Source organism: Mixophyes fleayi, chromosome 1 (assembly GCF_038048845.1).
Source record: "Mixophyes fleayi isolate aMixFle1 chromosome 1, aMixFle1.hap1, whole genome shotgun sequence".
NCBI classification, from domain to species: domain Eukaryota; kingdom Metazoa; phylum Chordata; class Amphibia; order Anura; family Limnodynastidae; genus Mixophyes; species Mixophyes fleayi.
In genome coordinates, this window is record NC_134402.1 from 285144365 (window position 1) to 285288543 (window position 144179).

General features: G+C 39.2%; 1 protein-coding gene and 1 long non-coding RNA gene across 3 annotated transcripts; one reads left to right on the plus strand and one right to left on the minus strand.

The window, feature by feature from the left end:
* Positions 1 to 7763: 7763 nt before the first annotated feature.
* ALDH1A1 (aldehyde dehydrogenase 1 family member A1) lies at positions 7764 to 65688 on the minus strand. The gene is made up of 13 exons (XM_075210983.1): positions 65511 to 65688; positions 56502 to 56606; positions 54122 to 54262; positions 52960 to 53089; positions 49696 to 49757; positions 48097 to 48225; positions 46277 to 46390; positions 44444 to 44546; positions 42928 to 43112; positions 32279 to 32443; positions 27014 to 27171; positions 12596 to 12670; positions 7764 to 8017 (listed from the first exon to the last, which is right to left on the minus strand). Exons 1-13 carry the CDS (start codon positions 65601 to 65603, stop codon positions 7945 to 7947), a joined length of 1533 nt encoding a protein of 510 aa, XP_075067084.1. The 5' UTR covers positions 65604 to 65688; the 3' UTR covers positions 7764 to 7944.
* Positions 65689 to 124979: 59291 nt separating this feature from the next.
* LOC142108076 (uncharacterized) lies at positions 124980 to 134074 on the plus strand. 2 transcript variants are annotated; one of them, XR_012680102.1, is made up of 4 exons: positions 124980 to 125042; positions 133057 to 133235; positions 133326 to 133574; positions 133964 to 134074. It is a non-coding gene; the product is annotated as an uncharacterized LOC142108076 (long non-coding RNA). The 2 variants fall into 2 exon arrangements; XR_012680100.1 differs by having other exon boundaries at positions 125028 to 125165.
* Positions 134075 to 144179: the final 10105 nt, after the last annotated feature.

Consider the following 144179-nt stretch of genomic DNA (forward strand, 5'->3'; position numbering starts at 1 on the left):
CTTTTTAGATTGACCATGACAGGGGCTACGTTTGCCATCAGTCCAGTGTCCTGTCCATCTCTGGTCCATAGGGAACCTGGTATTCCCAGCAACATCCCCTTTACTTGAGATGGAATTTGTTCTATAACAGTAGAGTGTAACATTAACCTTTGAGGGGTGTCCAATATATCCTGTTCCTCATGTGCGACCTTCTCCGGCATATCTAAGAACACACCATCAGAAGTACAGTATATGACACATCCCATTTTACATAACAAGTCTCTCCCTAGCAAGTTAGTAGGAGCCGCTGCAGCCAAGAGAAACGAATGCTTAGTATGCAGAGGCCCGATAGTAACTTCAGCGGGTTTAGTTAGAGGATAATGTAACACTTTTCCCGTTACCCCCATAGCTGGAATAGTTTTACTGGTCACCTGTGGGTTGAAAGGAGAGGTTATCACAGATCGGGCCGCCCCTGTATCTACAAGAAAAGTTTGTTTCCTGCCAGCTATGTCAACTATCATTGTTGGTTCTTCACTCTGACTCTCAGTTAAGCTCACTGGCTATAGACTACAGGTATGACCTGAACCCTACCGCTGACTATTGATTTCCCGCGCAGCATTTGCTGCCGTAATATGCGCGGGTAGATGTGAGTCTTCTAGTCTATGTGAATCCCTCCTTGGAGGATATCTATGTGACCCACCTTTCTGTGTATTGAGTCTTTCCTTTTTACACTCTCTAGCGTAATGTCCTTCCTCGTTACAGTTGAAACACCTGATCACTTTAGGTTTCCTGTTATATGGGTTGTATGCTGGTGGTCGTGTATGCACCCCTTCTAGAGCCTGTATACTTACCGTCATTAACCTATCACTTTTCTCTTCCCTTTTTCTAAAAAGGTTCTTGTCATGCTCCACAGCAGACTCCCTAAGAGAGTCTACCGTGACGCCTCTCCAATTAGGTAATGTGGTTTGTACCCTCGTCTTTAAATTTTCTCTAAGGCCGTCCATCAGTACTCCTACAGCTACCTCTCTGTGATGTGGATCCTCACTTATGTTGGATATCCCAGTGAATCGTGCGATCGCTGTTATAGCTCTAGCAAAGTAATCTGAGGCAGTTTCACTATCCTTTTGTTTAATGGTGAAAATCTTACTCCAATTTACTACTACTGGAAAACAGATGGCTAAGTGTTTAACAATTTGTTCTATATTCCGTTGGTTAATCTCATCAGTCAAGGTGTCATCCTACTCCAACAAACAATCTTCAATAAATTTTTGTATGTTAGTATTGGGAGGAAGACACGCCCTCAACATTACCCGCCAATCCTTACTGGTTGGTTCGTGAGCATTTCCTAAGTCTTTAACAAATTTCTGACATTTAGCTAACTCTTTTCTAGGATCTGGGAATTCAGTCATAATGGAACGTAATTCTGATCTAGTCCAGGGACAATGCATTGTAACATTTCTTAAAGGAACTACACCATCCTTATCCGGTTTCCCATTGGGAACTGATATTGTGCGGACCGGGAACGCACCCTCTGGTACACTGACTTCAGGAGACACTACAGAATTTACTGGTCCTAGATTTAGAACGCTTTCACTCCTAGTGATCACGCTACTCTCACCTATCTCAGCCATTTTCTCATACTTGCGCTGAGCCTCTAGTACACTAACGGCATGGGCAATGGCCGAAATCACAGTGGGTTCATCTTCACTTTCAGATACACTTGATTTAAACTGGTTTAAAACAGGATACAACTTAGCAATTTTTCTATTTTCAGTTTTAACAACGGCTGTACTTACCCCTCCCGCCACAGAAGGTGGTGGGGGCGCGCTTGCGCTGAGTTCGCCACGCTTCGCAACGGTTACATCCGCCTTGCGCGCGCTTTTCGTCACGCCTACTTCCGGTTTGCATTCGCTGCTCTGCCACGTGTTACTTTCCATTTGCCACAATTTTAAACAATCATTATGTTTATTCCTCACTTTCATTGAGGTAATCAACCATACTTTATCTTTTACGGTATTTAGTACCTCTGCATTAAAACTTCCTATTGTTGGGAAAGGCCTATCACAAGTTTTGGTCATCTTGACCCACCTGTCACAATACACAGTTGCGTATGCACCATATTTCTTACACATGAGAAACTTCGCTGAACCAATAGGGCCTTCCTTAGGCAGTACACTGACCATCTCTAGCGCATGCTTAGCACCCATGTTGAACAATATACCTTCTACCCGGAACACAGACACACCGCAATGCTCTGTTCCTTCCGGCCAAATGTGAAATACAGACACACCGCAATGCTCTGTTCTTTCCACCTAATAATTTCAACTCTGTTGCTATACTCACCGCTAGAGATCTATAATGCTCGGTGAACGTATTTCCTTTAGCCACGTTCACTCGCTTTTCTCGCCCCTGGCGAGGATCCCTAATACAGAAATATCACTGTGGGCCCCAAGGGCTATCAGCTCCTCGATACCCTGGCTCAACCACAAAAATCTGCTGAGTTTATTATCGCTGGGAGCGCAAGTTAATACAATCAACCTGCCTTTCCAGTATAATTCCTCCTAGCTGCTTCACCAATTCGCACTAACGGTGCGATCGGATCGCACTGCCTACCAATACTAATTATTAGCAAACCTTGCGATCTATTGGTAGCGCTTTGCGAAAACCCGGTTTTCGCATTCGGTATACCTGCCCTGTATACCGTCCTTCAGTTGGGCAATCCGCCTCGTCAGACAGCAACTGAGCACAATCCACAATAAAACAGTGTATCTACGTTACAACATCACACACTTTACACCTTTTCTGCGCAGAAAATCAAAAGTTCCCAACAACAGTAATAATATCTCAGAGGCTTTCACAAGTAATTATACTATACATGTACAATAACTATCAAAACGATTGTTTAACCACGTGGCAAGTCTACCGGAAGTTCGCGTACGCACAGCAGGAAATACACATACGCTAAGCAATGCAATACAGTTAAAACGCACAATGACAGAAAAAAGAAACAGTTTTCTCTTTTGTCCCTAGGTTCTAGTTAGCGTGCCCTAGATAATGCAAAACGGACATTCGGTTTCGCAACACAGAGTAAAATTCAGGTTTTGAACACCATGCGTTCTTACCCGTTTATGACGCGTCTCCACCCTTTGTTGAGGAACCGAAATCCGTTGGTCTTGCGTATCATCGGCAACGAAACCTCCAAAGCTCACGAGCCCCCAAATTGTTATGTGCGTATTGTCGCTAACCAATAACGATTGTCGAAACTCGATTTGTGTTTCCAAAGCACAAAGATTTATTCGCAATAAGTGGAATAATATGCTCAAGCGAAGTAATAGTAAATACAGCCATTACTTATCGCAGGCGCTCTGGATCCAGTGCAGTCATTCAATCCTGAAGTCTGGGGACAAGATGTCTGCACTCTGGATCACAAGCTGCTGCTTATATACACAATCAAATACAGTAATACAATGAAGATGGTATAGCTTGCATCTATTGGTCCGGGTCTCAGGAATGTCCAAGGGGTCGTCAATCATTGGCTGGTTCATCCTAAGGAATCCAAAGGAGGGGGTCATCTCTGCAGGGGGTATGCTCTGCTCTTCCCGCCAGGATTCCTTAGTCTTAAGTAGTTCATAATTCCCTATCATTCATAACTTGCGTATGCACTCTGCGATTCCCTCGCAGAGTGAACCAGACAGTAGGATATGTAATAAGGTTCATTATGATACCACTCATGATGTTATTCCTTTAACCCATTCCGTGTATTTTACTAATATGCATGTAACTCTGATATAACATATAAATACTACTATATTTCGACATAACTGACTATGTGTTGCAACTACCATTAATGTGTACTATTTTATAAGTATGCGTGTTTGTGCGAATGTATGGTAAAAGACCAATTACTGTTGCTGCCACGTGTAGTGGATGCGTACGCCCTTTCACGCCGTAGCGTGCCCTTGTACGTCGATGCGTACCGTACGCATCTTTTCAGACAAAGACAACCAAGTTTGCTAGACTTTAATTGAAATGACTTTATCCAATTTGTTGACTTCGACAGTTGTCACACCTAACAGCCACTGTGAAGGAAGCTCTCTTACTGATTTCCAGTGTTATTATCTGAGTTAGTGTGTTTATAGTCTATATTAATCTCTATTTCTAACAAGTTAATATTGCTTTACATTGTTGCGATTGGAGTCAGCATACAAGTGATTATTTTAATATAGATTATTTCAATGCTTGAAGTGGCGCATTATGTGCTGTTATGACATACCGACACTTCTCCGTCCCACTTCTTCACAGTCAAAGCCAGCGGTAAGCAGGTAAGGCAAGGCGGGGGGGGGGGCACTATGCCTTAGAGGTGCTCCACTTTGCCTGCCTTCCCCGCTTGTGCTGTTGCGGCAGCTCCCTCCTCTCTGGTCTCTGCTCTATTCTTTTCAATTGACTGTCGGTACGTGATGATGTCACGCCCGACAATCAGCGGGAATGGAGTAGGGAGCGGAGAGGAGCCAGAACACAGAAGAACGGAAGAAGAGGAAGAGAATACAGAAGAAAGAAGGTCATAGAAAGATAAGTATAGAATGGAGGAGGACAGAGTGATGAATAAGGGCACAGGGTGATATATGAAGGGGGCACAGACTGATATATGAAGAGTGCACAGTGTAATATATGGAGGGGGCACAGTGTGATATGGAGGGGGCACAGTGTCATGAGTGAGGGTACAGTGTGATATGGAGGGGGCACAGTGTCATGAATGAGGGTACAGTGTAATATGGGGGCATAGTGTATTGAATGAGGGAACAGTGTGATGAATGAGGAGGTACAGTGTAATGGAGGATGCACAGTGTGATGAAAGAGGGCACAATGATGAATGAGGGCCCAGTGTGATGAATGAGGGTACAGTGTGATGAAGGAGAGTCCACAGTGTGATAATGGAGAGGGCACAGTGTGATGATGAAGTATTGGACACAGTGCGATGAATGGAGGGGCACAGTGTGACGAAGGAGGGGGCACAGTGTAATGAAGGAAAGGGCACAGTGTGATGAAGGTGGGTACAGTCTGATGACGAATGGGCAAAAGCGTGATTTAACTAGTGAAAGTGAATAATAATACCAGTAACAGGGATAAATAGGGAGGATCAAGGAGTAAGGTAGGAGTGAGACAAGCAGGATGTCAGACACTGGGGAGAGCAGGTAGGGAGGGAGAGATGGGGATACCTGCAATGAAGATGGGGCACATAAGAACTAAGAAAGGAAACAGATAAGGGAAAGATAAAGGGTAACATGGAAGATATAAGGTAGATATGTTGGATAGTTTTATTATAATAGAAAGATATGAGGGAAAATATAAGTACACAGGAGAGGTGGTGAACACAGGGTGGATAGCCTTGCATCATTTAATATGCTTATATTATACTATATAGTGTTAAAATGCATCTAAAATTAATTTCATTCTATCAAATTCCCTAAACCTTTGGGGGTCTAGGCAGCCCTCAGGCCCCCGGCCATTCATTTCAAAGTGGAAGTTTCATGCCAGCACTTCTAAATTTCCTCTTGGACCTCTGGTTTGATTTAAAAAAAAAAAAAAAGACAATTCAAGATTTACAGCTAGATTCAAGGTTAAAACAAAGAGTTGTATAATACATTTTCATGTGCAAAGTGATGAAGTTGACAGGAGGACATCCACTGTAAGCTGGAAAGATATTGTTGCCATCAACATGGAGAGGGCTTTTCATGGTAACGATAATCAAGTTGTGTGATGGCCTTCCAAGGAAGGTGGTGATGGCAGATGCACTACTTTGATATAAAAATGGGTTGGTTGTCTTTCCTGCCAAAACTGGTATTTGTTTTAAAATAACTTGTCGTGCATTCCATCAGAGGTAGTTTGTCGGCCAATACTTTTGGTGGAACGCATTTTGCACCAATCTGACTCATTTTACTTAGAAAAACAAATAAGCACACAAATACCTATGTAAAAAAATAATAATTATGATTTATGTGTTACTTTTGTACGTTCTTATACTACCAATGTCCCCTTACTGTTTAATCTTTTTTGACACATACATGAGGCTCCAAAAAGCAGTATTTAGGAGAATATTAATATACTGTAATGTATTAATGTAGTTATTTGTACTGTTTCCCAACATGTGTGTTCCCATGTTGAACCACAATTCTATGGTAACATAAAGCATTTTCACAGAGGTACTTTTCCACAGAAAGCAATTGTGCACTTATATAAACACATGCCAGTCATTAGGTATATTTTCACAAAATTATAATACATATAGGGGCATATTCAATTAGCTTTCCGGTTCGCAGGATCGCGCCGGAACGGGCCGCAAAGTCAATCCGCGGTACCGCAATAACGTGGATTTTTGTTTGCAGCCCATAGGGTTGCGTACGAAAATCCACGTTATTGCGGTACCGTATTACCGGCAATACTGCGCAGGTTTCGCTGTAACGCGCGTTACCGCGAATCGGAAAGCTAATTGAATATGCCCCATAATATGAGCTAGGTGAACACATTTTGCAGTTTGTAAAAAGCCATTACTGACCTAATCTTGCTGTTTGCATACGGACATAATATTTAAAATACAATGCCATTCATTACCTTGGTTCACTTTTTATAATGTCAAGCATTAGCCACAGCAACTCTGTTATCTGGCTTTTGCTATCACATACTGACCCCGCATCAATCCAATATGAATGCGATGTTAGCCTCAATCATCTCAGCAAGTGCACATCATCTTCTGTGTCACTTTATCAGTCCTACAACTTACTCTGCCATCCAGGTAAAAGGCAGAATACTCATTATAACTTATATAATAGCCATTATTATTAATATTATAGCCATCAACACTTATCCCCAATACATTTTTTGGAGATTGAACACTAACCCATATTATGGAGTCAGGAAGGATTACCCACCACCCATCCATAAAGTTGAATTAGTAACACCCTCAGTGGAGGTTTTGTTATTCTTCATCTCACTATGAATGGTGATGAGGAAACCTTGAATCTTATTGGCTTTTGTATTCTTTTAACCTTAATTTACTATGTAACTCTGCACTGCTTGATTGCAATCTGGACTATTATAGTGTCTATTTAGGACATTGTACGGTAGATTTATCAAACCTTCTAAAATGGAAAAGTGGAGGTGCTGTCCACCAATCAGCTTCTAGCTATCATTAGATAAATTTAGCTAGAATCTAATTATTTAATAAATATTCATCCATGTGCCAGATTGAAGCACAATCAGCCACTTTATGGACAGGTATCTGCTTCATGTATTACTTTTTAATGAGTTCATCAAAGAATGTTGCATACTAAATATTTGCATGTTGCATATTGAGAGCTTTATTCCAGCCAATCAAAGAATATCTATAGTAAGTGTTTGTTTAATTCCACCCCTCTTAAACTCTGAATGAGGAATGGGAAGTTATAGTGAATTCAATCTAAATCTACAGTATGTTTTGAAATAAAATAGACAACTCCTTGCTTGATCAAATATAATAATATGTTTGATTATATCCAAGAAAGACCAATAGATTTTTAATAATCAATTACATACAGCACTGTATTACAATTGATTGGGAAACAATGAAAAACAACTTTTCCACTAATATACATGCTGTAAATTAAATCAATTTCTGACACCTACAATTAACAAAATATCAGTGTTGGTTCATATAGTACCTTTAACACTGTACAACACATTCAGTTTTGGGTGTAAATGACCAGTATAGAAAATAAGAAAAAGTAGTGATGCAGACATTATCCGAAACATAATTTTTAGGCAGATTGTTTTTATTTCAGTAAATTTAAAACAGAAAAAGATTATTTGTTTTCAGTTGGCCATTCCACCAGTATTGTTGCTAGGAGCTTTTGTTAATTTCTTTTTCACACAAGCAGATGATAGAATTTTCCATGATTCTTGCACACTCGAGAGGGGAGAAGTGTTAAGCCTTTAGGAGTTCTTCTGTGGGATTTTCATGGTAACGGTCTTCACCTCAGTGTACTCATGCAGGCCATATTCCCCCCTAATAACAAGAAATAATATTTAAAGTATTTGAACTTTTGAAATAGTAAATACGCAATAGATAAAAGATGAACATGGGTTTGTATGAATGATTTATGTTTTTACTTTAAATTTCAATTAAGATCATTTTGTAAAACATATTTCCCATGTGAGATCCTTACAATAGACGTATGTAAAAAAAAAAACATTTATAAGTGATATGTTTTACCTTAAATATTTCATAATAATTTTTATGTTTTTTCTACCGAAAATGTATTTAACAGTCTAACACTCCTCCACCTAACGAGCATAACTGTGGATGTCTCATGCCAGAGATCCCTGCGATTCACCTCTACCAGCATCACCATGCTTCTTGTCTCTGCATGGACAGCCAGGGAGGTTCAAATTGCACTGTGCCAGTTTATAACACTAGAGCTGATTGGGCATACAACAACTATGTACCATCTGTGTCTATGTTAGGAACTGACTTAGTTCAGTTTAGAGTTGAACATTTCCAGCTGACAATACAAAGATAAAAGCTGTTGTAGCACCCTGGGTGATGGGTTCTCCTAAACAGTTGGCGGTCATGAGTGAAACCCCACATGACTGGAGGTAGATTGCACACTACTGACCTGAATAACTTGTTTGTTTATTTATTTTTATGAAGTCTAAGTAAGCTAATTTTATTTTATTATTATTATCTTCAGAAGAGACGGGGCTTGTATTTCATAGTATACTCATACTTGCATACTTGCTCCCGAATTTCGGGGAGTCCTCACGGACTCCTGGAATAGTAGGCAAAGCTCCCGCATTTGCCGAAATTCACAGCAGTGAATGGAGGGGGGGCGGGGGAGCTTAATTGCGTCATTAGGCTCAGCCCCCTCCATTCAATGCCGTGAATTTCGGCTTTTCATAGTGGGGGCGGGGCTATGGTGACGCGACAAAGTCACCACGGTCTTGTGGAGTCCATATTCGAAGGGTCAGAGCTGTTTAGGCGAAAAAAGGAGTTCCTACACAATATTAGGCAGGTGGTTTTAATGTTGCTGATCGGTGTATTTATGTGTTATTACAAATGATAATTGTTTGGTACCCATTACATTGAGTCCAAATAAATTGTGTGCAAATTTTAGCTCAAGGGGCGAGACTCAGCCCAGCAGCCTATAAGGAACATAATAAAGGAACAAAAATGCAGGTAGACCAATGAACTAGCCCAAGTTAGCCCACTGTGGGACCAGCCCATGGGGCAGATGCCCCCCAGCCCAGCCTGCCCCTGCTACTGACAATGCTTTTAGCGTACAATACACTTAGCCATGTGGGGTTGTCTCAACAAACTTTTAATTTTTTGTTGTTTGTACCAGATTGTGGATTATTGGTAGTAACATTTCATCCTAATCTGCCATCATGGAATGAAAGTAAATGTTCATCTTCATCCTGAGGATGACTATCACATAGCAATGCTACTGTCGCATGATGTGCTTGCTCAAACTGCTGTGACTAGTCACTAGCACATAATTGTAATTTCAGATATTTTCACCACTGCTTGGACATGGACCTGGACATAATGTCCTCAAAATCTGCAAATTGTAACTAAACATTAAATCACTGTGTCATTTGATTTGATAAAGTTTCATTATCATTTAAATTGCCATCACAAGCCAGTAAGTCTATAATTTGATGTGTTTGACTCACATGTACAATGCATATATTTGGCTTATGGCAGAGATTCTCAAATCCAGTCCTCATGGAATCCTTACAGTGTATTTACATATCTCTTTGCATAAACACAGGTGTAATCATTACTAACTGACACATTTTAATTATTTCACTTGTGACCTGGAAACATGCACTGTTAGGTCTACCTGAGGACTTGGTTTAGGTAATACAGGGTTATGGGAAGCTTGATACTGTTTTGGTTACCTTTATGCTACTGTGGAGATCCCATTAAAAGCATTGGATAAGACCAGAAGACCTACAGCTCTGAGCTGGTGCATAATTGATGTTCTCACACAGGATGTAAATGGCTGTGCTACCATCTGCAAAGTAGGTAACAACTATAGTAATGCTTCCTCCATACCTGTTTGCCTCAGTTTGCAAAAGACAATGTATTTTCTACACTGCTCCGCAAAACACAACAGTATGCATGTTTCCGTAGTTTGCAAGGGACATGCTCAATCCACATAATGCGCCCCGTTCCTTTGAATTTGGATGTTTTAATCACTTGCCAGTAGACATGAGTGAAGTTGCAGCAACATTTTGGGCGAAACAACATGTTTCACAGGGCTTTAGTGATACAATTGTCTGCATTTGCTGTGTCACTATAGTGTGGCTGGGGTAGGAATGGGAACACTCAAGGCCAAATTCCACCCAGCAAAACCTACTGGATGTTCATGTCAAAATGGGGCATAAGTTGAATATTTTAAACAACAGCTTTGAAAACATCACTTCTTGCCAGCATTTTAACAATCATAGTTTGTGTAATATTGATTATCAGGATGTGGACAGAGGCTGCATTGTACTACTGCACAGCTGAAAAACTCAGGGCCGTCTTTCCCATTGGGCACAATGGGCAGGTGCTCGGGGTCCCTGCAGCCCAGGGGGGCTCGCAGTGCATGTTGGGCGTGACGTCATCACGCCCGCCCGACATCCATTGCGGAGCGCGACGGAGGAGGAGACCAGGGAGGGAGCCGGATCGCCAGCTGACCGCAAGGTAAGTATTGTCTTCCTTTTTTTCAGGTTCTGCTTTTTTTTTGCTGCCTCCGACGGACCCCCCTGGGCTGCAGGGCCCATATATATAATATTTCTATATATATATATATATATATATATATATATATATATATATATAGGGGCCCCGGTGCACTGCTTTGCCCAGGGGCCCAAAATGTTGATAAGAGGGCCCTGGAAAAACGTAGTGTCATGTTCTCCTCTTGTGTGTTGCTTTATCAACAGCTGCATCTGAAATGTATTATAGACCTGACCTGCACAAATGTAAGTATTCTTTTTTTTACGACCTTATTGTAAATATAAAGGATTTAAACTAATGAAAAAATGTTGCAGCAGAACTTAATTGTCAAATGAAAATTTCCATTATCTTTCCTGCTGAACTTCCTTTATTTGTGCATTTTGTCTCCTATACAGACGAACCAGACAATCCCTTAAAAGTAGAAATGAACTGAAAAATGTTTTACATATTGTAACAGAACCCACTAGACTATCTTGCATCTTCTTGAATGTCAGAACAGAATAGCTCTGTTTTATCAAAAAATTATTCAGAAATTGTCTACTGAATGCTGCTATTGTTTCTGCAATGCTCAGTACCTCAACCTATGTCTCTAAGGGTCATTAAGATCTGCAAGAAATTTGGACCCACACTGCTTTTCTATTTGTGCAAGTACAACTAATTGTCCATCAAGCGCATTTCAAAGTGTACTTCACAGCCCTTGGAACCACCCCTGTAAAAGGAGATGTATCTACATTTGCAGGTTTGCATAATGCACCTTAAAAATGTTAAATAAAACACTGGTGCACACACAGCACTGGCTGCATGCAGTTAATGCTATCTGGCTTTGTAATGTCAGCCAGTGGGTATACAAAGCCCTATGTGAGCACTGATTGCTGTCTGCCATGAGGAGGGCAGTGGGTGCTGCGTGGCAGGAGGCAAGTTAGTGTGTGGGTGCCCCTGCTGTATAGCCCTGCCTATATTACATCTCTGCTTTATGGTAGATCTTGGGTTACAGGTGGTGTAGGTTCAAATGTATGACTTTTTCTAATATTAAGTCTAAGTTTAAAGTTTGGAATAAGTTTCGATTTAGAACTTGGGCTATTATTACGGCTGAGGATCAGTACTATTAGGTTGAGTTTGAGGTTACTATATTCGTTTAACATTCTTTTTATTTGACCCAGGAAAGCTTAAGGTCACCTTGGCAAAGCGTGTTACCACAGGAGACTCCCAATCATCTTCTTAATATACTGGAGCATAGGCAAACCGAGGGGGGGGGGGTTCCTAGTGCCTGGAAACCCCCCTCCAAGCCTGGGACACTATAAAATTGAGGTGGCCGGACCTTGCTCCCGCTTCACACAGCTCTGTTTGAAAAGGGAGAGCTGCTTGCACCTAACACTATAGTGCACACAGCATTGCCCATGTATATTATGGGGATAGGAAGAGTTGGACAGCAGCCAAGCACTGTCTAAAATTATAGCCACGCCCCATGCATGCTGGTCACGTCCACTGGCGGCGTGGTGTGGAAACCCCTCTCTACAAATCCTGCGTTTGCCCCTGTGGAGGGCTGAGATAAAAGACCTTTAGGGCTCTATCTATCCAGGCTTCAGTGTTGGGTTCAGTGCAAATTACATTTTTGTCCTGTTATTAAAATGACCCTGTTCTTTTCACATAATTTCCTAATTACTCTGTCTCAGGCAATAGCAACTCTGTAACCACTCCAGAAAGTATAGCTTTGGGATGGTTTTAACAGCATTAAAAACAGTGCTGACTTGATAATTGCCTGTGATTGTGAAAATTCCTTTGCAAACATTTTATTTTGGGTGATCATTCTATTTGAGTCATCATTTTTTCAAATGTCTTTTTACATATCTGACTTACATTTCACGTCCATTTCCTGACATCTTAAATCCGCCAAAAGGTGCCTGGGGAGACATGGCACTGTAGCAATTTATCCTAGAAAATAAAAACAAAAATGTTTAATGTAATATAATGTATCATTTGTACTCATTTGTAATGTAATCATAATGCATCATAACATTTAATACATCTATGAAAATGCTGTGGGGAAAAAAAGTACAAATAAACAACATTTAATAACATTTCAACAGAGTGTGATAATATTTAACCATATTACTGATTGCACTTTACCTCTTTTATGAGTAATAGCAACTATTTTTGAGAGTATCATTTTTATTAGGCAAATTTACTGCACATCTGGAAAATTTTCTGCCACGATTCAACATGAAACACATAAAACATTGTGTTTTTGTAGGTACCCTGGAAATGTTTGCTACACTAGTAATACTACAAATATCTAGCAAATTTGATATTAAAATGTTTTTAAATCAAGTTTAATGTGAAACATTGTTAGGCTGAATAGTGAGTGTTGGAAGATGCTCAAAGAACATAGCAATACCAATATATTACTGTATGTTCCATAGGGCAATATTTTGAATACACACTTTGAGTCACTATTTTATTAGAGTGCAGCCATATTTTTCATTAGTGTCTTGTTTAAAGTATCTGAATGCAAACGTCCTGCCCAAGATTCTGATATTCAATATTGCCAAGTTCCAAAAACTTCCCTTGATCATCGTCTTCTCTGAAGTTCTGCCACACTGCACTTAGATGAAAGCTTAGAACTACCAAGAGGTGAAAATACTTTCCATTTATTCCCATTGTAAAGACTATCTCCCTCTCCTCCCAGAACACAAAGCTCATTTATCAAAAAAGATACTTTTAATAATATTTCCCTACTGAGTTTCTATCTCCACTTGATACAGATTCGGAATTGAGATCAAAGGAAAGATTAGACTGGTACAGGATATTTCCTATAAGAAACATAGAAAAGGTCTACTAGCTGATAGATCTAACATTTTCATCACTTGCAGAAACATTGTAACCATTACCATGTCTCCCTGAGATTTGTCCGAAGCATGTGTTGAAGAGAGACAGGGCAGACATTTCTAACAGTTGGAATGAGCAAGATTTAATCCATTTAAGTTTTGGAAAATAATCTGAAGCGAAAGCTTGTAATGTAAATGTGGCATGGATGTGCAACCTTTTAATGACTAAATAAGCACAAAAAACACACATACAGATCCCTCCATCAGGTAAACAAATATGCTGCAAAATATGTATATGGTATAACCTGCCATTAGTATGACAGAGAGTATTGTATGACTGCACTAATTTCACTGAGCACCTAATAACCACACTTCTTACCAAATTGAACATAGATCTGGCTGCCTGAATCTAGTGTCGAGGTGTCAGATCTGTGTCAGGATTGAAGAATCGGTACTCAGGATGATATCTTTAAAAGATCTGTAACGTGTGTAAGAAAAGAACCACAAAAGAATGCCATATCTGCTTTTTTAAACAGATCTCTCTTTCTAAGTCCTAGCCTTAGTGTACCAGAATTGTGACATTGGTGACAGGAGCGCACTTAGGGGGAGGGGAAGGGTGTTTATGCTGGTTCCAGTTGCCCAGACTTCCCCCCCATCCACAAACACACACCCAAACACATACACTCTGGCTGGAACTGATTGACAAGCTGATCCCTTAGGGCTTGCTGCCTCGGATCTGCAGATCTGTTCCGACGTTTCTACATCTTATGTGTCACCCCCCTCCCCTGCACTGTACAGACTAACACACGTGGAACGAGCACCGCATGACACAGTGCATTACTGTTAGATGCATGCAGCTAGCCCTTAATAAGCAGTATATTGTGAAGCAGGACATACCTGCCAACTATTGTTGCAGTCGGAACAGGTCCTGACTGAGTGGGATACTCTGGTGCATTCAATTGAAACTCCCCTCTAAAAATCCTGCGTTTGTCCCTGGGTGAAATCTGGGCTGCAAAAGTGTTCTAAGATGTGTATTTAATTATTACTATTATGTGATTAAAAAGATTTATGGAGGTGAGTCACATCACTCACTGGTGGCTGCATGTCTGCTATTCACAAACTACAGTTACAGTATGTCTTCTGGAGGTGAGTTTTTGGGGTTTTTTTTTAGATGACAGTGAGGTATAACTCTGCAAGTACAGTACCTTACAGGATTTTAAATATTTCTTACAAGGTATTAGACTGGTTTGCCTTCCTATGTTTACTTCCTACTCTGGACTGAGAAAAATGAGAAAAATATTCTCCTAAATATTTTTAAAATTCATTTAATCTTTACCTTTAATAATTATTACAATAAAATATAATTATCTTAAAATGGAACTATCCCAAGAAATATTGCACCAACCCTGGTCCATAGTGGTGAAATATTAAAATTATAGATGAAAAGTGTGTGAATAGAGAGTAAATGTGTAAATTAAAATACTTTTGTCAACCCCTAGGTGGGGCCAGCTCCTGAAGTACTAAAATCTGAATGTTATTCTTTGTCAACATTTATATTGTGCCAATAAATAGATTTATATATTTAATATGTCTCCTTGGCAATCTTTTATTTTCCACACTTATTTTGGTATGTTATCAGATCAAATTTTTCTCACTCATTCCAATTCATTCACAAAAGTGAGTGTATTAGAACTTGTTATAATTGTTTGTTATTATTTATCTGCTAACTAGTGTTTATAATAAACCTCTATATTAATTGACTTCCAGGTCTATATATAGAATAGATTATTGAAGATAGATTATGAAATATAGCGTCCTATTCTTAATACTAATACTGAGTCAAGCCACTTATTATATCCAAGAAATGTTTAGCTGTAATAAGTAACCCAATGAGAGAGATTGGACAGTTTTGCTCCAAGTACTTAAATTGAGAGGAACTGGTTTCCAGCTAATTGTCAGCACTGCTGCTTGACAATTTGCTCCTCTATTATAAGGTCACCTGTCCATTTCTAGTTTCTAGCTAGTAATCCCCACTCTCTCATTCAAAAACCTGCCTGTTAGCATCCTGTTCTCCTACACTGTAGTAAGATTCTACACCCATTCTGATACGGATAGTATCGTCTGTTGAAGGACCCAAAATTAACAGTTTGTGTAAAATATTATTGTTGTCCTGTAGACATGTAGCATTTTTATACAGTCAGCAAAGCAAGAGATCATATCAGTAAGTGTAACCACATTAGGGCTCAGCCAAGAGTGCCACTGTGCTCTGTTAACTATCCACTGCATCCCCACTCTACATGGATGCCATTCAGTGCAGTTTAACCATCAGGTTTCTTATCCCAATGGAAAATTTTCCAAATCTGCATTGACCTGTATCCACGTGCAGTGAGATATCATAAGGTTATCATATCAATATATGATAGTCTGAGCCACTAGAAATTAGGGATGAGCGCACTCGGATTTATGAAATCCGAGCCCACCCGAACGTTGCCGATCCGAGTCGGATCCGAGACAGATCCGGGTATTGGCGCCAAATTCAAATCTGAAACTGAGGCTCTGACTCATAATCCCGTTGTCGGATCTCGCGATACTCGGATCCTATAAATTCCCCGCTAGTCGCCGCCATCTTCACTCGGGCATTGATCAGGGTAGAGGGAGGGTGTGTTAGGTGGTCCTCTGTCCTGGTAGATCTCGTGCTGTGCTGTTTAGTTCTGTGCTGTGCTGTGCTGTACTGTGCTGTGCTGTGCTGTGCTGTGCTGTGCTGTGTTGTGTTCTGCAGTATCAGTCCAGTGGTGCTGTGTGCTGTGCTCTGTCCTTCTGAGGTCAGTGGTGCTGCTGGGTCCAGTGCTGTGTCCTGTTCAGTCCAGTGGTGCTGTGTCCTGTGCTCTGTGCTTCTAAGGGCATAGTTATTTCCCCAATATTCCCCTGTGTTTAAAAAAATAAAAAAAAGTTATTTAAAAAAATACCAAAAACTAATTTAATTTTTTTTAATTACCACAAAATTTGCACAACCAATCCTGCAGTATAAGCCCATTGGTACTGCAATATTACCAAGTTCACACATTCAGCAGTAAAAGTCCAGTGGTACTGCAATATTACAAAGTTTACACATTCTGCAGTATCAGTCCAGTGGTGCTGTGTCCTGTGCTCTGTCCTGCTGAGTTCCGTAGTGCTGCTGGGTCCTGTGCCGTGTCCTGTTCAGTCCAGTGGTGCTGTGTCCTGTGCTCTGTGCTTCTAAGGGCATAGTTATTTCCCCATTATTCCCAAATTTTTAAAAAATAAAAAAAAAGTAAAAAAAAAATTACAATTAAAAATTAAAAAAAAAATATATATAATTATAACCAAATTTGCAAAACCAATCCAGCAGTATAAGTCCATTGGTACTGCAATATTACAATGTTCACACATTCTGCAGTATCAGTCCAGTGGTGCTGTGTCCTGTGCTCTGTCCTGCTGAGTTCCGTAGTGCTGCTGGGTCCTGTGCCGTGTCCTGTTCAGTCCAGTGGTGCTGTGTCCTGTGCTCTGTGCTTCTAAGGGCATAGTTATTTCCCCATTATTCCCAAGTTTTTAAAAAATAAAAAAAAAGTAAAAAAAAAATTACAATTAAAAATTAAAAAAAATATATATATAATTATAACCAAATTTGCAAAACCAATCCTGCAGTATAAGTCCATTGGTACTGCAATATTACAAAGTTCACACATTCTGCAGTATCAGTCCAGTGGTGCTGTGTCCTGTGCTCTGTCCTGCTGAATTCCGTAGTGCTGCTGGGTCCCGTGCCGTGTCCTGTTCAGTCCAGTGGTGCTGTGTCCTGTGCTCTGTGCTTCTAAGGGCATAGTTATTTCCCCATTATTCCCAAGTTTTTAAAAAATAAAAAAAAAGTAAAAAAAAATAAAAAATTTAAAAAAAAAAAAATATATAATAATTATAACCAAATTTGCAAAACCAATCCAGCAGTATAAGTCCATTGGTACTGCAATATTACCAAGTTCACACATTCTGCAGTATCTTGTGCTACATATAATGGAGACCAAAAATTTGGAGGATAAAGTAGGGAAAGATCAAGACCCACTTCCTCCTAATGCTGAAGCTGCTGCCACTAGTCATGACATAGACGATGAAATGCCATCAACGTCGTCTTCCAAGCCCGATGCCCAATCTCGTAGTACCGGGCATGTAAAATCCAAAAAGCCCAAGTTAAGAAAAAGTAGCAAAAAGAGAAACTTAAAATCATCTGAAGGAGAAACGTAAAGTTGCCAATATGCCATTTACGACACGGAGTGGCAAGGAACGGCTTAGGCCCTGGCCCGTGTTCATGACTAGTGGTTCAGCTTCACCTACGGATCTTAGCCCTCCTCCTCCTCCCCCCCCTACAAAAAATTGAAGAGAGTTATGCTGTCAGCAACAAAACAGCAAACAACTCTGCCTTCTAAAGAGAAATTATCACAAATCCACAAGGCGAGTCCAAGGATGTTGGTGGTTGTCAAGCCTGACCTTCCCATCACTGTACGGGAAGAGGTGGCTCGGGAGGAGGCTATTGATGATGTAGCTGGTGCTGTGGAGGAACTTGATGATGAGGATGGTGATGTGGTTATTGTAAATGAGGCACCAGGGGGGGAAACAGCTGATGTCCATGGGATGAAAAAGCCCATCGTCATGCCTGGTCAGAAGACCAAAAAATGCACCTCTTCGGTCTGGAGTTATTTTTATCCAAATCCAGACAACCAATGTATGGCCATATGTAGCTTATGTAAAGCTCAAATAAGCAGGGGTAAGGATCTTGCCCACCTAGGAACATCCTCCCTTATACGTCACCTGAATAACCTTCATAGTTCAGTGGTTAGTTCAGGAACTGGGGCTAGGACCCTCATCGGTACAGGGACACCTAAATCCCGTGGTCCAGTTGGATACACACCAGCAACACCCTCCTCGTCAACTTCCTCCACAATCTCCATCAGATTCAGTCCTGCAGCCCAAGTCAGCAGCCAGACTGAGTCCTCCTCAATACGGGATTCATCCGAGAAATCCTGCAGCGGTACGCCTACTACTGCCACTGCTGCTGTTGCTGCTGTTAGTCGGTCATCTTCCCAGAGGGGAAGTCGTAAGACCGCTAAGTCTTTCACAAAACAATTGACCGTCCAACAGTCGTTTGCCATGACCACAAAATACGATAGTAGTCACCCTATTGCAAAGCGTATAACTGCGGCTGTAACTGCAATGTTGGTGTTAGACGTGCGCCCGGTGTCCGCCATCAGTGGAGTGGGATTTAGAGGGTTGATGGAGGTATTGTGTCCCCGGTACCAAATCCCGTCGAGATTCCACTTCACTAGGCAGGCGATACCAAAAATGTACAGAGAAGTACGATCAAGTATCCTCAGTGCTCTAAAAAATGCGGTTGTACCCACTGTCCACTTAACCACGGACATGTGGACAAGTGGTTCTGGGCAAACGAAGGACTATATGACTGTGACAGCCCACTGGGTAGATGCATCCCCTTCCGCAGCAACAGCAACAGCTGCATCAGTAGCAGCAACTACAAAATGGCGGCTCGTGCAAAGGCAGGCAACATTGTGTATTACAGGCTTTAATAAGAGGCACAACGCTGACAACATATTAGAGAAAATGAGGGAAATTATCTCCCAGTGGCTTACCCCACTTAGACTCTCATGGGGATTTGTGGTGTCAGACAATGCCAGTAACATTGTGCGGGCATTAAATATGGGCAATTTCCAGCACGTCCCATGTTTTGCCCACACCATTAATTTGGTGGTGCAGCATTACCTCAAGAGTGACAGGGGTGTGCAGGAGATGCTTGCGGTGGCGCGCAAAATTGCTGGACACTTTCGGCATTCAGCCAGTGCCTACCGCAGACTAGAGGCACATCAAAAAAGCATGAACCTGCCCTGCCATCACCTCAAACAAGAGGTTGTGACGCGCTGGAACTCCACCCTCTATATGCTGCAGAGGATGGAGGAGCAGCAAAAGGCCATTCAGGCCTACACAGCCACCTACGACATAGGCAAAGGAGTGGGGATGCGCCTCAGTCAAGCGCAGTGGAGACTGATTTCCGTGTTGTGCAAGGTTCTGCAGCCATTTGAACTTGCCACACGAGAAGTCAGTTCCGACACTGCCAGCTTGAGTCAGGTCATTCCCCTGATCAGGCTGTTGCAGAAGCAGCTGGAGAAAGTGAGGGAGGAGCTGGTAAGCCATTGCGATTACACCAAGCATGTAGCTCTTGTGGATGTAGCCCTTCGTACGCTTTGCCAGGATCCGAGGGTCAAAGGAATACATTCTGGCCACCGTGCTCGATCCTCGGTTTAAAGCGTATGTTGTGTCTCTGTTTCCGGCGGACACAAGTCTACAGCGGTGCAAAGACCTGCTGGTCAGGAGATTGTCCTCTGAAGAGGACCGTGACATGCCAACAGCTCCACCCTCATTTTCTTCCACATCTATGGCTGCGAGGAAAAAGCTCAGTTTTCCCAAAAGAGGCACTGGTGGGGATGCTGATAACATCTGGTCCGGACTGAAGGACCTGCCAACCATTGCAGACATGTCTACTGTCGCTGCATTGGATGCTGTCACAATAGAAAAAATTGTGGATGATTACTTTGCTGACACCATCCAAGTAGACATGTCAGACAGTCCATATTGTTACTGGCAGGAAAAAAAGGCAGTTTGGAAGCCCCTGTACAAACTGGCTCTATTTTACCTGAGTTGTCCCCCCTCCAGTGTGTACTCGGAAAGAGTTTTTAGTGCAGCGGGGAACCTGGTCAGTGAGCGGCGAAGGAGGTTGCTTCCTCAGAACGTTGAAAAAATGATGTTTATAAAAATGAATAATCAATTCCTCAATGAAGTACAGCACTGCCCTCCAGATACTACAGAGGGACCTGTGGTTGTGGAGTCCAGCGGGAACGAATTGATAATGTGTGATGAGGAGGAAGTAGACACTGTAGGGGGAGAAGAATCAGAGGTTGAGGATGAGGACGACATCTTGCCTCAGTAGAGCCTGTTTAGTCTGTACAGGGAGAGATGAATAGCTTTTTTGGTGTGGGGGCCCAAACAAACCAATCATTTCAGCCAAAGTTGTTTGGTAGGCCCTGTCGCTGAAATGATTGGTTTGTTAAAGTGTGCATGTCCTATTTCAACAACATAAGGGTGGGTGTGAGGGCCCAAGGACAATTCCATCTTGGACCTTTTTTTTTTGCATTATATGACCAATCAACAGTCGTTTGCCATGTTCAAAAAGTAAAACCAAATTTAAAAAAATACAAGAAATTAAACCAAAAGTAAAATGCCGTGTCATAATTTAAAACAAGAGGTATTGACGTGCTCTAAAACTACTGTATTGTTGTTTATATTTTATAAACACTACACTTGAAAGCTTGAGTCTTTCAATAAAAAAGTAACTGTCCATTGCACGAATATTTGCAACAGGGACAATTTTAGGGTTAAGAAAGTCAACTAATAACACTTCGACGCTGTCTGTCTTTATAAACACTACACTTGGAAGTTGGAGGAGGTATTGTGGCCCCGGCACCAAATTTACTACCGGGGCCACTCCACTGTGCAGTCCATATTTAGGTGTATCAGATATTAAACAACGGTGACAGTTGATGCCCAATTTTTTAATTATATTGTGGCCTCGGTACCAAATTGTGTACCGGGGCCACCACACTACGCAGTCCAGATACTTGTTTGGTGGAATTCAGACCAGTTGAGGGTTTTATTATTATATTGTGTGGACCACTCTATCTATACCACACTACAACTCTATACCACTCTATTTCATACTTTAATTCTATTTCATACTTTAATTCTATTTCATACTTTAATTCTATTTCATACTTTAATTCTATTACTAATTACCATAAAGAGGAACAAAATAAACCAATTTTACCAAAAGTATAATATGACTTAGACTTAGAAACACTACACTTGAAAGATCGTGCCTTTAAATGAAAAAGTCAGTCTTCATTGCACGACTATGTGCAACAGGGACAGTTTTTTGGGTTTACAAAGTCAACGAATAACACTTCGACCCTGTCTGTCTTTAACATACTTGATGGGATCTCAATGACGAATTGTCTGTACCATGTTTGGAGGAGGTATTGTGGCCCCGGTACCAAATTGGGTACCGGGGCCACTCCACTATGCAGTCCAGATAGAGGTGTATCAGATATTAAACAACGTTGACTGTTGATGCCCAATTTTTTAATTATATTGTGGCCTCGGTACCAAATTGTGTACCGGGGCCACCACACTACGCAGTCAAGATAGATAGATGCGTATCATAGATAAAGTTCATTCAGTGGTGTGGGGCAAATTGAAAAATATTCAAAATGCACTGACATTATCAAAAACAAGAGGTTGTCACACGCTAAAACTCCAACATGTATATGATGGAGAGGATGGAGGAGCAGCCGTATGTGTAGTGTAATGCAGACCTGTTGAAGGTTTTTTATATATTTTATTGTGGTGCCCAGTGCCCACTCCTCTAGGCAGTCCAGGTACATTTATTGGTGCGAATCATAAAAGTTCAGGGTTTTTAATATATATTGTGGTGACCCACTCCTCTACGCAGTCCAGGTACATTTATTGGTGCGATTCATAAAAGTTCAGGGTTTTTAATATATTGTGGTGACCCACTCCTCTACGCAGTCCAGGTACATTTATTGGTGCGATTCATAAAAGTTCAGGGTTTTTAAGATATATTGTGGTGACCCACTCCTCTACGCAGTCCAGGTACATTTATTGGTGCGATTCATAAAAGTTCAGGGTTTTTAAGATATTGTGGTGACCCACTCCTCTACGCAGTCCAGGTACATTTATTGGTGCGAATCATAAAAGTTCAGGGTTTTTAATATATCTTGTGGTGACCCACTCCTATAGGCAGTCCAGGTACATTTATTGGTGCGATTCATAAAAGTTCAGGGTTTTTAATAGATATTGTGGTGACCCACTCCTCTACGCAGTCCAGGTACATTTATTGGTGCGAATCATAAAAGTTCAGGGTTTTTAATATATCTTGTGGTGACCCACTCCTATACGCAGTCCAGGTACATTTATTGGTGCGATTCATAAAAGTTCAGGGTTTTTAATAGATATTGTGGTGACCCACTCCTCTACGCAGTCCAGGTACATTTATTGGTGCGAATCATAAAAGTTCAGGGTTTTTAATATATCTTGTGGTGACCCACTCCTCTACGCAGTCCAGGTACATTTATTGGTGTGAATCATAAAAGTTCAGGGTTTTTAATATATATTGTGGTGACCCACTCCTCTACGCAGTCCAGGTACATTTATTGGTGCGATTCATAAAAGTTCAGGGTTTTTAAGATATTGTGGTGACCCACTCCTCTACGCAGTCCAGGTACATTTATTGGTGCGAATCATAAAAGTTCAGGGTTTTTAATATATCTTGTCGTGACCCACTCCTATACGCAGTCCAGGTACATTTATTGGTGCGATTCATAAAAGTTCAGGGTTTTTAATAGATATTGTGGTGACCCACTCCTCTACGCAGTCCAGGTACATTTATTGGTGCGAATCATAAAAGTTCAGGGTTTTTAATATATCTTGTGGTGACCCACTCCTCTACGCAGTCCAGGTACATTTATTGGTGCGAATCATAAAAGTTCAGGGTTTTTAATATATATTGTGGTGACCCACTCCTCTACGCAGTCCAGAAAGATACCTTGTTGCAACGTTTTGGACTAATAACTATATTGTGAGGTGTTCAGAATACACTGTAAATTAGTGGAAATGCTTGTTATTGAATGTTATTGAGGTTAATAATAGCCTAGGAGTGAAAATAAGCCCAAAAACTTGATTTTTAAACTTTTTATGTTTTTTTCCAAAAAAATCCGAATCCAAAACCTTAACTCCGAACCGAGACCTTTCGTCAAGTGTTTTGCGAGACAAATCCGAACCCCAAAAATAACGAAAATCCGGATCCAAAACACAAAACACGAGACCTCAAAAGTCGCCGGTGCACATCCCTACTAGAAATGGTGAATTTTCGTGAGTTCCTGGATTTATAAAAAAAATGAAAAGATCATCAGCTTTAAAAAAGTAGGACCAGTGAATGGCAGGATGAGTACACAGAAAGGCCTTATTTGTGCTGCCATAAGATTTAAGAATGTTCTTTATGTTGCTCCCTGCTAGTGCTGGGTTGATATACAGAGTGATATGTAGAGGGGTCTTTAATTAAAACTATAACATAAGAAACCAAGGACAGGGATAGTAAATAAAACAATTCTGGGTAAAAATATCATAAACCAAAACAGGAGAGGTGCATGATGTTGAGGGCTGAAACAAGGATGGTCTTTTATAGAAGAGGGGTAAGTGGCTGCTATCGCTGCATTTGAGTGAAGGGTTGAGATTGCACAAGCAAACAATGAGATCAGCATTTATCCTCAGAGCTACAGTGTCTGTTGCCAGCTTCAATCAACTCATCTGACTCTGGGAATGCGTGTGACCTTTTACTGTGCAATCAAACAAACAAGCCAGGTTCATTCATGTTCTCATTTCTCAACACTAGCCAAACAAAACTAAAGTTAACAATTTCATTAACACTTTACATGTAACTATTAATTTCCAGGTTCCATTCTCTGAAATGTAGGCAGCGTCGGACTGGCCTGCCGGGAAACCGGGTGATCCTCCGTTAGGCCCCGACGCTGGTTAGCCACGCCCCCGCCCGGGTCCGTTCTTCGGTTGACAGGCAGGTCAGGTGACACTGACAGCACTGCACTGTCTTTTAAGTGCAGAGAGCTCAGACGCGACTGTGGCTCTCTGCACATGCGCCATGCAGACAATCATTGGTAGATGAGTCACATGACTCATCTTGGAAGAAGACCCGCCCACGTTGGAGACGTCCTGCCGCCCAGAGGAACTACACGAAGAATGCAGGAGCCATTGATAATAAGGTTAGTAAAGCGCGCAGCGTTGCAGCAGCGAGCAGCCTGTCATTTTGGGGGAGAGGGACATGAGAGATGAGTGGCTGTAAGGGCATGAGAGAGGGGCAATAAGGGCATGTAAGATGAGGGTCAATAAGTGCATGTAAGATGAGGGTCAATAAGGGCATGAGAGAGGTGCAATAAGGGCATGTAAGATGAGGGGCAATAAGGGCATGAGAGAGAGGTGCAATAAGGGCATGTAAGATGAGGGTCAATAAGGGCATGAGAGAGGTGCAATAAGGGCATGTAAGATGAGGGGCAATAAGGGCATGAGAGAGAGGTGTAATAAGGGCATGTAAGATGAGGGGCAATAAGGGCATGAGAGAGGTGCAATAAGGGCATGTAAGATGAGGGGCAGTAAGGGCATGTAAGATGAGGGGCAATAAGGGCATGTAAGATGAGGGGCAATAAGGGCATGAGAGAGAGGTGCAATAAGGGCATGTAAGATGAGGGTAATAAGGGGATGAGAGAGAGGTGCAATAAGGCCATGAGAGATGAGGCATAAGGGCATGTGAACTACCATGGCAGAGTGTGAAGAGGGGCAAAAGCAGCATGGCAGTGTGTGAAGGGAGGGCCAAAGCAGCATGCACAGGGTGAAGAGGGGCAAAAGCAACATGGCAGAGTGTGAAGGGGGGCCAGGTCAGCATGGCACAGGGTGATGAAAGGGGGCCAGGAGATGGGGCGGAGCAAAAGCAGCATGGTGGGCGCAGTGTGATCATAAGGAGGCACTGCATGGTGATTAAGGGGAACTAGTGTGTGTCTGATGGCACAGTGGGCTTGTGGCAATGTAATGTTTGTGTGGTAGGTGGTGGCTAAGTATTAATTGTGGGTCCTATTGATTTAACGCCGGGGCTGGTTGAAATTTTCTAAATGTACCCATTATTTTTTCCAAATAGGGCCGCCAACATTCCTGGATCCAGACAAGCCGCAAATAAAGAAACCAGCAGCCACAGGTGGTAGAAGTGACAAGAACAGGTAGGCCAGTCTGTCTAGTGCAGGCTTGGCTAACCTGTGGCACTCCAGGTGTTGTGAAACTACAAGTCCCAGCATACCCTTCCAGCAATAGGCTGCTATATATTGGCATAGCATGCTGGGGCTTGTAGCTTCACAACACCTGGAGTGCCACAGGTTAGCCAAGCCTGGTCTAGTGGGACAATCCCGATTTTTGGTGACTGTTCTGCCCAATCTAAGGTGCAGGTCAAGACTGTGTACTCTTTATATACACACTACATTCTTTATATACAACACTATGGTGCTAGCGGTCCTTTGTGGGCTGACCACTCCCCCTCTAGTGTCTGGTCTCGCTTCAATGATGGCTCGCCACACCCCCTCTGGTGGGCCCCTAGCGTTGCAGTCCCCCGGTGGGCTCTTCATGCCCCAGTCCGACACTGAATGTAGGTTATGCTTTAATTTGCTGCTTGCATGTTCTCCTGATTATACATTTCATTCTGCACAGTACTCAGTTACGAACTATAGTAATAAAGTGTGTGGTTTATTGGGATATATATGTGCACTACAAATGAAAATCTAAGCACATATTTGCCAGGATGGACAGTATAATACCATACATGCCAACCTTTTAAAGCTGGCATCCGGGAGCTGGGGGGAAGAGGTGGGCGTGTGGGGGCGGAACTTGAAAAACGCATAATTTTGGCCCCGCCTCCACTATAAAATGCTGAAATTCACGGCATTGAATAGTTGGGGACAGGGCTTAATGACACAATTAAGCCCTGCTTCCCGATATTCAATGCCGGTTATTTCGGCATTTTTTTAGGATCCGGGAGCTGTGCCTACTATTGACTGCCAGAAATTTGGGAGCCTACCAGAAATTCCGGGAGAGAAGGCAAGTGTGTAATACTGATGATGTTATATGAGCCACTGCAGTAAATCCTTAGATATACAGTAATAAACAGTGTTCATTGCTCATATTATATTACCTGTTTGACATTTAGGGAATTGACATCTTTCTGTAACAGAAATCAAACAGTGACATTGCGTGCCGTTCCCTTAATATCTGACCTGCTCCACCTGATTGGTGGGCACAAGCACCATGAAGCTGGCTTGTGCTCCATCTGATCGTGCAGATTCAGTCACAACACTTTCTACTTGTGTACCTTTGGCCTTACACTTCATTAAAGCCAACATTTTCTTTATTTATCTTGTATTTTAGTTTTCATGTTTACTTAAACTTTTCACTTTTGAGTGCAACAGTTTCTGGTTGAATTTACAGGTTTACATCTCCTAAGGACTGGAATAAACCTTCAGTCAACTAACCCTGTTACTTTTATTATGGTCACCCTCTGCCATATTTGCTTTGCATTTTTTCATTATGCCTATTACATGCCATATTCCACATACATAGCCTAGCACAAAACAGACCCCAAGAGGTCACAAACTTGCAATTTCTGCTTTTCAATCCTAATTGACTCCCATTATTGAACTATTTTTTTCACCATGATATCTATCCAGTAATGCATGATAAAATATTTGCTTACCAGACAGTTCCTGCTTCAAGAGCGGTAGAAACAGTCATTGCTTTGTCAATGTCTTTGGTGAAAACTGCTGCAGCCAATCCGTATGTGGTGTTGTTTGCTCTCTTAATTACTTCATCAACAGTTTTAAATTTCATAATTTGTTGTACAGGCCCAAATATCTTTTGACATGAAAAAAGATAACATAAATTGATTCACATAAAAAAATAATTCTTAACAATAACCTATAAAAATTAGATATGGTAGATGTAGGACTTAAGAAGCAATAGCACAGTTAGAGTAACAATCAGTTAACTTCAGAAATGTATGATTATACTTTCAGTTTTACTATATATTTTAACTAATTATATATTTTATGTAGAGCTTATATTTTCATTGTCTTGGCAGATTCAAATAAGGTACAGAGGATTTTTTTTTTGCAAAATATTATTTACCAAAGAAAGATAAAGCATTGAGTGCACAAGAAGAAATTTATCAATGAATAAAATACTTTACAATAAAATGCCATACATGTATTATTTTGCTTTTGCCTAGGAAGAAAATAATAAAAAATATAAAATAAAATATAAATAGAATTCTAAAAAAAATGTCACTATGCTGGGGGAAAGTCGATGGGGTACCAATCTTTTAAAAACATAAGATAAGAGCAGTAGGTCTAGGGGAACAATATTTACATGGGTGGAGAACTGATTGAAGGACAGCAGATAAAGGGTATAAATTGAGCATGTTCAGACTGGGCTAAAGTTACTAGTGGCGTACCATAGGAAACAGTATTGGGCCCTGTGCTTTTCTAATCCTTGTTTTAATCATTGACTTTGCCTAGAAAGCAAAGTGTATATATTTGCTGATGACACTAATACCGCTTTCATACTGCCGCCCCGGCAATATCCTGGGTTTTTCAAGCCGGGTTTTTGCCCGGGCTCGGAGCGTCCCAGCTCAGAAACTCCATTCATACTGCACCTCGGACCCGGGAATTTCCCGGGTTGACCCCATTCATACTGCACAAGTCTGTGCCCTGGCAATTTGTGGGAGTCATCATCAGAGCACTTTTCATTGGCTGAAAACATTTTTTTTTTTGTAATAGTCTGCTTTTCTGATGTTTTATCCATAAAGATGTGTGAGTGTATCTTATAAGATATTTTAATTTTTATTGTTCCATTGTATCATTTGTAAACAATCAGACATTTCTTCAGTGTTTCCACCAATTCCGTTCTGTACTGCTCACCGCTCCGTACTTTACTTTAGTCACCTATGTAAAGTATGTGCAACCTTTCTCTTTCGTTTGTTTCTTATACTGTGGATGATAGAAGTAGTTGTTTCAGTCCATACTGTTGTTTTCCTCTCGAGTTTTTTTTTTCCTGGTTTTATGTATGCAGTTAATGTAAATATTGTGAGCATTACAGGTCAGACAGCCAATCAGCTTGTTTTCTGTGCCACCCGGGTTGAAAAACCCGGGTTGCACCATTCATAGTGCAGGCAACCCGGGTCCGACCCGGGAATTACCCCTCGATAAATCCTGGGTTGAAGACCCGGGTTTTTAGACCCGGGATTTTTGACTTGTACCATTCATACTGCACCAAGACCCGGGTCGTTTGAGCTCGCCCCGGCAAAAACCCGGGATTTTGGTGCAGTATGAATGGGGTATTAGCTATATAGGGTTATTAACACAGAGCAGGATAGTAACTTGCTACAGAAAGATTTAGACAAAACAGCAAAATGGGTCATGAAATGGCAGATTACATTTAAAATGTAGGACTATGCACCTAGGTCATGGAAAGAGCTTTGCTGTTTACACATTAAGTTAAAGGAATACTAGTTGACAGATAGCCAAGCAGCAGTACATGGTGCCAGATTTCACCATCATCATAGGAAGGTGTTTTTAAAGTGGACAGTTCTGTCAGGGGATTTAGAGTGTGAAGGGAACTTTGCATTCCGCAGAGATGTGCAGCTTGAGGAAGGCATTACGTCACTCACAGTAGTCAGATCTAAGTAGAATGGTTTTGGAAGAAGCGCTGCAAGATGAGGAACGGGCAAAGAAACTTTTCAGCCCGATAGTGGTGCACTGATATGTGCCTGATGCAATCACATCATTTGACAAATTAGTCTGTCTTATGGAGACAGAGAATAGTGTTGTGGGTGTGGAAAAGGATTCCTCTTGAGAATATAAGACTTTGTCTCTTAGGTGTGAGACTGTTACTAACGTGATCACTTCTATGCCTAGTAGGATTATGACAGACCCATTAGAGATGCTGACTCTGTTCCCATTGACCTGAGATCTCTGGTGTTGTACAGGTGGATCAGTTCATTTACACCATTACAGGGCCATAACTAGGGCTGTGCGACAGGGGCGACTGACCAGGGCGCAACGCTGAATGGGGGCGCAATTTAGGAATATTTTAGGTTAGTTTGGTTAAAATTGAGGGCTAGGGGCATTTGTCTTTCTCGCCCCAGACGCTAGAATTCTAAGTTACGGCTCTGCACCATTATATTATAATGTTGCGTTGGATGTACTACAATTCCTTATTTTCTTTAAATGTTTACAGTACCATTTACTCATTTTGCCAGCTTCTGTTACTTCCCCATAACCTCTTGTTAAAAATAGTTTTAACATCCTACCACTGCATCTGCTCTTCTCTTCTGCCTTGTCACCCATCTAACTTTATTAGTTTGCCAATCGCCATATTTTGGACATTTACAGCCTATGTTAAAGAGTGGGTGTCCAGGATGGGGAATGGGAAGGGGCGTGTGGCTGTAGTCAATGTACAGTGTGGAGCACATGCAGCCATGGCCGTAGCAAGCTCTAAGGCTGTGGGAGTAAACTCCCTTTTTGGCCGTATCTCTTGCTCCAGTTAAAGTTGACTCGGCGGGTCGGCCGACTCTATAAAGTGTTAAAAGTAGAATTTAAAAACATAAAAATAAAAAGGCGCGGGTTTCTCCCCTCCTAATGCTATTAAACCTATTCCTGCCAGGCTAGTGCTGGCTGCCGCGAAATCGATGCAAAAAAATTAGTGGGTTCACAGAAACCAGCATGTCAACCAGCAGGGTGTCCTCATGCCATAATGACAAACCAAACCCAGGCTGTTCAGCAGGGCTGGATTCGCAAAGGAGTGGGTTCCACAAATAAATTGTCCAGGCCTCCCTCTAGGAATACCCAGCCCGTGCTAAAAGCACTAGGGCTCTTCCTACACCCCTAAGCGGTGGGTATAGGGTAATAAAGTGAAAGTAAAGGAAAGATAAAGAGAAAAATACCATATTAGTTTGTGGAACTACAAGTCCCAGCCAGCCCGTACTGCCATTAACAGTCTCGGCACGTTGGTGCTTATAGATCTACAAGCATACCCATGGCAACCATGGCATGCTGGCACTTGGAGAACCTGTAGTACCACAAAGCAAAATGTAAATAAACCACACTATCCTCTTTTTAAACACATTACTTTATTAAAAACTACAGCAACCCTGTGCCTGAATTCAACAGGCTATGGATCTTGAGATCCGTGGCTTGATGAATTCGGGCACATGCAAAAGCTAAATATGGGCAAATTGTGATTGTGGGTTGCGCTCAAAATACATGGCCTAATGAATCAGGCCCTATAAATTTCACATAAAGTGAATTTATCAAAACAGCATGAAATGACATTTTTGTGGAAAGAAAAAAGTGGAAATCAAACATTGTATTGCTAGAACACTGCTCCACTGCAAAAGTTTCTGATCCAATACAAAATGTATTTTGTGCAAAATTTCACTGCAACTTTGCTCAATTTTACTTAGTAATGGCAACAGGTAATTAAAACTTTTGCTGTCTTTTTCGCCTGATGCTTTTCTTTACAATACATTGATATATATTTGCATTGTAAACTGATTGTGTTACTCTTGTTTCCGGGGACTATTATCCTTATATTGTCTTCAGTTCCATGATTTTTGTCTTGTCTCTATATTAACATAGCTTTTCTCTATAACATTACACCTCCTTTTAGGGCTGCTTTTAACTTCCAGCCAGCCTTGACTGTTTCTTGAACTCTGCCCTTGTCTAGTCTTTACACAGTCTTATCTCCTCCTGGTCTTGTGATTATTATGTTCTGTACATATGGTTATCTTAAAGGTCAAAATCCATCACAAAGAAAATTTGTGCCTTTAACCTATTTTCATCCACAAAAATCCCTGTGTTGTTTATCTAATTTCATGGATACTGGTGGTAACCAATGCCTTACACTGTTACCACAGTCACAGAGCTATGGTCATGACCAATCTAAAAAAAAATGTTCTAGACCTCTGGAAGCCTCTTTATTTGACCTTACCACTTGTAGGGACCCACTGTGAGTGTTATTCAGAGCTGTGTTACTTTACGAGCAAGTGTTGTATGTTCTATCAAGTAACACTATTAAAGAATACAAATAAGGGAGGGTGCAAGCACTTTTCAACCCCTTCTGGTTCACTGAATGTTCAGACTATCCTATTCGCTCCCATTTGTTAAAAAGCAGCTTTCTCTCTTGAAAGTGAATCAGACTGTTTTTTGGGTAGTGGTTGTATAACTATTATTACTACAAAATTCAGAGGAAGAGTATGCAACATTTTAAAGACAGACAAGGAAGAGGTGAAATACATTTTAGAAAAGATGATGAGGTTGATGACACGAGATACCAGAGTTGAATTCATAGTCCCAGATCCTGCGTGTGGTTGAACTTTTCACTCTGCCCACTTTCTGCTTTTGCTGATCTCACCACTTTACTGCCATATTATACGCATCAGACAGAACTATTATAGATTTTGGGCTAGATTTACTAAGCTGCGGGTTTGAAAATGTGGGGATGTTGCCTATAGCAACCAATCAGATTCTAGCTGTCATTTATTTAGTACCTTCTACAAAATGATAGCTAGAGTCTGATTGGTTGCTATAGGCAACATCCCCACATTTGCAAACCCGCAGCTTAGTAAATCTAGCCCTTTATCTCCTCTTCAGCTATGGTGACTATATGACACTGCCTAACATTGCTGAGAGGGCACAAATGGGCTGAAGTGTGGATGTAAAAGTTGGATTCAAGTGAACAATACAATAGTCATCTGTAAAAATGGCAAATTTAGATTTACATTAGTTACATACGTTTTTCTGCATAAAATCTGCTCCAAACATGAAATGCAGTTATTTTATTGCAGCTAAATAATATTTTTGAGAATTCTAAGCCTTAGAACAATTCAAAGACTGTAATTATTTTATTAGCTACATCAGTATCTCTCATATTATGTTTATTTCTTTTTTAGTTGTAAACATACCTCTTCTGTGGCAATGCGCATGTCATCCTTGACATCTGAGAAGACAGTGGGCTCGATAAAGAATCCTTTGTTGCCCCATGCAGAACCCCCACATTCCAGCTTTGCTCCTTCTTTTTTTCCACTTTCAATTAAATCAAGAATTCGGTCATATTGTTCCTTGTCAATCTGTAATACAGGATTATTATTTTGTGTTAAAAATAATGTGAGCTTTTATTGAAACTTGCAATTGAAAGCCTAAAAGACACAACATACATGGTGACAGTATAGCAAACACAAAAACAGTAATCACTCCCCTCATATTTTAAAATGTTAAGGATCTCTACAGAACAGATTGAGAAATCCCTCTTGAAATAAGTACCTAATCAGTAACATTACTCTATATTGTTTTATCCATACTTGCCGACTTCTGGCAAGGTCTGTCCGGGAGAGGGGCGTGTCTAGATGGCGGGAGGGGTGCGGGTAAAAGCGTCATTTTGGCCCCGCCCCCACGTCAAATATGCCGTTTTGTAGCGGGGGCAGGGCCAAAATGACGCGATTCACAGCGAATCGCATCATTATAGCCCCGCAATTGTAGAATGCGGGAGACTTGCCCGCTCTCCCGGGAGTCAGTGAGACTGACCCGAATTTCGGGAGTCTCCCGGACATTCCGGGAAAGTTGGCAAGTATGGTTTTATCTCACCTGATAAATGTTGTGAGACACCTGAAGATTTGAAAACTTTATTATTATTTTATCATTATTATATTATTAAAATAAATGTAATATATGGGATATGTGTTATATTTTACTTGTAAATAGGTGATAGTAGAAAGACACAGGGCAACACAATCTCTTCACCAGGGTGTTACTCTTCTTAGAGGAGAGCGACATTCACTCATCACTGTAAAGTGTAGCTAAACTTATTGCTAGCCAAATCCAGCACTCTGGATGAGTGTCTGAATCACTTTAGAGGCTGTTGGTGCAGTTGGAAAATGATAGTTCATGGAGGTCATTAGAGGTCATCTTCCCACTGCATTGACCAATGTGCCCAATAGTTGTAGGCATTGTACTCATTGTGGCGCCACACGCTTTGCTGTATCAAGCCAAATATTCAATATCGCTAATGATATTGCAGCATGTGGCCAGCATTAAGGCGACGTCACACTAGCACTTTGTCAGCTTCAGAAGCACTCGGCCTAACTTTTATAACATTTTTATTGCAGCAGAAAAGTGCAGCATTTTTGCAGCTCACAGCTTATCATAAGCGCTTAAAATGTTCTATGTCACAGGATTTGCTCACATATAATGGACTTCAACTCTCTTTTTCGCTGCTGTCAGCGTTTTAAAGAAATCTTAGAGTGTTCATGTTATATTCTCTACGTTTTCTATGTTAAGAAGGTTTGGGAATCTCCGCACAGAATTGCCATTTGATATAAACTTGTGAATGAAAACTGCTCAGTAGCATTATCTAATAGCTTGTCAGAAATATATTTATTGTTTGTTAATAAACAGAGCAGAGTTGCTTCCCGAAGAGAAATGATCGGGATATAATCTTAGAAGGAAAGAAAGTTCTCTTGTAATAGGGGCACTCTATAGTTCACCACTAATTGTCACTAGTTCATACTAAAATCATAATTCTGTGTTGATAACTCCTTAAAAATATGTTGTTACGATCAACTATGCTATGACTAGCAAAATATATTAAAAATAAATATGATAGAGATAAGTGAATGACTCTATTATCACTTATTTTAAAGAGACAGTGCGATAGTAAGAGTGAAAATGTGTGGCTTAAGTGGCTTCATTATATAAGGATCGTGTTGTTCACCGCTTGGTCTGAACAGTAGGATCAGCCTGTGTGTGGCCAGCTTAACATGTAGAAGGATCAACATAAATGTTTGATGCATGGAAAAACATTTTCCCCCAAAAAAGTGGAAGACAAGGTTAGTCATTTTAATTTATGTGCCTACACCTGCAGGAATATAGTATTGATTATTCCACTGAACAGAGTCCTGTTTATACTTGCTTTTCAATAACATATATTTAAAATGTTCACAGCAAGCATTTCGAAATAAAGGAAATGTACAGTATCTCCTAACCAAAAGGATTTTTTAATTGATTGTCATGAAATTCTCTCTAAAATTACACAATAGGTACGGTGTGAACATTTCTCCCAGTTTAGTGCTTGAGTTAATCATGCATATAATTCCCCTTTTTTTTTCAATCTCAGGTTTCTTTTGTTAATTTAATTTTAATTTGCTTAACATGTAACTTGAGTCAAGCTTCGTAATGCCGAATCTGGACCACAAATAATGAAAATAGTTACACAATTTGTATGCTTGACTGAATGACTATCTATCTCCCTTGTATATATATATTATATAGAATGGCATTAAAAGTAATTCAATGAGGAGCTTTTCTTAAGACAACACACCTATATCAAAATAAAGCGGATCAATGGTCATATGTATTTAAGCTGGCTGGTGTGTAGGTATAATAGGTCTTGAAACATGGAATTTTAAACATCTGGGCTTCTATTTGATTATTTAGCAACACTCTTTCCTTAGATGCTGCAGATGACATTGATGAAAAAAGAGAATATAGAGCTACTAGTATGACCTATATTTTACTGTATAAAGCATATAACATGTTGAGGGCCAAAGTCAAAAGCTGAAAGGCAACATAGTTGGGTAGGCATGCACTTGAGAAGAGGGGGGGCTCCAATGAATGGGATGCCTGCTTGATTGACAAGCTGGTCTCAGAAATCCTGCATTTGCTGCTGTAAGGTGTGGGTGTGTGTGTGTGGGGGGGGGGGGGGGGGGGGTGAGTGTTTAGCCACAAGTTTTATTTTTTTTATATCCGACAGAGAATTTAGCTCATCTACTTCTGCAGGCAACAGTAGCATCTGCAAAAAGTTAGGTTGTAACTTATCTACCACTAAACTTTTACTTATATAACTTTTTCCAGTTAGCATTCCAATGTTTGACTGAGGTTAATAAAGCAGCATCTACAAGGATAAATCTTGCTTATTTAATAAAAAAAAAATAATATATATATATATATATATATATATATATATATATATATATATGACAAAGGGCCACTTTTTAGACTAATTTAAAATGGTAAAAATAACATGTACTGGCACTTATATGAAACCAATATGTGTCATTTACCACTAATGATATACGTACCTGCATTCAAATGTTACTGAACTCAAACCTATTAATACAATTCCAGTATACACTACTTTTTCTAATAGCTGATTGCTATTGCTGTGAATTTAGATGGATATTACCTACTATGCTGTATTAAGGGGGGGGGGGGGGCGGGATTCACAAAAGTAACAATGTACAAGGTAGAATAATTTAAACAAAATTGTACTTTGCTACATATAGAGATAGAGAGACACAAATTCACAAATGAATGTGAAGCATGTCAGGAATACATTATTTAGATCATATTATTAGACCTATATTAAGATTCATTTTGGATAGGGGCTCTTCTTATGTATATATTTATGTGCTTGTGAGCTGTATATAACATGTCTTTTCACACATCTCTTAAGTCATAACAGGTAAATAAATCTGGGATTTTTAATTGCTTTATGCTATGGGATGTTTAAGGAGTAGAAAAGCATGTACAATGAGACCTGGGCACCCCAAAATAGTGTGTAATCGTGGACATAAATGTACTTCAATGGCTGTTAACATAACCAAAAACTCTCACCAATCTTTCCACCATGCAAAGAGCAAATTAAATTAGTGATTATTAACTTCTAAGTTTCCAATACTTTATCTTGTAGACTAATAAAACAAGGTCCAAATCCTGCATGACACAGTCTATTTAAATATCACCAGCAGAATATTGTAGAAAGCTGTACACTTGTACTTCTAAATCTTGTTGGCTTGTGGTTTGGGTAAAATCTTTGTAAGCCGTGCTTTTTACATGAACACACATCAGTGTCTTTTTTTTATTTTACTTTTGCTTTGCATGTAGTTTACTAGCATACCAATATAATTTATATATCATAACTACCATGTATATGTCATATGTTTTATGTTATGTGACATATATACTACTTGCGATGTTATTGTACAGTACGTATCTCAGTGATGTTCTGTCAATAGTCAATAGTATTACATAAAACTATACATGAAAATATAAACCCAACTCTTTCTGCAGAAAACAATCCTAACATAAGCTTTATGTAGCTGGGAATTAAAGGGGACATATTTTCATGGCTCACAATTCAAAGAGGATTTTAGGCTTTAGATCTTTCTCTATGGAAAGTGATAGTCTGATTAGACACCTACTGGAAAGAGGGCCAAAAAGTGCATTTATGTTGCACAATCTGTGCTGCTTGTTAAAATCTTATCAACAAGAGGCTCAAAGTTCTCCTGTATAATCTCTTGCTACTAAGATATGAGGTTCTTATTGTTTTGAAAAAAAAGATGTACACATAAGAATTGAATTTGGTAGCAGTTCAAGCAGTATGTTTAATCATGTGGCTAGCCCAAGGACTGAACACAACACCTTGGAGTGTTGCCAGAAACCATTTATTTTCTAGCACATGTTGATCCCTAAGCATAGAAAGCCTGGGAACCTGGCAAATTCACACAGCACTGGTACAGCAACTTTTACTTCAATGTATAATTATAATACCTTTTGGTCTGATTATGCACAGCACCCTTTCACTAAAACATCCAAGTGAATAGGTCTAACATTACTGAAAAGCTAATTGTAAGATATTTCACAGTGCAATACGTTTGGAAAATACAAATGCACAAGACCTCCGTGCTCCATGACAGGCAGCAATGCATAGCAAAATGTACAGAAGCATAATATGTGTTACTGGACATTTGTAACATTTCTTCTCTCTCCCATATTAATATTGAGAATATCTTTCACAACTCAAACCTGGAGCAAGCCCAGAATGTCAAAGGGGAGATTCTAAACGTAAAAGCTCTTGCCTACAATAAGTCATGCTAAGCTTACATACATGTGTAAAGTCATGGCCAAAAGTTTTGAGAATGACACAAGTATTATTTTTCACAAAGTCTGTTGCCTCAGATTTTGTAATGGCAATTTACTAATACCCCAGAATGTCATGAAGAGTGATCAGATGAATTGCAATTCATTTCAAAGTCCCTCTTTGCCATGACAATAAACTTTATTCAAAAAACAATATTTCCACTGCATTTCAGCCCTGCCACAAAAATATCAGCTGACATCAGGTCAGTGATTCTCTCGTTAACACAAGCGAGAGTGTTGACAAGGACAAGGCTGGAGATCACTCTGTCATGCTGATTGAGTTAGAATAACACACTGGAAGCTTTAAAAGGAGGTTGGTGTTTGAAATCATTGTTCTTCCTCTGTTAACCATGATTAACTGCAAGGAAACATGTGCAGTCATCATTGCTTTGCATAAAAAGGATATTGCTTTTAGTAAGACTGCACCTAAATCAGTCATTTATCGGATCATCAAGAACTTCAAGGAGAGAGGGTTCAATAGTTGTGAAGAAGGCTTCAGGGCGCCCAAGAACGTCCAGCAAGCGCCAGGACAGTCTCCTAAAGTTGATTCAGCTGCGGGATCGGGGCACCACTAGTGCAGAACTTGCTCAGGAATGGCAGCAGGCAGGTGTGAGTGCATCGCACAGTGAGGCGACGACTTTTGGAGGATGGCCTGGAATCAGGAAGGCCAACAAAGAAGCCACTTCCCTCCAGGAAAAACATCAAGGACAGACTGATATTCTGCAAAAGGTACAGGAATTGGACTACTGAGGACTGGGGTAAAGTCATTTGCTCTGATGAATCCCCTTTCAAATTGTTTGGGGAATCTGGAAAAATGCTTGTCCGGAGAAGGAATGGTGAGCGCTACTATCAGTCCTGTGTCATGCCAACAGTAAAGCATCCTGAGACCATTCATGTGGGGTTGCTTCTCAGCCAAGGAAGTGGGCTCACTCACAATTTTGCCTAAGAACACAGCCATGAATAAAGAATGGTACCAAAACATCCTCCAAGATCAACTTCTCTCAACCATCCAAGAACAGTTTGGTGTCGGAGAATGCCTTTCCCAGCATGATGGAGCACCTTGCCATAAGGCAAAAGTGATAACTAAGTGGCTCGAGGATCAAACCATCAAAATTTTGAGTCCATGGCCAGGAAACTCCCCAAACTTTAATCCCATTGAGAATTTGTGGTCAATCCTGAAGAGGGGGGGGGGAACAAACAAAAACCCACAAATTCTGACAAACTCCAAACACTGATTAGGCAAGAATGGGTGGCCATCAGTATGTGGCCCAGTAGTTGATTGACAGCATGCCAGGGCGAATTGCACAGGTCTTAAAAAGAAGGGGCAAAACTGCAAATATTGACTGTTTGTATAAACCAGTGGCGGATTCAGGGGGGGCAATCGGGGCAATCGCCCCCCCTAGCAGGAGCTTGCTGTCGACAGCTGCACACTGTGCAGGTCCGTTCGGCAGTGACAGTATGCTGCCCGGCTGCTCTGATAGTGTTTTAAACACAATCAGAGCAGCGGGGCAGCAAACTGCCACTGCCGAGCGGACCTGCACATACTGTGCAGCCGCCGGCAGCACAAATCATAAAGGGGGCGGGGCCTAAACCGCCCAACCCCCCCTAAAATCGCCCCGGGTAGAGCAATTGTCTAGATCCGCCCCTGGTATGAATTTTATGTAATTGTCAATAAAAGCCTTTGACACTTATAAAATGCTTTTAATCCTTTTCAAACTCCTCACCACCACTTACAAGGCTCTCTCCCAGTCTACTGGCCCTTATATCTCTAACCTCCTCTCCATTCACACTCCCGCCCGCTCCCTGGCTCGGCCAATGATCGCCGCCTCTCCTCCACGCTTATCACCTCTTCCCACTCTAGAATACAAGACTTCTCCCGAGCTGCCCCCTTCACTGGAACGACCTCCCTCGCTCCATCCGTCTCTCACCCAATCTGTGCTCCTTCAAGCGGGCACTTAAAACTCACTTGTGCCTTAAGGCCTACCAACCATCCACTTAACCTCCCGCCTCTTCTGATTCTCCCCTGGCTCCTTTTCTCTCCCCTTTGCTTCACTCCTCTTGTGCCTGATTTTGTTTACCCTCCCTTAGGATGTAAGCTCGTATGAGCAGGGCCCCTCTCCCCTTCTGTCTCCACACCTGTTCTTCCGCTCCGTCTTTACAGTATTTGCCTGCCTGGAGTTTCTGAAGTTCTGGTACTTTGTGTTTATTGTTCTGTATTGTTTTACCCTGTATAGTATACTGTTTGTGCTGTGTACGGCGCTGCGGAAACCTTGTGGCGCCTAACAAATAAACAATAATAATAATAACGATAATAATACTTCCGTATACCATAATAACTTCTGACAAAAAGGTCTAAAAACACTAAAGTAGCAAATTTTGTGACAAATAATACTTGTGTCATTCTCAAAACTTTTGCCCATGACTGTAAGTGAATGAGCAGAGCTCATGAGCGGGAGTATGCTGTCTGTTTCAGAAAAAACTGTTTCGTGTGAAATATGTTTGTGTGTGTCAGTTCCTATTAAAAATACAAAACAAACACTATACAGCAAATACAATTTAAATTGCATGATCCCATGACAGCTGAACAACACATTATTTTATGATTGTCAAATAAGATAAACAGTCAATTCCTACTTACATCTCACTGTAATTTATGTTTACCACTGTGGGAAGGAAACTTAAAAGTGATAATTCACCCCCTGGATATTACACAAAACTGTACTTGTAATTATTGGTGGCTGGTTTAATGAGATTTATTTTGTTAGTCATGCGTGTTGACATTTTAGAAGACATACAGTATATCAATGTTTTTTTGAGTGTTAGTCCAATTCCGCATGCTCTCCTAGCGTATGAATAATCTTAGTGTTTGTTACATTTACTCTTGTAGTGTTACATGTAATTTTCTAGCACAGCAGTAGCATTTTTATATATTATAAATTGTATATAATATTTATATGTTATTTATCATATTTACTATTGCACTGTACTTCTCTCTCTGTAAATTATGGTCTCAAATATACAGAATGTTATGGTACCCCAGTGTGAGCAAAAGGGAAGAATTTACGTTGCCTATTTAACCACTGTAAAATATACAGTTTTAATGCTTGTGTGCTCGTGACTATGACAAACTATATCTTTTTATAGCATGATAAGTGTACATAAAGGATAAACAAATAAATAAGTAAATAAAAGTGTTTCTCTTTCTCTATTTGAAATTTTAGAAATATGTGAATATATGTATTTTACACTAAAGTCAATGTATAAGGCTCCCAAATTAAATTTTAACTCTTAGATTGTCAACTGAGACTCACATGTTGAAAACACTGAGCCAGAAATACCAACCATGAGAATCTATAGGTATAGCAAACCCTACATTTTTTTATTTAAATATAAAAAAATACTTGTTACAACTTGCTTTCCTTTTCCAAAGTTATGGATAAGTGGCACATTTGTGCTGCTTTTATTTAAAATCAGTAACTGCTTGTACTGATGAGAGGTCCCCATCAGCCTGTTGTGATGGCCATTCTCGGCTGTCACTCAAAATTAACTCCCATGCCCCCCACTGGCTGATATTTACATCACAGATGGATGCACCTGTGTATAAGTCATGTATCCGCTTCCTGCTTTCATGAATACCTTTGGAGAAGTCTCAGTGAGGAGTGACCCAAAGTTCCAAGATCCATATGATGAGCAGGAATCACGAAAACAAGAAGTGTGAGTTTCTGCAGTAAGGGAGTTGGTGTTATTTGTAAACTTAGAAATAAACTATATTTTCTGTAGGCTATTGTGATATGTAAGTGCACACAACAGAGTTACAAAAAGTGAAGCATACCATAAAAAGTAATAAAACTTAAAAAAAAATAACAGAGGGTTCTAACTAAAGTTCACGGTTTCTGTATTAGATAGTGTATGTAAAGATACTCAACAGTTCCCCAAAAATCATAAGTAGTCGTTAGTAAGTGAAGTAGTCATAGGTAGTCATGTCAGGCTCGTATCAAACTGGTGCAGGAAGATTGTGTCAAATGCACCTCTATGTTAAAAAAGTTCATTGATTTGTTTGACTGTAGCCATGAAACATAGGGGCTTATTATAAAGCAGTGGTATTGAGTACTCTCGGTACAGAAAAAGGCTCTTTGTGTAAATTTCTCCTACTTTATATGTGGGTGGGGTACAGAATAATGTCTGCCATTATTCCAACAATACCCCCACGCGGCGACCCCGAACGGCTACTTCACGACCTGCCTCCAGGACGACTGCTGTGACCATCGACTGCCAGGGATCACAACCAATGAAGAATCCGGCCGCTCTGCATGACGTCAGTGCCGACCGCAACGCTCTTCTCCTTGCTGTTGAGATGGAAATGTAACTATGCGGCCATAGACAATGTACAACGCCAGGGGCGCACCCAAGGGGGTTTTCTAGTCCCCAGAAACCCCTGTCCTACCTGGGGTGCCGTATGATTACAGTGGCTGGCCCCTCTCCTGGGACCGGCCACTACTGCTTGTAGCTTGGGATTGTCTCCCATTCAGTCCCCTGCTGTGTGAGCACAGCTCTCTGCCGGCAGATTGGCCCCGCCCCTTCCTCCCACACGGCCAGCATGGGTGTTATGCGGGATGCAGCAGAAGAAGAAGGTAAGAATGTGTGTGTGTGTGTGTGTGTGTGTGTGTATGTGTGTGTGTATGTGTGAGTCTGTGTATATGACAGTTTACATGTATGTGTGTTTGATCCTGTGTGTTTGTGTATGTGTGTGTATGTGACAGCTTACATATCTGTGTGCTTGTTTGTGTATGTGTGTGTCTGTGCTTATCTGTGTATATGGCAGTTTACATGTCTGTGTGTTTGATCCTGTGTGTTTGTGTATGTGTGTGTATGTGACAGCTTACATATCTGTGTGCTTGTTTGTGTATTTGTGTGTCTGTGCTTATCTGTGTATATGTAAGCTTACATGTCTGTGTGTTTGTGTATGTGTGTGTCTGTGCTTATCTGTGTATGTGGCAGTTTACATGTCTGCGTGTTTGTGTATATGTGAGTCTGTGAATGGGACAGTTTACATGTGTGTGTTTGTAGCCACTCCCCTACACATACTGGACACGCCCACTGGTATCATGGCGTGGAAACCCCCCTCCTTGAATCCTGCATTTGCCCCTGAACGCTAAGCAAAGTACATTGTCTCTGGCTGCATACTTACATTTCGACCTCAACAGCAAGGAGAAGAGCGTTGCGGTCAGCACTGACGTCAGGTAGAGCGGCCGGATTCTTCATTGGTTGCGATCCCTGGCAGTCACAGCAATCGCCCTGGAGGCAGGTCGTGAAGTGAAGTAGCCGTTCGGGGTCGCCGTGTCGGGGTAAGTATTGTCGTGGTAGTCAGCATCAATATGCTGACAACCACTGTTTATATGTAAGGTCACATGGCAAAAATTACAGATATACAGTAAATTACTTAAATTATTTGATTGAGTTATTTTCATTCCAAATAATTTCTTTTCATCCATATAGGATTCTAGCATGTGTAAAATATTATTAAAAATTACACAGCTACTCGACTCTAAATGTATTAACATATTTTTAAGATATGGCTGATTATCTATAGTGAAAAAAATCTATTTAATTGATTACATTTTATAAGAAGAAAACCTACCTGGGGTCCTTGCTGTGTTCCAGGTGCAAGAGGATCTCCCAGAACCCTCTTCTTAGCTTTCTCTACACTTCTGCGTACAAATTCATCGTAAATCGATTCTTCCACAAATATCCTAGATCCAGCTACGCAGCACTGCCCTTGGTGATAGAATAGACCGTGGTGGGACTGCTCAATTGCAGAGTCCACTATGAGGAAAAAATATACCTTTATTTGAAGAATCGGTAAGTGTTTTAAAGTGATTAATGTTTAGTAGAGATAGAATTCTTATCATCCTTGTTATTGGCCAACACTGCTCAAAGGTGCAAAATCTGCAGTAAAACCATAGCAAGCAACCATATAGTTACTTTCATTGTCTAACTTGCACTCAATAAATAAAGGCTAAATTCTATTAGTTTTCGATGATTATAAAGCAGATTTGAACATTTGATCAAGATAAAATAAATAAATAACCCTCTTCCTTTTTATACTCCTCTGCTGCTACTTATTATAGGTAAAAGGCATAGCGACAGGACAAAGCTAGTTTGATGGCTTGCATTAGTTGAACAATTATTTTGCACCAAAAAATCCAATTATAAATGCTATAAGATTACCTCAATCCCCACACTGAGCCCAACTCACTCCCCTTGCTGCAACTCTTTCCTTCTCTCACTAGATTGTAAGCTCTCTCGCAAGCAGGACCCTCACTACCCTTTGTATTTGCATTTACATTTATTTTATCTACTGTGTATGTCTCTGTTTTATGTATACAGTGTTTTCCCCACTGTTTGGTGCTGCACTGAGACATCTTAAAGTCAACAAAATAACAATAATATAAGAACATCCCTATTAGAGGCATACAATAAAATTGTCATTATATATACTTGCCTACTCTCCTGGAATATTCGGGAGGCTCCAGAATTTCATGGAGTCCTCCTGGACCCCCAGAAGAGCAGGCACTCTCCCAGATCCTGGGTGAAGGCGGAGGTAGGGCTTAATGATGTGATTTGCATTGTTAAGCCCCGCCCCTGCCAAGCTATGTGACAATTTGCTACAGGAGGTGCAGCTACAGTGAAGTGGTGACGGTAAACAGGCTCCCACCCACACTTGCCAGGGAGATCCCAGAGGAGAACAAAGTAAAGCTAGCAACTATGGCATTATAGCACTCTCTTCTAAAGTCAATGGAATCCTGAATTCATATTTTTGTTCAAGCAGTAAACTATAATCATAAAGCCATCATTTGTGGAGGTTTTTAGCCGTTCCTCTGCAAATTATTTTAGCCTAAGAAATAGCTGTGATGACCTTTCACTAAAACTATGTCTGCTTTCTTTCTATTTATTAATAGATACTACTGGCTCAAAATTCATGTTTTTGCACAAAGTATCCTTTTCTAAGCCAAACAGGACTGAAAAATATTAATAACAGCAATATTGTTGTGCTCTATATATTTACTATCAGTGCAATCCTAATGTATGATAATTAATTTGCTACCAATTAATTTTTCAACAAGAAACAGTCAAGGCAATTTAAAACTACTAACAGTCTGCATCTGCAAAAATGATATTTGGGCTTTTTCCTCCAAGTTCCAGTGTAACTCTCTTCAGGTTACTCTTTCCAGCCGCTTCTTTTATTATCTTTCCTACCTAAAACATAGAAACAAGTGATTTAACCAAAAAGCATAGAAATGGGGTTTCATAACGCATAATTCTCATAATCATGTGTATGTCAAGCAATAAAATGTTCTGGTGGTTGGCACACTTATAATCACATAATCTCATTGTTCAAATGAATCATCTCAAATTACAATGACAAAATAAAAACAAACATTATTTACCATACAGTAAAACTAGCTACATTTTTGCAACAGCACATACATCAATTTATGTTGATTTTATATATTTTCTTATCTAAGTAACTGTTCCCCCAGTAAAATGAATGAAAAATAATAAGTCTTGCAATGCCAGGCATGTACCAAATATCCAACTATTAATTAACGACATGTAGGTGCCACTACCAGGGCTGGGCTAAGGGGGCCTCCATTCCCCCGTGAGGGCCCCCCCCCCATGATCCGAGCCACCCCTCCCCCTCCCTACCCCGGCACTTACCTCCTTCTCCTCCTTCCCCGGCGCGCTGTACACTCTTTACTGAGGAGATTTCGTGAGAGTGAGACTCATGAGATCTCCTCAGTAAGGAGAATACAGCGCGCCGGGGAAGTACTGCAGGGAAAGTGCTCAGCAGCACTGATCGGGCTGGGGGCGCCCCCGCCCCCGACCGATCAATACTGCTGCTGAGCACTTTCAAGGGCCCCCTGGATGCCATAGGCCCCTGGGCTATAGCCCAGTTAGCCCTATGGTTAATCCGGCCCTGGCCACTACTTGCAGTGATACTATAAAAATGACTGGCACCACTGTGCTTTGCAAGTTTTAGATGTGACTGTGTAGCTATCCCATACATGTAGCCACACATAACGGGATGCCTATGTAGGGTTTAGACATGAACATGTCCTGCTATTGAGATTTCTATATTTAGATATCTAGTGAGGTGTCAAGGGAGATAGAGTGTCCTAGTTATCTCAGGCAAGTGGGGGGCCCTTGAAAAATATAAATAACCAACGGGTGTTCAAATTAACAGCTCTGTGTTACAGTTTCAAGGCAGCTTTGCCAGATCATGTAAAATTTATCAGGACAGCCAAAGTGTGGGTAAATCAGCTTTGAACGATTGGCATGTGGGGAACCAATGTGAGAAAGCCAGAATAGAGCCATGACAGTCCTGGCTAGAAACGGCAGCTCATGTAACATAGTTTGTATTTGCCTAGACAGGTTAAGCTTGTCTATGAGACAAGCAGGCAGATCTTCATATCCAAAAGGACATAGCAACCAATCACATGAATAAACTTGGACCTGTCTCCAATAGTCTTCAACTACAGGAACATCCATCTCATATGATAGAAGGCAGAAACTGGTCTATAACATTCAAAGTACTCTGGCCTAGTGTCACTGTGGATCAGGCAAGATTCGAGGTGTCATGTAAATCCTGAGCACAGGCTTAGTGAAACCAATGTTCCATTATCTTGAGAATTATAAGAAATGCATACAAGTTCCCCAAATGCTTCATATCATTTCCCTTATTGATATAATATAGGTCCTGAGAATGTTTAGGACTGTCAGGGGCCTCTCTCAAAGTTGGGCCTGCAGGGGGTCTTATAATTTGAGAAACCTATAAAAATTATGATCAGGGATAGAAATGGAATCCTCTCTGTATTTACCTGACCACAACTCTACATCACAAATAAATTATATATATATATATATATATATATATATATATATATATATATATGGAACCCAGAATAACCATAGTAGAAGCTGAGTACCTCAGTAGATCCAGTGAAAGCTACTTTATTAATGTCCATGTGATACGCAATAGCCGCTCCTGCTGTAGGTCCAAAACCAGGCACGATATTCACTACTCCTGGAGGTATACCTGCCTAAAATAGGAATAATAATAATAATATAAAAACTGTATTACTCTGGATTTTTATTCATTAGGACAGCTTCTATACATCATCACATATATTCCACATATATAATCTGATGTGAAAACATCAAAATGTGACCAAGAGATTGTCATCCACTTTAAAATGTACCCATATGAATATTTTAAACATTTAGGGCGTGATTTGGTGGCCCGATCGTTGGAGCAAAAGTGCAGATGCAAAATTGTAGCCTAGCGTCTATTCTGAGTTGTACATATTTTAAGATATATTCAACTCAAAATACTGTGCAAGTGTACAGCCAAATCAAGATATGCTATAACAGACTTGGGAGAGTGTGCGAGTTCTAGTTCATAATGCAAAAATAAATTTGCCCACTATTTGTGTGCTATTTGCAAAGCAGGCAGTATTTTCCCTGAATGAAAGAAACTCAAACAAATTGGGCATCCTTTGCATTGCAACATCGTTTGTCCAGGTGCAAATTTGCACCATTTAGCTGTAAAAGAGGATCTAAGCATACAGATATAGATATGACAGTCATCACCATCAACTTATGATAATGACCTTTGTTGTAATAAAAAATAAAATATATGTTTTAAAAAAAGCATGGTTCCCTAAGGGGCCTATTTATCAAACAATATCCCCCTGTTAAATTCCAAAAACATCAGTTTTCTTAAATAGACCCATTTAAGAGAATTAACCAGCACCAATGTTATGACCTGGACTGATTACTGCTAATGCTAGGGTACAAAGTGCATGGGGACCCCCTGTGAAAGAGGTAATCAGCAGCAAGCTATGCCAGGCTGAGCTAGGTACACTGTAAAGGGGAGACCTGCAGTATGGGGCTCCCTGTCATAATATGCCAATAACCCTAATATTCCAAAATTTCATGCTGAGTCTGTTAGGATGCTGGCTTTACACTACTGATTAATCAAGTAAAAAATTTGGTCTGTTTACATGTTTAAAACAAATTGAGATTACAAGCAAAGAAAATCTGCCATATTGGTTTTGTACTATGAGATACACTATTACACATATCTAGTGCACCTATGGACTGACACTAATCGACTACTTTTTAACCAAAAAGAATGAATTACTGAAGGTGTAGGTTTTATACCAACTTAGCAGATCTGTACATGCGTCCAAAACCCAATTAGTTCAGGATAACAATAATAATAATAATACAACCATTTTTAAATCATTTTAGAATTTGAAAGTGATGGGTCATTGGAACTGAGCGCAGGTCTGACATAAAACACAATTTTAATAGGTCATCCATCTCAAAATATATTTGTTTGTACAAAAATGCAATCTTTGAATGCATGCATGTAATCTGTGGCATATATAATGGTACAAAAATATGTATGCATGCATTTCTGGCTTTTGAATTGTTCCCAACCATCACAGAAGGTTCTTAATTCAAACGACCAGTATTATCCTTAATAAGACATTTCACTGACTTAAAATCATACATTGGAGCAAAGTTTGTGCCTACACTTTATGACAACCTTTGTACATTAGCATAATATTTGTATTTTGTAGAAAGGGACCTATCTACTGCTGTCCATTCGGTGTAACAATTGTAGCCATAAAGGCATCTACATTATATAACTGAAGGGTTTTGCATGTTTGCAAATATAAAGCCGAGGCTTAATCAGTTATTCTTGTACAATATTTACTTTTGCTCAATCAGCACTCACCTCTTTTATTAGGGAGCCCATGTACAGAGCGCTCAGTGGTGTTTGCTCTGCTGGCTTCATGACAACAGTATTGCCACAGCAGAGGGCAGGTGCGATTTTCCATGCAAACATCACAAGCGGAAAATTCCACTGAGGGAGAAAAAGATTTTTTTTTAATAATATTTATTACTGCTAACATATATCTTAAATAACAGCAGTTTTAGTTGCTGTGGCTTGACCTTGCCTTGTTGGATAATTAGCAAATAGAATAAAATACAGCTGCTCACAAAACAATTTTTGCGCAAATGTGCTAATTTCTTAGTACACACAGGCACGTGCCACAATTCTATATTTTGAATTATAGTGAGATTGCAATGGCAGCTAAATTGAAAATGGCACTTCAAAGCCTTGCCAGCTATAATAAACCAACCTCTTCATTAATTGCAATTTTTTATTTTTTCCATCGATAAGTAGTCTTAATATTATATTTTCCAATTGCACATTAGAATCTTTTAATAACATACATTTTCTTGCATATATAAAAATGCACTCTCTCATATTAAATGCATCTGGTCAGTGCAAAACACAACCCATCAACGAAGTAAAGCCCCACAGAGAATATATAAAAAATCAATTATTTTGTGGAGCTAAAACGGCTATGTGGGACCTGCTAGACTGGGGTGATCTCCCTAAATGCATAGTCGCCCTTAAACGTCATTAGTATAACTTGTACCACCAAAGGAAGTCTAATTTTAGTCCTTTGAAACAGAATCAGGCAAAGGTTAGAAAGGGTAATTTTGCTTCTATAAACGTATAGCCTAAATTCGGGCAAAATATGCATCATAAATTAAATATTTTCAATGGCAAAAACTGGAAGTGGTATGGGAAAACTGGGGACACATGCAAAGCATGGGTTGAGTTCGAAATCCCAACGAAGCATATACCGACACTTTTCCTGCCGACATGAAAATGTAGACAGGCTAAATGGCGGTATTTCAATTTGGCGACACTGATAAATTACCCACATCGTGATTCCCGACAGTCAAAATGCCAGCAGTCACAATAATGACATTAAATCAGCAATTTCAGTGGGTCCAGCGGTTATACAGCCAACTGAGCTGCCGGCAGTAAACAGTCTTAAAAATAAATACATTTTAAAAAAAGCGTGCCCCCCTTCTCAATCATATTAACCCTATTGCTGCCAGCCTAGTGCTGGTCGGAGGAGGGGACAAACAGTGTGGAGTCTCCTCAATTCTGCAACCAGCCCTAGACATAGCCAGTCGGGGCTGGTTGGCACTATAGCAGGGGAACCCGCAGCATGGGGTCTCGATGCCAACCAGCCCCAGGCTGGTCAGCTGGCCTTATTTTTAAGACTGGCCCCACTGGCATTGCTGATTTAATGTCGGTACTGTGACTGTTGGCAACCACAAATTGGAATACCGGCATTTAGCCTGTTGGCAGAATTAGTGTCTGTATTTCTTCCACTGGAAATATGACTACCACTGCAAAGCGTACCAAGGAGACAAGTATCACATATCTATTTGAGGACATTTATAAAAAAAAAAACCAGCTCCTTAATTTGACATGAATTGTGCTGCATGAAAAGCTGTCTTTACTCACAGGGATAATTTGGCCACATACTCCAACAGGTTCATGTCTTGTGAAAGTAAAGTAATCTCCATCTATAAATAAAAAATACTCTGCTCATTACTTGAACAACATTTATATTTAGAGAAAAATCTATGATGCACAGCTTTTAATAAACAGGAAATTATGTTCTGCATTAGTATTTTGAATTAATTGTTCCTATCTGATGGTAATGTCTGTACAAATGATACACTAACTGGCTAAGTTTAGCAATATGTAAATAACCCAGTTCACTAAATTGCTTTTTTAAGAATTGTCCCACATGCTATAATATCAGTAATGATATTGGGCAGGTGGTCCAATCTCGCAGTGTTTGAAGCTCTAAAACTAGCATGGGAATAAGCCAATTGACATTGATCATATGAATATTGAGTTTGTTGGTATATGTGGTCAGAAATGAACTGATATTGGCTTGTCTGTATGGTCAACTTCTGTCTTTAATGACAAGCTGCAGTGAAATCAGGATAGATCACCTCCATTGAACACCAAGCTGCAATATTACCCCATGTGTGTTCTGCATTATCTACTTTGTACTAGTGGCTAATTAAGTTATTAACTGATTATGTTTAGTTGTGGAGATAACATAATACTGTCAGCTTGGTGCTATGCAGCCCTGATGTGATGGAGGATGACTGTGGGGAACAGCACCACTAAAATGGCCTGGTAAAGAAAATAAAATTAATCAGGGCCTTTCCAATAGAGGGATGAGAAGTACTTTCTGAAATCCACTACATAATAGTTAGTGATTCTTATGAACAAAGCAAGTTCAAACACCAATGAAACCATATGTTAATCACAAACAAGTTTTACATGCGATTGGCTGCTGACAAAATTAAAACTAGTCTGTGTGTTTGTGCTAGGGAAATTAGACTGTAAGCTCCAATGGGGCAGGGGCTGATGTGAAGGACAAATATTCTCTGTACAGCGCTGCAGATTTGGTGGCACTATATAAATAAGCAGCATTTAAAAAACTGTAAGACTCCAAAACAACAATTATAATGCAGTAATTAAAACAATTTTCCTAAGGCTGCTGTTAATAAAGGTTAATGGTGCTTTCCTTTTTGTAAAGTGTTCCACATATATCCTACTGATCCTACTTGGCTGCTGACTAAGCACAATTCAATGGAATGCAATGAATTCAAAACACCTAGAAATGATGAGCATGGCGGGCCTGATTCATTAAGGATCTTAACTTGAGAAACTTCTTATTTCAGTCTCCTGGACAAAACCATGTTACAATGCAAGGGGTGCAAATTAGTATTCTGTTTTGCACATAAGTTAAATCAGTTGTGAAGCAAAAGGGTTAAAGTGCAAAACTTTTGCAGCAGGAGTGATGTGAATTCACGTGTAAAGAATTCTGAAATGTATTCTTTTCTTTGATCATTAATGATGTCAGAGAGTAACAAACATATACACATCTTCCACTGTGGAGTCCATGTTTGAACACACCACATCAATGATACAGAGTGACAAAGATAATACACTTCAAAGCTGTCTATACACAGTATATAAAAACAACTATTGCTGCATTCCTCTCTTCCTCTAGTTAAGAAATTGTACTTCAAACAACAAACCCAGCACTAGACCTTCACATGGCCCAGCCTTTCCCCCATGTACAAGCTGTAGAATGTTCTAACAAAGCAGCTTTCCTTTCTTTCATTAGGAGAAACAAAACATAATTATAATAAATATGATTATTATTATTATTATTATTTTTATCAGCATAATTAAAAATGCAAAGTTATTACTTTAATAATTCATTAAAATAATGTATTAAATAATTTACATTTTTTATTGTTTGTGTAAAGCTATTCCTTATGTATTATTTACTGCAAGGAATAATGCACTCCCTACAGATTGCAAAACTCCATGGTGACTTCTAATGTTCTTCCAGCTGGAACAGTATCTCATATATAACTGGTGACATCACAATTCCCTGACTATAACTTTATTTTGAATAGTATTAATGGTAAACTATATAGCATATTTGTAAAGAGTGCATTACATAGTACTTTCTATACTTCTATGAATGAAGTTTACTGTGTGTGAAACATATATATGTATATATATATATATATATATATATACACACACACACACTATATGGACTTCAAGCGTTGAACTGTCATAGGATGCCACCTTTGCAGTAAGACATGAAATTTAATCCCTGCTGAATATTACACGGTCAACTGTAAGTGATACTATTAGAAAAGTGGAAGCGTTTAGGGACAACAGCAACTCAGCCATGAAGCGTAAGGTCACATAAAATCACATCACCAAGACCAATGCCAAGCAGATAGAGTGGTGTAAAGCACACTGACACTGGACTGTGGAGCAGTGGAAACATGTTCTGTGGAGTGATGAATCACGCTTCTCTGTTTGGCAGTCAGATAGCGAGTCTGGGTTTGGCGGATGCCAGGAGAATGTTAAATGCCTGACTGCATTATACCAACTGTGAAGTTTGGTGGAAATGGGATAATGGTATGGGGCTGTTTTTCAGGGTTTGACCTTATCTCCAGTGAAGGGTATTCTTAATGCTTCAGCATACCAAGTCAGTTTGGACAATGCTATGCTTCCAACTTTGTGGCAACAGTTTGGGGAAGGTCTTTTTCCAAAATGACATTGCCCCAGTGCTCAAAGCAAAGACTATGGTTTGATGCATTCAGTGTGGACAAATTTACTGGCCCACAGAGAGCCCTGACCTCAACCCCAATGAATACCTTTGGGATGAACTGGAACAGAGATTGCGTGCCAGGCCTTACAGATAAGTGACTTTCATGTGACTATCTGGTATGTTTGCATTTACAGAATGCTATAAGGAAACTAGACTATATATACATACTTCTCCATCTGGGGGCTTCTGTTATGTCTTTATTTGCAAATATATGCTCTAGCCATCCACCTAATTCAAAGTGCTTCTGCTAATAGAATCATTCCAACTCTAAAGTATGACTGTACCTATATTGTGTCACATGCATTAATGCATTTTTAAATTCGTAGCAAAACTTGCATGAAAGTACCCCAAAAACCTCCAGCAGGCATTGTAGGGACAAACACACCAGATGGCAGCTGCAGATCTCCCGTAAAAAAGCCCCATCAAAAAAATCGCATACAATAACAAGCCTTTCACTAAATATATAAGCAGCAAACGGTTCTCAAAGGGGAGGGTTTTTCTGCAAAGAGCAAAGAAAACAGTAAGTACAAGCTCATATATATACAGTTTGTAAAAGGACATACCCATTGGTACTGTGCGCCCCTGGTTTTTGTCTGCCCAACCTGCACAATAGCGCAATGATTTTACAGCTCCTGGTATGTCTGCAAAGAAGGATGAAACAAAGGTCTTCCCCGCGTCAATAGATTCAATGGTCTGAAACAAAGATTAAAGCTCAACTTATTTCTTCTATTGAATTTGAATTAGTCAGAAACCAAACTTTTTTTGTCAAAAACCTTCATACCTAATCATTTCAAGTTTGAAAGCCAACCAAATTATTTACAGGTAAAAAATATTTTTTATATAATGATTAAAGTTGCTATAATCACTCCTATAATAATATGAAAACAGAGGCCAGATTAGTTCTGTCCCGAGAATACAAAAACATACAATCAGATTAATAGAAAGATATCTGAATTAATTAATTAAGAAGAAGGGAGAAATGCTAACATAGCAAGATATCTGACAGTCTGGAATAGTGGGAAATTCCAGAGCACAACATAAGTTATCTAAGTAATACCACTTGCAACAATTGTAACACAAAAATGTAACCTCAGAGAAGTGAGGATAAAATCAAACCTTATACACTAACCACTCAATTGTATAAGACGCATATATTAATCCTCACCAAAGAATGCTTGATATACGTTACACCTAACAAGGTATTTTTATGAATTGTTGTTAATATAATATGTTTGATCTGAAATTGCATATAATTTAAAGATCAAGAATATATAATATATAGAAATAAGCACAAAAATATTAGTTGAACCCTGCTAGAGACATCTAAACAAAATTAATTAATTACCGCACAACATTGGGATCAACTTTGAAATTAATATTGGTAGTGACAATTGGCTACACATGAAGGGTTAAAAAAACACAGCAACAAAACTATAAAGATTAAAGAATTTAAAGATATTTAAACAAATTAAAGATATTATAAATAACTACTTGTTATAAAAATAAACTGAAACACAGTACTCTAACTATGTCCATTAACAGTAGTGTCTATTTAACAATGCTGATCATTTTTTTTAGTGAATGAATATTTACATATATTCACTTACGGACACTACTATATTGGTGAATGTATAGGAATGTTTCATAAAGAACACATTTTCTATAGGGCTGACACTTTTCTTTCTCTAAAATATATAAGAATATTATTGTCGTGTTACCACTTACACTGAGAATTAAGGCGTCACGTTCCATAAGGTCAGCTAACTTATTCAACAGTTTTCCCCTTTCAGAAGCATCCATCCTGCGCCATGGTGACCCCAGCTGAAATGCTTCTCTCGCTGCTTTTACAGCTTTCTCTACATCTTCCTAGAAGAAAAGATTGATTTAGGTAATGTACGAAAAAATGTTTATTAAATACATTCTTAATAATGTGTGGTTTGCCCACCTTTTAGTTATAAAAAGCATGTAATAAATTAATATAAATATGCAGTTATGGGTCAATGCTGATATTCTGTGTTTTTTCTGCTAATTTCTATCTATTTTGTCTGCCTGCGTAGGGACAGATCCACCTCATCTGTCAGTTGACCATCTAGCAGAGCACGGATTTGGATGCCATTTAGTACAGTACAGTAGTTCTAGGTTGGCAATCATGCTGTTCACATACATTCACTACAAAAGACCTGGCCTGGACCCATGTGATCTCTGTGACAGGTATGATTAGCATTTATATGACTAAATATTTGTTTAGGTGAAAAAAAAACCAACTTGCGTGAAAATAGTTGTGTATAACATAATTGCCAACTCTCCCGGAATGTCCGGGTTGGTCTCCCGGACTCCTGGGAGAGCAGGCAAGTCTCCCGCATCCCGCAATTCCCTTGCCAAAATAATGTGATTTGCAGTGAATCGCGTTATTTTGGCCCCGCCCGGGCAACAAATCATTATTTTTGTCGTGGGGGGCTGAGCCAAAATGCCGCGATTGACCGCGTCCCGCCTCTCCCGCCCTCTAGTAACGCCCCTCTCCCGAACTGCACTGCCTGAAAGTAGGCAAGTATGGTGTATAATTGATAATTAATGAAATGCATGGTCAAATCATATCTATAATATAGGGCTCTCTCATTGTAAATATGTTGTTTCCTGATTTATTGTCCACTGACTGAGAGCTGTCAGTTGGGACAGTGGAAAATACCTGAGCCATGGATAAAGGGATAGCTCGTGCAGTACAGACATTATACCTGAATTTGACATACTATTTATTTCTTGATAGTGTCAGAAATCATGATATTCTGTCACTGCAGTGGATAGCGTCTCTCTAATCTTGCTGTTCTACACTGCAATTTAATAGGCATAGGTCCAGTGCATATATATTGAAATTCAGAGCCACTAAAGTAAATAAAATAAGACATTTTCATTAATAGAAAACAATTAATTTCATCACCAAAAGCCTAAAAGTCGATTTAGCAGATAGTTGACACGATAACATGCAATCCAAACCAAGTTGCAAGGTGAAGGTATGCAGGGATTGTAACCTTCAAATTTCCCTGTTAATTAAAACAGGTGAAATAGGACACTCGCCATCACTACATGTTTAAATGATCTATACAAAAGTAAGAAAACAGCAGGCTTGAAGTGCATAATATCCATAAATAAATCAAAATAAGAGTAAAACATACAACTAGTTTTTGACACCCAAATGTATAAGTGTAAATGTAATATATAACACAGTTCAAAGTACTACAGTTAGTTATTTCTTCACCCTGTTGGTGCCAGTATCTTGCATTCCACAGACACTCTCCCTGTATAGAGAGCACTGCATGAGATAAAAAAAATAGATTACATTCTTTAATTTCAAACATGACATGCCGAATTCAATACTCACCTATACCTAGTGGTGGAAGTGGAGGTGTATACAGTGGTATGCCATACCGCCACTTGTCCATACTCGCCTTCATTGTAAAACTATCAAAATCCATTCACTTACATTTTCCACTTCTAAATGTCCATACTGCCACTTCTAAATGTCCATAGTGCCAGTTTTAAATATCCATACTGACACTTCTGAATGTCCATATCTCCACTTCTAAATGTCCATACTGACACTTCTGAATGCCCATATTGCCACTTCTGAATGTCCATATTGCCACTTCTGAATGTCCATATTGCCACTTCTAAATGTCCATACCGCCACTTCTAAATGTCCATACTGACATTTCTAATTGTCCATACTGCCACTTCTAATTGTCTATAATACTGCCACTTCTAAATTTCCATACTCCCACTTCTAAATGTCCATACCGCCACTTCTAAATTTCCATACTGACACTTCTAATTGTCTATACTGCAACTTCCAAATTTCCATACCGCCACTTCTAAATATCCTTACTGCCACTTCTAAATGTCCATACTGCCACTTCTAAATGTCCATACTGCCACTTCTAAATGTCCATACTGCCACTTCTAAATGTCCATACTGCCAATTCTCAATTTCCATACTGCCACTTCTCAATTTCCAATTTGACCACTGCCTATACCTGTGATTAATACATTCTATGGTCTTTTAAACAATCTAGCAAATTGGTAAGTAAAGCACAAGTAATATAGTCCTTACCTTGTCTCCTTCTTCTACTTCAGATATTTTTTCTCCTGTGGCTGGATTGAAGACAGGGATTTTTTTACCACTAACTGAATCATGCCATTCATTGTTTATAAAGATCTGGGGGAGAAAAAGCCACAAATGACATACTGTGATATAGCTTTAGCGCATTTTGGTCATACCATCTCTACAGATAGTTATAGTATCTATAAGCAGTATATCAGTCACTCAATGCATATTGATGAGTGAAAATGGCTGACTGCTGCACTTTATGTAGAGTGAAATATAACAATAGTAATTAAGGATGTATGGTATAAATAGCGTATACACATGTAATGTAGAAATGTGTTAACTTTTCCAATAAAAAACAACATTTGAAATATTCTGTTAATTAATTTTACCTGCTGTGGATAATCTATATGTTCCAACTATGAAATGCATTCCATGTATGTGCACAGAAGTAGCATTTGTAAGTAAACCCTTTCACTTCTGCAGGATATTGTAGGAAACCAGCTCATTACTCTACATCATGAAAATCTAGGGCACCAATCCTAGCCAAAGCCAGCAGCATAGATAGTAGTTTTTCAGAGGGTCAAATTACCTCTCTCTGATACCAGAGCCATAACTTAAAATTTTAGCGCCTGGGGCGAGATACAAAAATCCCGCCCCCCTTGCCCTACAATTTTAACCAAATGAATCTAAAATATTCATAAACTGTGCCACCCATTCAGTGTTGTGCCCTGGGCGGTCGCCCCTACCGCACACCCCAAGTTATGGCCCTGTCTGATACAGTAAACATTGTGTGCAGGTGTGTAACATGGGATCTCTAGAAAAATTACTAATATTGAAAAATCCTTATCTGGTGTTGGGTAGATGAAACAGATAAACCAGTAAGTATTGTATGTGTAATGCTCTCTGGAGACATCAGACAATATGCCTAACCAACATGATAGATAATACACAAACTACGATCTTGCAATCAACACAAGGGATATAGTATTGACCACTTGTTAAATAGTAAAAAGCAATGACATTGATAGCAATGACACAAATCTTAAAAAGCTTGTTCTGCCTCTGTAAATCAGGGTAGTCTTGAACCAGCAAAATGCTGATTCCTGATGCCCAAAATCTGCGGTACTTATCTGAAGCTCTTCTCTGTAACTACTGGCTTTTCAACATGACCTGTTTCACCCAACACAAAATGCTCTGTTCCCAATCTTCCCAGTAATCTTTCTATTCCAGAAACTTGAACCTGATTAAATACATGCTGTATTGAAATACACTTCTTAATTCAAAAAAAGCGCACAAGTATTCACAATGGAAAAATAAGAGCTTAGTTCTGGAGTACGGAATTTGTTTGGGTGAAATCTGACACATAGCGGTAGATTTATTAAAAGGCTGGTTCGATAAAACTGCCGGAGTTTGGTAGTTTTCCAGGCGGTTTAAAAAACGCCGCATTTACTAAAAGCCAAACCTCCAGTAAATAAGTGAAAGCAACATTTTTACAAACCACCACTTCACAGCTTGCCATCCCGATTTTTACCACATTCCAAATACAAACAGCCAGATTTACTAAGCTGCGGTTCTACCGCTGGGAAAAGTGGTTGTAAGACTCAAACCGCATGAGAAAAAAAAAAAAGAATGGAGAAGAGCCCTTCCCTTAAAGAATGAGCCATGCTTCTTAGCATCTGTCCCAGGAATTTAGGGTAGTATCTGGCAATTTTAGGTTAGTTGTCTTTGCACAGAGTACTATGCTCATTGTGCTTTGATCATTCACTTTTATACAAATACATTATTACTTTAAAAAGTAAAAAATACATGCACAGAAACTTCATAGTAATAATGACAGTGCATATCTCTTTGTTGTGTTTTACAACACTACGGTCTTCAAAGTGCATATTTTAGTCTGTCCCTGTAGCAGCAAGGTTAAAGTTCAGTCAGCAGCTTATGTACTACACACAGTGAGATCTTTGAAGTATGCAGCATTACTGATCTAAAAGTCATGAGTGAGAATCATGGTTCTAGATAATCCTGCAGCAATTTTGCAACATTACTATAATAGAGTTTCCGCAAAAGGAACCTTAAGAGAAAGCAGTAACAACAACTATAATTTAGCACAATAATATAAACTTCTGACACTGTTAAGCAATAATTCCATATAATTGCGTTGCTTCGGTTTGAAAATTAAATTGGACAGGGTGCTGAGGAGAGTAGCAATTTTTATGTGAACTCTTTGTGGGGACTGATTACTGAAATAACACTGCTTGGCTGTTATACTGGACGGGTCTTGCCAAAAGGCACATATTACCCTCAGAGGTGAGTAGGCAGGGTTTACTAGGCCTCATTATGCAGAATTCAAGCTGTGTTCATCTGTATATGGTCACATATTGACTCCTCCATGCATGGCAAGTTGCTTATTCATTTCAAAGGGAATTACTTGAAAAACCACAGGAAGCGCAGCCTTGATTAGTGAAAAATGCCCGGTCAGAGAGTTAAGTTACATTTTGTTTTATTATTTTCAGTGCATTCTGAAATAATGCCTATGACACAGTTGAATGAGTTGTACGGAACTTCTGACTTTATATCAAGCACACACTGTGCTCATTTCATTCCACACTCAGCTACTGGACCTCTAGACTGACCTGCCCTAACCATGCTGTTGAAGAACTGTTGCCTAGTCTGAGACAAAGACATCTCTGTTAGCTGGTACTAGTGTTGTCTAGACTCATCCCTCGTCCATGAGTTGCTAGTGTATAATATTAAATGCTTTTCTACAAAATGTTATGTAACCATATGTACCACAACTGTAACATATCCAATGCAAAGCTTTTACCATGACAGCAGATTGCATTTTAAGGTAACTTACAGCCCCTGGACAGGAATACAACAAAAAAAATATGTCAAATTAATTTTGTTAAGAATTAACAATTGAGATGCTTAGTTTTTTATGTTTATTGACTTGTTATTTTATATTACATTATATTTCAAAAAATTGTGTCATTTGTAAGGCTTTAACTACCTTATTACTTTTATGATGAATATATTATAATGAAGGCTTTAAGAGTCATTAGAGGCTTTGTAGGCAATGAAGAAATCCTGTTACATGCATTTAAGATCCCCTCAATACGTATATATCTCACACAAGCATTAATACATGTACTAATTAATAATCTCCTGCTTTGACTATTGCAGTTCCCTTCTCACTTGTCTTACTCTCACCAGACTTTTACTCATACATTACATTTTGAACACAGCGGTTATATTCATTTTCCTTACTGAACTTTCTGCTACTGATGTTCTCTTTTATCAGCCCCTATATTGTCTGCTTAGTACTTGTTAATTATGTGGGCATATTCACGGGGGCATGTCTGGCTCAGCCTGTGCTAGCTCAGACTCACGCATGTGCTCAACATTGCATCATTATCAGCTATCAGCTAATATTGAACTCAGTTCTGCTAGCCCACTATTATATGGAGATCAGGCTGAATAATATTATTTTGCAGTTGACCTGCAATTTTAATTGACTTTGTATGTTTTCTTTTAATATTTTGCTAGCTTATTTTGCTTATGATACATTAATTTTTAATTAACTTATTAAAATAGATATGTTTTAAATTTTTAAATTCAGGAACATATATATACCTATCCATATATCCTCGAGTGCCCCTTTAAGACACCTTCCTTCCTTTCTCTTTGTTTGTATAAACATTTACTGTCAGTTCCACCTTAACTAGTCATCTATGTTAAAGAAAGGAAAAGCAAAGAGCGTAAATAGGATGGATGGAAGCAAAAGCAGAGACTATATATAGCTCAGGGTATAATGTTTGCAGATGGCAATGACAGACATTCTCTTGAACATGATGTTCCTGTTGATGAATTTAGCTCTCCTCATAGTAAAGTATCAGTAGGAGCAGGTAAGGAGAACTAACTTTGTGTGTGCTTACTCCTCTGAAGAGTAGAGTGTGTCATACTTACACATGTTGTATAATGCTTCTTTCCCATTCTTTAGAAATGTTCTGGTTGGCTGTTAAACCCCTTGCTGGCATTCAGCCAACATTAAAAAAATGTGTATTACTGCTTGTTACATTTATCAAATATAGACAGCAGTGACAGAGTTATAAATCAAAATGTAAACCATATTCAACTAATTATGGAATCCTGGTCCTCTGTGAGAATGCCACCAGCTAGTTATTGAGCAAATTATAGTAGGCAAACCAGCCAACAAATCTCAAGTCTGACTTAATTATATTGATTCATGAGTCATTTGGGCTTGTGAATCAGCAAAATTCATACAACATATATTTATGACAAATTGATTCTGTTTAAAGGAAACATCTGAAAGTAAAGAAATAAATAAACAGCACACTTAGAAGTGATCAATAACATTTCTCTCTTCATGATAGTTTTGGTGCGGGGAAGCATGTAGACAAGACAAACTGGTACATTGGAACAAAAATGGTAAAAAAAGTGTTCAAGGTCCTACTCTCGTTCCTCTTAGGAGACCCAAATTAAAGGAGATTCCCACCTATCCTGTCACAGGGCAGAAATACCTCAATGTTAGTGCTGGAAATGCTGGTAGAGTACTACAGGTATCTGAGGGAGTGGAGCCATAAAGTGAAACTTAAAAGATGTCGAAGAAGCACTGTAAGCGAAGGGTGCACTTCATTGCAAGGTAAGGATCAGGTGTCATCTTTACTTACAGCTCTCTTTGAACATATTTTTAATTTCTGAAATACTTTATTGTGTTGCTGTTTCCAGAAATTATATTATGATAAGTGTAGGTTTCCCAGGGGAAATACCCCAACTTTTCCACTACAGAACCTAGAAGACTGGTGGCGCTACAGCCCACTCACTGAAAACTTGACCAAAGAATTCTAGAGAGCATCATGTGAAAAATAATTATGAAGTGTTATCAGCACTTATGGTGTCTCTAATAGTAGAGACACCATAAGTGCTGATAATACTTCACAATTATTTTTCACTGTGTTTAATTTATAAAGCTAGTTTATGGTTTCATAGAACTATATGTTGGCTGCAGTTGGTATTGGATCACTATAGAGTTTCCTTTACAAATTACCGAGCATCATCATGTGTCAGCAGTTAAATTCGTTAACTTCCTGATTGCTGCGGAAGACACCCAGGATTAATTGTGAACTGTGAAAACTCTGAATCTATTGTAATGAAGTCAGTAAATATATAATAGAAAATGGCATAAAATCCCTTGAAGCCTCACTTCCTTTTTAGAATCAAAAATTAAAACTTACTTGACATTTATAGTGGGGGTGCCCGAAAGTGATAGATTATAATGGGGGTGGATGGAGTGACCGACCAGGACCCAGGGGGGCCAGGGATTTGGCCCCCTCTGTCCATCCATGACCACATCTTAGGCGGATTATCGTCAGAGGAAAACAGTGGCAAACAACTGCATGTACCCATATCATCTTATTGATCCATGCAGTCCCATCCTCATAGTCTGCACAAGAATCTTTGGTGGGGGGAGCAAGAAGCCACTGCACTCAGTTCCGATCTTCCTCTTGGCAACCGTGTATGGTAAGGATATAACTATTTGGCATGTGTATATCATATTTGCAACTACGTTTTATGACTAAGATACAGGTTATAGAGGAACAGTTACTTTAAAAAAATGATTAATAAATATGTCTGAGCATTATTACCTAAATATTTTAGTGTTTGTTTCATTTTCCAATGTAGCTCTTTTTTACTGATGCAGACTTGTAAAGATGTACTCCTCTGTATTATAATGAGGTGACTCTACAGTTCTTAGGGCTGTAGAGTCATCTCAGGTCTGTTGCCAATCTTCCGTTCAGCTGTGAGATCCTGGTGATCTAATGATCTCAGAGCTGAATGAGCACTCACACTACAGATTGACACACAGTAAGGTGTTCTATAAAAGAGGTCAGAAGGTACCTAGCGATCTCCCACATTGCATGGTAATATATATTTACTACCATTTACTTAAATAGCTCCACTATATTATGCATCACTGTACAGACAATATTTTAATCATTCTCATCAGTCTCTGCTCAATTGGTGTCTAAATTCTCTAGCACCCAAAAGTACACAGATTAGAATCCATTTTTTCAGAAGCCAATTAACCTACCAGTGTTTTTGTGGACTGTGGGAGGAATCCCAGTGCACCACCACGGAAATGGGGAGACCATGCAAACTGTATTCTAAAATTATGGATCTCACTTGCCAACCTCTCTTAACTACATTGTTCTAACATGCCAGAGGCTGTTTACCTGCGAGACGTACTGATGATATTGTTATGGTTCTGCATAAGATTTACTCTTAAACATATGACCCCAGAGTTATGAGGCAGCAATGCTAATCATTGTGCCACTATATATATATATATTATTTAGGGTTTGGGGTGTCAAAACAGCTGACCTGACATATCCTCTTAAAGCACACTTCTATATACTTATGCTTCCAACACTGTCTGTCAGTAGTATGAGGCATGGAAGCTAGATTACTTCGGTATTAAAACAAGATTTCCTAAATTCTGTGGGGTCTAGGTTTTAAGGCAAATGTGAAGCCAAAATTTTGTCCATAGTTTCCTCTTCTGAACAATTTTGCACAGCCATCCGCTAGGAAGCGAACCCATAGGAGGAAATAAATACCAGTGGGCTATATGTTTGTGTGGTAGTGAATTTAGACTGTAAGCTCCTCTGGGACAGGAACAATAGTAATAATAATAATAATAATAATAATAATATCTGAGTACTTTCTATGAATTACAGAACATAATTGCTCGTTTCACGATGTTATTAAATAAATCCACCTGTGTTATTTTATTTTGCAATTAGCAATGTGTGTCTAATAAGTGACAGGATGTTGTGATTTCTCAAAGCACACTTGGGCAACCTGTGGCACACTTGTTGTTGTGGAACCACAAGCCCCAATATGCCTTATCAGCTTAAGGCATTTCTACTGAAATTTTTTACTATATTTATATTAATATAGCTCAAGAAAATTAATGCCCAAAATTCTCACTTGAATCATGACTTTTATTAACTTTAATTAACATAAAAAAGTCAATAAATAAATAAAACCCCCAATTTTTTTTAAAAAAAAGTATTTATATTAATTACACCTGCAGGAAAAGTGAAGGAAACTGAAAATGTGAGCTCTGATCTAGTTCTGCCACGTGATATTGTGTGCTTACTGCAACCACACCTAGCCTCTGTCAATGGCCACCTTTGTCCTGCACAGTTCACTAGTGCTATAAATTGAATCCTTAAAAATTATTCCTCCACTCATTTCTTGCACAGCCCAGAGCATTCGATCAAAACCACTGCCAAAAGTGGTAGTATCTTTATTACAGAAAAAATTCTAAGGAATTTTCAAGGAGAATACAAAAAAATCCATAATTTATAGAAAAGTAATATTTCATTAAATTGCAGAATGGCACAGTGCTTTTTGTTTACCATGAACATGCAGCGTAGAACTGTTCACATTATTCTTTCAGCAAATACTAGACTTTGTTTCTCTGGTTAAGCATAGCAATGATCTATTTTCTTAAGCTGCTTTTTGCTGTTGTCCTAATTAACATACAGTTACAAACAAGATTACTTATCCGAACAATTGTTGTGTACGAAATTCTTCACAAAACAATTGTATTAACAATTATTTACAGCATAATCAGTTGAATAAATAATAACAGCTACAGCAACTAGAGGAATGAACATGCACTGTAAAATAACATTATGTTATTGAATAACATAAATAATCAGTTCTTGTCCAAAACAGTTTACGATCTAACCAATAAATATATACAGCAGGTAAACTTTAAACAATCACACATTGGTTCATTTAAAAACTAATAAAGATTTTGTATTATGTTGTTTACATATATCTTTATTTTTACTAAGTAAATTAAAATCATATTAATCCAATGTCACATTAGAAGCATAATACATTTTTTTTTTAATCAAAGATAAAATTGGGTTATGCAGCAATATATTTCGTACCATGCACATTATACATAATAACATTTTTACTGTGAGATAATAACGGGGCACATAAAGTACAATTTACTTCTGCCAAACCAATTTTTACAAGTAAGCATTTTTTTGTTAAATGAGTCTCTCTTGACATTCTTAAAAAAAGAAAACAAAGTAACAGATCTCTAAAAGTTAGCATAAAATGAATTGCGGAAAGACACATGGACTTCTCTGTACTATAGAGAGTTAGGGACATGTTAAAATATACTTGAACTACATTAAATATATTTACACATTGCTAGTCTGCAAGATCATGCTTTGAGAAGCTGCATTGCATACTAAAAGAAAATAATTTCACCAAACTGGTTAGACATCCCCTGGCCTATATTCCAATGCTGTCTGAAAAAGACTAAAGTACATAAGTTCAACAGTTAAGTTGAATTTAAATGTTCTCCAGAGTAAGACATATGTTTATTAATGAGCTTTGCTGCTTCCAAATATGCTAGCATTAAACCCATTCTTCACATGGTCTGCACTTTGTACACATTGCTGTGTTCATTTTTTTTTTGTTTTATAGTCCTACAGACAGTTAAAATAATCTTGTTCTCTTTCCTAATATTTACTAAGCATGTGTATAAGTAAATATGTTCCAGTGTGCAGTTAGAGAATGCTTAGCAATCCTGACCATGTTTTATAACTTGTTGTTTACCTTTACTTATGTATATATAATAAAACAAAACTAACAAACACAATCACAATGTAACAACAATAAAGTTTGAAAAAAAATATTTCATTATTTGTTAAGATCAGTTGCATGCAGGAATGAAAATAAACACATTCCACAAACTTTATAATAATGCCAATGTCAATAATATAGCAACATATAAAGTTGTTATTTTTTTCTTACCAGTATTGTTATAGAACATTGTGCAATTGTTTGCTAAACATGGGCTAATTTTGAATAAGTTATGGATTCTCATAATAGCAAAAAGCAAAATAAAAATACACTATCATTTTTAAAACTAATAGCAAACATATCAATGTAGTTGGTTCTTACCTTGGTATATTTTATTTCCAAGTTGCTGAGTGGAGCAGGCATAGTAAACTGAGCAGATTTCTCCTCAGGTTTCTTCTTATTTTCGGATGACATTTTAAGGCTATTTACTGAAATACAGGTAAAATAAAGAAGAGTTATAGTCAGGCTCAGGGACTTTATCCTGACTGAAGACTTGGCTTTCTTTTTTTGTCTTTAAGTTCAGATTGGACACAAGAACATTTGCATACAAAGACACTATTGGACAAACACATTTACAGTCAGGAAATAGAACACTAGTACAAGTGGCACCTCCCCCCTAAATGCTTTCACTTTGAGTTTGATTTGACATTTCCATATATTAATTTCTTCAGTTCTGCTCTATCTATCTATCTATCTATCTTTTATTTCATATCAACGATACTTTGTATATTTCTTTATGTAAAATGCCTCTCCCAAAAGTTATTAAGCTAAACGGTATAGTGTATTATAAAAAATGATGTGATATATTGATTTTAACTGTTCTTCTTTATTCAACAGGTTTACAGATAAAGCTATATAGTAATGAATATACATATAAGTATTTTACATGATTAAGCATATTAAGTCATATTCAGACAAACAACAAATAAATAAGAGATAACCAATTATCTCTGTTCTAATTAGAAACACTACATATGAATCACAATGGAGTATGACTATTAGTGAGAACCTTCTAATTGGTGACATGTTTATATGTTGTTTACGCCTTTGTAGAGCGACAAACCACCACACCACCAATGTAGGGAGGTTTTTCCATCCAAACAACCTGGAAGCAGCACTAAAAGTTTTATACAATCAAGCCACATAATGAAACTATAGAAATATGTTTAAGAAAGACACAAATGAGTAATCAACCATAAACTGCAGAAACATGCATAATTTGCAGGAATTATTGTAATTGTACTAAATTGCCATACCTTGAAATATATGACTAACATGATGTTTAATTTCAGGGTTACTTAACATTCACTGAAGTCAACCAAAAGCAAACATTTTTTTTTTTTTTTTCACAAGTTGTTTATTCACAAAACGAATGCGGGAGCGTATGCAGAGATAAGAGTGTACAGGTTGCAGGCATTTACAATATCACAATATCATTGTTGGCAGCCCACACCTTCAATTAGAGAATTATTAAGTCAGTGCTGTGGGCAGGCTACATACAAAACATGATGATATGTACAAAGGTTCTCAAGCAAACAGTAGATGCCACTGAAAACTCTAACAAACTGTTCCAAATAATATATATATATATATATATATATATATATATATATATATATATATATATATATATATATTGCTCTTAATTCATAACTGCAGTTAAAAGCATGTCTGGAAAAACCCTAGTCCTCCTTCATTATACACTTTTCTGGAAATTTCATTCTCATCAGAGTATATGTGAATATCTAGTGTATTACCACTTTAATCCAAAGTAAAAAAAAATATTACAAATTAAAAACAATAATGAAGAAAATCCTTAGAAGGTGAGGATAATGCACATACCAGAAGTCCAGATTTCACTAGCATATAAGGTAAACATCCAAGTTGTAACTGTAGGATTCCCTTCTACTCGTGATGCCGGCTGGAACTCGGGTATGTAGAAAACTTCTAACGCATTTCCACTCCAGTTTCCACTCCTTACTGGAGTCTTTTTGAAGGCAAGGTAATATGTAGCTACTTGTTCGGCTTTGGTTATATATCCCAATACTCAAATCACCACACATCTCCGTACAACAGAAACCGCAAGTGCGTCTGCTGGAAGTTCGTATATCAGAGTGAGGCTTGGATGTGTATGTATCTCAAAACGAGGCTTGGAAGCTACAATGCTTTTAGCGTATCACCTGGCTTACAAGAAGCCGAAAGTGTATTTTACATAATTTATTATACATCACAATAATGGACTATGGTTTCTACTGTTCTCCCTATTATACCATATCAAAATATGACAGTGTATTAGTATAAACCTGTCTAATACATCATGAACTAATCTATGAATGCCAATAATAAATGAAATTAAAATATGATCCGTATGCAATGGAAATCAGAAATATATATTTCAAAATGAGGCATTGGAACTTCTAACCAAAATCCGGAAATGCATTTTCCATGGCTTAGTACATATCACAACAATGGAAGATAGTATTTACTACCCTCCCTATTGTAACATATATGGTATAATAGGGATAACAGTAGATAGTATTGTATTCCCTTTCTTCACATATACTCTGATGAGAATAATTCCAGAAAAGGGTATAATGAAGAAGAAGTATCATTTGTTGACATAATACAATGCATGTATTCAAGATTTCATCTTGTAAGCATATAAGATGGAAGATATTATTGCATACTTATGACACGTGGTTGAGGAGTGTTTCTGTTTCTTCACTATCTTTTTGGGAACTTTGTTACCTTTATGGTGAAGCTTATTCCATTTATACAAATTTACTACACTATATCAGTTTTTTATTTATTTTTATTCCTTATATACTGGTTTTATGCATGACTGCAAAAAAAAAAAAATCTCATTATCCTGTCCTGGTGGATGCCTATGAGCGTCTTTGTACATATAATTTTGTATTTGTTTAGTAACAGTCGGTTACTGACAGTGAGTAAGCAACCCAGATAAACCATATCCTCCCCCAGGACCAGGTAGCAAAGTAAGCCCATCCGGTCACATGTGACCATAATTGAACTGACCCACACAGACTTCAATGATCAAATCATAAGTGACTACTATAGTAAAATCGTTTGTGATTGCCTGCCTGTCAGAGTCAATTTATTAAACTGTCATAGAGCAATTATCATGTCATAGGGTTTTTCATTTTATTCTTTCTGGGAACAAAATTCCCTTTGGACTACATCATGGGAAAAAAGTTATTTTAATAAAGTTGTAAAAGAAGTTTCAGAAAGTCTTCAATTAAATACATTTCTTTGGTGTTTAGGAAAATGTACATGCACAATTTAAAACGTATCTCCTTATTTTGTTCTCAAGTAATTGCTGGCAACATTTTCAAACACTAGAACAAACTGCATCTCACACATTAAAAAGGTAAACGTTATAAGTTAGAGCCAAGATCCCACGTTATAATATCAATTAGGAACTGCATGTCAGGAATATTCCTTCAGGCATCAACAGATTATTTGTTTATAACATCATGGATGTCATTTCGATTCCAGTTTAATGTGAGGGATCTTACCTCATATTTATTGTACATATGGTATATGTAAACAGTGCACTGTTTTTAATAATTTTATTTGTTAATAAATATTGTGGTTTATATATTACAATATTGCGGATTCAGTTAATTAGTAAGTCAGTTCCAGTACTCCAGCGCTTATATTTGTGTTTTTTGGTTGATTCCTTGTGAGAACCCACAGGTTCTATTCAGCTGCAGGATAATTGGATACTTATCTACCTCTATATTAAAAAACCTAGTGTTACAGCGCCTAGAATATCATTTTTTGTTCTATACATCAAGGTAAACGTTAAGTCTGTTTTTGAAGATTTCTAGAGCCTCTCAGACTGTGTGAGGCAGCAAGTTCCTAAGAGTTGGAGCTAGAAATGCTAAACGGTCCTTGGCACATATAAGGTATGGAAAATTATAGTAGTAGTCCTTCATCTGTGGATGAAAGTGAGCAAGTAAGAGTATAGGGAATCAGAAATTGCTTTAAGTAACTAGGACCCTGGGTATGTTGAGCTTTGAAAGTCAATAAACCAAAATTAAGATTTGTCATCTTACAGGCAGTCATAGAAGGGAATGGAGAGATGTTATGTGGCAAGAATTGGGTTGGTTAGTTTGGCAACTCAAAAAGGTCAAACTTAAGCTGATTAGTTTGACCCAGCAGTTGTCTTTTCATTGACGATGAGTTCCCATCATAAGAACCTCTGTTTTATCAGAATTTAACCTCAGCCAACAGTCACTCATCAACTCCTGGAGCTCAGCTAGATAGCCACAAAGGAATGATAATGGGTTCTTGGTACCCAAGCAAAGGACAGGTACAGTTGAGAGTCCAGTAGAACAGCACATGGAAGGGGCACTTATGCAGATGAGAGTGCTCCTGAAGACACTCTCTGTGACCTGCCAGTGAGAAATTATTTTAATCAACTAAGAACTGTGCCATCCAGTCCACAAAAAGTTTTTAGGTGCTCTAATAGCATCTCATTATGCAGTGTCAAATTCTGCAGGGAGGTGACAGAGTGTTAAGATGGAAAAATCACTTCTGTCTCTTGCCAGCAGAAGATCATTAAGCACATGCACCAGGGCTGTTTCAGTACTGTGAACTGGTTGGAATGTATCATAAATATCATGGGTTGGCAGACAAGTTTACAGTTGGGTTGCTAGAAATGGAAGGTTTGGGAATCCCTGACAGGTCTGCTTAACTGTTGGGCCACATGACAGCAGCTAAGATTGCAACCCTGGTGATTACACTCATACCATGAGAATTTTTTAATAAAATCAGCAATTTTATCCTATCAGTTAAAAAATAAAAGCAAATATCATTTTGATTGCTATAGTTTAGATTTGCATCTTTCATCAATGTTAACTAAAATAAACCCACCACATGTAAAAGGCCAGGGGAATATATGTCAATCTGCATTTTGTGGCTATTTTCACCTCCAAACCGCTAGATGTATTATCCAGCAGTTAAGAGAGGTTAAACATTTGTGATCAGCAAGATAGCTCCCAGGAACTTCCAGACAACCCCCCCCCCCCCCTGTACTTGGACTTAGATCCCTGGTATCTCAAATCATAATGCTACATTGCACTACTAACTTGCTCCAGTCACATCACCGCTGTCCTGTGTGTGACCCACAGAGAATTCATAACGTGTTGTACTCAGGAACATCCTCTCCTCAACCAGCTTCTTGTGGGGGGTGCAGGATAATGAATTGCGGGATGATGAGAAATTATTATGCAGAGAGGGAGAATGAATTACATGGGGTGGGATGGAAAATTAATTAGCGTTAGTGGATGGGAGAATGAATTAGAGGTGAATAACATTGGGTAGGAGAGAGCTTGAATTACAGGGAAATGGAGGTCGAATGAATTACAGGGGAGGTAAAGGCAAATGAAATACCAGGAGAAATAAACCATTTCATCAGGGATAACTTACAGGAAGGGACTGTGGGGAAAGAATCAATTACAAAAGAGGAGAGGCGTGGTGCACAATAAAATATATGGGAGGATGGTTGGAAATGAGTAAGGGAGACGAATGGAGGAAAACTGAGTACAGGAGTAGGTGGTAGTGGAAAATCAATTATAGTATATATGTATATGTTACAGCTACTGATAGTATCAGGCTAATAACAATAATAGTTGAATTTCTAAAAATTGCCGCCATATACCATAACATACACAAATATATACATAGAAAACTACTACTACGTTATTCAGTGCAGATTATACATAATAAAAAGAGAGAGAAAGAGAACTCACATTCACTGTTTGTTCCCTCCCTCATTTCTTTGAAATGAAAGGTAGTCAGTCTATGTGGTTGTCATTCTGGGCTGTCTGGTGTTTAAATTTCTTCTGGCTTTGTTACCACCTTTCAGTGTGTTTAGAATATGACTACCCAGATTGATTGAGGCCATCGCCTGATCGCATTTTCCACCGTGCCTTATTTATAATGGTCTCATCAACTTCAATAGAATTGTCATTTATTGCCCACATATGTTGTGCAATCAGTGCAATATTACGATATTGGATGCAATATCATAATTTGAGAGTTTATTCTTATTAGATTCTTTTAGTAGAGGGGTTAGGGTGATTATAGTAAAGACAAATCAACTGAAACTCAAATAATTATAAGATTTATGGTTCCTGTGGTTGCTGTGTTAATTAATAATAATAAAATTAACAAGAGGTAGCAGTTATACAAACTCCATGTTGCCTCTGTCTAATATTGGGCCACCCTTAATCATATCAGACTTGTAGTCTGTGTGGTATAGTTTTTATATGGTTAGCAGATATATACCCATTATCAGATACAATAATACCTATACAACCGCAAAAAAGCAATAAAAATGATTCCAGGTATGGTCGAGGTTCTAAAACAGCCTCAACCTCCTTGTCATGGTTTTCATAGGTAGAGAGGTATCCTAGTTTAAAAGAGGGGAATGCACAGAAAAATAACTATACTTTAGGATGGAGGATAACCAATCCGGATCTATAGGCCTATAGCAGGGGTATAACTAGACATTTGTGGGTGACATAGCATCATTTTGCAATGGTCCTCAGGTATTGCCAAAAAATGTGGCCTTCAGTGCAAATTCACATTTTCTGTTTTGATATTTTCCTTATGTTTTGATGTAATTCTCCGATGTAAAAATCTGCTTAAACAACTAAGTGAATGGCTCAGTATGTTAAGATGATGTTGACTCATGAGGGTGAACGATTTTATCACTACTGATGAAATGCAGTTGGGGTAGTCTTATTTGAATGTGCCAAAATGCACCTTGGTGTTGTGTAAATTTGATTTTGTTTAAATTTACTGACACTAAAGTGGTCACTTGTTCATGTTTCAGTAATATATAAACTAGAGAGCAGTTTGCATCGAATATTTTCTCTACATATTGCAGGCACTATATGTGATTTTACCCTGTTACAAATATAACCAATATTGATCACACACATCAATATGGCAGCCTCATCAGGGGCTGGCAGGCAAATTTTAGCCTAGAGGCGATAGCAGTAAGATTTATCTCAGAAGTCTTTTAGTAACATTTTAAAGGGAAAAAGGCAGGTAGTTCATTGACCCAGCCCAAGGTAGCCCATTATGGAACCGGCCCAGTAGTCAGATGACCCCGTTGCCCCTCTTCCCAGCAGCCCCTGAGCCTCAGCCAGGGGGGTTAATGTTTGTCTCTTTTGATAGAAGATACTGGGAGGAATTTCTAGCTAAGTACAGGCTAGATGCAGTCTGTACCTCATGCAAAAACAAGATTTTGTCTTGAGACACAAGCTATTAAATGGAGCTTCAAGGAGTGGAGAGTATGCGGATTAAGGGGTATTTCCAGTTTAAGGGTCTCCTGCGGGGTTTTGTCTCCCTTACAAAATGAGGTGTCGGAGAGACACTTTAAATTCCATTTGCATAATCCAGGCGCAGCCATGTGTATTTATGTGCACTTAAATACCATTGTAATAAAGCCATTAAATTGTAAAAATGTAAAACAAGAAATCAAGTCAGCCTTGACGACCCTCTATGGCTTATTTAAGAAATAAATGAAGATGTAGGTTGCAGTATTTTAAGAACAAAATATAAATGAATTAAAGAGATATTTGAAACTTTACAGCAGGCAGAACTTGAAAGTAATACTTATCCCCCCCCCCAGGATATGTATCTCCATCTGGGATGAAAAGTTTGTAATGATTGTGTAAAGTCTTTGCATCAAGGTACTTCCTAAAGCAGAAAGAGGCTGTGCGCCTACGTATTTCTAATGTGATCAAATAAGCACTTGTCCATAAAACTAAGGGCTAGATTTACTAAGCTGCAGGTTTGAAAAAGTGGGGATGTTGCCTATAGCAACCAATCAGATTCTAGCTTTCATTTATTTAGTGCTTTCTACAAAATCACAGCTAGAATCTGATTGGTTGCTATAGGCAACATCCCCACTTTTTCAAACCTGCAGCTTAGTAAATCTAGCCCTAAATGTGCAACATTATCTGTGTAGTTATGTTATGGTGTGTAAATTTCACTACTGTTGTGCTTAAATGCACTGTACATGGGAACTCAAGTATGTATAAGAGTCAGTAAAAATGTTCACAATGATAGTGACTTTGGCGCCGGGGCTTTCCCAGATATATGGCTATATACACTTTACAACTGACAAATCAATTTCTGATCATCAGAACCTGTTTTACACTCTCTGTTATATATAATAAACACTTTAGACTAGAATATACAATAGTGTATACTAAATTCTATCTATAATATATCTAAACTGTGTATTCCCTTTTAAGACAACTATAAAAAATTTTTTTATGGTATATGATAAGTATACAATAAGTTCAATATCAGAATTTATTATTACAAAATTCTCCTTACCACTTTGTATATATAACATTGCTGCCAGTTAGAGGGTGTGTCTGCTGTAAATGTCCACTGCAATTCTGTAGAAAAATAATATATATAGTTAGATAAATTAAAGAATATTGTTAATTATTCAAAAAGTTTCTGTTGTATAGGGATTAGCAATAGTATCACAGATCACTCTCAAAGAATTATTCTTTACTGCAATAGTGATCCAATCACACTCTTGGGGCTAAATTTATCAAGCTGCGGGTTTGAAAAAGTGGAGATGTTGCCTATAGCAACCAATCGGATTCTAGCTGTCATTTTGTAGAATGTACATAATAAATGATAACTACAATGTGATTAGTTGCTATAGGCAAACCGACAGCTTCATAAATTTACCCCCTGGGGTCCTAACTGCTCCACTCATGAGTTGGGGATGGGATGTAAGAAGATAACATATATATTATATATCATATATGGGATAATGCTACCCCTAATGTGAAATGTATGACTACTAGAAATCACCAATAAGTTCTGTTAAGGAGACACATTCCACGCACTACAAACAACATACATCACCATAGGGGTGCTTCCTTTTTTATTTTACATACAGATCAAAACCTAGCTAGCAACAGTATACGGATTCAAGAGACAAGCAGAGAAAAAGAATGTTCATAACAGGACACGCAGGAGTTTTAAAATAATTACTAATCTTAAAATACATGAACATTATTATTTAATGTTAAAAACAAACTATAACCTAAATACTACTTCAGCAAAATATAAAATCTCAAATGTGCAGTGATGAAGTTAGTATTAGTGAACTAAAACATATTTCATCATAGTATCACTGTTTGAAGGTCACTGTTCAAAGTATTATTCTTTCCTTCTTGGTTTACTTATTATAGCTGGAAGATTTGCATCATTATACTCTAAACTTGTATTTGGCCTCCAATCAGTTCATGGAAGCACATTCTATTATTTGTATTTCATTTAAATAAAGGTTTGTGGCTGTTTGGATAATCTATTCTCTCATTCTACTTTCTAGCACCCCTGCTCAGGGGAGGGCTAGCCCGGGGGGCAGGGGGGCATCGGTCCCCCGGGCCGCTCAGTTAATCCGTTGTTAGGACTGGCCGCCCAGCTCCCCCTCCCCCCCCCCCCCCGGGTGCACTATAACCTAATTATTACCTGCGGCCGCATCGCATGACACGCGATGCGGCCGCGTCATTGATGACGCGGCCGCATCACGTGTCATGTGATGCGGTCGCCTGTGCGACACCCGGGCTGCATCTTGCCAGCCTGCCCCTGCTTGTGAGGGCCGGTCCCACAGTAGGCTACCTTGGGCTGGGTCACTGGGCCACATGCATTTTATTCCCCTTTAAAATGTTCCTAATAGGCTGCTGAGTCGAGTCTTTCCCCCGGGCTAAAAATTGCCAACCCACCCCAGACCCTAGTCCTATGGGATATTCATCAACAATGTTGTACTTTGTAACAATTGTAAATGTTAGTTGCTACAAACACTGAGTCAAAAACTGAGCTGCATTCAGCTTGTCAGTCTCATATTTTAGTTCCAAATCATGATCCCTCTAAAAAATGGTAATTATGCACTTTCACTATAGTCTATTCAATTCATGATTAATAGCGTCAATTCTATACATAATTGTTCATGGGCTGTCATAATGCTAGAAAATGCTGTTGTCCTATTACTGCTCTATTATAATCAGTAATCGCACATTCTGTTCGGAGCCGCCTATGTAGAAAACAGTCAGGCTAGATGACATTAATTGTATTATTAATCAGTAGATTCTCCTCCATGGGTATTTCAGTTGCTACACCCATTAACCACAAACACAGTGTTTAATTATTAAGCAAAGCATAGTGTATTATTTTACTCCTCTGAGTCACTCGGTTGTAACATCACCAAGCTTCAGATTTAAATCAGATTTAGATGGCTACTGGTTTACACTACATACAGTGGTAATTATATTATCACTTTTATGCAGTGCTTTTTTTTGTTCTGGCACCTTTTTATGACGGATTTTCCATGTTTTAAAAGTAACTTTTGAACATTTGATGTTTGGTCCACGTGGACTTGAATCGCCCTGTCGAGCGTAGCAGGTCGGTGGCAAAATCATTAAAACGGTGCATGCGGGCTGCTTGTGTGTCCAGTCCAATGCATGCGTGCTTCGTCAGCACTGGTTGTGATGGCACTGCCCTACTTGTTTCTGTACAGAGATGTGAGTTCCGGCACCTTTTTTCTTACAAAAAAAAGCACTGCTCTTATGATGTATTATTCTGCTCCACTGAGTCACTCAATGCTATAATCACTGAGCTCTGTGGCATTGATAATTCCACATATACATTGTGAGTGCTCAAAAAATCACATAGCTGCCTGGTTACATTTCACACAGGGCTGATCTTATTATATATTATTGTTCATATGCTGATCTATGTTAGCTCAGATTGTTCAACTGACGTCCTTTTCACAGGCGCTTTTTCAAGAACGCTCCACCCTTGTCAGGTGCATTTAATTGCATTAACAGTGAATTGCTGGACTAAAAGTTCAGATACAAATATATTTCCTTTTAGTTCATTTATTTTATGATTATTAGTCACTTTGCATGCCCTGGTATGAACATTCTTTTTCTCTTCAATCCATATGTATCAATGTTAAAAGGAGCACCATCTGCAATGACAAATGAATAAAAATGTATATATTAGTAGACATAGGAGTCATAGCTCTATTATAGATTTGTCACCTTTGTGTGTTGTGTTAAGCAACAGTATATGGACAGCTGCCCTTAAAATCCCTCCAAAAGTGTGAACAATTAACATTGCATGTATTTTATCCACCTTCTGTGGACTTTCATTTATAGACTTTTTGTATGTTAATAAAGGTACTGAACAGTTTTTACTAAGAATTAGTGTATGGTTGGTCATATATATCCTTTTTGCATCTATTTTTATATTGCAAATTAGGTACAGAAATAATAAGGAAATTTTACTGATGCACAAAAATACCCAACACCCCCCAGGCATAGGAAGATACAGGCGGGAGTAGGGCTAATAATCTGTGTCTGCAAGATCAGCGTGAGTGGCAGAGAGGGCTGTCCATATGGGTAGTGGACAGAGTCAGGACTGTGTGGAACAGAGTTGGTGGGAGATTCAATTGTCCTCTTTATAAGTTCCAAAAAACTCCCTGTGATATATTTATCTGTTATATGTTGCATTTATGCTTATTCAGAATTGTGTGATTCTGGCACTTCAACCCGCCTGCGCCTGGAGATGCGGAAAGGAGTGAGAAGGAGCATTCTATCGTTGGTCGAGTAAAGGGGTGTTCACGCAAATGTGTCTTATGTAGACCTAAAGAAACATGCATTTATGAACCAAAAACACTAAAAGGGAATTCCTAGGTAATGTAAAACTATATCCCATAAAATGTTAAAGAGATATATAAAAGATGAGGAAAGACAGCTCCTTACAGAGAGCGGGGCTACCTCCCTCAATGCAGCAATACACAAACGCAAAAAATATTTAAACAGTAAGAAGTGCCAATCTAAAGGATAATTTGTACCTGTGAACCAAAAGCAGAATAACTTACAATGAATATGGCAGAGAAAAAAGAATATGCTCCTATCTAATTATAATTTAATAAAACTTATAATAAACCAATTTTTAACATATCAATATAAATAACAAAAGTTACATCAATTAGGGAATCAGATAGTAAATTACATTTAAATGTCATAGACGTTTAAACTCGTATAAGGAGGATAACTCCTAGATAATTATGAGAAAGCAGACCTGCTTATAAAAAAGTGAATAAACACTATAAAATATAGAAATATTTTGCAGATAAGAAAAGTAATTTGCCCGTGAAACCTTGAGAAAACAGAGCTGTAGATGGAAAGTAATGGAAAGATGATAAGTTGGGAGAGAGGGGCAAGTGGCCAGCTCATCTCACTCCCCATCCGAGTCAAAGTGTCAATTAGTCCTATACAGGGCCGGACTGGGACTAAAAATCAGCCCTGGCACACAGGCCCACGTGTTGTGGGCTCCATGCACTATATTGTTGCACACTGATGCTGGCGCAGTACAACATGATGTAGTATGAGTGTGTGTGGGGGGAGGGGGTATTTATTTCTCCTAATGACCCTCAACATTACATTATTAGCACACCAATTACATCAATAAATACCATGACTTATACAGACGCCACTGTAGGAAACAATGTTTTGCTTTTTTCAAATCTCCCACAAAATAGCAACAACGAACAGAGTACTTACGCACACATATAGGTAACAGGTACCCTTTTCCCTCAATTAAATAGTAATGGCAGAATTTTCATGAATCATTCCACATGAAATAAAACTAACATATATCTAAAAAAAAACATAACTATTGAATGATCAGTTGAACCCACACGGCCGCATTAAAAGTATTTCCATCTACAGCAAAATGTCAGTGAAAAATATTTTTGTTTTACTACAGTAATTGGATATTCGTCTTTTCTATTCATTTTAAATAACACAGTATATAAATTAAGGGGGATAGAGGAGGTGGGTGAGAAATAATTGGATGTGATCCATCAGTTTGATTAGATAGGAAACATTTAGATTATTTACCTGGAGACGTCTACCCCCTTGACTCACAGGCAGGGCTGACAAGAGGAATTTTGGGCCCCGATACAGCAACTTCTTTGGGCTCCCATCATATTCAACAATGAAAGACTTGCCTTTGGCAGAAGTTCATATGATGCCACACCGTAGTGTGCCCAGTTCATATTATACCACATCGTAGTGCCCCAAGGTCATATTATGCCACATAGTATTACCCTCAATTCATATTTGGTCATGCAGAAGTGCCCACAAATCATATTATGGCATAGTAGTGCCCCCAAAACATATACCATACAGTAGTGCCCACAATTCATATTATGTCACAACAGTGCCTCCAAATCATATTATGCCACAATAGTGACCCCAAATAACATTATTCCATAGTAGTGCCCCCAAATCATTAGTAAAGCTCAGACAAAAACTCATTCACAAATAAAAATTGGTACAGCATATCAGATACTGAGTGTGAGTCCCAAGAGCAGCTTAATACATCATTTACAATGCAAACAAAAATAGATATATTGACACAATTACAGATACAATTTATGACAAGCAATGTTTTTTCCTCTTAATTAAAAATCTCTGTACAGATAAATATGCAAAAAACATTACAGCGCAATAATGAGCAATACATAGTGTTAAACATTATTGGATACGCTGTAGTGTCCCCAGTTCAAGAAAGGATGGTTAAAAACATATTGCACACGAGAAAATATATGAACTTACCTGATTATGGCATCCTGTGTTCTGTTCTCCTACTGGGCGCGTTGGGCGAGGAGGGATCAGCAGCTGTCAGCTCACACAGGCAGTCGGGAACAGGAATAGAGGGCAGTGGTCGAAGCAGAAATTTAGGAGTGGGGGTATAGAAAATTTAAGTGAATGGAGTATGAAGACTTGATTTTTTATTTTTTTTAATACTTGTCCCCTCTGTGCATTTCCATTCTTCATTATTACTTGTGTTTTATGATAGCTGCATCCCTGACATTCGAATTCTTAAGATGTCTCTCTCTTTACACTTTCTTTTACCTATGCCCCTGCACCATCTTCTCCTTTCTCCGCTGGCTCTCACACATCTTCCTATACCACCTACTCCCCTGGCTCTCTCACACGTCTTCCTGCACCCTCTACCCCCCGGCTCTCTCACTCCTCTTCCTGCACCCCCTACCACCCTGGCTCTCTCACCCCCTCTCCCAGCGCCCCCTTCCCCTTTGGCTCTCTCACCCCCTCTCCCAGCGCCCCCTTCCCCTTTGGCTCTCTCACCCCCTCTCCCAGCGCCCCCTTCCCCTTTGGCTCTCTCACCCCCTCTCCCAGCACCCCATTCCCCTTTGGCTCTCTCACCCCCTCTCCCAGCGCCCCCTTCCCCTTTGGCTCTCTCACCCCCTCTCCCAGCACCCCCTTCCCCTTTGGCTCTCTCACCCTCTCTCCCAGAACCCCCTTCCCCTTTGGCTCTCTCACCCCCTCTCCCAGCACCCCCTGGCTCTCTCACCCCCTCTCCCAGCACCCCCTTCCCCTTTGGCTCTCTCACCCCCTTTCCCAGCACCCCCTTCGGCTCTCTCACCCTCTCCCAACACCCCCTGGCTATCTCACCCCCTTTCCCAGCACCCCATGGCTCTCACCCCCTCTCCCAGCACCCCCTGGCTCTCTCACCCTCTCCCAACACCCCCTGGCTATCTCACCCCCTTTCCCAGCACCCCATGGCTCTCACCCCCTCTCCCAGCACCCCCTGGCTCTCACCCCCTCTCCCAGCATCCCCTGTCTATCTCACCCCCTTTCCCAGCACCCCATGGCTCTTCCACACTCTTGACCCCCCCCTGCGCGAGAATGAGGGCACCTACGCGACCGCCCCCGAAAATCGCATCCCCCCCTCTTCAGTAAAAAAACCCAAAAAAAACAGGAAACTCACCAGTGTAACAGTGCACCAGTGCACAGCATAATGGGGGAGGGACCTGAGCAGAAGTGGCTGGTTCCTGGGGAGGAACCAGCCACCAAGAACACGGGAGGAGTTGGGCCGGCCCATCCAGCCATCGGCCCTTCTGGCATTTGCCAGAAGTGCCAGATGGCCAGTCCAGCCCTGGTCCTATAGCGGAAAAGAAGTAGTCTGCTACGCCAGTACAACGATAACCTTATGTATGAACACTTCAAACTCCCTGTAGAGATGGAACAGATGTAAACTATTGTTTTCTTCTACTTGCCATGGTTTGAGATAATAGATCCCAGAAGCTGCCGTATTCCTCTGCCTGTAGTTCTCTATATAGGTGTAAATCTCATTAGAGCAATAAAACAGTTTGCTGGATAGGGAGCCCTCTTCACTTACATATAAGGAAAAAGGGATACCTATTCCCTCTTCCCATAATTATATATAAGAATTAAGAGCTCCCTTTCCAAGTCCTGATTACTAGTGATGACAGTCACGTATGCATGCTATAACATGTGTTTGCAATCAGGAGCAACTGTAAAAATTTATTTTATGTTCAGGAGACATTAAGAACATCCTAATAAATGTTTTTTATGGAAAAAAATATACTTTTTTAACTGTTTTATCAATATGGTCTATTTTATGAACAGGTGACATTTTGTTTTTATTATTATAATTATTATTATTATTTTTCTGTGTGATCTTTGGCAAATGTATATTCCAAATAGGTATTGGACATATCCTGCAGTGTCCTGTGTCATAGATCTGAGCAGACTTACACTCAAGTTCATCAGTGCACATATCTTCAGGTTCACTCCTTGTTGAATTTGGGCGTGAGTATGCGCGAATTCCTTGCATTTTAAAACAAACACACGTTGCACTCAGCATGAATCAGGCCCTATGAGCTTTGTGTGAGAGATGATCTGGTTCTAACTAGACTCAAGTCACCTCTTTTATGCAGGAAAACCTGAATTTCTGTCTGTCATGGAGGCCCTCATTGATACACAGGGTTTATTCACTATGAGATTGTTTTCTCCTGTATCTTGATAGTGATCAGTTATCATCTTGAGTATATACTGCATGAGTCAGGTATATCTTGGTTCAGTGAAGTGCTAGACTGCAATCAACAGAGGTGGCCTTCAAAGTTACAGAGATTGACAGATTCTACATAACCAACCACATTTTCCTTTTGGGCAATATCCATTCAATTCTGATAATGATGATTAATTCTGATTAGATTTTTATTGATTTTTATTGTGTAGAGCAAACATTTTCTATCCACATACAGTGTGATGTTGGACTAATTTAACAAAAAAATAAATAAAGGCCAAACTGACCAACCATAATTGCTAAGTTATGGGCAAATATCATATATTTTAGTTAATTATATTTATTATTACAATAAACATCTATAGAGAATACAACAAATTACCTTGATCCTTTAACCCTTTACAGAAAGTACATCTATCTTAATCTTTTAATTCTCCTATGCAATCATTGATTTTCTTTGTGGAAGAATCGTGATAATCTTGGAATTCTCTAATATGAGGAAAGAGACTGATAAAAGGAATTACTGCTTAGAGTTTGTAAGGAAATATTGTGTGACAGTCATTGTAGCTTTAGTGGGTTTACAGTGCATAACAATCTTAAGAGTAGTCAATATACATAGGAAAAGTTTTAAGTTTATTGATTTTAACAAATAAACAAATCTGTGGAGAACTATGACTAACATGGATCAAGACATTTACAGAAAATAAGTATTATTACTTTCTTACTATAAATCTTCATTAAATAATTAAAAGTTATAAAAGTGGTCATGGATTTAACATGGCATACTGAGTACACATTGCTGTTCTCGGGTTTCAGTCATTTTAGACATTAATGCTGGTTATACATGCTGCAATACCTGAGCAATATCTGGTAATGTGCCCAATATCACATATTTGTGATCCTACAATGATTCCCTTTGTTAATACTTCTCTGAATGAAATTTATCAGATAACTATTCGGCATGTTAGTAAATACAATTGGAAAATAGCCACAGACGGGTGCTATTGACCTGGGTGTGCAGTCATCTTCCATCTGTACTGACAAGCCTCAGTGATGCCAGAAGAGATCTGACTGCTCCAAGTGTTGAATGGCTATGTCTAATCCAATTTGACAATTTACATGTGTAGCTTAGAGGCAGACAATTTAACTATCCTTCAAAGGGTTTAATGCAAAAAGTCTCTTTAGCAGAGGGAATATATCTCTCACCACAATGACAACTATTTCTCAAATATATTCAGACCAATGGTGGGAGCACTCTTTTGTAATGTTTTTATTTTTTTATTATTGTTCTTAATTCACCCTTTAATTGGTTGTCTTCAACAAGTCTCCACATCCCCTTTTTCACCATGCCAAGGTACAGTTGCAGATTGGCTTTCTTGCAGGAGCTTGATGTCATAGCACAGACAAAAAATAGGGCCTTTATTTACTGTTGTATAGTGGGAGTGTACGGTACGCACAGGTCCTCAAGCAGGTAGAAAAGGATGGTTCTGGAGACATGTTGGGGGCACCAGAAAGAAGAGGTTGTGCTGGTGACAACCAAAGTATGAACATCCTGGGTCTTGGTGGAGAACACAAGTCTAAATCATATAGTGTCTTGTCATATAACTGGAACTATAAGGGGAAATTGGTTTCCTGGTGACAGGTGAGATTATAGGGACATATTGGCTTTATAGAGGCATGCGAGGCAATATGGAAGTATTTTGGCTATATGGGGTATATTAGCTATCTGGTAATATGTGAGGCTATATTAATGTATTCAATACATGTGGTGGTATGTGAGGTCATATGGATGCATGTGATTTAAGTGGTGGTATTATGATTATTATCGTAGATTTGTAAGGCGCTACAGGGCAGTACAGTAGGGAAAAGAGTACATACATAAAACAGTGACATACAAGGTAGACAAAAAAACGCAGATATGAAAACAAAGGGTATGAAGGGGATAAGGTCACCTCAAAAAAAGATATGGGTTTTAAAAGAGAATCTAAAGATTTGAAGGCTGTGGGAATGTCTAATTGAGCATGGTAAGGAATTCCATGGGGAGCAGCATGGGAGAAGTCTTGTAGGTGAGAGTGAGAGGTGGTTGCCAGAGACGAGACAAGACGAAGATCAGAGGTAGATCTAAGAGGTAGGGAGGGAGAGTATTTTGATATGAGATTTGAGATGTATGCAGGGGTAGTATTGTTGAGGGCTTTGAAGGTAAGGGTGAGTAATTTGATTTTGATTCTGGAGGACACGAGGAGCCAGTGTAGGGATTTGCAAAGTGGTGCAGCAGATGTGAAGCGGTGAGAGAGGACAGAGCCGTAACTAGGCATGTGCGGGCGGTGCCATCGCCCAGGGTGCAAGCCCAAGGGGACGCATCAGCCGCCCGCTACCTGCCCCTGTTTCCTCAGCCCTTAACTTCCGCATTGGAACGCATGTGTGTTCCACTGACAGGAAGTTCGGCATTTGGAACGCAAGTTTGCGTTCCAAATGCCCCTAACTTCCTGTCAGTGGAACGCATATGTGTTCCACTGACAGGAAGTTAAGGGCTGAAGGATCTCTTGCATCATGCACCAACCAATCATGGCGTACTTCCCGATGAACCAGTGTATCAAAAGAACATAAGTGGAAGGCAGAGGTGGGGACACTGGGGAGGGATGGCAGGTGTTTCAAGGATCTAGTGTGAAATGTTGGGTCTCATAAACACAGCCAGCAAATAGAATACAAAATGAGTAAATTATGACTTGCAAAAAAGGAAAAAGGCAGTTAAAATGTGCTATTGCGACAAGTTACAACTGTTATACAAACATTCTTGGCTTTATAGGGATAGCAGATGGATTGATGGGCCAAGAATGTAGCATCAGCAGAGATGAAATGCTAGGTACAAATTTCCAGTATCAATTCCAAGTAATTCTTCTACACTTTGGGTTTAACTAAGAAAATTATATATATATATATATATATATATATATATATATATATATATATACCGTATTTGCCGGCGTATAAGACGACTGGGCGTATAAGACGACCCCCAGCCTTATACGGCGAGTTATATACTCGCCGTATAAGGCTACCCCCTCTTCCGCACACCTTCCACACACCAAATAAAACGTAAAAGAACATCAGATTTGATTTCAACATGTTAATTTATATTCGAATGCCTATGACATGCAGGAAAACTCACAAGGCTGTATGTTATCAAACATGCACAGTAAACATAAAACAGTGCAAGTTTATTAAACGTAATTCACTAGTCAATGATAGAAGGAAGATAACAAATAGAGGGAGAGAGCAAGTGCACTCTTACCCCTTGGCATAATCTTTAATGCTTTTTCATTTGATTTCCAGTCCCGAACCATCTTTTCTGTAACTCCATATTGTCTTGCAGCAGCACAATTATTATGTTCCATGGCAAAGTTTACAACTTTAAGTTTAAAACTTGCATCATATTTCTTTCTTTTTGCTGGTGCCATGATAGGGTTGATAGGGGTTTGACTGCTGGACATTTTCTATGCTGTATTGTACTGTACAATGGTGCAGTACTGTGGTTGGCTGTTGGCTGTATACAAAGCCTGATTGGATTGGTCCCTGCTCCTTGTCGGCCCTCCCTGTCAGCAGAACGGGCCGGTCACGCCAAAAAGGCTGGCACCCCTGTATCGCTGCTGATGCTCGCCACAGCCACGCTGATGACCGGCCGCACTGGATACCGCGCGATACTGGACCGGGTGTATAAGACGACCCCCCCACTTGGAGGCATGTTTTTCAGGGCAAAAAAGTAGTCTTATACGCCAGCAAATAGGGTATATATATATATATATATATATATATATACAATACTTTTGTCTATATATTTAAATATCGCTCTCTGTCTCTCTCTCTCTCTTCCCCCCCCCCCCCCCAACTCCGGTGCTGATGATCACAGGGGTTCAGATTGTAAACAGGGAATTTAATTGAAAGCAACAGAAATAATAACCCTGACGCCCGTTGTTAGACCCATTGCGCAGTGCCACACATGGGTCGGCGTTCCCCCACCTCCTGTAACTGTTACTAGCAGCCCCTGTGATAGCCATGCTGAACAGGATGGCATGAATTCAGTAAACAAGGCCAGAGGAGGTTTCATGTAAGGCTGGTTGTTTTTATTTGGGAAACCCAGTGAGGCTCCCGCAGACTCGGTGCTAAAAGAGAGGGCTCATTCTATCTACCCTGGCATCTGTGGTGGGGGGTAATTAATCTCACTCTCTCCCCCATTGGTTCCTTCAATCCTCCTTGAAAAAAAAAAACAATCACCTCTCTGCTCCTCCCGCACTGAATGTCAGGCGTGACGTCACTGAGGAGCAGCGCAGACAGGAGTCGGCGACAAGAAGGGATGAAAAGAGAAGAAACAAGCTGATATAATAGGTAAGTGAAGGAACGGAGCAAGGGGCAGCAAAGGATGGCCGCATGGCAGAGTGTTTTGAGTGGCAAAGGAAGCTGCATTGCAATGTTTTGAGGGGCAAAGGAAGCTGCATCGCAGTGTTTTGAGGGGCAAAGGAAGCTGCATGGCACAGTGTGATGAAGAGAGCCATTAAGGTGGCATAATATGAACTGGGGGCATTACTATGGCATAATATGAACTGGGGGCATTACTGTCCCATAATATGAATATAATATTAAATTACAGATTTTTGTAAGGTAAGGAATTCTGTAATATTTTTGCTTTAACATTTTAAAACTCTTTCTTATAACAATATAGTTTTGTGTATCTCTGTTACTATTCTTATTTGAGTATTAAGTGCATGAAATATTAGAATACCTTTCGGTATATATTTTTGCATACTTTAAATGGTCATTAGGGCAGAGAACAGGTTGTTAATTTATTTGAATCCCACCACTGTGTGTATGTATATATATATATATATACATGCATTTTCAAATATGTGTAACAGAATTCTTTCAGTCAAGTGCTAGCCACACCACAACATTAGGGTGGCCACACCCACTTGGTAAATGTCACTCCCACTTCGATGGGGGGTGCCGGTGCCCTGTCTCGCCCAGGGGCACTAAAATGTCTAGTTACAGCACTGAGAGAGAAAGATCAGTCTTGCAGCAGAATTAAGGATGGATTGAAGTGTAGATATATATGTGTGTCAGGAATGCCAGATAGCAGGAGGTTGCAATAGTCAAGACAGGAGATGATGAGAGAATGGATAAGAGTTTTGTTAACATGTTAAGAAAAGGGTAATGTTTTTAAGGTGGAGTCGACAGAACTGGGAGAGAGTCTGGATGTGAGGAATACCGCAGAGGGTGGAGTCAAGTGTGACATCAAGGCAGCGGGCTTGGGAGACTCAGGAAATTGTGGTGTTATTGACAGTGAGGAATATATGAGGACAGGTGGTGACTCTAGCAGAAGGGAAGGTAATAAGCTCTGTTTTGGACATGTTGAGCTTTAGATAGCGTTGGGACATCCATGTGGAGATAGCAGAAAGACAGTTGGTCACACAAGATACACAAGGAGAGTGGTCAAAGGGAAGAGATATAGATATGGGTGTCATCAGCATAAAGGTGGTATTGGAGGCTAAATGAGCCCCAAGAGAAGAGGTGTATAATGAGAAAAGTAAAGGGCCAAGAACAGAGCCCAACAGATAGTGGGAGTGGAAGGGAGGATGTGTCAGAGGTAGAAACACTTAAGGTGCCATTCGATAGGTAGGAAGTGAATCAGTAAAGAACTGTGTCACGAAGGCCAAGGAAGTGATGGGTGTGGAGAATAAGAGGTTGATCAAGAGTGTCAAAAGCAGGAGAGAGGTCCAGCAAAATGAGTATAGAGAAATGACCCTTAGACTTTGCAGTAAGTAGATCATTGATCACTTTTATGAGAGCAGTTTTAGTAGAATGTTGGGGGTGGAAGCCTGATTGCAGAGAGTCAAGAATGGAATGAGAGGAGAGAAAGTGAGACAGGCATTTGTACACTAATTGCTCAAGTAGTTTGCAGGCAAAGAGGATTAGAGAAATATGGCGGTAGTTGGAGAGAGAAGCTGGATCGAGAGATGGTTTCTTTAGAATTGGTGAGATGAGCACATGTTTAAAGTACCATGGAAATGTGCTAGTGGAGAGAGACAAGTTCAAGAGGTAAGATAGTGGTGGGTATGCAGTGGAGGAGAGAGAGTGGAGAAGTTGGAAAGAATCAAGGGTCAAGGAGACAGGCTGTAGGGTGAGATGGAGAGAGGAGTGCAGAGACTTCATCTTCAGTTGGAGAGAATGAATTAAAAGTGGATTGGGGAGTGTAGGTAGTGGTGGGTAGAGTGGATGGAGTGAGTGGAATTTGGCATGAGGAAATATCTTTTCGAATGGTGTCGATTTTGTCTTTGAAATATGTGGCAAAATTATGGGCTGTGAGGGAGGAAGGGGGAGGAGGTGCAGATGGGCAGAGAAGTGAGTTGAAGGTGGCAAAAAGGCGATGTAGGTTAGAAGACTGGATGGATATTAGAGATTTGAAGGATGTTCGTCAATTGAAAGGGCAGTGCTGTAAGATGAAAGAATAAATTTATATTGGAGGAAATCGGGATAGGATTGAGATTTTCTCCAGTGGTGCTCTGCAGTGCAGGAGTACTTTTTCAGGTAGCAGGTGTGTTTTTTGGAGTGCTATGGTTGGGGTTTGAATCGTCAGAAACTATATGTAGTAGCTGGAGCTGCATTGTCAAGGTAGTAGAATGTGAGTCATATAGGTAACATATTAGTCATTTATGGTGTCATGAGAGGCTTTGTGGAGGTATATTGTCTACATGTTGGCATTTTAGATATATGGGTGCATATGAGGCTATGTGTACTAAAGTGTACCATGTAATATCTTGTTTACTGTAATAATGCTGTAACATGCTGTAATGTAAAATGTAGTTAACAAGCTCCCACTTTGTTACCAAATTTATTTTGCATTGCAATGAACTACATATATAATTGTTGCTGTAAGCTAATCATGTGCTGACTTAATTAAACATTAATTTCTCATGATCAGGTGTTAAATGTATCTATTATACTGTTCTCCATTATCGGTAGTATCACTGTAAATAACAAAATTACAGTTGGCTGGTCTATAAAGGATGTAATTCTCACTATTACTATACTCTGAGCTATAAGTTAATTTTATCTAATGGGAGAATTTATTGCATGATATAAAAATGTAAATTATAAGAAGAGAAATGTAGTTCACCAAGATCTGCCGACACTGCACCATGAGTTATGTTCTTAAATGAATCTGTCTAGTAACAACATGTTCCTGCCAATTATATTAAATATTGGCAATCATGGCAGATATAAGGCAAGTGGCAGACAAAGTGCATGGGGGAAATGTATATAGGGGCAACCTGACAGGGTAGACTATCCCTGGGAACCTGTTAATGAATTGTGCCTCTAATCCTAATGTTTTGCATTGATATACCCTTAAAAAAACATTATTTATATGTAACAAATGTATATATTTTACACAACCTGGAACAACAGAATTAGCATCATTGTTACCAAAAGGCACTAGGCCGACATCCAAACTAAGCTCAACAAATTTGTACTCTTTCAGTATATATGTGCACACTTACAAAGTTGTAAGTCATACTAATAAACAAGGAGATATGTTAATATAACTAAGCTGGTGTTTGAGTCAAATATCACTTTAGAAAAAACACCTGGAACCGAAACTGTAATAATCCTCTTTTCCCAGTTAGCAGATGTCCAGCATCCTGGTCATTTGTTGGAATATCTTAGTTCTGCTTTCCTCATGACTCCTGATAAACGGTCAGTTCTCCTGCCAGATTAACCAGGAGAATACTGAATTTCAAGCACTACGTAATCTTGGCACTTTCTTGTGCTGATGACTTGATTAAAGTTAGTTATTGACCAGTTCCTATGGGTTGCTAAAAAATTGCATTTTTGTTATTTGTTAGTAAAATATGCATTTTATTTGATTCAATAAAAACAATAATAATAAAAAATAATAATAATAATACATAACAATAATAATAATAATAATAATTATAAATAACTGCTTATTTGCAGCACACTTCTATAATAGATTATTGAATACTCCAGCTCCAATTAAATAAATCACACTTGAATATTTGGTCACTTTTTTGGGATGGAGTTAAAGGTACATTCTACTGGTACATTACATGGAAAATGCCTTATTTTATAAGCAATTCTACAAAATGAAATAATGATATTCCTATGTTTGAGAGGTTTGCTAAAAAATATTGTTTGCTAAAATCAGGCAAATTATCTGAAATGTTCTATGATAATTTGCCTATCAGGGCAATGATTCATAAATCTATGACTGTCATTTTATTTCACTCCAGTTCAGCACAAGTACGACAGATCCCACTTATGTCAATAATTCTAAATATTGAAAATAAATATTTGCAGAAATGTTTATTCAGAGATATGAAGACTTTTTGTAAATATACAGAACAAAATGTCAAATCAGATTATATTTTTTCCCCTTTAATTATACACAGTACTTTAAACTTTAGAATATATACATATTACATTCACATCAGTCCCTGCTGAGTGGAGTTTACAGTCTATATTATCACAAACACAAAAGGGTTTAGTTCCACAGAGGTAACTTAACCTACCAGCATGTCCTTAAAGTGTGGAAGGATCATCATCAGCAGCAGCAGCAGCTTTTTATATAGCACCATTAATTCCGCAGCGCTGTACAGAGAACTCACTCACATCAGTTCCTGTCCCATTGGCACTCACAGTCTATATTCCCCAACATACACACAGACCGAGAGAGACTAGGATCAATTTGATAGATACGGAGCACCTGGAGGAAACTGACACAAACATACAAACTCCACACAGATAGTGCCCTGGTCAGAGTCGACCACATAGCTCTAGCACTCTGGAGCAGCAATGCTAGTCACTTATGTTACATTACTTATACAACCTCATGCTCACAACTTTGAAAATCAAGGATCAACTTTTCAGAGAAAAACAAGCATCCTGTGTTTCAGTTCACAGATCTATTCAGAATTTTCTCCCAAAAGCTCTATTTTCTGAGAATTGATTTGCAAATCTTATATTTATTTATGATTTAGGAACATGAAAATCAATGTATAATATACATATCTTAAATTTGGTATTAATAAAACACTGGAAATTAAATTTTTGCTGAACAACTACATTTAAAAAGAAAATTTTTGTTCCAAATTTTCAACTCTTTTTTTTTGCTTTAACTTTTTGGTGATTTGCTCATTCCAAAACAAGCACATTTGTTGAAGAATTTCTCTCACTTCTAGCTCCACAGTACATAAAATACTTTAAGGTCAATCTTAATAGCAGTATACCAGGAGTTGAATTTACCAGGTTTATAGTAGATCCATATGTATTCTATTAGATATGGTAATGTTTTTGTACATGAAATTTAGAAATGCATAGTTTAGGGTGTAACGATAAATAGAGTGCTCAGTACAAAAATGGATGAAACAATAGATGTTAATTCTTGCATAAACATTTACTGCATAATCAGTCTTTAACTTGCTGATGGGTGCTAAGTACGTATTCTGTTCATCAGATTCTAATTTAAAAGCCAAAAATAACCTTTAGGCAGTTTGATGTTTTCTATAGCATACACAGATATTTCTCTTGAAGACTGAGCCTCATTGAAACAATGAAAAATATTATGGAGAATTGGTGTACTGTCTTGGGACTTGGAATTCTAGATAAGGAGTTTCTCAGTCAGGGCAACATGCCTAAAATATACTAAATTCCATTACCAGATTACCAATGTCTTTCCCCTTCTCTCCCATTGGAATTTCTCTCCTCACTAAAATGTTTAGCAGTGCTCTTCACAGTGACTGTAGTGATAAACACGTTGTCCGTGTGTATGAAAAAATCACTGAGCAGCTGCAATGATTTACTTTTTCTCCCTTCTGGTTTCAGGACTCTATGGGTAATGTGATTAAGAATAATTGATCCTCTTTCTATATATAATTCCTTGAACGTACACATAAGAGAACCACAATCAGCACAACATGTATTAATACATTTTTTACTATACATTTTGTGTGTGGTAATGTACTGCAGTATCATATAAATGTGGATGTTCATTTTTAAGATTTTTACAGAAATAATACATTTTTTAAAGAAATTGCAAAAGTATCTGGTAAGTGCAGCTATATAGCTATAATACACAACATGCATACAAGACAAACATTTATTATTAAACTGTAGAGTAAACATTTAGTGTCTTGGCAAATTACAAAAGACTTTTATTGCTATAATTATGTTATAGTACATTGTTTTAGTACCCTGTACGCAGAACAGAACAGCACATTCTATATACTTAAAATGAACTGCCAACTTTTGAAAGAAATACTCAGGGGGCATAACTCAAACTCTTATTATCTTTTGCTTTTCTTCCAAATGAGTTTGGACAACAGTTTAAATATATTTGAATTGAATCAGCCGCATTACCTTAAGTTTTAGAACGCTTCATGGTTTTAAGGGACTCTGCTCTTTAAATATGGAACTGCATCTCAATGAAAATATAATAACTGAAGAGAATACATATGTAGCGGACTGTTGGCTGACATGAAGCAATGTGGAACATCTTTTGGTCCTGCGGTTTTTAAACAAGGCATTATTATGGGGTCAAAATCTTTAGTACATAATGGGGCTGTCTAAAACCAACTGTGAAAAATACATTCCGGGATTGAAAACCTTTTTTTACTTCTCACAAAATGATTTTGTACAACTTATCTAGCCACAAAAAAGATTTTGTCATACAAAAAAAAACAATTCATACTGATAATCGTGTTATTTTGTTTCATAAGAACAATGAAACAATTGAGAATAGTAAAACATTTCCTAAAATGTTCTAATAATAAATAATCTAGGATGATGCACTTTGTTGAATTAATAGAGGAGGAAACTACAGAATTACGTGTGCCTTACAACTTTCCTGCTGGAGACATCTACAGTATATCATGACCAGTGAAATGGCCACAATCTCATCAATGTAACAAAACAAATAACGTGTCTACATCAATATATAAATGAAGCAAAAATTAATACGAAAATTCTTACTTTGAACATATGGCATTCAGGTGATTTTGTTCATCTGGAGAGATCTGACTACAACGTGCTTTTCATATCATGTGGTGGTGGATTCTCATGATCCAGTTGTAAAAGGAGCAATTTATTCAGCAAAGCAGGAGTAGCCAGCAGAATTGCTGGCACGTACCATTCATCCTGTTAACCATGAAATATGTATTGTCATCTTGACATGTTGCGTATTTCTCTTCTTCCATCACCTTCATGTCAATTCAGCGCCTTTCTTTTGCAAATTAAGTTTTCAAAATAGTTACCTAGGAAATAGAGGAAGTCACCAGTAATCATTCTGTTACTAAAAAAAATTGATTGAAATTTTAAAGACGAGATGCTTTGATGAAGGAAGCCCCACTCACTGTTTGTCTTAGACAATTAGCAAACTAGATCAGGCTGGAACACAACTAACAAGGGAGGAGAGGCAGAGGAGTCACAACCGTTTTGTAGAGTGCTTGAATATTAAGTAGTATTAAAAAATGGTCAACTGTTTTAACTTAGATTTTTCTTCATGCTGTGTATTTAAATGCTAAAACACTTTAAAACAATTATATATTAAGATAATTAATGCAATGCTGTGAAAGAAGCAGCTATTGTCTGAACATTCTTCTGGCTTACTTACTAATGAATCTGACTCCAGGGGGTAGATTTACTAAAACTTCTAAAAGGAAAAGTGGAGGTGTTGCCCATAGCCCCCAATCAGATTGTAGCTATCATTTGTCTAGTACATTCTAGAAAATGATAGTTAGAATCTGATTGGTTGCTATGGGCAACACCTCCACTTTCACTTTATAGAAGTTTTAGTAAATCTGACCCTAGGATTATTCAGTTTATTGCCTCCTGAGCCAGAAATGGACAACTTCATGAAGAAGCAGATGATGTGCAGGTGTCTTCAGGGAAAATGGACATGGCTGAACAACAGAGAAAAGCAGCAGTTTTTCTTCTCTATACCTGTAACATGTGTGTGATATTTAAGCACAAAGAAAGAATGTTAGAAACCATATAATGCAGGGGAGAGCTGCTACAGTGTAGATGATAAGAGTAGGGTAACAATCCCCAAGAAATGAAGTGTCAGCTCTTGGATAATACAATAAACATGCTGTTCATACTTATTGCAGATGATATGCTTGTGCTGGAAGTATTCAATAAAAAGTAGACTGTATGAACAGATGGTCTAATGTCCATTTTTCTACCACTAGTGATGTGAACTGTAGGCCTCATTGTAGATTTGAAAATAAATCAAGCTGTAAGGTAGAATGTTGTGCTCTTGTACAAACATGTTTTGCCTCAGTGAGGGAGAGGGGGGGGGGGTAAAATGTGCAAACAGATTTAAAGTTGGGAGGGGGGTGCATCCTAGCTCAAATCTAGATCACAGTGTAAACAGCCAGTATTTTCTTTGCATGTATAAATAAAATTGCATCCCTTACAGCGCAAAATAGTATGTCCAGGGGCAGATTTAAACCCTTTAGCTGAATTTGCTCCTAACACTAAATTATCTTGTGATGGACTACATTCAGACTAACTTTCAAACTTGCATGTCTAATGGTCTCTTCTACATTTCAGGGGTGTAAAGAGACTGAGCTAGCCCAGAGGTACCAGAAGGTAGGTGCACCGTCACAACATGACACTCATATAGGGCACTTGGGGCATAAAGCCAGAAGACAAAGATTCAGTTGTGCAGCCACATTAGTGAAACATGTGGAAAGGGCCTATAGAGGTAAGTGAGCTCTAATTTGATGAGGTAGGATGTCTCGTTTCTTAAATGATGAGTCTTCTTGGCCTACCCATAATATTTTTATACATTGTATGCATTATATGGTAGACAGTGCATATCAGCAAAGTAAATGAATATTTATCCTATCATTTTTCAGAGTTGATTTTGATATAATCTTGGATTTGCTGTTTTAGAAAAGTAGATTGATATCAAACCAGGAACCACAACTTGTTTCATGATAAAGTTTGACAGGAAACACACACACATGTTTGCGGTTCATATTCTTGCAATTTTAATAGAAAAACCCTTGTAAGGTGATATTGGGTAGATTTTCTTTGTCGTGTCAGTTGTTATAAATAAACCAATGCTATTTTGGAAAATACAAGGTCTTCTGAAAGAAAACAAGGTATGATTTGCGCAGGTATTACATGGAACAATGGCTAACACTGATGAATGTGACCAGCTCAAAAGTTCTCAACACTGTTAAGGGCAGAGTAGCAAGAGCTCCTCAACTGCTAGAACCGCTTCGCGAGATGTTCACCTTTAGTAGTCTCCTTCCAAAAGGAACTTGCTGAGTTTCACAGTACTGGTTGCCCCCATGATTTAAGCTCGGGTAGTAGCAGTTGTTAATCTAGCACCTCCCGGAGGAGAGGACAAAACACAGTAGAAGGTAATGAGCAACCAGGACATATCAGCAGAAATCTGAGCCAGACAGGCAAGGGTTATTATGGAGTAGTCTGGCACTTGTCTGATAGAGTAGACAGCTCATGGACAGCTCACAGTAACAGGTAGTGAGCAACCAGAATGTGTTTGGCAGAACTTAGAGTCAGACAGCCATCGATAACAAGGTCAGCTGAATCTTTGAAAAAAGCCAGGAGTCATGGCTGTTAGAGATATGAGACGAAATCCATTTTTACAAAGCCAAGAGTCAAGAGTGGAGAAGACAGCAATTCCTATAAACAAACACTGATAGCAGAACAGGTCAGGCTACAAGGCACACTAGGTCAAACAGGAACTATCACCAGCATTGGTATGCTGTCAGGAAGCGGTTTATAGAGGCAGCAGCACCAATCAGAACTGCAGGATGATTAGTTGCATGACTGAGATATGTGATTGCACACCTGAGGCTGCCAGGCTGAGAGATGAATGAACCAGTTGAATCAGTGAACTGCAGGAATGATCCTACATGTAGTAGTAGCAGTAACTGCACAGATGATAGATCAAGTAAACAGTAGAGCTCCTATTTCTTAACAAACACAGGGGTAAAAAAAAGTCTCAGCAGTGACAGGGTTAATATATCAAACATTCATAAGATATTAATTGCAATTTGTAAAACTTCCTATATTTATAGCACAACTGTTGTTAGTATTCTGACAAGGCAATTTGTTGCTTTCAAATTTCTAACAGATTTCTAAAGACTATGGGCATAATTCATTAAGGATCTTAACTCAAGAAACTCAAGAAGCACACAGATACTTGATAGCTTATTTGTACACTGAAATTTAAAGTTGATATTTTTGTGCTACATGAAAAAACAGTCAGTATTTAACTTATGTGCAAAACAGAATACTAATTTGCACCCTTTGCATTGTAACATGGTTTTGTCCAGGAGACTGAAATAAGAAGTTTTTTTGAGTTAAGATCCTTAATGAATCAGGCCCTATGTTACCAAACTCTAATTAATATTACTCATTCTGAGATATTAACCACTTGCGGTCTTTGGCCATCATGTCATTACCTGAATTTCTTGGAGCTAGTATCAGGACCAAATATCCCCAGATCTAATAATGTTAGTTTAGAGAGGAGAACTATTAGCCTCGCCCTCAGTTTATGGTAATTGCCAAAAGATAAAAAAAAAATGTTTACAAGTAATTAAAAATAAATAATGACTTGAAAAAATTTGTAAAAACAAAGATATGTACAGGGGATTTGCTTCTTTCCTTGTTTCCTGACAGTCATGTGATACACTTTCTGTGCAATAGTAATAACACCCCTACGCAAAAATGTAGAAATGATACACTGAATGACAGTCACCTCAAAACACACCAAATTGTACCCAGCCTCCAAAATGTATTTTCCCAATCTTCACAATGCCCTCTATTGTCTTCTCAGCATATAAATTATCATCATCATCATTTATTTATTTATATAGCACCAACATATTCCGTAGCACTTTACAGTTGGGGACAAACACAGTAAACTAATAAACAAACTGGGTAAAACAGACAAAGAGGTGAGAAGGCCCTGCTCGCAAGCTTACAATCTATGGGACAATGGGAGTTTGATACATGAGGTAAAGTCTACATTTTGCATTTCGGCCCAGCAAGACTGCAAAGGTAAAAGTGACTAATAATAAATTAAAGGGCAATGTTGGTCAGGGGGCTAGTTGTCTTCTGTGAAATTGTGTAATGGATGGTAACAGGGTAATGTAGTGAGGTTAAGAGGGTGGTTGAGGAATATTATAAGCTTGTCTGAAGAGGTGGGTTTTCATAGAACGCTTGAAAGTTTGTAGACCAGAGGAGAGTCTTATTTTGCGAGGGAGAGAATTCCATAGAGTGGCTTCAGCTCAAAGTCCTGTAACCGGGAATGGTAGGATTTAATGAGGGTGGATGAGAGACGCAGATCTTATGCAGAACGAAGTTGCCGAGTTGGGAGATATTTTGAGACAAGAGAGGAGATGTATGTTGGTGCAGCTTTGTTGATGGCCTTGTAGGTTAGCAAAAGTATTTTATATTGGATTCTGTAGAAAACAGGCAACCAGTGTAGAGACATACAGAGTGATTCAGTAGAGGAATAGCGATTTGCAAGGAAAATCAATTTTGCCGCTGCGTGCAAAATAGATTGTAGGGGTTTGAGTCTGCTTTGGGGAAGACCAGTAAGGAGGGAAGAAGTAAGGAGGTTTTTGCAATGTCTTGTGTGAGATATGTGCGAATTCTGGAAATGTTTTTTAGATGTATATAACATGATTTAGATATAGAGTCAATTATGTACAGTGTACTTATATTGCCAGGAAAACTTCTGCTTTCACAAATTAACCTTTTAAGCCTTATTCCTGCACCTTTTGCTAGTCCTTGTATAAAGTATTGATTTGGTATTGCTATACTTCTGACAAGTAAATAATTGAGTTAATGTAACAAAGGGAAGAGTCAGGGAAAGTGCATTTTCTATTATTTCTTATTATTTGCCCATATGGGGTTTATAAAATAAACCAATATATACATTCTAATATGCTACCAAAAGAAAGCTCTATATGTCCCAAATAAATGACAATATAACATTTTATTGTGTAGATTAAAGAAAAAAAAGTTCTCCTGGTGAAACTGGCAAAATTTAAAAATTGGTCTGGTTATGAAGAGATTAAAAACCTCTGGATATCAATCACCAAATTAAAAAAATATTATTATGTTGTAAAAAAAAGTTGTACGTAGTTTTTCATTTGTGCAATGATGTCCTTCAAGCACAGATGCCGAAGTCAGGATTCCAGATTGCATGGTCAGTCTGAAAAAAACAAGTGTTTATCTGTACAGGAGTCATTATCTCATATATTTTGAATGTTAACCTTTACTACTGAAGCTTTTCTCACCTCTGCATTTATTGTCTATTTTGTCACTTTGAGGATGGTCACATTCCAGCCTCAATATGAATAATTTGTTTATGCAGTACCAACACAAATTATACCTTTCAGAAAATACCATTAATTTGCTTATACCCCTTGACACAACAAAGAACATTTATCCAAAATGACCAAAAAGGTGTTTATTTTAAATGAAATTGCAAAAAACTGAACTAAAAGCAAATGTGTACATGTCTGTATAAATGTTAATAATACAATCTGCACAAATAATAATGCATTGTTTTTCTGGTTTGCACGGTCTTGAATGAAATGCATAAAACATGTTGGAATAAAAAAAGAAGCATATCATTTAAAAATGCCAAGAGGAATATTGCCTTCACCCCATCCCCTGCACTACTGATTATTATCTGTAGTGTCTGAGCACTGGCGCATTTAGTGACATTATGGAAAATACCGGTAAGTATTATTTTCATCACTTTCAACCCCTTAAGTACTAGACAAATGGGCATTGTGTTATGTGTGGAGGATGACATAGGGTGTAGAACATACTGTATGTAATACCAAGTAGTAATTGTCTGACCACAGGACCACCATTTGTCCATATTAATTTACTTTGCTTATTATACCTCCCAACATTCCTGAAATTGGGATATTTTAAGCCACCAAAACATCTCTTCATGTTATGATACTCCCCGAGGGTAATGTGATATCCTGACACTGTAGTCTTTCTCTGTATATCAAGATATGACACATAAGACATATGCTGGAATATTCAACTTTCTTTAAAGACCTGTCAGCAGTGTCAGTAGAACTAATTTTCTGTTCTTCTTTCCTTTTAGTCAAGGTGTCTGTGTGCCATAAAGTAACAGAGCTATTTATAAACTGTAGACACTACATCTTAAACAGGGCTGGTGCTACCCAGGGCCATCTTAACAACATTATGGGCCCCCGGGCAAAGCAGTGCACCGGGGCCCCTAGATATAGATATAGATAGATAGATATAGATATATAGATGTATACAGATATAGATATAGAGATAGATATAGATATATAGAGATAGATAGATGTACTTGCTCAGTGACCTTTGAAGGGTTTTTTTTTTGCAGGTTTTTTTCTTTTGCAGGATTATTTATTCTCATTAAGAGCCGTGCCTATGGGGCCCCCTTGCCCGTGGGGCCCCCGGGCACCTGCCCATCATTCCCAATGGAAAAGATGGCCCTGGTGCTACCAATAGGCAAAGAGAGAGTGCCAAGGTTTAGAGGTTCCTGAAACGCTGAAGGAGTGACATATTGTGTTTTTAATGTCCCTGTGGGACCCCACCCAGAGTGAAGGCCGCTGACATGGAAGGACAGCTTTTTAGTTGTGCTGTTTAGGTTATTTGCAGATGGTGAAAGGGTAGGGGTGCAGTGCCCACTCTTATTCCTGCACCCTGGGGGGTGCTTATGACACCTATAGAGCTTTTACCAGCCAGATCCAACCTCACTTTTTTCAAACAAAGTCCTGAATAACGTTATAATAAAAAAAACTATTTAATATATTACTATGTAATATCACAGTATATAGAGTAAGTTATAACAAAAATAACTTACAGTAAAATCATGAAGATCCATTAGCTATTGATATACATGGCTCACTGCCACTGGCCAAGATGTATGCCTGGAGGATACAGGTGGAGGTACAGGAGTAGGAGTTCACAGTTTGGCCAGATACAGAAGCAAATGTTACTAGCTTAGCTGCATCTTCGCCTGGAGACCTAGGTTAGTGTCACCAAAGGGCTTTCTGTGCCCAATACATACACTTACAGGAACCGAATGCTTATCTTCTGCTTCTGCCTGCTGGTGCAGGAAGGGTAAATGCCAGGTACTGTCACCCTGCCACAAATATACTCTATGAATGCTGGTTATAGTGGCCAGGTTTGGAAATGAGAGAGAGGAGATGTTGAACAGTAATGGTTTCACAGTATCACAGAAGTGGATTTTTGGCCTGATGGGAGGGGTCTTTGCATGTCAATAAAGGATAATATTAAATAAAAGGAAGTAAATTGGTGAAATCAGAAAAGCAGGTAAAAATGACACAATCTGATCTGCTGTGAAGGTAACAAACACTCCAGTATGAACAAGCACTGCTGCACCATTCTAGAGGTTCCAGGCAGTTAAACTAACCTCCCAGCTTTATAATGCCGCTAGATAGATTCCATTTATTAAAACTTTATCCTATGATGCCATACAACATTTCTTCCGAGGTATCCAATAATCTGATTGAAGAGTTGTGTGCTAATAATCCAGTATAAGTGATTTGTTGCTGAAATCTCCTTTGAGACATAATAAGATAACTTTGCACTATCTTCGCATTAAAATTGTTTTCATGTTTTATCAGTCAAGAGTGACTTTTTGATTATAATGCTGTTTGTTTTTATTTAAAATAAATGTTACTATTTTGTATGTAAAGTGAACATGGATTAAAAAAAATGAACAAGTAAAACAGATAGGTGCTGTAATAATAATAATGACACTCATATATCCCTGCATGTTCACCTTTATGTTCTGCAAAGTTCAAGGTGCTCCACTTAAGACCTTGTAATTGGATTGTAAAAGGCAGGGAATAGCTCATTCCCATTGTGATGTCTTGAAAATTTTTCTATGAAAACTAAAATAAACTAAAAAGAATAAAACCCTAGCTGGCTGATTAGCCCATTACGTTGTATTCTTGTCTAAACTTCCAACACACAAAAAGGAGATCTGACAGGTAGCTGAGAAGTAAAATATTGTCTGCTTGTATTATTATTGCTTTATTTAGTCTAATGAGGCCAGCTTTTCTCTAGCCACTGTAGAAAGGAAATGAAGCGATGGGATGATTCAGGGTAAAGGAGGTGCCATATGACAAGCTGAAGTGTGGCTTGATTGAATTCTAACCATTCCAGACATCAACTGAGAAAAATCGGAAAGGGAAGAACTGGGAAGAAAAGCTGAAAAGCTGTAACAAAAATTCAGAGCAAGCTAGAAAAAAAAATACACATAATTCATTTGTGAATTTCTGATGCAAAAACAAAAAAACACTTACATTACAAAATCGATCATTGCATGATGACTTGCAAAAACCTTTAGCACAAGGCATGTTAATGATTAGCCTCAGAGTTTGTTCCAATTACGTTTCATTTGGGAGTATTTCACAAAGGAGTTCAATGTGCCTGTTGGCATATCAGATATCTTTCTAGATGTCAAAATGCAGAAAATGATTACATTGTTTTCATTTTTGCTGATATGTTCAGGAAATAAATCGTACAAAGTATGATTCTTGTGTCTCAAATGTGCTGTAAGTGGCAGCCCTAAAACATATGACTTGTATTAATTGATCAGCACAATGTTAAACGTTTGCAAGCTTGTTTGTCAGGAAAGTAATGTCAAAAGTTGAAAAATCTAAAGTATTAAGGTTTGCCAACATAGTTTGAGAGAACACAAGCACATGTTTCAGCAAATACTTCTCTTGATTAAGCAAACATGCTTGTATGTATTCATTACAATGACTGAGTGAATTACCTTGTTGCATTATATGCTTGAGACTTCCAGATTTTTTTTGCAATAGTTTGCAATAGTTGGGGGCCCAGTGGCTGAAATATGAAACATTTGATTTATAAATACTTCTGTCATTCCCCACACTATTATACTGATGAGGGTGGCCATCAGAGGAGGGCTGGCAAATTTTAGCCCGTGGCGCAAGACTCGAATCAGCAGCCTATGAGGAACATTTTAAAGACACCCAGCCCAAGGTAGCCCACTATGGGACCGGCATGGGGGGTAGATGCCTTCTTGCCCCCTATACCAGCCTGCCCCTGGTGGCAATAGAATAACTGGGGATGGTTTCTCATGCAAGTACTTCTGTTTTTGTCTTCACCAATTCCTTCATCATTCACGGATTTGAGAAAAGCGAGTCATAATCTGGTCATTCACTGACCTTTGACCATGTGCCTCTCGCATCACATGGAGACAGCTGACGGTGACAGTAGTGGGCAGAGTGAATGGATGGCAGCTTCTTCTCAGACAAAGCCGCATGGATGTCACCTAGTCTATATTGATTTTAGTAATATATAAATATACACTGATTGTACCCGCAGACCCGAAGCGTTTAAGTCGCAGAGAAAAAATCAACAATGATAATCCAAAGAGGTGGCAATCAAATTTCAGAAGCAAATAACAGTGATACATAAAATACTGAAACTAAAATGCTGACACAAAAAATACAGACACATAGGAAATACCTAACATTATAAACAGTGACAAGCAAGAAATAACGAAACCATAAATACTTATATGTAAGAAATGCTGACACAAAATAGACGAATAAACAAAAAAAGGCATGGGGTTTCCCCCTATAAACACTATTAACCCTAGCACTGCCAGCCTACTAGCACTCGTGAGACAGTGGGTATATGGTAATAACTCGCAAGAAAGTGAAAAAAAAGAAAGAAAACATAATTTTAGTTTGTGGTACTATATGTCCCAGCCAGCCCAGGCTGCCATTAACAGTCTGGGCATGCTGGTGCTTGTAGAACTACAAGCACCAGCATACTCATGGCAGCCAGGGCATTTTGCCACTTTGAGAACCACAAGTGCCACCATGCCCTGACACCCAGGGCTTGCTGAGATATGTAGTGCCGCAACCTATGATGTTAAATAAACTTCCTCATGCACACCACAATACTTTAATAAAAAAAATAACTAAACCCCTAAAATAAAACACAACTTCCTTTTAATAACCACATCTCTTTATTAAAAATAAAAAATCCCCTAGTACTTAGATGTCTTCAGCTGTTCTTCTATGCTTGCTATCCAATAATGGTTATAACCATATCCAAAACAAACCATAATATTACCAAAGGTCCTGTAGCTGTCCAAAAAAAAACCATTCCAGGTCCAGCAGTAGGTCAACAATAATATAGGATAAAATAAATTATATTCCAAAAGTCCATGCAAATATCTTCTTTTCTTCGATCAAAAGACCCCCTTTTGTGTCCAAAAGTCCACGAAAAACATCTTCTTTTCTTCAGTCACAAAGGACTTTGTGTTCTATTCTACAGGGGTTTTATTTGTTTGTTTTTTAAAGTAATGTGGTGTGAACGAGGGTGTTGTGTTTTATTTAACATTTTAGGTTGCAGCACTACATGGCTCAGCAAGCCCTGGGTGTCAGGAGTATGCTTGTGCTTTTAGTTCTACAAGCACCAATGAGGACTCAAGGGCTACAGTTTTTATTCTTCATTAATTTATTTGTGACCTTTTTTCTTGTTGATTTTAGAATAAGCCATTTGCACCAATCACAAACTACAAAGTGCACATAGTGTTAATTCTTAATTTCACTGACAACGCTGTTTTTCATCATATTTGACCCCTTTTTCTAACTAACCTCTGGGAAATCACAGAAGGCAGGTCAGGTGGTAACGCAGTAGGGTGCGTGACACAGCAATTAACATCATTTTGGCTCAAAATTATGCAATTTTCCACAACTGCACCATTGAGGCCCCACTCCTCCCATCTATTTTACTAGAAGGTAGGCAGTATGTGGAATGGTGGTCTGCTTTCCCGGGTGTTTAGGAGAACTACCCAAAATTTATGAGAGAGATTCTGGGAGAGTAAACATGTTTTTTTAGTCTTGAAAATATAAATTGTAACTTGGATTGCAGCAATAAGTAGCACATTGCAATGAGATGACACTGAAAATTCCCATAGTGTTAAGAGAAAATAGTCACACACTCAAACTAAGATATGTGATATTAATATTCAATCTATAAAAGACATGGAGATGTGAAAAGAAAAAAAATATCAAAGAGAAGGTGGTGGGCCTGGCAAAGTCCATAGTGGACTTCCATTGTAGGAGATACTTATCAAAACTGAGCCTGACACTTCGGAAATGAAAGATTATTTATAAGAACATAATTCTGTAAAATATATATTTGTTATGGTCTAAATATGAAAGAAGTATATAAGTATGTGATATGATTATTGTGATGTGTGTGTATTTGACAATAAGAGAATAAAAATCTCGATGAAAATGCCCCAAGAACTTGATCTGACATTTTACCATGACCACTCCGCCATTACATTCAGCTACATCCCTTTTTAACTTTGTAATGTATCACTTAAAGCAAAACAATAGAAGAGTACTTTCTAAGATTTTTCAAAAAATGCTACCATGCAGAGTATTATCTATAATAATGTCTTTCATACAGAACCAAATTTGGTGCTGTGTTTTTAACTTAGATACTCATTTTCAAGAATAAAAAATTATAGTAGAAAATCTGTAAAGATTAAGGATTGTGCTTGAAACTAAGGAGACAGAGCAACTATGACTTTGAACATAATTTGTTGGTCTAATTTTTCCCAAATATCCTGGGTTAACATAATAAATATGGTTAAGTCTTACTTTTACAAACTAATGTGCTTTCAAGCTGTTCAGGAAAACAGACTTCTGGGACATTCCATTTATATGGTGGCCCTTTCATTTAATGTTTTTTAGAGCATGATTAGTGCCAAGACAGAATAGATACCTTTAGAAATACTGTTTCTCTCGTGTTAGGGCTTGTCAGTGTAGGATAGGATTTTCTGCTTAGCCTGTGTTACGTTGTAAAAAAGCATTGACCCAAAGGGCTACCATGTTAATGAAATTTTCCTTAAGTCTGTTCTAATGAATAGACTTATTTGCATTTTGTTGCTATGGAATAGCTTAAAAGTCTTCTTAAGCCCTCCTCATTGTTTCAACAAATTATTGTAAAATTTGCATGCATGTTAATAGAGCCATTCTCATGCACAGTGAACACAATATCTCATTCCTTCAGTATGTGTGCATTTCTTTAAGCAAAAACAACTTAATACTTTAAGTAAAATGTTTAAAAGAATTCACTGACGTGAACGTGTATGCATTAGTGCCAACAGATCTCCCAGTAGTACAATAGCTGGTTGACAGTTATTTTTCAGTTATTACACTAAATTACATTTTCTGCAGTAGAATGAAGGAGACTGTCATAAAAATAGTACTTGAAATCCCTGTTGGACACATTGATAGTAATTAGAGCTGTAGAGAAAGTTGTGGGAATAAGGCAGCTTAGGAGAGCTTTACGGGGAAGATGGCAAAGTGACCAACAGAAAGAGAGAAAACCATGGATAATCTGCATGGCATATCACTTCCTTGCAAGATGATGGCTAATGTATAGGAGCCTTGTTACTATCTGGCATCCCACAGGCAGAGTCGAATTAAGAATTGTGATGGTACAAGGGCAAGTAACTTGTGTGGGCCCCTGGAATTAATAGTTCATTGTCCAAAGTGTTTATCTGATCTGCACATATGCTACATCCATCCAGCCCACACATGAATATGTTGGACCAGAGCCTGATTAAGAGTTAATAGTGCTCTACCCTATTTCCAAAATAACAAATAGAAATGGGTTAGCGTCATCCAGGGCCACTGGGCAAGATTGCTTGTAATTAATCCTGTCCGAAGTTATCAGAGCAGTGGGCAGCAAGCTTGCATCAAGAAAAGCACAGAGGGTGCAATATGGCAAAGGGACAATTTGTTTTTGGAAACACCAGAGCTAGCTCACCAGGTGCCTCACCTATAATCAGACTCGGCTATAGGCAACATACGGCCTGCCTATACTTTACTTGATGCACCTGGTGAAGGGAACCCAGGCCATCAGAGTGTTAATAAGCTATTGCAAGGCATACACAATACCATAATCCAACAGCATTGAGAATGAGTTCCTAATTCTGCTGGGTCAGAATTCAAGAAATGGATCACAGAAGCAAAACTACAGGTAAGTAAAACAATAACAACATGCAAAATGCACCACACATTATTTTATGCTCATTTTTTTAAAATCATAAATCACATTTTATTGTAAAATGTAGTAATCAATATCAATTATCTTTCAAAAATATCCTTATTAATTGTAATTGTTATTATTGAAATTTGGCATTTTAACAATTCAAAACCAATTATGAGTAAAAATAAATAAATAAAATAAGCATGAATAGCAATTTTCAAAAATAACCCAAACATTAATAGTAAACGCAGATAACAATTTCCAACTCAATACAACAATTACAACTAAAAAAATGGCCTTCCTTTTCTACACATAATCTCTTTGTTGTCCTTGCATTTAAGTCTAAAATAGGCAAATAAAGTTAACATTCAATGTGCATTGAATATAACAAGTGTCATAATTTAAACAAGAACTGTTTACCATAGGGAAAAATGATCCTGGTTATTTTAGCTCAAATTTTCAATAACGATAAAGGGGCTAATGAGGAGTTTGAACACATTAGTGTCAAAGAACACAGAATGAACAAAATTGGGCAGATGCAATTGACACAGCTACTGAGATGTATATATTCCGTCTCTGTGCAGGTCTGCATCTGTTCACAATTACAGGAACACGCCCGTACTCAGCCTACATTAGGCAACACCCTCCCTGCCCCATTCCATCTCTCCAGTCACAAGCAGGAGCAAGTGTCAGGTGCAGGAAAACCTGCATATGTGTGCAATTTGTTTTGTGATCATGAGCAGTAAAATTGGTGGATTTTACGCTACTCAATCATGTATACTACCAACTCAGCATGAGCCTCAAAGATTTTAAATTATTATTTATACATACAGGCTGAAATCTTTTTTTTTACAAAGTCTCAGAACGTGATCAGTACATGTGGATTATTTTATTGTGCAGATTAAGGAATGCAGATACATATGTGTATGTATGTCATTTTTAAGGCTCCTACGCATATCTGGTCAACATAAGCCATAGTTACTGAGTCATTAAGCAGAGGTAAACCAGTATTTAACTTAAGTGCAAAATAATAAGCCAATTTGCATCCCTTGCATTGTAACATGGGTTTGTCCCAGAGAACATTTACTCCTTTTTTTGCCTTACTTTCCTTAATGACCTAAAAGGCCCATAGTCCTCTCGCATTTGAATACCTGCTGCTGTGAATATTTTCAATGTCATGGTATTGGCCAGAGTGAAATGAATATTAAGTTTAAAAGAGAGTGACACACAACTAGTAAATTCTTTACTTTGACACTATTTGTGAGCAGTCCTGAAAAATTAGCACGCTCTGACCTTCATATTTAATAGCATCTAAAACTTTGAATGCTTTGGTGCGAATTACTCTATCATGAAGTTCAGAATTCTAGTGAAAATTGCTTAAGGCCTGGTAGAAAGTGTTGTCTCAGCGGTCACATTAAATCACTTAGTTTCCAGAACAACAATTTATAGAGAAGTTCTACAAGGCCAGTTTTCAAAGTCATCTATTCTATAGCTCAGTTCTGCATTCTTTTTGAGGCACCTCTCTACTTCAATGAGGTCCTATATGACTGGTAAGTTTACCGATGACAATTTTTAAATGTATCATGTAGCTTACCTATAATTGAGGTATTGATGACTAAATATTTATATAGTTCTTCTCTATCAATGTTATTTGATAATTATTGCTGCGGTTAAAAAAAAAAGAATAAATAAATATGTTTAAAAAAAGCATGTGTCCCCTAAAATAATTAACCAAAAAGATGATTACTGCTAATGCACAGGGGCTGTCAGGATCTGCCTGCAGCTTTCTGCATTGCATGCTGCTTGTATTGGCACCTCCTGCCTCCAGGACCTTGGACTTACTGTTTATCTGGCAGTACCTCTATTCACCAGAGGTGCTGCTATTGTGCCATTTCCCCTTTGTCATTACCAGGGGCTAACTTTTTGCACCAATTATCTCCTGCACCTGGGTGTTCCCTCCATCTCTATCTCTTTCCTGTGCTGGTCATTGTTGTTTTGTTGCCTTCCCCTTTGGTTTGTCTCCTTATTCTCCTGTGCTCTCGGACTTCACATCACTACTCCGAATCTCTCTTCATCTAACCATTCCTCCTGCATCCGCAGTATTCCTTGCAACCAGTATCCAGTCATCTCAGATATTCCTGTGCAGTTTCAACATTATTTGGTTCATACTATTTATCTGTATTTGGATAAATAAATACCTTTATTCTTTATCACATCCCGGACTCCATAGCTGTGATTTACTTTGAGGCGTGACAGGGACAAAGAATAGGAACCAGCAATAGGCTATGCCAAAAAGGACTGATCACATGAGTAAAAACAAATCTAAGCATGCAGTGAATACAAAAAATGGATGATTGGGCCCCGCCCTGTCAGGTAGGAGACTGGGTTCTCGGGCAGTGGGGTCCACCCTGGATCTCACCTGGAATCCCATTAGGCCAGTTCAACCCTGCACACATTTATAATCCTTGATGACTAAAGATGATAGTTCCCATTCAAAATGCTCCCATTCAAAATGATTGCTGTTAATCGCATTTAAAAATAAAATACAACAACTCTGAATAACACTAGCCCTACACAGTTTTATAATGTTCACAAAGACCAAGGGCTAGATTTACTAAAAGTTCTAAAAATGATTAATGGAGATGTTGCCTATAGCAGTCAGATTCTAGGGCCTGATTCATTAAGGATCTTAACTTGAGAAACTTCTTATTTCAATCTCCTGGACAAAACCATGTTACAATGCAAGGGGTGCAAAATAGTATTCTGTTTTGCACATAAGTTAAATACTGACTGTTTTTTCATGTAGCACAAAAATATCAACTTTAAATTTCAGTGTACAAATAAGCTATCAAGTATTTGTGTTCTACATGAAAAAACAGGCAGTATTTAACTTATGTGCAAAACAGAATACTAATTTGCACCCCTTGCATTGTGACATGGTTCTGTCCAGGAGACTGAAATAAGAAGTTTCTCAAGTTTAGATCCTTAATGAATCAAGCTCCTAGTTATCATTTATCTAGTACATTCTAGAAAATTATAGTTAGAACCTGATTCCTATGGACAACACCTCCTTGTTTTAGTAAATCTACCACCAAATTTCTTTTTATATGCAGCAAAAAGGTTAAGATTCAAAGATCACTTCCCACAGACAACTTGTTCACCTGTTACTTTTAAAGATTAATGAATGCTCCACTGTTCGCATACAGTTGAAACTAGCCTATAAGTTCTAAAAATAATTTGTTGATTGGCTTATATTTTATTACAGGTTCGAACAGAATATGTTATTTCAAATTTATAGACTTTGTTTCTTAAAAATCATATTTCAATAATATTTTTTTTTAGCACTTCCACTATAGGATACTCTGAGATTAAAGATTCAGTTTATTATAGACCCCCCAAACTGACAAAATGTGATGAAATGAAAATTATGCCATTTGTTTATCTAAAACCCATAAACGTGGGCTTGGAGACATATTGTTGTCATTATGGTTTATTAAATGTCCACCCTAAAAGTATGGCAGATACTTTAAGGGCTAGATTTACTAAGCTGCGGGTTTGAAAAAGTGGGGATGTTGCCTATAGCAACCAATCAGATTCTAGCTTTCATTTATTTAGTACCTTCAACAAAATGATAGCTAGGGGGGTTTTCAATTGTTGCTTTTAACGCGCTAAAACAAAAAAAAAATGAGCGCTCTAAAAATATTACAGTTTATACGGTAATATGCGCGTAAATACCGTTAATACGGTAGTTTACTCGCTGAATTTCATCTCGCAGCGAGATGAAATTTAGCGAGTAATTACCGTATTAACGCTAATATTTTTAGAGCGCTCGTTTGAGAGCGTTAACGGCAACAATTGAATACCCCCCCTAGAATCTGATTGTTGCTATAGGCAACATCCCCACTTTTTCAAACCCGCAGCTTAGTAAATCTAGCCCTAAGTCTTTTTTATTTCACTAGTACTACAAAACGGCATAGTATTGCTATAGTAAACAACCAACAACTAGGGAATATCCTGGCAATATGATGTTTTGCAATTAAGTATCTTATTTGTTTTACAGTCATTTAAATACAACATTAAGTCAAGCAAGAGCTCTTGCATTTGGCACATTAAATGGAAAATATTGTGAAATTATGAAAATATTTATTTTCTTAGCCTTTCCTTCCTTAGTTCAATGAGTGAACTCTTGTTAATGGCAGATTTTTTTAAAGAGTTTTTACAGTTTAATGTTTGATAGAAAATAGTTGTATTGTTTTTCTGTGATAATACTTTATATTTACTAGAGAAGTTGCTTTTACTGTCTATAAGATTGTCATATTTTGTACCTGTTTTTAATAAGTGCAGAAAAAAATACTGCTCTTAAAAATATGCAATTAATCAATTAATTCTGTCAAGGAATGGACATGTTTTATATTAAAATGATCAGATGATTCAGTAAAGGGCACTGGGAATTGGATCAGTCCATTTGGAAATGATTTTGCTTTGTCCATAATGCACATCATTTTAACTTTAGCCATACAAACCTAGTGTAGAAGCTGAAAATAATTGAGCAGGGGAGGGGAATGATATATGCCAATGTAAATCATCTTACTTAATTTTATAATTGAACAAATACAAAGAAAAATCCCCAAACACAATGCTTTAAACCAGGCCTGTCCAACCTGCGGCCCTCCAGGTGTTGTGAAACTACAAGCCCCAGCATGCTTTGCAGGTAGACAACCAGTTGATATCTGGAAGGGCATGCTGGGACTTGTAGTTTCACAACATCTGTAGGGCCGCAGGTTAAACAGGCCTGCTTTAAACGGTAACAGAGCTGTTATTTCTACTTGTACATAAAAATCCAGAATTCTTAGTTGCACACATTTGCAAATGAATGAGAAGCCACCCCCCTGTCAAGGCATTTCTGCTAATAGGGTGGTCCTAACTCTAAACAGTCCCTATTTTTGGGTCATACATATATGTGTTTTTAAATTGCGAGCTATATTACCAAGAGGTACCCATAAAAGCCTCCAAATGTCAATGCAGCAATACAGCACCAGCACTCCAGCAACTTCCACTTCTGTATTGTTTGCTTGAGAGGCATGTTTGGTATCAGTAGCTGATGGAGAGTTCTGTTGCTGTATTGCCATTTGGAGGCTTTTTGGGGTACCTCTTGGAAATTTGGCTCTCAAATTAAAAACACATATATGTATGACCCAAAAATAGGGACTCTCATTATTTAGAGTTAGGACCACCCTATTAGCAGAAGCGTCTTGAGACGGGGGGGGGGGGGGGGGGGTGGCTTCTCATGCATTTGCAAATGTGTGCAACTAAGAATTCTGCATTTTTAGTACAAGTAGAGATAGCAGCTCTGTTACCGGTTACTGTAGTGTGCTGGAGGATTTTTCTCTATATTTGTTCCTTTCTAGATACCCCACCCTTTCAAGCATCTGCTATGAAGCTATAAATTGATTGAGGAACTTCTGCTTCTGTATTGTTAATTTTATAAAGTAAAGGGTGGCATCTGGACCTCCTGCCTGTTAAAGGCTATCCACAACCTCCCCATTGAAGGAAAGTAGTATCTGTGAATCCTGTCAATTTAAAATGTAGCTATTTCATGCTTACCAAATCAAATCAGTTTATTCATTGACCCTAATCATGGACTGCCAATAAGGGGGACTCATGTGGTCAACATCATGGCCCTAAGTGTATTAACCGTACCTCCTAAACACACCTCCTATCTGAACATGAACTGTTGCATTGTACAAAATAAAACAGGTCTGCAACTCAGTCATCTATGTCTACATTTCTTTCATACACTAGCTGGATAGAAAATGCCTACACTCCAAATACGGTGGTGACAAAACCCCTCTGATCTAATAGCACTTGGGTTAGTGGTACTATACTTTCATATATGAACAACAAAATGGAACAGGTTCATATGGTTTCTGGACAACAGGTAAATCAGAGGCTATCAATTCCGTATTTTCTTGTTTATTGTATATCGGAAGTTGCTAAGTCTAGCTTGAATTCTTCAACATGCAGGACCTGTGTTATTATCAGGCGAACCTATCATTCTTCTAGGGTGACATAATGTCAATCTTTCAGTGTATTTATTTATCCTGCAGTGCCCCCACAATAAGTACCATTTGCAGTCATAGAGGAGAAGCAGCTGACAGCTTCTTACCCGTGAAGCTGCTGGCTGCTACTCCACAATGACAGTGATGGACTGGGAGTGTGGTGCTGGGCTACGGTGTCAAAGCCAGCCCAGTATCACAGTCTCAGTTTGACAGCGAAGCAGAAAATGACCCCTCCCCCTCACATATTCGCCACAAGCAGGGCTCCCAAAAGGAATTCAGGACCCCGGTACAGCAACTTCATGGGCCCCCTTTATAGTTGAGCATGGCAAAAAAAATTGCGCCGCCAGGTGGGAGTTGTCATACAATTGGGGGCATGGCTGTGCATCATTGGGGTGTGTCTAGCTGGTAAAATGCGCTAAACCACCCTCCTACAGTAAAAACCCTGCATTGCTGTGTACACAATTGGCAGAAATGTGCAGTGCCCGCTCACCAGAGCATGACATATGTCCCAGCAGTCTTGACTTTCAGGACAGCGGGACAGTAACCTCATAGTGCCTGTTGCTTGTGCCCTCATAGTAGAGGCCCAGTTAATACTGTGGTAAATAGTCCTGGCCTCAATTCATAACATAACATAACACAAAGTAGAGTCCCCAGTTCATATTATACCACAGTACTGCCCCCAATTCCTTTTATGCCACACATAAGTGCCCCCAGTTCACGTTATGCCACAGTAATGCCCCCAATTCATTTTATGCCACACATAAGTGCCTCAATTCAGATGATGCCTCACATAAGTGCCCACTGTAACATTCACAGGGGAGAATACAATAGAAGAGGCCCACCAGAGGGGATGTGGCCAGTCACTAGAGAGGCATAAGCCCACGAAGGACATCTAGCACCATAGTGTAGTATATAAAGAATGCAGTGTGTACATAAAGAGTTCATAGACTTGGCCTGCCCCTTACATTGGGCAGAACAGTCACCAAAAGTTGGGATTGTCCCACTAGAATCAGAACATTTCACAGACTGTCCTGCTCTCTCCTACCTGTTCTTGTCACTTTCACCACCTATGGCTGCAGGTTTCTTTAGTTGCGACTTGTCTGAGTCCTGGAATGTTGGGGGCTCTATTTGTAAAAAAATGGGTACATTTAGAAAATTCCAACCAGCCCCGGCGTTAAATCAATAGCACCCACGATTAATAATTAGGCCTTCCTCCATCCCCAACATTAAAATAATAGTATTCCCATTTAATAAATAAACCTACTTCAATTCCTCTAAACAGCCCCAGCAATAAATTAATAGTATTTACATTTCATAAATATACTTATTTCCCACAACCATCACTGCCATTAAATAATTCATAGTTTAATTTAATAAAGAGACCTCATTCGACCCAAACTCACCCCCACATTCAATAGCCCCAAACCATCTTAAATTAATGGTCCCCAGTATTAAATTGCCAAACCATCACCCCACAAACAAAATAGCACCCATTAATTAGCCACCACCTTCCTCACACACACTACATTGTCACAAGCTCCCTGTGCCATCATACAGACTACATTGCCACAAACCCCCTGTGCCATCACACACGCATTACTGTGACACTTCATCATCACCATGCTGTGCCTCCTTATGATCACACTGTGCCCCTTCATCACAACCACGCTATGCCCCCTTATGTTCACACTGAGCCCTCCATGCTACTTTTCCCCCTTCACCTGGCCTCCCTTCATCACACTGTGCTATGCTGCTCCCCCTTCATCACTCTGTGCCATGCTGCTCCCCCCTCTCCTTCACCACTCTGTGCCATGCTGCTCCCCCCTCCTTCAGCACTCTGTGCCATGCTAGTGCCCCTCTCCCCTTCATCATTGTGCCATGTTGCCCCCCTCTCCATCACACTGTGCCTCCCCCCCTTCTTCATCACACTGTGCCTTGCTCTCCCCCTTCTTTATCACTCTGTGCCTTTTTCTCCTCCCTTTTATTTATCACACTGTGCCTTTCTCCCCTCCTTCTTCATAACACTGTGCCTTTCTGCCCCCCTCTTCATCACACTGTGCCTTTCTCTCACCCCCCCTTCATCACACTGTGCCTTTCTCTCACCCCCTTCTTCATCACACTGTACCTTTTTCTCTCCTCCCCCCCTTCTTCATCACTCGGTGCCATGCTGTGCCTCCCCCCCTTCTTCATCACACTGTGCATTTCTAATTTCCTCCGTTCCTTTACTTACCTTTGTATTGGCTTCTTTCATCTCTTTTTTTTTTCTTCCCTTCTGTCGTCTGTCTTCTTGCTGGGTCCTCTCTGCCCGCTTCTCACTGAATGTCAGGCATGCCGTGATGACGAACAGAGCAGGGAGGAAGCAAGAGGGACACCGGTGTCGCGATCATGTTAGTATTTGTATTTTTTGTTTTTTGTTTTTTTAGTACCCTGCTCCCTCCACCAATGAAGGGGGAGGATTTAGGTTTAAAAAAACAAAACAAAACAAAAAAAAAAGTCAGCAGTGAGGGCCTGGGCTGGGCTACCCTGGCATATCCATTACTTGTGGCCCTGGCCACAAGTAAGAAGCGGGGGAGCAATGTAGCACCTAAAATGGCAGAGCGTGGGGGGGTCCCAAGGGCATTTCTGCTGGCCCAGTCTACATATGGTAAGTTATTATAGTAAAATAAAAGACTACATTAAATAACATGACAACATAATAATGACCCCACAAAATGACACCCTAAATCATTCTGCCCTCCAGACATCTACCAAGAATTGTCCCCCTTTTGTTAATTCATGTACCATGTGTACAGTCCTTTGTCTTGGCATATTGATGTTGAGAAAAATTCTGTAACAGCACAGAAGTTGAAAATGTGAGTATTAAGCATTTAGATATAAAATATTGAATTATGTAACTAAATTTCACATTTGTAGATTATTTTGTGTACATGAGCAACATTGTTTATAGCTTCATTTATTATGTTATAATAAGAGTGCATTTTTATTTAGACACATAAATTCTAGTTAGTTAAACATGCTTAGTTTTGAACTGCTATTCCCATGATAAGATTGTACAAATCTCAGGACCACTTGGCAAGTGAATTAAAGCTTTGTGCAGCATTACATAGCTATGCACTATTTTCTTCTTTTTAGCAGCTGTTATAAAATGTTCTGTGCTAGTGATTTGAGACATATTAAAACAGTACCCAATTGTTTAAGTACACTAAACTAAGCAGCTGGGAAAAAGCTATCTGTTGGAAACAAGGAGAAAAATGTAGGGGGACATACTGTACCGTTTTGTTTACAAATAACAGTTCACTCAGTTAAGAAATCTACATACTAGATAAGAAATGTACACCATAAGCAGAAAGAAATGGAAATAGCCAATATCTAAATAGTAAAGGGAAAATATTGCTAGTTTCTCGTTTTGTGAGCTCCATGTCCTCCTTAGTGATACTGCTGCCACCACAACTTTTGTGAATATGGTGAACAAGTGTCCTGCTCTATTTATATCTGCGAGCATGATGCCAAAGAAAAATATCAGGCACAGTGCTACCCAGAACCGACAGATGATCACAGGATTGCCCATGCACCCAGAGCCGGATTTATACCTCATGGGGCCCTGGGCAAGATATCGGTTTGGGCCCCCCCCTAGTGGCCCCTCACACTAAACGTTTTAGTGCCCTGGGCGAGAGAGACCACTGCCCCCCCCCCCCCCCAATCTTCATGGGTATAGATGCTGCCTCCCGATGGCGGTGCATTACCAAAGGAAACGTCACCATCCTACTCTGGGTTCGTGCCTAGCCTTCTACAAGTGCTATACAGTTCGCTGGACTGACTCAGGCAAATGTCTATTCCCATGCACCCAGCCCTGATATTAAATTAACAGCACCCATGTCTTTTAATTAGTGAGTGAACACTTGAAGCCACCCAACCCTTCATCAGTCCTAAAATTGATTGAATAGCATTCGCAGTTAATAAATATGCATATTTCCTCCCACCAACCAGACATTAAATTAATAGCATTCCCAAGTCCTATTTCTTCCAACCAGACCCAATATCAAGCTATTAGCATACACATTTTCAACACATTTAATAAAGGCTTTTATTGCTATTACAGACATTACCTCCTCTTGACTATATATATATATATATATATATATCTGCAAACTATTATTTAACTATATACCTTATCGCTGATACACTAGCTTAGCACATATTTTGTCACATTCTAAATTTTAATTTTACTGTCTAGACAAAATTATTACCAAAGTGTCATATACCTTTTGAATATACAAAGGTATATTCTGTATAGAAAATATTTGCACAGACGTTGTTGGCAGTAATGCCTCCCATGTTACAGTGTTTATAGACTATTGGAGAGCAGCAATAAAGTCACTCATTCTTGGCTTTTCCATATCACAAAGTTATATCTGACCCTCTAGCATTGAGTGAAGACATGCCACGGACTACATTGTACAATCACAATCCAGAAAACCTGTGATAACGTGGCTGATATGTGATAAGAAGTCCGTCACTGTGTGTCGTATGAATTTGCACTCTCCATTCACCACACCTCAATGTCAGACAGAAATCTTGCATCTTTGGATGGGTGTGTTACAAATTTGTCTAAAGGCAGATAATCCAGTGATTTGCTGTGAAAAATAAAAAGTTCATGTCTGATGAATTGTATCATTTTTTTAAACTTCTCTGGGTTCTACAGATCTCTTTAATGTATTTTTAAGTGATGTATTTTATGCAGAATCAGCAAAGTACAACAATGGGCTTCATTTAGTAACATGGAGCAATTAGGTACAGCAACAGATAGCAACTAATCACATGTATGCTAGTGTAGTGATGCTAAGAATAGCTTATATCTGAATTTAATAAAAGAATCAATAAGGATTGTCAGCTATCATATCACCTTACCCTTTTATGGTGTATTTTTTCTCTGTTTTTTGTTTGTTTTTTAAAAGTGAATGCTTCACTTTATCCGTTATTTCTGCCTCAGTACCCTTTCCCCCGTCCCCCTCCCTCGCTTCCTCCGCTCCCCCATTAATTCTCTGGACTTACCTTGCCCCTTTCTGGCTCCTCTTTATTGACAGCTTCATGACATCCTCAGCGAAGCTGCAGTGAGCAGAGAGCCGGACATAGTTGCAGTCTCTGTTTTGACGACAGGCAGGTGCTGCTCCAGGAGGGATTTGGTTTTCGGCTTGTGGGAGGGAGGGAGGGAGATGACCAGCCACACTAGCCCCTCCCCCGTCTCACGGCACCCGACCCCCCCTCCGCCGCGAGTCGGGGGAGGGCCGTTTTTTTTTTCTTCTTGTCCCCCACAGCTGGGCCCCCTGAGAGCCGCTAGGCCCTAGACAGGTGCTTAGTTTGCCTAGCGGTAAATACGGCCCTGCATGCAAACAAGAGCTAAAAACCTACCACCAATACCACACCACTGGTAGGCAGGGCCGGATTAACCATAGGGCTAACTGGGCTACAGCCCAGGGGCCTATGGCATCCAGGGGGCCCTTGAAAGTGCTCAGCAGCAGTATTGATCGGTCGGGTGCTGCTGAGCACTTTCCCTGCAGTACTTCTCCGGCGCGCTGTAGTCTCCTTACTGAGGAGATCTCGTGAGTCTCACTCTCACGAGATCTCCTCAGTAAAGAGAGTACAGCGCGCCGGAGAGGGAGGTAAGTGCCGGTGGGGGGGGCCCGGGCAGCTCAGGCAGCTCCGATCACGGGGGGGGGGGGGTGTGTTGGGGGGACGCGGGCAGCTCCGATCATGGGGGGGGCCCTCACGGGGGAATGGAGGCCCCCTTAGCCCAGGGGCCTCCATTCCCTTAATCCGGCCCTGCTGGTAGGTGCACAGAATGTCAGTCTCCAATGGCTGCTTTAATTCTCGTATCTGATAATGCTACTGGGTGTGTGGTAGCCACACACTTTACCACCACCATCTAAATTTGCTAATCTACTACTACTTTTTAGGTGGTAAGTTCATTTGAGCAGAGCCATCTTTATCTTCTGTTTCAAGTTGCTCTATTTTATTTATTTGTCTCATGGTTCCCTAAATGTGCAGCACTACTTTAAATATTAGCACTTTATAAATAAAAGATAAGAGATAATAATAATAATAATAATAATAATAATAATAATAATAATAATAATAATGATAATATGTAAGAGTAACTTTTTCACAAATACATTTTTCCAGGGCAATGGGAAAACCAGATTGTATAGCAAATTATGGCAGCCAATAGGAGATTCTTTTGCTGCCTTCTTACCTAGAAGTAATTTTCCTATTTTAAATGATTTTATACTGATAGTTTGCTGATGTTAAACTTGGAAACCTACACGGAGCTCTCATATAACCAGTGCTGTACAAATTTGAAATGTAATGGCCAAATTCAAAGTCATCCTGTCACGGGCACTAGGAGTCTTTGCCCAGGATATCACCAGATGATGTTCTTACCAGAGTAATATAGCTGGTACTATGGTCCTCTGGTAGCAGGGTGACAACGGAACAGGAAACTCAGCAGATGGTGAGAGAATGCTCAAGGAAAGTCTATGACTAGCAGCAACTGGTAATGACTTAGAGGTATGTACACCAGGACCCAGATGGACAAGGAAACGTGAGGAGAGTCAGTGGTCTGCGTACAGCAAGTTGTACCACTGCTATAGTGAGGAGGAATGTCCAGGAGTAGAGAGGAGGTAGTGAGAGTCAGTGGTCTGCGTATAGCAAGTTGTACCACTGTGTATAGTGAAGGAATGGATTCCAGGTGCAAGTAGGTAACGGGGAAGTCAGTGGTCTGCGTACAGCAAGTTGTACCACTGCTTATGTGAGAGGATACTTGAAACTGGTGCCAATGGGAAACAGGAGTCAGTGGTCTGCGTCAGCAAGTTGTACCACTGCTATATATATGTGAGGAGGGGCACGAGGAGATGACTGTAATGCAGAGGATACACGGGCACACGGAACTTGATCCCACGATAATATCCACAATCCAATAATAACTGACAAGCGCTGCTTGAAGTATACAAAGTCACTATAGCGATCCAGGTAATAGGAAACAAAGTCAATAGTAACATTAGCTTCAGTAGATAGAAGACTCCGGAGATGAACACAACACAGTACAGACGGATATGCAATACAATAGCAAAGTCAATGGAAAGTATGCATACCGCGGTTCAGGAGAGCAGGCTGTCAAGGAGACGTGCAGGAATACCTGAACGGCTGAACGCCGGCAGGAGGAGAGACCACTGGAGGATGGAAGCGGTAATCAGGTTGGTGCAGCGCACGGAAGGTAACCGGTAATCAACGGAGCAATACTCAGGAAGCAGTAGTAAGTGAAACTGGAAACATGATGAACACGGGAGAGTTGAGGCTGTCTGGTATCCGGTAGTAGTAGCGGAGGCAGCGGAGGGAAGGCACGCTGAACACAGGAGAATAGAGGCGGTCTGGAATCCGGCAGTAGTAGTGAAGGCAGCGGAGGGAAGACACGCTGAACACAGGAGAGTAGAGACGGTCTGGAATCCGGCAGCAGCAGCAGACAGGAATCAGTGGAGAGCTGACACGATGAACACAGGAGAGTTGAGACGATCTGGAAACCGGCAGTAGTAACGGAGGCAGCGGAGAGCAGACACGCTGAACACAGGAGAGTTGAGGCTGACTGGAATCCGGCAGCAGTAGCAGATAGGAATCAGCTGAGTGCAGGCACGATGAACACAGGAGAGTTGAAGTGGTCTGGAAACCACAAACGAAGTAGACGGGAATCAGCTGGAGCTGAATACACGAGGAAACACAGGAACACCTTCAGAGGCTCATGGGGAATGAGACTTCAAGATCAGGCAACCAGGTAATGATCACAGGTGGTTTAAATAGGGAGGGTTGCCTGATCATCCAATCAATTAAAAGCAACAGGTACTGAAGGTTTCATAAGGGCTGCACATGCGCAGACCCTCAGGATGGCGGACGGCCACGGTTCCTGAACACAGGAGAAATGGCACTCACAATCCGGTGAGTGACACATCCTTGGCAAGACCTACTACTTTCTTCCATCTCTGCCATAGAATACTATAATTCTGTAAGAGTTGGCTACCTAACAAGTACCCATCACAGATGATCAGGGAATTATGATCTGTTCTAAACAAATCCACAACTGTTCCATATTCTTTCCATTTCTATATGATTGAGTTTCTAAGTGATGGAATCATTAAAATTTCCGTATATCATTCACTTGATTTTTGCTTTCACTAAGCAACTAGGGACTTCTCACAGACATGTAATTATGTTGTATCAATTGAAACAATTTATTGCACACAAGTGGACCCCAATTAATTACTCATGTACTCTCTGAAGAAAACTGATTGCTCCAGGGTTCATATACATGTATCATAAAAGGGGTAAATACTTATGTAGTTGTCTATTTTTTGTAATTCATTTTAAAAAATACAGCTGTTTTATTATTTATTTTTGATATTACATAGTATTTTTTATTGATCTGTGATTAAAAAAAATCCACAATACGTCCATTTTGATTCCTTGATGTAAGAAAAAAATGTGAAAAGGAGGTAAATATTTTTTGTAGTTTTTACATTTTTGAAGGTATCAAAAGCTGGGTACACATCTATGCAATTATCGTCCACATCACACGATTCTCGACCGTTTGTGCAAAAGTGTGAGCGCTCCCACAATCATGTTTTATCGAACCAAAACACATCACATCTGTTGATTCGGTTTTCTAAACTTCCTAAAAATCACGATCAATGATGAAATGATGACTAAAACACGAAGACAGGCAGAAGGAGGATAACAAAAACTTTAACGTAGACACTATATTGGACCATTAATGCAATAAACAATGAAACCTATATACAGTACATCAACAGGATATACAAAGTATGAAAGAACAGATAACTTGTCTATATAGATATTAAGTTATAGTATACGGGCACTAGGTGAAAGTCCTAGAATAACCTTTATTAACAGGACCTGATTATCAGTCAGGCAGACATCAAGGTTTGGGCCATCCATGTAGGATAAATTTGGATGGGGCTCTGCTTCCTGCTTATGCTGGGACAATTCTTTAGTGATATCATGATTTTTGTCTTTTTTGTTAAAATTACAAATAGTTTGTAGATATGCAACATAATAGTTATCCATTGCTATCCAGCTAAACAGGTTATGGATTGTTTGTTCTGAGAAGTCTCATCTGTAAAGATAAGGTTGCCTTCACACAATTGCCAAATATTCTTTCTCAAGAGTGGCATATGCGGCCTAACTATTCAACAGTTGGTGATAAATGTAGGCCACAAGATGATCATCACCATCATGCTCAACTTGAGGCATGACAGTCCTAATCCACATGCTGAATCATCAGTCTGTACTATAATGCTTTTAGAATGCTTCTCTGCTTCAGGCCCTCTTGCACTTTGGTGATCACACCAATGCACATGCATATTCCCTGATAGTCAGGTAGGTCAGTGTTTTGGTGAAATAGTTATATTGGAACACAAACTAATTGTTGTAGCCAGCAGTTCACAGAAAGGACCTTACCTACCACTGATTTATGGTAAGAGGCTAATTGACTATGGGCTCCACCATAGCTGGAGGAGCCAATGACCCTCTGACCCTCGCTGGTGCCTCAAGTGTTGCAACTCTACCATTCCCAATTGCCATTTTTCTAGTCAGGTGGTCAACCATGAAATCCAGATGTGGCATGGTTCAGATGGTCCTCCCACTACTAAAGATGACAATGTCATCAAAATGGGCTTGGGCAAACTCCTGACATTCCGTTTGACTATGGTTCACCATTCGCTGTATGGTGACAAGGGCATTCTTTATCCTAAAGGGCTTTATATTAAATTTGTATCAGCCTGAAAGGGCTGGTGAACGCCATATGTTCCTGTGCCTCTGCTATTTGAAAGTACCACTTCTTCAAATCCAGAGTAGACACATAGCAGGTCCCTCCCATGTACCCTAGCAGTTTGTCTACCTGTGGCATGGGGTAAGCACCCGTCAACATCAGCTACTTAAGCTATTGGCAGTTACCACAGAACCAGGTGGTGCTGGCCACGCAGGTCCTGCAAGATGGATCATTGAATCCCATCCCCCAAATCTCCTACACCTATTTTTTGGTCATTTTTTAGACCTCCAAGGCCACCTGAATAGGTTTTGCCGTCTCAGAGTTCATATGATGGGCCACTAGATGACTACTCAGGGCCTGTCTAGTGAATATGGAATGCTGGGCTTCTAGCACCTTCTCCAAATGTGCTTAAATTTTTCATCAACTGTTTCCTTAATTGTACAAGGTTCAACCACAAGTCTTGCTTAGTGTTCAGTTGATATGGTAGGTCTGTAACTGCCTAGCTTCTTAATCCAGGGCCATAGTAAAGTTGGCATCCCGATGCCATTATAGGACCATTAATTGGTCCCACACAGACTATCATAGCTTGTTTCAGTAGATGAACACCAGAATGAGAACCTTCTGTCCTAACTCCAGCTCTTCAACTTGGAATAGTCATATGCTAGCTTTTGTTGGCCCTACATTGCCCTGAAGTGCACTTAAGCAATCTCCTGCAGGTCTTTCAATTGTTTAGAGCTTCACCACATAGTCCACAATGGTTACCTAATTTCTGGTGAAATTCCCCTTCCAGCTTTCCTGTACTAAATGAAGCAATCTCTACACCCTCCTTACACACAGTACTCAAGTGTGGAGACGCTGGTAGACTACTGCAGCACTTCTAGATACAGTAGGTAAGATAAGCTGCTGCTGCACAGATCCCTCCCAGTCTCATCCCTCAAAGCTAGGTATTCCCATTTCTGTTGGTCTTAGGCTGGGATCTACAATGTCTACAAGATACACAATGATATGCATGATCTACTGATCTTCTGGGAATCATTGCACGTATGTCCTTCCTATCTACCTCCCACAGATCGCAGTCCCCTTCAGGTATGTCAGGGCATATATGGCTTACCGATGTTAGATCTCTGGTCCCTGAAGATGTGACAGGCCTCCAAATTTATCTGCTTGTTGAACAAGATGCTGATGTTCCTGTGGCCCAAGTTATTCCCTGCCGGGTGTCTGTAATCAGCCCTTCCATGACTCCCATTTCATATATAAACAATCATAGCCCCAGTCCGTATACATTGTGCTCTTTTTGATGTCCACTTGTCGTAATAAAATAAACTAGCTTAGATGATCATGTAAAATGTTTCTACTGTTGCATGATGTGTAGCCTTAATCAGATTCGGACTCCCAGTTACCTGTCACACCTCTAATTTTATGTTGTTGTAGGGGCTAATTTGGGTGTTGCCATAGTGATAGAGTTGCCTGAGTCTCTAAAAACTTTCACCTCATAGTTTCCTACCTGCACCAATATATTATTTGTGATCAGCTGACCAAAATCTCAACTATTTGGCTGAGGCACGCCCCTGGGGTGTGCCGGCAGAAAAGCTGTAGGTACACAGGCTGCTGGCATTTTAAACATCTGCATCTGTCCAGGAATTTGCTGATCCAGGTTGTGCTTCTGGAACTGGCAGTAGGCAGACCCAAGGGTTAGTCAGGTCAATAATTGGGGATATGCTTCATCTAGTATGCTGAGGCGAAGGCTGAGGAAGGGTTCTGATAGTGTATTTGTCATTTAGCTACATACTCATCAGCCATATGAACTGCATTTTCTGGTGTGGTTCACCTAAAGTACGCCACACATAATTTGATTACCACAGATGTCTCCTTTAGGTACTGTTTACGGATTGGTCCTACACTTGTTCCGACTGGCTACTTCCATCCCTCCAATCACTATGTTAATTTAGGCAGAAGTGTGTAACAGCACCCTTGTCCAAAGTACTGAATTTGTCTCTTTAAATCTCTGGAGTCACCACAAAGTAAACCAGTAGAGTCCACTTTATCTCTGTGTAGTCCCTAAAATTGCTACACTTAAAGCATTGTAAACTTCATGGACTCGGGCCACTGGGTCTGGTTACAGCCTAGTGGGAACACTTTTCAATAATTCTCTGAAATGGCTTCACTGAATTACACTAGCACCTGGTGACAGGAGTTGTAACCAGAAAGGGACTTTAAGGATTGCTTCCAGGCCTGTTCTCTCATGGATTTGAGACATCCATGGATGTTACATTCATTCTAGCCTTTAATTTGAGGAGATCTCCTCCCTCAAGTGTTAGGTTGGGTCCCTGCATCATTTCTTTGGACCTCTCATGGTACCCATGATCTCAGTAAGCCAATGCCTAAATCTACAGCTACATGGTGTCTGTCAGTTGGAAGTAAATTTGCTCTCTAATGATATACAGTGTGTACTTTACCAAGTGCCAACATGTTGCACAGAACTGTACATTTAGGGGATCATAATACAAACAAATCACAGATAAAGACATGAAACATCATACTTGCTGTTACTCAAACATACTCTTTTGTACAGTCATTCCCCAACATTATGTTCATAAATGACAGTATGGAGTCTGGGGTGCAAGACTCTGTTATAGCTGCACAAAATGTTCAACCTGAATGCTATGTGCATTTACTGTGGAAACACTGGTTGTTTCTGGTAATGTAGTCAGCAGTAGTTGTGCACTTGAACTGATATTTCAGTTGTCATGCAGGAAGTAGGAAGATGAGGAAGAACCAGTACATAAGGTCAAGGCTCTTCCCTACTGCCAGTTTCCAAATGTATAGGACCAGGCTTGTGGAAGAAATTTCAACTGAACTTTTAAAATGAATCTTGAGGCTCTGAGAAACCCAAGACATAATTCAGACCCATATCAGTAACCAAAAATATAAGAGCACCATGAGAACGGTGAACTGCTGAACTGCAGACTGACATTTACTTAAGGATTAAGAAGTGAAAGTTTCACTTTGGAAAAAAGATATTTGAGAAATGAAATTGATTGTTGGTACATTAGACTTGGAAGGCAAATATAGAAGAATATCAGGGCATTTACTGAAAAATATAAAGATCCTGTCTGAAAAATGGAAAGTTGTATCATGATATCAAAGAAATGGAAATTTATTTTATGAGAATAATTTAAATCATGATTAGTTCTTTCAATTTAAATCTAGGGGGTAAATTTATTACCAGGTATTTTTTTGTTGCTTTTCTTGAGCTTTCAAAACAGAATGATTTAGTAAAGGCCAAACTCTCAAAAAAAATTATTAATCTGCAGAAAACCCCCACAAAATGCCCTTAAGAAAAGGTAGTTGTGACAGTCAAGATAGTTTAAACTGCAGATGTTTTGCATTTGACTAAAAAATCCATGTAAAGAAATACCAGGCCTTGCTACTCAGCATCAGTTCTAGTCTCCTAGGGGGGGACTGAATAAATGTTTAGGTTCCCCCACACATAGGGATGACCGGGCCAATAGTGGTGCCTGGTGAGTACCATGGAGAAATTTAATAAATGTGCCCCCTTTAGCATGAAAATAAATAATGATGTGCCCCCTTTACTATATAATAAAAACTGATGTGCCCCCTTTACTATATAATAAAAACTGATGTGCCCCTTTCATATGCGTGGCGACCTGAGCGGGCGCATATGCAGTTTGGATGCCTGCCCTGCAGGCAGAGAACTACATCTCCCAGCATGTAGTGAGGAGGAGGAGCTTGTGAAAGAGCAGTTAAAAATGGCAGTTGGAATTCTGAGAGACCCTTAGGGAGACAGACATCTTGAGGAAGTCCTCTGCAGCAAGACAATAGGAGAGTTGAACACAGGTCTGAGTGAATGTAAGACCCCAGAGAAGGAGAGATATGGGGAGAGTGGAAAAGGCTTCCCAATGAGAGAGCTTACCGGACATCTGAACAGAGAGGAGCCATCTTGATGCAGATACTGGAGACCAGTGGGGATGTGTAACTAATGTTATAATCTTATTAATTTGCTTGAGATGATTATTGTGTTACTAGTCAGGTAGGGAACAGGTGGGGAGACCTGAAGAATACTGTATAATACCCTTTTGAGGGACTGGGATATAACAACAAGGGTGAAGTGTAGAGACAGATTGTTAGGGGACAAAGATTGATTTTAAAATTGAGAAAAACTGCACCAAACTCTTTGGCATTATCTGCTATCTGTGGGAAAGACTATAACTGTGTATTGTGGAGCCAGAATTTATTAAAGTGACTGTATGCTTATGCCTAAGAAAAAGAAAGGCAGCAGCGGGGTATAAATTGTATTATGCATTCGTGTTAAATTGGATGACAGATGGACAAGGGAGTGTGTTTTATCAAATCACCTAGGAAAGAAAAGTGATCTGCATTTGAACTGCATTTGGACCCCCATAAATTCAGGAGTCTCCGGGACATTACGGGAGAGTAGGCAACTATGGTGTGACTGTGATAGAGTTTAGTGTATGCTACTGGTGATAGTTATTGTGTTTAGAGAGATATTCACAAGACAGTCATTAGAAGAGATAGTGGTACCTCTTAGTGGTATAAAACACGGAGGCCTGTGTAAATTGTGTATTGCATATTATTAATTAATATTGTTCTCAGGTTACCATTAATTTACCCTTGTTTGAGCCAAAGAGATATATTTTTGATACAAAAAAAATCTACAAAAACTTTAGGAGTCCACGCCTCACTAATAAACGTGCGGGTATGGCTTCTAAAGACCAGCTTGGTGAAGTAATATTTTCTTTGTGTGTGCCTATGATCCAGTGTAGAGGGGTGGAGGGTTTCTTGGTCTCTCTGGTGTTACTAAATCCAGGACACTGCCCCACGAAGAGCCTACAGTACTTAGACAAATGTGGAGGCACTGCGTGACACTGAATACACGGTAAAGAGTCCATTTGCAGACAGGACACACAAAGATCGGTACACACACCAGAGCAGAGGAAAGGGGGTGTTACATATGTAATAAATAATGACGTACTCCCTTTAAAATTATATAATATAGAATGATATGCCCCCTTTTGTATTTAATAAATATTTAATTGCGTCGTTATTAAATAAATAAATATTTCTCCCCCTTTTTTCTGCAGTGTAGTAGATATTATACTTATCTTTCTTTTAATTCAACATAATATATTAGTAAAAAAAAACACTCAATGCATTAGAAACCAGACTACTTACTATGAACTCCAGATACAAATCAGTTTAACTTTAGCAAGCCCGCCTACTAAATAAACAATCAGGTGTAGTCTCTCATTCTGAATGATCAGATGATCAGCTGACAGAAATAACATGACTTGGACCCCTGCATTGAATATCTAAAAAATGCTAATTAACCAGTGATGATTTACTCTGCAAGTAACAAATACAGAACACCATACTTGGCTATTGCAGATAAAGCCCCATGAAAGATGACCATGAAAAAAAAGAACAGGCTATATCAGGGTTTCCCAAACCCAGTCCTCAGGGCTCCCCAAAAGTGCAGGTTTTCCATATCCCCTTGCTGGAGCACAGGTGTATTCATTACTGACTGACACATTGTAACAGATCCACAGGTGGTCCTAATTATGTTACATGTGATCCAGAAAACCTGCACTGTTGGGGAGCCCTGAGGACTGGGTTTGGGAAACCCTGGGCTATATTATATTTCATACTTCTTGAAACACAATGGAACACCTATGGGGATTATTCAGATTTGCAGAATTTTGTCTCCAATAATGAAAATGTAAAATGTATGCCACACAAACTTTGCATTTATGTGTTTACTTTAAGTTGCACATATATTATAATACATGCATTTCAAATGAACATGTAAATGACCCCTCAAAGAATCAATTAAAGTTTATGAAGATATACTTTAAGCATATCATGATGAGATGATATACTTGCAACACCATTTATCATCGTTAACTTAATGATGATGGATGGCGTTTAATGTATTAAACAAAATAAGTAAATTACTTCATTATTTTTTTTTCTTTAAAAAAACAACTTGCCACTCCCACCCTCCAAAACTGACCTAAGCACCAGTACTCTTAGCCTGAGCTAGTTGCCGCTATTGCGGAGGGATGAACCTCATTGAACCTCATTGATACAGTAGGGTGGTTTATTGCGGCTAAATCCCAATCAAAACAGCTTTCTCATGCCATGGTCGATCAGAGCAAAACAATTCTGTATTAGTTAGTTGCGGACATGCCTCCTGGCCTGTCAGTTGTGTCGGGGCTTTGCAAGAAGTAGAGGGGCATCACCCATATGGTTCAAGTAGTCCCTGATAACAGTTTATGGCTGCCAGGGCTTTCTGGGACCAGTAGAGCAACATACAAAAATGCTAATTTTAAAACACTAACACCCCAACTCTGACTGTACACAAGTGTTTGGAGGATCCCCTATTTTTAGCCGGGGGCTTTTTTTTTTCTTAGGGTGTGCCCACATTTTTTTGAGTCTGAATAGGGTTGGGGCTGTGTCACATCATGATAGGGGGACCTCAAACTGCAGGTTTCCCATTATAGTGTGATCAGTCCAACCTGGTTGTGGCTTTTGTGAGTTACCCCACAATATTTGTTGACTTGCATCAGTGGCAACCAGCTCAGCCTCTAATTCAGGAAAGGAGGAATGGAGGCCATTTTTTTTACATTTATTTAAATCTTTAGTTGCACATATTTTAAGTTAGAAGCAACTTAAATTTGTGAGTATACGTACGGCTGGAGCAAAGATAAGTGATAATTAGAACTAGTGTAACTGTAGTGTTTAAAATAAATAAATAAAAAGCCTGCCATGTGGGCTGGTAACCACTTTTAGGGGCATATTCAATTGTCCGCGGGATTGCTGAAAATCCCGCGGTCCGCGCAGGATTACTGTAATAATATGGTAATTTACTTGCTGGATTTCAGCTCTCAGGTTAGGGAGCTGCGAGCTGAAATCCAGCGAGAGATTACAGTATTAACAGTAATAGTTTTTCCGTGCTCGAACCCGTGGACAATTGAATACCCCCCTTAGAATGAGCGTAGATTCTTCCCGTTATAATGTGAACCATTCCCTGACTGGTAAGCACAAGGCCTGGAAAAAAGAGGGCCCTCTCAGCGTGATCCAGCCCCATGCTCTTGGGCAGTGGATACCATGGTAACAGTTATAAGTAACAAATGTCATACTATTGTGGAACTACAAGTACCATTATGTCCTGGCAGTCAGCGGAAACATGTAGTTGCACAATAGGTCTAAACAGCAAAAAAACAAAACATTTACACATTTTAAAAAAAAGTATTTTTATTAAAATTATTATTATTATTATTATTGTTATTGCAAGCTTAATCATGTGAAGATATTACCAGTATGTAAATAAATAGTATCAATTGGTTAAGTGTGTATCACACCCGAGTAACTTAATCACAAGCATAAACACTAAATTGAACACAAATAACTAAATAGGCTTTACACATTTGAAATGATAAATACATTTAAAATACTATTTAAGAACTTGACATCTTTGAGAAAGGAGTCAAGAGATTACAATGACCACAAGAGGGAGCGACATTACTTTTTAATATCATAGACTGCTGAATAAGTGTATTGTTTTAGAACACAAATGAGATAGAATGTAAATCATACATGCCAACTCTCCCGGAATGTCCGGGAGACTCCCGGATTCCAGGTAGGTCTCCCGGACTCCCGGGAGAGTATGGCAACCTCCCGCATTAGTGGGCAGAATTAGATCCAAAATGTCGCGATTCTCATGGCTGTAAAATGCCGCATTTGTGTCATTACATCAAGGAGGCGGAGCCAAAATGGCATTATTTGCATACCCCGCCCCCGAAATGGCTACCTCCCCCAGGCAGCTCCCGGACACCGACACGAGAAAGTCGGCAAGTATGGTGTAAATGCATAAATACCATGACGTATACTAAAACTAATGCAACACTACATGAATGTCCCAATCATATTTGGCATTGGCAGTAACTGCTATCAGTAAAAAAACATATATTAAATCTACTTGATAACCAAGACATAAAATATACAAATTTAATTGATTCACCTCGGTTCTATATACGTCTATACTACAAAGTTACGGCAAAAACGTCTATCCAGCAGATTTTTCATTTCATCTGAATTAATACTAGGTAGGCTTTTTGGGGGAGTTATACCTATTGCAGAGTAATTGACAGGCTACCTTTGAATAATAAATCCAAGTTAGTACTATTTTCATGTCAACCAAATCAAATTAGCTGTTTTACTTGTAAAGTAAAGGAAAGCGTCTCATGTGCATATGGATAATGGTAAGCATGGGATGAAAGTATTCATTCAAATGTTTACAAATGTAAAGGTACATTTAGCTGAGATGAACAAACAAGAGAGAACCATCCACATTCCAATGATCCAAATGACTTTTAACACTGTATCACTGAAATATGTTATATATTTCATGGGAGTTTTTTTTTAGATCTAAAACAGTGTAATAAAATATGTGCTGAAATATTATATTAGTATACAAATAGCACCAAGATCCTTTTTTTTTTTTTTAAAAGAATATTTACTAAAAGCATTTTTGATGTTGCCTTTTGAAATAAAAAATGTTTTTTAATGCATGCTTGGAAAAAGTCAGATCACTTTTTTGTCAACAAGCTGTACCTCCCGCTTGTCCATGTGAGCCCAGTTTTAAGTGGGTGGGGATCAAACAATTTCAACCAATCATATAATCAGAATTTTTCCAGCAGTACTGACAATTTTAGTTGTTAAGTCTGCTGATCTTGTAGGATTAATTCAGGATACAGTTCCATGTAATTAGAAAGCCAACAACTAAAGCTGCCCACATACAACCAATCCTGCCACTTGTATGGTACCTGGTTTTGTAATGTTAATATTTCCTATGGTATGTCAAATTGCATACATTTACAAAGATGCCTTTCTAGTAGGTGTTGTACGTTATTACGATGATGACAACACCAACAACATACACCTCGACATAAAGACAATGAATGCAAAGTCCCCGACAGTGTTGTATTTCTGACATGTTGAATAACAGACCTTCAAGAACTGCGACCAATGAACATCCCGTCGGTATAAAATGATGTCACTTTAAAGCATACTTGCCAACTTTAAGAGGCAGCTGTCCGGCAGGGGGTCCGTTGAGGGGGCGTTGCCTCGCGTGGTGCGCCGTTAGGCTCCGCCCCTGTCAATCATTACCCATTTTCGCCAATCGCAGCAGGGGGCGGGGCCACGATGCCGCGTTTAGCCCCGCCCACAGCCATCTTCAACAGCGGCGACTTCGGGATCCGGGATTTTTGCCTGCTCTTTCGGGAGTCCGGGAGAACTCCCAAAAATTCGGGAGTCTCCCGGACATTCCGGGAGAGTAGGCAACTATGCTTTAAAGTGCAGCACTGTCACTCGTGATACAAAGGTAGTAATTTAATAGGTGCCGCCTGAATGTACAAGGGTTTGTTAAAATAACATTGTGCTGGCGGCTACTATTTAAATTTACTCCCTTCATAACACGGATGATAGTACCGCAATTAAAGTGACGTCATTTTTCACCGACGTTCATTGGTTGCAGTTCTTGAAGGTCTGTTTTTCAATGTGTCAGAATTACAACACTGTCAGGGACTTTGCATTCATTATCTTTATGTCAGGGTATATGTTGTTGGTGTGTTTGTACTCGGGGTATAGACTACCACCGATTCTAGTAGATATAAAATTTGTGAGGTACGTCATTTGCTAACTAATAAGAAAAATACAGTGCACACAATAAGACAAATAACAGTGATTATAGCCCTGCTAGGGAGAAGTTTTGGAGGTATTGGATCAAAGACACAGCTTAGAACGATATGGCCGTGCAGGCATGCAGGACAATTCTTATCCTAAATGCTGTTCCCATTGCATCCCGTGAGGCTTCTCCTCAGATACCGGAATATCTCGACAACTTTGGGTACTTTGCGAACCCCCGCTTCCTGCCCACATCGTTCAAATAAATTTTCTGTTCTCAAAGGCGTTTCATCCAATAGAAAGGACTTTCTCAAGGATAAGGTATGCCTTTCAGTGCTGGGGTTATATGTAGAGCCCCTGTTCAATAAACTTTGTTAAAATTTCATTTGAAAAGTACAATTTAATGTTAAAATATTTAGAAATTAAAAATAATAAAAAAAATGGTCTCATTGTACTGCATTGTTTATTATGTGCTAATGGCATTTTGTTAAGAGGGATTATTACATATTGTCAAAATATGTGGAAGTCTGTGTATAATAGATATATTATCTGATCTTGTGGTATTATGCATCCTTTATTGGATTTTTCACTAATTTATTGAGCTTTTTGCTGTAGGTGATTTTATGTATACTCTACAAAATCTATCAAGAAACATACACAATAAACATAATATACATACCAAATACATGTAAAATAATAAATATAAAATAAGAAAAAAATTTCTAGCACTTTTTCTTGGTGTACAATTTTGAGGGTATTTTTTTTGTTTGCTTGTTTTATGTTTTTTTGTCCAAGTTATTGTGCTAAGAAAGAACCCAGATTGAAGTCTATATTTAACCCTGCTGGTGTCAAGGTTTTCAATTGTTATATCCACTTGACTTCAGATCGGGATATCAAACAAATACCCCCCCCCCCCACACCTCCAATTTTTCTTTATTTCTTGAATCCCCCCCCCCCAAAAAAAAAATTCTATTCCCTCGGGGTTTAATTGTATGTGGTAAAAAAGTGATTGGACACACTGTGAATGGTCAGTCCTTTTTTATATTATCTGAAATTCTAACACTAGTTTAATGCCGGGCTAGCCTGTGGGACAAATGAATTCAGGCATTATGCTTGTGGCACTAGTATAATTCAGGCCTAGCCTGTGGCACCAAGTAAACACAGGCTTTAGGCCTGTGGCACCAAATACATTGAGGCTTTAGGCCTGTGGCACCAAGTAGATTCAGGCTTAGGCCTGTGGCACCAGAGAGCTCAGGCTTAGTCTTTAGGCACATTATTCTCAGGCTTACTCTGTCTAGCAAATTAAATTTAGGCTTACCCTTTGACCCCTTATAATTGATAGGTTAAGAAATTGAAATTACAAGAGTAACTGGTGGCAAGTAATTCAGACACTAGGTCTGCGAGTTTGAATTGGCATTAGGCCTGTAACCGTTTGGTGGTAATCCCCATAGTGAGAACGCACCCAGTCTGTTACCATGTATAGTACTGAGGTGGCCATTTGTGCAGAGGTCAATTTAAGGTATTGTACTATACAGTATTGTGTGAATTTCCTTTGACTAATTTCTTTCCAGGATCCAGGAGTCAGGCTCCCATTAAATATAGGCTTTTGGTATCCCTATTACCTGACTGCATTTTTGGTCATTAGTGTTTGTGAGCTGTGGGATTGCGTTAGGGTAGTGCACAACACCATGACTAGAAGTTTGTAGTTATGCAGCGCCTGATCACATTGTTTGGTTAATATGATCAGGGCACTGTTTGTGTTATTGTAGCTAGTACCAGTGTGAGAATTATATATTAGCCTGTAGACAGTATTGTGGGTTGGCTGTCTTGTGTCGCCACTGTGTCTAGAGGCAGATCCCGGGAGTACGTACAGACGACTATCAAGGCGAAGCGGCAATTACCTGGTGAGTTTCATCTTTCTATTTTGTCTCTTTCTCTTGGTAGGGACCCTCACAAATGCATCAGTGAGTAGGATATTTGGGCGGGATACTTCCCTGTACCGAATATCCATAGTCTAGTGCCCAGTCTCAAATTAAATTGAGGTGTCGGCAATTGGAATAGAGTGACGTGTCTCTACACCTGGCCATCACCTAATATCTCCCTCTTTTTTCACTCTGAATATCTGCCCTTCAGTATTTTGTTGTGGTTTTTGTCCTAGATCGAAGTGATGAGGGGAGCAGTGTGAAGGAATCCATATGACTGGAAGGTGGATCGTTCGTGGGGAAGGTAAAACGTATTTGTGCACCTGTTGTAGCCTCCTTACCCAGGATGAGTTTGGACCAGTGAAGCTCGTAGTGAGGCATGCATGGTTTCCCTATAGTCATCACTCAGGATCTGGTAGGTACCCGGGATGTAGGGAAGGAATTTTCTGGTGTGTTCGGTCTTTTCCCTACCGCACCTGTTCTAATGTCATATTTATTTCAACAGAACACCTCACCATCATCCGACACATAAACCTCCAACAATGACGCTGCAGGGCAGGGGTGGAGCCTGTGTAAGAGGTCGAGAAAGGGCAGGAGTCAGAAGAGGGCCAGGAATCCGAGGAACAGGAGTTGGAGGAGGCCCAGGAGTCGGCCGAAATAAATAATTTGCCAAATTCCCTTTCCTCATCATCATCATCCCATCAATCATCTGAGGAGGAGGCAGAGAGACAAGCACAGGCTACTGCTGAAGAATGTAAGTACCTTGATGTTATAATGTAGTCTAATAATATTTTTTCTATTTTCTTGCATAAAAGTGTAGTCTTTAGAAAGCCTTTCTGCCGAAAATGTGACTTTCCTTAGACCTATGCAATGTTTACCATTTCACAGGTTTCTGACATCATAAACCTAATAGGTGTGTGTTGATAAGCAAGTCCACCACCTCCCCAAAATATCTGCATGTGCCATCAAAAAGTTGTGGTCCTCTGGCTACTACTGTGTTCAGCATAACATGAACCTTTGCAAAGAGTTTCACGTAATGTGCCACTTCTGAACTCTGCTGAGCTTGGAAAATGTGTGAACAAAGTACACCCATGGAGCTAATATATGTTGCAAATCTAAAATGAATATTTCTTTTTTTCACAGCTTAAGAAGACATCCCAGCCCAGTTTCCAGTGTCTCTGACCCAATTTCCAGCTTCCCCTGACTCAGTTGGCATTGCCCCAGCCCCAAATTTTAATCTCCCTGACCATGTTTTATTAAAAAATATTTAAAAGAATTGCTTGAAAGATCTTATTATGAAATATTTTTTTTTTTTTACAATTATTCATTTTCTTTTTTTTCAAAACATTTATTATATAATAAAGTTACATTTCTTCAAAAAATTGGTGTGTGTGTATTTTTTTTTTAAAAGGAAAATGTGTAGTCAGGCATATTAGTACCATAATGAAGGGACAATTTGAACATAAAGGAATATCTGAAATACATTTATCCCTTTTGACTGAGTATTAAGTACAACACATTTGCAAAAAAAATGAAGTGTGTGATGAGGGTAGCAGGGATAAAAAGTATATTAACTTTTCCCCTATTAATGGGATAAACGAGGTACAGTTTGTGTGGGTGGTAATCATTTCCTTTCCTCACCCAGTATATGGCAGCATAGCCATCACTCCATTATCATCATATCTGATACATTCATAATTTTGACATAAATCATTAAATTTATACAGGCAATACAGTAGAAAAAAAAAACCCCACAAGTACACGTAAACAGTTTTTTTAAAAAAAAAGGTGTAACCCCCTCCCCATGCAGCTTATCTGACCCTAGTGCTGGCAGCCTAGGCTGGTGCTAGAAATTGGGGGCCCAAAAAACATGGAGTCACCATGATCTTACTATTACCAGCACCAGGCTTTGCCAGCCTGGGCTGGTGGCACTATAGCAGGGGAACATGCAGTGTTTGGTCCCCCTGCAATAATACTGAACCACCCCCAGGCTGGTCAGCATGGGGCTGAATTCCCTAGGAATATTGTGTCCGCAAAATAAAAATGCACCCCCCTCCTAGGGGTAACCAGCACTAAGGGTCTTCCCACACTCCTGGATGATGGGTGTGGGTTAATATTAATTTATTAAATGTAGAAATCCATTTTGTCCCTGGTGCACTACAGGTCCCAGCATGTCCAGGCTGCCATTAAGTGTCTGGGCATGCTGGCGCATGTAGTACTATAAGCACCAGCATGCCCATGGCTGCCAGGGCATGCTGGCACTTTAGGAACTACAAGCGCCAGCATGCTCTGGCACCCAAGGCCCACTGAGCCCTGTAGTGCACCAATGGAAAATATAAATAAAACACAGAGTCAAGTGTAAACATCATGCTATTTGGAGTAAAAACACCCCTACACAACCCTCATTTACCATCTTTATTGGTCACCTACATCTGACATCTGTAACACATCCTTGGACTTTTTGCAAAACATAAAACCCTGGTAGACAGCTGGCAATACAAATGCATAGCGTATTCAAACATACATGTGTCCTTGAAATAGTTAGCGGGATGAAGATAGACACAGAAAGATGCAGTTATATGAACTCCATTTTTTCCATTGCATAACTTATTTTACTACCGAATTCATCAGGCAACGTATCTTAAAACCTGCTCATTGTTGAATTTAGGTGTGTTCAGACCCGAATTACGCATGTTTTGAAACAAAAGCACATTGTGCTCAGTATGCATCCCTTGATGAATCAGGCCCATAATGTGCCTTTCTTACTACTTCACTTTCCATGAGACATACTGTTTAACTTTGAAAATATAGTGTGCATGGTCCTTCACCATTTTTATTCTGGGTACATCCCAATTTCATCCATCCACTTGTCAAAAGTCTATTGATACCAATGTCCTCTTATTCTTACTGTAGCTTTAATGTTAATGATGGATTCCCTCTAATGTGCAAAATATCGTGTGCGTGGTCTTTCAAGATTTTTATTCTGGGTTTAGACCACCTTCATCTATCTACTTGTTTAAATGTCTACTGATGCCACTGTCTGTCTAATGATGTCTTATTCTTACTACTGGTGCCAATCTGTTTGAAAAACTCAGGAATGCCATTTTCAGCATACAGCGACCGCATGTAGATGATTTATGCACACTGCTGTGCCGCTATGTTTCATAGGAATTGTATATTTTTTATAAACTGTCATATATTTGTGCCGTTGTTCTGTCACTAATTTTAGCCAGCCAGCTTGCTGCAGCCTTTGCGCAAAATTTGTGAAAATTTGGCCAGTTAGAAAGAGATCATTAGAAAATAGACTGTAAAGGACTGTAAAGGAATTGTAATGCTATAAATAGAAATGTAGGGGCAAAAACAGCTCAAAATCACATGATTTACCTATTTTTTTCTCAATTTTTGATTAAATCGAGATAAACATCAAAACCTTTAAAGAGTTTTGGGCAAAACTAGAACCAAAACTAAAACACAGGTGGTCCGTGCACATCTCTAATTTGTTTTTATTTTCAATGTATTTGTATAATGTTCATTATGGTATCAGGGATGTATTGACAAGTATAACATTCCACTGTTACCTGTGCTCAATGTGCACCAAACACTTTACAATAATGCATATGTGTATTTTTGCAGTACAGAAGATATTGTCATCAATGAATATTTAATTTCTAAGGAAACATGTGTGTTTTCATTAATCAATATCAAGTAAATCATGATGAGTAAGTATTTTGAAATTAAATGTAAGTTGTTTTTTTTTTACATCAAGTTTCAGAATGCTTCCATTGTTTTAAGAGTATTTTACCAAATTTGAAGCTAAGAATTTGAGGACATAATCACACTGTGGGATGCACCCAAATCTTACTTTTGCTTGTTGAGTGATGATGGTGCTGTAGTGCTCCATATTTAAAAAATATAATTTAACAAAATGTGCTATATCATAACCTCTAAACATACATCAAATCGCAGATACTAAAAAAATGGAATTCTTTTTCCACAGGTGGTCCAAGGGCCAGAGTGCAAAATTTCTCTGTTCGAAAGTAATTAATTCATAATGGGTTCATGTGCACACATAATTGCCTGCCTACAACTTTGACAGGCTTGCCTGATCAAACATGTTTGTAGAGTAGCCTAGGAGCTTTGCATAGTTACACTTGAGCAATGTCATGTAGAAGTACTGCCAATCTGTAACTTATTTGCCCATCCTCTATTTAAATTCAGCTCACCATGTATGACAGTTAAACTGTTCATTAACTCTAAGACCAAAATGAAACAATTGGATGTTAAAGGATAAAATTGATGCAATAAAATATAGTTTCTGCATGTAAAGTTCACTGGTACTGGTTGGAGGATAATTCCACTTTGCCACTGGACAATTTGCCTAATTTATGAATCTACTAATATTAATAACTTTACTACATGGCATTTTTATTTTACCAGCCAAATTCCCACATATAATTTCTCACTTAATTATCACCTTGGATATGGAGATAAAGCTTTAATTAGAAAATTAACTATGAACCATTACACTTCTTGGTATTTTGATATATTAAATTTGATTAAAAATAAATTTGAAATCTATCACCCTTTGCTGTATTTGGTGCTTATCCCATTTAATTATCCAGATAATTTAAATCTCTCATAATTTCATTGTCATCCAGTTTATCAGCCTTATTCATTGTTTTACATAGCTGAACTTTGTCCGGGACTTATAGACTGCTCGAAAAATAATTTCACACCACAATTACAAATTTCTACCAATAGAGGTCCACATTTAGAGTTTCATGTGGAAAATTCTACTTTGTTTTACGCACAATATAAGATTTTAGAGAGGTGGATTTTGGGCATGGCAGTACAACTGAAGTACAATAAGGGCATACACACGTAAGTATGGCACACTCCCTGGCGATCTGTTCTGAGTAGGCCGCATTGCCAGATACGCAACAGGCGTATCTGTTGCAAGTACTTGAGCTCTGGTACCAAGATCATGATAATCATCAACACAGATCTTTGCATTGAAAATAACCAAATAAGAACATCATTTTCCGGTCTACATTCCCCGTGTGCTTTCGGGCTAAAAAATGCTCTCAATTCTAAATGAATCCTACAGTCTGTAAGTGTCCTATCCATTGTAAAGAGGACTACCTCCAAGTCATTCCAACAGGATTCACTTTTTCCAATCTAATTACACAATATGTTCTAAGTCCCACCATATGTTCTAAGACATTGCCAGTTATGTAACAAGGGAAAAGAAGGCCCTTTTATCTGGACTACTGGTAAAAGTTAGAACACTATTACATACAGTTAGACCAACTTTACAATGGAGTATGTTGCAAGAGTGTCACCTTACTTACAAATTTGGAAAAACACCAGGCCCTCGATTTCACAAAAGAAAATTAGTAGAAAACCACAACAGAGGGATGGTAGAGTAGGAGGAGCTTAGTACAATACTGCAAAAATGCATTTTCCAAGCTTTTAGTTGCTCTTCTTCAGGAAAGGCAAATGCGATTCTAGTCTTGTGGTATTCTAATAAATATGGGATAACCCTCTTTGGTGAAGACATCAATATTTTAGTGTCTTTCTACTACATTACCTTTGTTGAGAGATGGACTTTACATAGCATATATATATTTTATATACCATTTTTAATGGAAACTTATTTTAGACTCTTGAGCCCAGTCTTAGTACACTGGTTGTCCTTCAGGATTTCCCACTTATTAGTCAGTACTCTCTAATACTAATTCATGAAAACTGCTTTTTTAAACTCTTAGATCATTATGGAAAAGCCCAACTGTTTTCAGTCCTGAAAAGTTTCTTCACAACAATGGACAGCGAAACAGAGACATCATTGATAAGGTGATGTTATTAGGAGTTGGCAAAAGAAGATGCATAGGAGATAATGTAGCATGCATGGAGATGTTCATATTTTTAACAACATTACTGAAGATTGAGAACCCAGAGGGTCAGAATACTCATTTGACCCCCAACTATGGTGCAACTATGAAACCAAAGCCATTTAAAATAAAATGTCAGCGCTAATATAGGAGTCAAGGTGATATATTATACAACACTGTTCGTTCCAATTGCATTTGCATTTTAAATGTAACATATAGGGTATGGTTATATGTGCTTGAGATGAAGTAGATATTGTCATTATTTGTTGCATACCTTTTAAAATGTATTATTAAAGTAATTTTATCGTTTTCAAATAAGCATTGCCCAAGCGATTGTATTGTGTTTCCGAAGCACAAGCAATTTAGCAAAAGCAATTTGTTTAGCAGTTCAATAAATAAGTACAATACAGTACAATATAGCCGATACATGATACCTATAAAAGATGTTACATTAAAGCAGGAAAGTATGAAAACACAGAATACATTACATTTTTCTTATAGAGCTTCACCGAGGTCCATGGAACACAGCCATGCTCACATGTAGCCATGTTCAGAGAGAGAGAGAGAGAAAGAGAGAGCTTTGGCTGATAAAAAAAAGCTTGATAGTATCCGATTTCAGTATAGAAAAAACTACTGAGGATGTCATGGCATGTTTCCATTGGTTCAGGGTTTAGGACAGTCTAATGTAATGCAGGTCTTAGGTCAGTTCAAAGGATTTCTCTGGGAAGAGGGGATCACCTTCCCCCAACAGCTGAAAACATGTGCTTCTCAAGGAAACTGACCCAAACCAGTTCTAAACAACTTAAAACACAATACCATTTTGATCATTCAATCTTTTATCTTCCATAACTATTGATTGCAGGAAGCAATCGCAAAGCCGAAATTATAGGATAAGAGATGGTAATGTGCAGATCAAAATGACACTAAACATGATACATTTGCTAAATCCTGAGCCTTAGATACTTTTAAAGTGATTTTAACATTATTATAATTAACTGTAAACTCTATTACAATTGATTATAAACAACTGTGTGTTGGAACTATTTTAAGGTGAACTATTTACAAGTGAATGTGTAAGTGTATGTGTGCGTTATTTATCGTGTGATTGCATCATAACAATATCAATTAATATAGTTTATTTCATCCAATTATTCAACTTTGACAGTATATATAAAAATATTCTGTTAAATGATTTCCCCTTTTGAGGCTTATATCTCAAAATTTAAGTTAAGTTAATGTCCCCCTCTCCCCCCCAATCACAGTTAAGGTCTCCTTTTCCCTCTCCCACCCCTCCACAATTAAGGTCACTCTCTCCCCCCCTTCCACATTTAAGGTCCCCCTCCCTCCACAGATAAGGTCCCCCTCTTCCCCCCTCCCTCCACAGATAAGGTCCCCCTCTTCCCCCCTCCCTCCACAGATAAGGTCCCCCTCTTCCTTCTCCACAGATCAGGTCCCCCCTCTTCCCCCCTCCCTCTTTCCACAGATCAGGTCCCTAGGATCTTAGGGTTTAGCTACTTCATCCTCGCTAATGCTAATAGTTAGATTAGACAGGATTATTGGGCTATATTTACTCAATATTCTCCAGGGGCACGATCCTTAGAAACTTTGATTCTTAGGAGATACAATAACTATAAGTGACAGTCTAATTCAGGATACGAGTAAAACTTTTCAGCTGTTGTTACTTTTCATTAGAAACCTGTGTGGTCCTTAGATCTTGAGTGATTACTATATCTCCCCCTCCCCTTGTTCAGCCTCGGACTGGCCTGCCGGGCAGCCGATCTAGCCACCGGTAGGACCTGCCGCGATTATTGCTCCGCCCCCTCTGTTCTTAGGGTTGAGCTTATAGAACAGACTAACACTTGCTGCGACGGCGGCGGGGACATAGCCGGATTAAGGGGGGGGGGCACGTGGAGCTGATCGGAGGCTGGCATCTCTTCAGAGACCAGCCTTCTAATTACAGGCGCCGGGGAGAGCCGCCCGCTGTGGGCTTTGGTATTTTGTAGGGGCTGGTCCATGATCGTCGGGGAGCAACAGGCAACCAATCGCAAGGCTGCCTGTTGCTGAGTGGGGTGGGAGCTGCTGACTAATGATAGTAGCTGTTCCTGTCAGATGAGGGAGGTCAGCGGCGGGCGTGTGCTACAGGGAAAGCACGAGTTCCACTACAGGTAAAAAAAAGTTATAGGGAATATGGGAAGATGATATGTGACATGAGGGGCACTATGTATGTGTGACATCAGGGGCACTATATATGTGTGACATCAGGGGCACTATGTATGTGTGACATCAGGGGCACTATGTATGTGTGACATCAGGGGCCCTATGTATGTGTGACATCAGGGGCACTATGTATGTGTGACATCAGGGGCATTATGTATGTGTGACATGAGGGGCACTATGTATGTGTGACTTGAGTTGCACTATGTATGTGTGACATGAGGGGCACTATGTATGTGTGATATGAGGGGCACTATGTATGTGTGATTTGGTGAAGTATGCAGCAAAATCTCCTGAAAAAGTATTCGTTATTGATGCTGGAATAGGTTTGTTCATACTTCGTCATGTACCTCTGGAAGCAGGTAGCTTCTCTCAATGCGAGTGGTATTTTGTGCAATGTAAAGAAGACATGACAATTAAGTCGATTTAAAAGAAAGATGGTCGCTACCATTTATTTTCTTCTGTCATCATCTAGAGACAAGGTTTATAGAATGACAGTTTCAGGATTTTGCAGACACTCCAGGTGCTACAACACCTGGAGTGCCACAGGTTAGCCAAGCCTGGTCTAGTGGGACAATCCCGATTTTTTTGGTGACTGTTCTGCCCAATCTAAGGGGCAGGTCAAGACTGTGTACTCTTTATACACACTGCATTCTTTATATACTACTCTATGGTGTGAGCTGTCCTTTGTGGGCTGACCACTCCCCCTCTAGTGTCTAGTCTCGCCTCTATGATGGCTGGCCACACCCCCTCTGGTGGGCCCCTAGCGTTGCAGTTTCCCGGTGGGCCCTTCATGTCCCAGTCCGACACTGCCCTTGTTTGAGGGGAGAAGTGGGAACGTCCACACTTACTTTATTACCCAGTATACTGACCTCCAGCTACTACTTGTGAGGCTGTCACTCAACAGCTCTCAATATAAATATAATCATGACAGTATCCTGTCTCTGTATCAGCTCTCTATTAGTATAGAACGTGAAGGATTCATTAGTTTAGTGATCATTATAGTCTCTGACAAGTGGACCATTCTAATACTTAATATGCATATCATTATTATCATTTTTAGGGAGCATGAATGCAAAATAGTAGTAATTACATCATAAGTTATTACTAAACCCTTCTTATTATCCAACCATTATTATTATATCAATTATTATATAATTAAGGAATTTAGGCTGGTAGACGTGGCTACAGCAGAAAATATTTTTCTCCTTGTTTTTATCAGTTTATTGAAAATGTGACAAGCGAAATATTAAAATAGTGGAATGAAAATGAATACCTATAAATAAAGTTTTATTTTAACTGTATATTAGACAATTGGAATATAATTCCTTAGAGTGCCCTATCTACACACACTTTTGTCCCCAGGCTCTCCCTGTTCCCCCCTCAAAAAAATAGTGGATCATTAACTTACCTTCTCCTCCGTGATGTTGCAGCTCTGCCTCCCTCTGTCACTGATACACTGGGAGTGCGGCGCGCGGTGATGACGTCACCGCGCCCCGCGCTCCCGGCATATCAGAGTCTGGGAGGCAGAGCTGCAGCATCGCGGAGAAGGTAAATAAAAAAGGGAGGCACGGTCGGTGACTGCGGGGCCCGGACAGTCCAGGGAGTCCGGACAGACGGAGAGGTCTGTCCGGGCCCCTCACAGCAGTACTGGCCGTACCCCCCTGATGGCGGCCCTGCATGTACCCCCTTCTTCATCAACCCCCCTTTTTTCAAACCACCCTCCTTCCACCAATGCATGCATGCAGATCTCAGTGGAGTGGTACCATGACATCCTGTTCTGAGAAGAGTGATCAGCCACCTCTAGCTAGGTTAGATTTCCTGCATAGTGGAGCTGTATTCTGCACTCAGAATGGACTGAGGGTCATACATCAGTCCCCTCTGTGTGCAGAGATCAGAGCAAGATCAGAGCAGCGGAGAGAGACCCACAACATAGTACCCAGTGGGGAACTGATGCTGACACATCAGCTCCCCTCTGAGCACTTTTGTATTTTGGGATCCAGAATTATGATCATGCAAGGCATTATTATCCCTGATAATACCACATAATGAAAGGGGTCATAGCTCAAGTGCATGCTGGCACTTATAGTGCCACAGGTTTGGACTATAAATGGTGCCTACCATTATAATACTATTTATAGCCACTGAATATGACCCTCTAAGGCTCCCTTAGTTTGATGAAGTTCTATATCTTTGACAAATGAACATTTTCCAGCTGTTATCCCCCTATTGAAAACAAGCAAGACCACAAAAAGATACAAAAGGGCCTCATTTAGAGGTGGACCTGTCCATTTTAGGGGGCGTAAGCTCTATACATAAACAAAATGCAAATTTACAAATGCAGTGATGAATGGTAAAGCAATAGCAAAACTCAACGGTTGCAGGGCCGTATCTAGGGCTGTGCGGTAGGGGCGACCGTCCAGGGTGCAACGCTGAAGGGGGGGCGCAGTTTGGGAATGTTTTAGGTTCATTTGGTTAAAATTGAGGGCTAGGAGGGCGGCATTTGTCTTTCTCACCCCAGGCGCTAGGATTCTAAGCTACGGCTCTGAGCGGTTGTATTACTGGAACTATGCACATCTGAAAACAGCCTGTTCCACCATGAAACTCGATTTGCACAACATTTTGCTGCAACTTTCCTCATCTCTAGTACTGGGTAAAAAATGCTTAGATACACTTGGTGAGTAGTAGAGTATCCTTGAAATTTATTATAAAATGCTGGAAACTATGATAACTGTTAGCAAAGAACTGAAAAAAAAATATATAAAGAGAATCCATATCTATGGTTACACAGATTAGTATTATCTGTAGTGTTTTCTGAGAGCCAAGCATTCTCTGGGGTTCATGTAAAGTTTAAAAATAGTGATAAAAATGTACAGAACCTTTACTGGCCTCAAAGACAGTGACTCACGGCCTTGTAATTCAAGCTTAGTTTCTATCATTAAGAGTGGGCTGTAATGCACTGAGTACACTAACTGCTTCTTTTAGAGAAATCATTTGTTTCACAAGTGAATAATTATGTTTTTCAAGAGAACATAACCTTGACATGACAAAAAGAGAAGATAATGTAATAGAGTTTAGTTTCTGTACAGGATGTGCATTGAACTTCTATTTTCAGAAAAGCTACAGGAATGTTTTTTAGTAGATTGATTTAATTGTTGTTCTAGGAAGCAGAATAAGGGTTTTAATGTTATAGACAGAGGACAAATTAAAGGGGCTACTTACGAAGGATAGAAAATATCTATATTTGGCTTTTA

What these genes read in the sequence shown, in the direction of transcription:
- ALDH1A1 (XM_075210983.1), bottom strand. Translation starts at nt 65,603, where the DNA reads ATGTCATCCGAAAATAAGAAGAAACCTGAGGAGAAATCTGCTCAGTTT. An exon ending in AAGTAGAAGAAGGAGACAAG is followed by an intron (nt 54,263 to 56,501) that starts GTAAGGACTATA and finishes CTTTTCTTCTAG; the next exon opens with GAAGATGTAGAGAAAGCTGT. An exon ending in GGGGCGCACAGTACCAATGG is followed by an intron (nt 49,758 to 52,959) that starts GTATGTCCTTTT and finishes TTTTATTTATAG; the next exon opens with ATGGAGATTACTTTACTTTC.